The 143836-nt window shown below is 42.4% G+C and overlaps 2 protein-coding genes across 3 annotated transcripts in view; one reads left to right on the forward strand and one right to left on the reverse strand.

The window, feature by feature from the left end:
• The first annotated feature begins 19854 nt into the window (after positions 1–19854).
• SHTN1 (shootin 1) lies at positions 19855–115760 on the forward strand. 2 transcript variants are annotated; one of them, XM_032878902.1, is made up of 17 exons: positions 19855–20144; positions 34511–34563; positions 44468–44528; positions 51100–51194; positions 56615–56783; positions 58877–58974; positions 61057–61138; positions 64253–64347; positions 70259–70405; positions 73113–73266; positions 75446–75545; positions 80779–80861; positions 87395–87504; positions 90610–90663; positions 95865–95985; positions 100264–100456; positions 115358–115760. In XM_032878902.1, the coding sequence occupies exons 1-17, from the start codon at positions 20087–20089 to the stop codon at positions 115578–115580; spliced, it is 1896 nt and encodes a 631-aa protein (XP_032734793.1). In that variant the 5' UTR covers positions 19855–20086; the 3' UTR covers positions 115581–115760. The 2 variants fall into 2 exon arrangements, with proteins under 2 accessions (XP_032734793.1, XP_032734801.1); XM_032878910.1 differs by lacking the exons at positions 95865–95985; positions 100264–100456 and having other exon boundaries at positions 115358–115483.
• A 3978-nt stretch (positions 115761–119738) lies between these two features.
• The window catches only part of ENO4 (enolase 4), a 24279-nt gene continuing 181 nt past the window's right edge, over positions 119739–143836 (reverse strand). The window contains exons 1-14 of the mRNA XM_032878943.1: positions 143790–143836; positions 138494–138622; positions 137541–137731; positions 135945–136090; positions 133682–133851; positions 133456–133587; positions 131853–131906; positions 130602–130658; positions 128335–128502; positions 126046–126171; positions 124527–124722; positions 122864–122931; positions 122240–122357; positions 119739–120014 (exon numbers count right to left, since the gene is read on the reverse strand). The exon at positions 143790–143836 is cut by the window's right edge and continues 181 nt beyond it. Coding sequence (XP_032734834.1) covers positions 119860–120014; positions 122240–122357; positions 122864–122931; positions 124527–124722; positions 126046–126171; positions 128335–128502; positions 130602–130658; positions 131853–131906; positions 133456–133587; positions 133682–133851; positions 135945–136090; positions 137541–137731; positions 138494–138622; positions 143790–143836 — 1757 coding nt within the window. The 3' untranslated portion in view covers positions 119739–119859. The remainder of the gene's footprint in view (positions 120015–122239; positions 122358–122863; positions 122932–124526; positions 124723–126045; positions 126172–128334; positions 128503–130601; positions 130659–131852; positions 131907–133455; positions 133588–133681; positions 133852–135944; positions 136091–137540; positions 137732–138493; positions 138623–143789) is intronic.

A 143836-nucleotide genomic window follows, 5' to 3' on the forward strand; every position in this document is an offset into this window, starting at 1 on the left:
TACCAGACCCTTATCAGATACTAGATTTATGAAATTTTTTTCTCTATTTTGTGAGTTGTCTTTTCATTCCCTTGATAGTATTCTTTGAAGCACAAAAGATTTTAATGTTGATGAGGTTCAATTTATTTTTTTCTTCTGTTGTGTATACATTTGACATCATATTTAAGAAATCATTTCCAATGCTTTCTTCTAAGAGTTTTAGCTCTTACACTTAGGTATTTGATCCATTTTGAGTTACTTTTTGCACATAGTATGAGGTAAGGGTCCAATTTCATTCTTTGCCTGTGGATATCCAGTTTTCCCAGGAACATTTGTTGAAGAGACTTTTCTTTCCTCATTGAACGGTTTTGGCCCATTCTGAAAATCAGTTAACTATAGATGAATGATTTTATTTCTCAGCTCTTATTTCTGTTTTATTGTTTTGTATATTTATCCTTATGTCAGTACCATATTGATTACTGATTACTGTATTACTTTAATTTTATAGAAAGTTAGGAAATTGGGAAGTGTGAGTTTTCTAATTTCCTTTTTAAAAAAATTTTAATTTATTTTCAGTGTTCCAGAACTCATTGTTTATGCACCACACCCCATGCTCCATGCAATAGGTGCTCTCCATAATACCCACCATCAGGCTCACCCAACATCCCACCTTAAGACCGTTTTGGCTATTCAGGATTCTTTGCAATTTCACATGAATTTTAGGATAGTTATCTGTTTCTGCAAAAAAAAAAAAAAAAAGTTATTGAGATTTTGATAGGGGTTGCATAGAATATGTATATATATTTGGGAAACATTACCTCTAACAATATTAAATCTTCTAATCTGTGATCATGGGAATTTTCTATTTATTTAGGTCTTTACATTCTTTCAGCAATGTTTTGTCATGTTTAGTGCACAAGTCTTACGTCTTCTTGGTTAAACTTATACCTAAATATTTCATTCTTTTTGATGCTATTATAAAAGGAATTATTTTCTGTATTTCTTTTTCAATTGTTTACTGCTGGTGTATAGAAACACAACAAAACTGATTTTGTATATACAATTTTGCTGAATTTATTTATCAGCTCTAGTAGGTTTTTGTGGATCCCTAAGGGTTTTTCTATATTTGTGATCATGTCATCTGGAAGTAGATCATTTTATTTCTTCCCTTCTAATTTGGATGTCTTTTATTTATTTTTCTTGCCTAATTACTTTGGCTAGAACTTCCAGTGCAATGTTGAATGTAGGTAGGGATAGTTATCATCACTGTTGTGTTCTGAAGGGAAATCTTTCAGTGTTTTGCTATTGAGTAGGATGTTAGTTGTCTTCTTTTCCCATAAATGCTCTCTAACCTATTGAGGAAGTTTTTCTTCCATCTCTGGCATATTGAATGTTTTTATCATGAAAGAATGTTGGATTTTGTCAGATGTTTTTTCTGTGTTTATTAAGATGATTAGGTTGTTTTTTTCCCTTCAGTCTATTAATATGGTGTTTTACATTGATGGATTTTCATGTTGAACCACTCTTGCATTGGTGGGATAAATCTCCTTACATCATGAGGCATCATCCCTTTAATGTGCTGCTGAATTTGGTATGCTAGTATTTTGTTGAGAATTTTTGCTTCTATATTCATAAAGGATATTGGTCTATAGTTTTCCAGTGATGTCTTTGTAGGGCTTGGTATCAAGTTAACACTGGCCTCATGGAATGAGTCAGGAGGTGGCCATTATTCTCCTATTTCTTTTAAGAGTTTGAGAAGAATTGGTGTTAATTTATTTTTAAAAGTTTGGTAGAATATACCAGTGAAGTCATCTACTCCTTGGCATTTATTTGTTGGATGATTGATTTGATCTCCTTAATTGTTAGAGGTTTATTAAGACTTTATATTTCTTTTTAAGTTAGTTTAGGTAGTTTGTGTTCCTAAGAATTTGTCCATTTTACCCTGGTTGCCTAATTTTTGGTATACAATAGATCATTGTATAATCATTTTATTTCTGTAAGTTCAGTAATAATGTCTCCTTATTTTTTGATGTTAATCATGGGATCTTCTTCTTTTCTTAGGTGTTCTAGCTAAAGTTTGTTAATTTTGTTGTTTTTTTTTCAAAGAATTAACTTTTGGTTTTATTGTTTCTTTCCATTGTTTTTCTAATTGTTTTATTTCTGCTATAATCCTTACTATTCTGTTTGCTAGTTCTGGGGTTCCATTTGCTCTTCTTTTTTAGTTCATTAAGATGTACAGTAAGATTCTGATTTGAGATGTTTTTAATGTAGGCATAGATAGCTCTAAATTTCACTCTGAGCACTACTTTTGCTGTTTCTCATATGTTTTGTTATATTGTACTTTCATTTCTATTCATCTCAAAGTATTTCCAATTATCTTTGTGATTTCTTCTTGAACTTATTGGCTGTTTAATCCCATATTATATTTCAAATGGCTGTAGTGATATCATCTGTTTCATTCCTATTATTGGTGTATCATGTCTTCTCTCTTTTTATATTTCTCAGTCATTATTAGAAGTTTATCAATATTATTTTTTTTAATGAAGCAGCTTTTTGTTTTGTTGATATTCTCTTTTGTTTGTTTTCTGTTTTCAATTTCATTTATTTCTTCTCCTAATGTCATTATTTACTTCCTTCAGCTTGCTTTGGATTTATCTTGCTCTTCTTTTTATAGTTTCTTAAGGTAGTTATTTTGTATCCTTTTAGATTTTTTAGATTTTAGATCCTTTGTATTTTTTTAGATTTTTGATTTGAGATCTTTGTCCTAATGTAAGCATTTAGCAGTATAAACGTCCCTCTTAGTACTACTTTAGCTGTGTCCCATGTACTTTGGTAAGTTATGTTTTTATACTAAACATATTTTAAGATATATCATGAGTGTTTAGTATCCACACTAAAGGCCCCACATTTCTTTAACTGTAGACCCTCTCTTTTATCCCTAGCTCTCTTAAATCGTTGTACCTAGAACACAGTATTCTGGACCTGTCTGGCCATTGAAGAATAGAGCAGAAATGTCTGTTCATTCCTTTCCTCATTTCTTCAGTCAACATTTACTGAATTCCTATAGTAGATTTTATAATCAATAGGAATATAGAGATGATTAAGATAACATAGTCCCTCTTCTCATTACTCTCTATCAGAGAAGACAAAGAATAAAACAAATTAATTTCAAGGGTGGCCACTATCTCCTATATTGTAGAAATTTTACTGCCATTAACACAAAGCTAAGTTAAAATGCCATTAGGTCCTCTCCAACAAATTCTGTCATTTTCTATGCCATTTCCTTCCTTCCTTCTTTCCTTCCTTCCTTGACAGAGAGAGCGTGCATGCACACACACAAGCAGGGGTAGGAGCAGAAGGAGAAGGAGAAGCAGGTGGCCCACCAAGCAGAGAGCCTGACATGGGGCTCAATCCCAGGACCCTGGGATCATGACCTGAGCTGAAGGCAGATGCACAATAGACTGAGACACCTAGGTGCCCCTTCTACCCCGTTTTCATCTCCTTTTATTATCCTCTATGCTCATTTGTTTTGTTTCTTAAATTTCACATACGAATGAAATGTTATGGTATTTGTGTTTCTCCAGCTGAATTATTTTGCTTAGCATAATAGTCTAGCTCCATTTACATCATTGCAAATGGCAAGATTTCATTCTTTTTCATAGCCGAGTAATATTCCATTAGATATATAGATCTATACATAGATCTATATATCTATATCTCTCCCACATCTTCTTTATCCATTCATCAGTCACTGGACATTTGGGCTCTTTCCATAATTTGGCTATTGTTGATAATGTTGCTAAAACATCGGGGTGCATATATCCCTTTGAGTAAGTATTTTTGTACCCTTTTCTACCCTATTTTCAAAATTCACTGCTAGGATAATCTAAATAATCTAAAATCTAGGATAATCTAAAACTGGTCTGCACTCTACAGGTTATACCAGTTGCTTAAAGCTGACTTCTTTCCAGTTAATTGGGGCTGTGGTTAAATATTTTCAGTATCACGCCTGGCTGAATTGGAACTGCAGGCATCTCTATCCGTCCCTGTTCATCGGTCATTCTTTCAGAACACAATCTGACTCCATAATAGAGTAGCAACTTAAATTTGGGTGAAATGATCAACTTTTTAAAGTGTTCTCTTGCCGGTTGAGCTTTTGATCTTCACCAAAATCCTGGGCAGATATACACCTTCACTGACAGATGAAGAAATTAAGATTTAGAGAGGTTAAGTGACTTGTTCAGTTGGGAAGGTTGAAAACATATGCAGGTTTCTAGACTCCTACTTAGGCTTTTACTCTTGCCTCAATTTCACTGCCTCTTCATAGCTGACCACTAAATATGCTTTAAAGAGGGCAGAGTCCAATTGTATAATAGATCTGCCTGTCTGAAACATGATTATTAGTGTTAATGGTTGGGTATTACCTGGCATGCATGCGTTGGGTTTACAGTAAAGAATACCTACTTTTTACTAACTGTCCTTTTAGATATATTAGCGACTGTCACACCTGAATTATAACAAAGAAGCACTAGCGAAAATTCAATGTGGGCGGCAAAATTCTTTGAAGAATAACTAGTTATAATTGGGGAGTCTGAACACATTTCAGAGTTGCACGTTTAATATGCAGTATGGTTAATTGCACTGTAATTACAGTGTTTTAGAATGCCATGCTAAGTGTTTAATCCTTTTCAGGTTTGCCCTCCAATCAGTGGTCTGCCTTCATTTTCCAGATTGATGAAGTCTGCCTCAGAGAAGGGGGTAGGTAACAGGATTGTGCTGATGTGGCTAATCAACTGGGAAAGTTGTAAAATGAATCTTTCCTGTCTGGAATTTATATTTAATCATAGTTATGTGCTCCTTATGAATGAGTGTTGATTAGTTAGTTGTCAGAATATGAAAACAATAAGAGCTTTTATTTACCCAGATAAGTTATTCTAGACTCATTATTTGGGTCTGATTGAGTTGATGGAGATATTTACATTACCTTGGCACATAGATCCACTTAGTGTTTTTCATAATGTTAATTACATACTGCAAGAGTTACTGCCATGCCCTTATTTATGGTGTTTACTGTTAGAATTTGTTTATACATGTGGTGATTTTATGGCTTCCCTCTCTCTCTCTGGACTATGTCCTTTTTAAAGCTCCATCAGAGAAACCTGATCTTCAGTAGATGGTTCGTACTGATGACATCTAGTTCAAGGACGGCAGCTCAGTTCTGTTTCAGAGTTGGTTGGGGCTCTACCACTGAGCTGACTTTTAGTGGTCTTTTTAGTAGGCAAATACACTTTCACATGTTTGCATATTTTTATTTTTCGGTATTTGGAGTTTTTCTTTCTGTGCTCATCCTCTGTAAAGTGCTATTCATTCTTCAAGACCTGCCTTGAAATTCTAATCCTCAAGGAATCACACCCTAATTCTATCAAGGAGGGTCAATCGTTGCTTCTGTCTCACTCAAGACTATATCCGAACATTAATACTATCACAACTCCACCACACTGGACTGCAACTGTTGTTGGGTGTGTTTGCTTTCTTTCCTTAATGGATTGGTTTGTTTGAGAGTGAAGGCCAGATTGTATTCATCTCTCTTATCACCTAAGTCTAATAGCATCTGGTACATAGTAGGTGCCTAACAACTTCCCAGTGTTGAATGTTGTAGGTTGTACTTAAAAAAAAAATCTTTTTCATACTTAAAGACTACTTTTTAGAACAGTTTTAGGCTCACAGCAAAACTGAGAGGAAGCTGCAAAGATTTCCCATGTACCCTCTGCCCCAACACATGTATAGCTCGCCACCCCTCCCCCGCCCCCACCATTGTCAACAACTTTCACCAGAGTGGTATATTTGTTACAACTGATAAACATACACTGACACATTGTAATCACCCAAAGTCCATAGTTTATTTAATGTTTCACTCCTGGCCTTGTACATTATATGGGTTTGGTTGCACAAATGTACAGTGATATGTATCCACCATTATAGTATCATACAGTATCATACTCACTGCCCTACATTTTAAAAAAATATTTAATTAATTTATTTATTTGAGAGAGAGAGTGAGCAGGGGGAGGAGCAGAGGGAGAGGAACGAGTAGACTCTGTGCTGAGCACAAAGCCTGATGTGGGGCTCGATCCACAACCCTGAGATTATGACCCGAGCGGAAATCAAGAGTTGGACACTCACCCGACTAAGCTGCACTAGGGCACTGCTGCCCTAGATTTTTATACATATATATGTATATGTACATATCTATCTCACACACATACACATATATGACATTAATTAGATTCAGGTATACAACATAATGATTTGATATTTGTGTATGTTACAAGATGATCACCAGAAGTCTAGATAACATCTATTACTATAAATAGTTACAAAATTTTATTTTAAGATTTTTAATTTTTATGTAATTATTTAATTACTTTTATTGAAGTATAATTAACACATATTGTTATACTAGATTCATGTGTACAATATAATGATTCAACAATTTTATACATTTCTGTGCTCAGTAAGACTAGGGGTGCTTAGGTGTCTCAGTCATTAAGCATCTGCCTTTGACTCAGGACATGATTCTGGCATCCTGACTCATATCGGGCTCCCTGCTCAGTGGGGAGCCTGCTTCTCCCTTTCCAGCTCCTCTGTCTCTCTCTGTCAAATACATAAATAAATTCTTAAAAAAAAAGATAAGTGTACTCTTCATCCCCTTTATCTATTTCATCCATCCCCCAACCCAACTTCCCTTTGGCAACTATCAGCTTGTTCTCTGTATTTGAGTTCGTTTTCTGGTCTCTTTTTGTTTGATTTGTTTCTTAAATTCCACGTATGAGTGAAATCATATGGCATTTGTCTTTCTGATTGACTTATTTTACTTAGAATCATACCCTTCAGTTTCACCCATGGCGTTGCAAATGGCAAGATTTTATTCTTTTTTGTGGTTAAGTAATATTCCTCTGTGTGTGTATGTGTGTGTGTGTGTGTAAATATATGCATCACATCTTTTTTATCCATTCGTCTATGGATGGACACTTGAGATGTTTCCACGTCTTACCCATTGGAAAAGCTGCAATAGACATAGGGGTGCATACATTTTTTTGAAGAATTAGTGTTTTCATTTTCTTTGTGTAAATAGTAATGAAACTGCTAGATTATATGGTAATTTTATTTTTAATTTTTTGAGGAACCTCCATACTGTCTTCTACAGTGGCTGCACCAATTCGCATTTCCGCCAAAAGGGCACAAGGGTTCCATTTTTCTTCATAACCTCACCAATACTTGTTATTTCTTTTGTTTTTTATTTTAGCCATTCTGACATGTATAATGTATATCTCATTATGGCTTTAATTGGCATTTCCCGGATGATTAATGATGTTAAGCATCTTTTTATGTGTTGGCCATCCATGTCTTCTTGGGAAAAATGTATATTCAGGTTCTCTGCCCATTTTTTTAAAAAATAAGGTTATTTTGTCTTTTCTTTTTTTTTTTTTTTGAAGATTTTATTTATTTATTTGACACAGAGAGAGAGAGAGAGAGAGAGGGATCACAAGTAGGCAGAGAGGCAGGCAGAGAGAGGGGGGAAGCAGGCTCCCTGCTGAGCAGAGAGCCTGATGTGGGCCTTGATCCCAGGACCTGAGCCAGATCATGACCTGAGCCAGAGGCAGAGGCTTAACCCACTGAGACACCCAGGCGCCCTTCTCTGCCCATTAAAAAAATTTTATTTTTTTGGGGCGCCTGGGTGGCTCAGTGGGTTAGGCTGCTGCCTTTGGCTCAGGTCATGATCTCAGGGTCCTGGGATCGAGTCCCGCATCGGGCTCTCTGCTCGGCAGGGAGCCTGCTTCTCTCTCTCTCTCTCTCTCTGCCTGCCTCTGTGTCTACTTGTGATCTCTCTCTGTCAAATAAATAAATAAAATCTTAAAAAATTTTTTTTAAATTTAATTATTTATTTATATTTTATTTATTTATTTATATTTTATTTATTATATTTATATTTTATTTATATTATTTATTTATTTTATTTTATTATTTATTTTTTAATTTTTTTATTAACATATAATGTATTATTAGCCCCAGGGGTACAGGTCTGTGAATCACCAGGTTTACACACTTCACAGCACTCACCATAGCTCATACCTTCCCTGATGCCCATATCTCTGCCCATATTTAATGGGAATTTTTTTTGGGGGGGGTGTTGAGTTGTGTAAGTTCTTTATATATTTTGAGTATTAACCCCTTATTGGATATGTCATTTGCAAATATCCTCTTCCATTTAGTACGTTGCCTTTTTGTTTCACTGCTGGTTTTCTTCACTGTGCAAAAGCTTTTTATTTTGGTGTAGTCCCAACAATTTGACTTTGCTTTTGTTTCCCTTACCTGATGAGACATACCCAGAAAAATGTTTTCAATTATCTTGGGTATATATGTAGGAGTGAAATTCCTGGTTATATGGTAACTCTCTGTTTCACTTTTTGAGGAGCTGCCAAATTGTTTTCCAAAACGACACTGTTTCACATTCCCACTAGCAATGTATGAAGGTTCCCATTTCTCCACATTTTCCCCAACACATGTTATTGTCTGTCTTACTGAACATAGCCATCTCAGAGGGTGTGAAGTGGTATCTCATTGTGATTTTGTAGTTACCTAGTGACTAATGATTTTGTGCATCTTTTCATGTGCTTATTGGCTTTTTTTTCTTAACATTTTTGATATGATATTCCTAATTATAGACTTTATGGTATTTATTCTGCTTGATAATTTGACAGGATCTTTAACTACAATGTGATGTCTGTCAGTCATTTTGGAAAATTCTCAGTCATGATTATTTCAAACATTTTTATATTGTTTCTTCTCTTTTGGTATTTCCATTACATGTATATTACACCTTTTATAATTGTCCTGTATTTTTTGGATACAGTGTTTCTTCTTTTTTTCCCTCTCTCATACTTTCCCCTTTGCTTTTCAATTTGGGAAATTTCTACTGATGTATCTTCAAGCTCATTGATTCTTTCCCCGGTCATACCTAGTTTGTTCATGAGCCCATAAAAGGCAAATTTGATTTATGTTACAATATTTTTGATTTCTAGTATTTCCTTTTGAATTCTTTTTTTAAAAAGATTTTATTTATTTATTTGACAGACAGAGATCACAAGTAGGCAGAGAGGCAGGCAGAGAGAGAGGAGGAAGCAGGCTCCCCACTGAGCAGAGAGCCCAACGTGGGGCTCGATCCCAGGACTCTGAGATCATGACCTGAGCCGAAGGCAGAGGATTTAACCCACTGAGCCACCCAGGCGCCCCTCCTTTTGAATTCTTTATACAGTTTTCTATCTCTCTGCTACATTCCCCATCCGTTCTTGCATGTTGTCCACTCTTCATTAGATCCCTTCAGATACTAACATTGTTATTTTAAATTTCCAGTCTGAAATAGCTAACATTCTGCCATGTCTGATGCTGGTCCTGATGCTTACTCTGTTTCTTTAAGCTATGCTTTTTGTCCTTTAATATGTTTTGTAATGTTTTGTTTAAACCTAGAAAAGATCCACAGGATAAAGAGAATTGAGGCAAATAGGCCTTTACTGTGAGGTTTTATGTTTATGTGGCTAGGAATTAGCCCGTGTTTGCTCTTGGCTATAGGTGTAGGTGTCAGAGGCTAAATTTTTCTCTGGTGTTTTTGTTTTTGTCTCCTCCATGCCTTTGGCTTTCCCAAAAGAGTTCTTAATGTCTGAGATGTGAGATTCTTTCCATTATAATTCCCTGTTTTAATAGAAATCCTGTGGATGTGGTGGTAAAGGCTAAAAGGGAGTGGAGCATTCCCTAGTCCTTGATTAGATCTCTGTCTTGTAGTGAGTCTGTACCCGTGGGGTGTGTCTCATTTTTTCCCCAGAAGATGTATGATTTTTATTGTGCAATTTTGTGCAGCATGAGGATTTTAAAGAACACATATGTTATGTTGTAGCAGAATTGACTATAAATTCTTTCTCCAACAGTGACAAACCCGCCTCCTGTTATCAACAATTTATTTACTTATTTATGCAACCCGAGTATATGTATTGAAGAGTTTCAGAATTGCTAACCCATATTCCAGTGGAAGGCACCTGTGTCAACTAGGGTAGTGTTTGTGTATAGTTCATTTTATCTTCAGCCATACAGTAGCCAGTCAAAATACTGTTAGCCAAAGTACTTAGGTCAGCTCCTTTTCCCTCTATCCCCTTTAGTGAGATAATGTCAGACATTAGTAATACAGTTACACGTATTTAGCTTCTATACTTTGGATTTGATCCATTTCGAGTTCATTTTTAATGTGTTGTAAAATAAGGGTCTAACATCTTTCTTTTGCATGTGGATACCCAGTTTCCCTAGCACCATTTGTTGAAAAGACTGTCCTTTCCATCAACCGACCACATGCATGAGGATTATTAGGGGCTCTCCTTTCTATCCCATTTGTTGATGTTTGTCATTATTTCAGTTCCATACTGTTTTATTTACTATAGCTCTGTAGTAAATTTTGAAGTGGGAAGTTTCCAATTTTATTTTTATTCTTCAAGATTGTTTTAGCTATTTGGGGCTCCTTGCTATTCATACTTGTATGAATTTGAGGGTCAGCTCACTCACTGCTACAAAAAAAGGATGCTGGAATTGCACTGAGTCTGTAGATTGCTTTGGGAATTACTGATGTCTTAACAATGTTAAGTCTTCCCATTCATGAACACAGGATAGCTTTCCATTATTTAGGTCTTCTTTATTTTCTTTTAGTAGTGTTTGTAGTTTTCCGCATACAATTCTTTCACAATTGAAAGAATTCTTTCAATTCCTTAGTTAGTTATTACTAAGTATTTAATTTTTAAGAAGCTATCGTAAGTGGAATTGTTTTCTTAATTTTCTTCTCAGTTTGTTCATTGCTGGCATACAGAAACATAATTGATTCATGCACATTGATATTGTACTTTGCAACTTTGCTGAATTCATTTATTAATTTTTTCCTTGAAGCTTTCTTGTGGGTGTTTTTGTTGTTGTTGTTGTTCTATTAATATGATGTATTACATTGATTTTTTCCTTATATTGAACCACTTGGTATTGTTGTATAACCCTTGCAGTATGCTGTTGGATTAGCTTCATAGTGTTTTGGTGTGGATTTTGTAACTGTATTTATAAGTTATTGTTTTAGAATTTTCTTTTCTTGTGTATCTTTATCTGGCTTTGATATCAAGTAATGTTAGACCCATAGAATGAGTTAGGAAGTGTTCCTTCCTTTTCTATTTTTTTTTTAAAGAGTTTGAGAAAGATTGGTGCTAATTGTTCTTTAAATGTTTGATAGAATTCTGGGGTGCCCAGGTGGCTCAGTCATTAGGGGTCTGCCTTTGGCTCGGGTCATGAGAGCAGGGTCCTGGGATTGAGCCCCACATTGGGGTCCATGCTCGGCAGGAAGCCTGTTTCACCCTTTCCCACTCCCCCTGCTTGTGTTCCCTCTCTTGCTGTCTCTCTCTCTCTCTGTCAAATAAATAAATAAAATCTTAAAAAAAAAAGTTTGGTAGAATCACCAATGAAAGGATCCGGTTCTGGAATTTTCCTTGTTGTAACATTTTAAATTACTGATGCAATCTTCTTACTTGTTATGAGCCTGTTGAGTTTTCCATTTCTTCTTGAGTCAGTTTAGGTAATCTGTGTGTTTCTAGGAATTTGTCCATTTCATTTATGTTGTCTAACTTGCTGGTGTACAATTGTTCATATAATTTTCTTACACTCTTTTTTATTTTTGTATTATTGGTAGTAGTGTCTCCATTTTCATTTTTGGTTTTCGTTATTTGCATTGGGTCTTTTTTATTATTCTAACTAAAGGTTTGTCAATTTTGTTGATATTTTCAAAGAAATAACTTTTGATTTTATTGATTCTCCTATTGTTTTTCTCTTGTCTTTTATTTTGTTTGTCTCTAATCTTCATTATTTCCTTTCTTCTGCTAACTTTGGGTTTATTTTGCTCTTCTTTTTCTTTTTTCTCAAGGTGCAATGTTAGCCATTTATCACTATAAACTTTGCTCTGAACGCTGCTTTCAATGGATCTCATAAGTTTTGGTATGTTGTATTTTTGTTTTTAATCCTCTCTAGGTATTTTCTGATTTCCCTTGTGATTTCTTCTTCGAACGTTTGGTTATTAAAGAGGGTATTTAATATCTATGTGATTTTTTCTTGATTTCCTTCTATTATAGATTTCTTTTTTTTTCTTTTCCTTTTTTAAAAAAAGATTCTATTTATTTATTTGACAGACAGAGATCAAAAGTGGGCAGAGAGACAGGCAGAGAGAGAGAGGGGGAAGCAGGCTCCCTGCTGAGCAGAGAGCCTAATGCGGGGCTCGATCCCAGGACTCTGGGATCATGATCAGAGCGGAAGGCAGAGGCTTTAACCCACCAAGCCACCCAGGTGCCACTATTATTGATTTCTAATATTACTTCAGTGTGGTCAAAGAAGATAGTTTATATGATTTTTATGATTTCAGTCTTTTAAAATTTATTGAGACTAAATTTTTGGCTTAACATAATATTTATCTCGAAAATGTGCCATGTGTACTTGAGAAGAATGTGAATTGTGCTTTTGTTGGCTGGAGTTTTCTATATATGTCTGTTTTATTTATATATATACTAGTTTTTTAAAAAGATTTTATTTATTTATTTGACACAGAGAGAGAGAGAGAGAGAGAGAGAGAGAGAGAACACAAGCAGGGGGGAGTAGGAGAGGGAGAAGCAGGCTTTCTGCTGAGCAGGGAGCCTGATGTGGGGCTTGATCCCAGGCTACTGGGATCACAACTGGAGCTGAAGGCAGGAGCTTAATCACCGAACCACCCAGGTGTCCCTATGTCTGTTATATTTATTTGGTTTATAGTGTTTAAGCCCTCTCTATCCTTACTGATCTTTTTATTTTATTTTATTTTATTTATTTATTTGACAGAGAGAGAGAGATCACAAGTAGGCAGAGAAGCAGGCAGAGAGAGAGGGGGAAAGCAGGCTCGCCGCCGAGCAGAGAGCCCGATGCGGGGCTCGGTCCCAGAACCCTGAGATCAGGACCCCAGCTGAAGGCAGCGGCTCCACTCACTGAGCCACCCAGGCGCCCCTCCTTACTGATCTTCTATCTGGATTTACATTCACTATGGTAGTCTCCAACTATATTTGAACTATTTCTCCCTTTAATTCTACAAATGTTTGCTTCCTGTATTTTGGGAGTCTGTTGTTTGCTGTATATGTTTATAATTGTGATGTATTCTTGATAAATTGACCCTCTGTGAATATAAAATGTCTTTTGTCTGACAGTTCTTTTTTTTTTAATTTTTATTTATTTATTTGACAGAGAGAGAGATCACAAGCAGGCAGAGAGAGAGAGGGGGAAGCAGGCTCCCCGCTGAGCAGAGAGCCCGACTCGGGGCTCAATCCCAGGACCCCGAGATCACAACCTGAGCCGAAAGCAGCAGCTTAATCCACTGAGCCACCCAGGTGCCCCTTGTCTGACAGTTCTTGACTTAAAGTCTGTTTTGTCTGATATTACCACCCCAGCTCTCTTTGGGCTACTATTTGCATGGAATATATTTTTCTCACCATTTTACTTTCAACCCAGGTGTGTCTTGGATCTAAAGGGGGTCTCTTGTAGACAGCGTAGAGTTGGATTTTTTTGTTTGTTTGTTGGGTATTTGCATTCTGCCAATCTCTGCTTTTGGTTCAAAAGTTACACATTTACATTTAAAGTAATTACTGATAAGAGGGTCCCTGGGTGGCTCAGTGGGTTAAGCCTTTGCTTTCCGCTCAGGTCATGATCTCAGAGTCCTGGGATGGAGCCCCGCCTCAGGCTCTCTGCTCAGTGGGGAGCCTGCTTCCCCATCTCTCTCTCTGCCTGCCTCTCTGCCTAATTGTGACCTCTCTCTCTCTGTCAAATAAATAAATAAAATCTTAAAAAAAAAAACCTTATTAAGAAAAGAAAAGTAGGGGTGCCTGGGTGGCTCAGTGGGTTAAATCCTCTGCCTTCGGCTCAGGTCATGATCCCAGCGTCCTGGGATTGAGCCCCGCATAGGGCTCTCTGCTCAACAGGGAGCCTGCTTCCCCTCTCTCTCTCTGCCTGCCTCTCTGCCTACTTGTGATCTCTGTCAAATAAATAATATCTTAAAAAAAAAAGTAATTACTGATAAGAAATAAGAAATGACTAACTTCTGTCATTTTGCTACTTGTTATTTATATACCCTAGATCTTTTTTGCCTCTCATTTCCTACATTACTGCCTTATTCTGTGTTTAGGATATTTGTGTCTGTGTAGTTAACCATTTTTATTTCCTTTTGTATATATACTATTAATCTTTTGTTTGTGCTTACTATGGGGATTATGTTTCACATCCTAAATTTTATAACATTCTAATTTGAATTAATGCAATCTTAACTTCAGTAACTTTCAAAAACTCTGCTCCTACATAGCTCTGTCCCTGTTATGTTACTGTCAGAAGTTACATCTTTAGGGGCATCTGGGTGGCTCAATTGGTTAAGCATCTGCCTTTGGCTCAGGTCATGATCCCAGGGTCCTGGGTTCAAGCTCCACTCTGGGCTCCCTGCTCAGTGGAGAGCCTGCTTCTCCCTCTCCCTCTGCTGCTCTCCCTGCTTGTGCATTCATTCTCTTTCTCTCTGTCAAATAAATAAATAAATATCTTTAATAAAAAAATTACATCTTTATACAATGTGTGTGTGATGTCACAGATTTATAATTATTTTTAATGCATGTCTTTTAATAATGTAGGAAATAAAGAGTGAAGTTACAACCAAGAATACAATAATATTGACTTCTGTATTTGCTCACACAATTACCTTTACCAGAGATGTTTATTTCTTCATATTGGTATGAGTTACTGTCTAATGCCTTTTCATTTAAACCTGAAGGACTCCCTTTAGCATTCCTTGTAGGACAGGACAGGTCTAGTGGTAATAATTTCCTTTAACTTTTGTTAATTTGGTCAATTTCTTGCTCATTTTTAAAGGACAGTTTTAATTATTGACTGATAGTTTTATTACTTTTAGGGCTTTAGATATGCCATCCTACTTCCTTGGGTTTCCACAGCTTCTTTTCTCTTTTTGTTTTAGATTTTTTTATTTGAGAGAGTGCACACATGAGTGGGAGGGGCAGAGGAAGAGGGAGAGAGAATCTCAAGCAGATTCCATGCTGAGTGCAGAGCCTGAAGCAGGACTTCATCTCATGACCCTGAGATCAGAACCTAAGCCCAAACACAGAGTCCGATGCTTAACTGACTGCACCACACAGGTGTGCTGGGTTTCCACAATTTCTCATGAGAACTTTGTTGTTAATCATATTGAGGAGTCCTGTATGGAACTGGTCACTGAACTTGAACCTATAAATTCATCTTTCAGCAAATTTGATTTCTTTGTAGCCATGTTTTGTTACATGAAAACTTTTATCAGGGGCACTTGGGTAGCTTAGTTGATTAAGTATCTGCCTTTGGCTCAGGTTGTCATCTCAGTGTCCTGGGATGGTTGCTGTTTCTCCCTCTGCCCCTCTCCCCACTTGTGCTCTCTCTCAAATAAATAAAATCTTTACAAGGAATTAAAAAACCGTATTTTTAAAATATACCCTTCTTTCATCTCCCTTCACGTGTGCTCAACTGCCTGATGTTGTATTTCAGATCTATGCTGTTTAATTTGTTCCATGTGTTTTATTTTGGATTGTTACTATTGTTCTGTCTCAAGATCATTGATCTTCTGTATTATCTAATTTGTGGTAAATCCTACCTGATATGCATAGGGATTTTTAATTTTCTGATACTGTATTATCTTTTGTAGTTCCATTAGAATTTTTTTTTAAACTCCCAGTTTCCTCCCTCTTTTGTTCATGTTTCCCTTTATAGCTTTGATATATCAGACATATTTATAAGACTTACAATATTGCTTATAAGGTCCTTGTCTGCTAATTTCATCATCTCTGTCATCTATGAGACATGAGATGGTTTCTGTTCACTCCTTTCTTATTCTGGATCATATTTTTCCACTTTGCTTAGTATAATTTTTAGATGATGAATATTACAAAGTTTACATCGTCAAGTGTTGAATATTGTTGGAATCCTTTAATGATTATAACATTAAATAAGAAGTCTGTCATCACTCTTATTGTTTCTCCTGAATGTAATATGTACCTTTCTTTTGCTGCTTTTAAGACCTGAGCATTATGTTTACTTTTAACATTTTTGACTATGATAGGCCTTTGCATAGCCCTTATATCCCTGCTGCACTATTTATAAAGATACAAAAATTAGTAACACCTCAAGTATCTAAGAGTCTGAGAATGGTTAATTATTCATTGACATAATGGAATGGCATTGAATAAATAAATATGTAGATTATGTTGGTACAAGATAAAGTATATATAAGAAATAATGTTTAGTAAAACTTGGAACAAACTATTATATATAGTGAGGTTTGAAAAATGAAAAATACTTGTATAAGAAACTTTAGTAGAGGGCACCTGGGTGGCTCAGTGGATTAAAGCCTCTACCTTCGGCTCAGGTCATGATCTCAGGGTCCTGGGATCGAGCCCCGCATCAGGCTCTCTGCTCAGCAGGGAGCCTGCTTCCCCCTCTCTCTCTGTCTGCCTCTCTGCCCACTTGTGATCTCTGTCTGTCAAATAAATAAATCAAACCTTTAAAAAAAAAAAGAAACTTTAGTGGAGTTATGTAAGTTGTAAGTAAAACATTTTGAAGTTTTGAAGTAAAAAAAGTTTTGAAGTGAAACATTTCTTCTCTGAAAATCTGTTTTCATAACAATTTTGAGATGTAATTCACATATCACAAAATTCTCCCATGCAAAGTGTACACTTAAAGTATACAATTCTAATGGTTTTTAATATATTCATTAGAGTTGTACAAACATCACAATTAATTTTAGTAAAATGTCATCACTGCAACAAGAAACTCCATACCTTTTAAGCAACCACTTCCCAATTTCTCCAGTGCCACCCACTTTTCAATAATCACTGTTGAACTTTCTCTCTCTATGGTTTTTGCCTCTTCTGGACAGTCTATATAAATGGAATCATATAATATCTGGTGCTTTCTTATTGGCTTTTTTCACTTAGCATAGTGTTTTCAATGTTTATCCATGCTTTAGCAGGTATAGATACTTACTTCTTTTTATCATTAAATAATATCCTATATTATCAGCTTTATATCATAATTAATATTATAATAAATAGCTTTAAATATGAAGACTTTGAGGCTAATTCCCTAAAATGGAGTTAGTAGATCAAAGAAAATGAACTTTAATTTCCTGAAAATGAAAATGAGCATTAAAGAGAAAATCTTTTGACCAGTGCTCTCTCCCAGTCCACTCCTCACTGCTTGGGCCATTATCCTGAGTTTGGTACCTATCCTTCCAATTCATTTTTTAAAAAGTCTGTCCTGTTCCTCTCTCTATTATATATACGTATGTGTATATATATATGTGTATATATATATAAACACCCATTTAAAAAATACTTTTAATTATATGTTATATGGAGGTTAATAATTCCATTGTGACGCTTGCAATAGAAATCCCTACGTGCATTATTAAACAGAACAAAAACTAATTATATCACTTCAGTCCTTTCCATCAATATTCATATCGTATAAATAAACCATAGTGTAATGGGAGATCTGAATCCCAATAATTGGCTCTAATAGCCATCCTAATAATTCATTCCATGCCCTGAAGATAATACCATATTGTATTTCAGGAGGCTATTTTAATTTCAAGGAAGGTAAACAAGATTGATTTCAAGGGGCTTCAGATTCATCGTGGGACCAAAGCACTCAGTTTGATTATAGATTTGATAATTAATTAACTCATTCTTAAACTCTAAAAGCGATACCTAATCACTGTATAATTGGAGTCGATGATTTAATCGGCCATTAAAATAATGGAATTTTGTGAACTAACTCAAATATTTAATTGGCACTGTGCCGATATTTGGTTGAGTATAAGAAAATATTTCTGATCAGTTAGTTTTGGAGGCGGCCTTTGGGCATTACCCGCCAGTCAGGGTGACCGGTCGGGTTTAACAGGTTTCCTGGCTGCCTTACAAAAAAGCCAGGTGGCCATGGTTTGTTGCCCAAATCTCTTGATTTTTTTTTTTTCTGGGAAGAAATGATTTCTCTTTATACAAAACCCCTGGCAGCAGCACATATCATTCATATTTTGTCATAGTTGAATCTGAATTGTCTCACGTTTCCTGGCACTTCTTTGAACTCTGCGGATTAACACATAACCTCAGGTAATCTCTGGGCCAAGGCCTTTTGGTTAATCTCTTGTGGATCTTCATGATGATAGTTGATCTGCAAATCTTAAACTATTTCATGAAAAACTAGGGAAAGGATTGGATAATAAGACTCAATATACTAGTAAACTAATATCAAAATTAGTTTTGAATCTTTAAAATTCTAATTCACTCTAGTTTAAAAAATACTATGCTGCCCTTTCAGATCATTCTGCCTCTAAATCACCCATCCTAAAATATTATATCACTCTTCTAGGAGAAAGCAAAGCTATTATTTTTTTTTAAAGTTTGTTTTGACTTAGAATTTAGTAGGAGTATCAGACAGATACTAGTTACAGCATTTACCTGTATTCCAGTCCCCTCCCCTACCTTTCACAGGGAGACCCACTCTGTAAATGGAGTTGGACATTTGCAAGTGAGTATAGAGTAGAAGCCCTGTGCTGGTGTATAACCACAGTAGGGGTTTGTTAGTGAGAAAAACCAAGATGTGCAATGAGCCTAATTCATTTTGGATGCTTAATGATCAGTGCAAAAGAACTGTGCCTGTTTTAGCCTAAAATTAACATCCACAACCGCTTTTTCCTGACCTGTAATCTTAAAAAAAAACAAACAAACAAACAAACAAAAAAAACACCTACGGTATGTCAAATTCTAGATTTGGTGCTTTGTGTTTTCCTGGAGTGGGTATGGTATTATTCCTATTCTTTAGATGACGTTCAAAGGGGTCAGGAGACTTGACCAAAGACTAACCAGCACCTGGGGCTTGAGGAGAGCCACTTTGAAATCTGACAGGCCTGCCACGCCTTTTCTGGTCAGGGTCTAACCCGGACCGGGTTAACACAGCGCAGAGGGCCCGGAAGTGGGCCAAATGGTGGGCTTCTCTCTTGCCAGATCTGCTGCCAGGCAGCTGTGTGGCCTCGGACATTGGCCAGCAGTGGCAGCCTCCCCAAGGTCAAGGTCCTGACACTGCAGAACAGATGCTCTGCAAGGCCCGGCGATCCGCGTGCTGCAGGACCCCACGTTCTGCCCACCTTCCCAACCCTGCACCGCCGGGGCCCCAGGCACTGTCAACTGACTACCACACGCTCCTTGGCTCAGGAGGCGTCAATTCAGCGGGCCGGCCTGTTCAGTCCCTGCCTGCGTTCAAAGGTGCAAAACGTGGACACTGAGCTTGCCCCGACGGGCATCCGACTTCCCACACCGCCCCGAGTCCACTGGGTGAGAACCGAGTTAAAGCCTCGGTGTTCATGCCCACCACGCCCCGCTCTCCCTTGGTGGCTCGTGAGGGGCGGCCCGCGGCTGCGCTCCAAGTGCGGTCGTCAGGGACGCCGCAGCCCCGAAGCCGACTTTCCTCCCCGATCGCGCGTCGGGGTGCCCCAGGGGTGGGGCGGAGGAGGGGTGCAGGAGTGAGCAGGGCGCACGCCCGCGGGCCCCACGCCCCTGGCCGCCTCGCGCCTCCTGCGGCGCGGGCCTCCGGGGGTGGGGCGGGGGGAGGGCGAGGCGCCGCGGCCGCTGAGGGCGGGGCACGGGCTGCGGCCCCTAGGGCCGCCGCGCCTCCTCCCGCCGCCCCACCTCCTGCCCCGGGCCGCCCGCCCGGCCCTCCCCCGGCCGCCGCGCCGCCCGCAGGTGCAGCCGCGGCGGCCGCCGAGTAGGTGCGTGGGGATGATCTCACTCGCGCGCTCCGCGCCAGGAGGAGGAGGAGCGGGAGCAGACCCAACTTCCGGGTAGTGCCGCCGCACGCCACCGGCATCTTGCTGTTCCTCCCCCTCCCCCCCGCGGCACCCCTCGCGTCTCCCTCCTTTCCTTTATTCCCGGCCCCACCTGCCAAAATGAACAGCTCGGACGAGGAGAAGCAGCTGCAGCTCATCACCACTCTGAAGGAGCAAGGTAGGCGGGCGCGCGGCCGCCAGGTGCGGGCCGCCGCGGCCCGTGGGCGGGGTCGGCTCCCGGGCGCTGGGTTTGGGCTGCGGCGGGCGGGGCGTGGGGCTGTCGCGGCCGCCGGGCTCACCCCGCAGCCCTGTTCCGCGTGCGGCAGCGTCCTCCGCGCCCCGCGCGCCTCGGGGAGCCAGGGGCCGAGGGCAAAGTGCGGGGGTCAGGGGTGTGGGGCCCGGCAGTGCGGGAAGCGCTCCCCGCACGTTGCGGGCGCTGGCGATCCTGGTTGGGGGAAGGAGCCGGGATTGGGGGCGGACGAGAGCCCGGGGCACCCCCTCCCACGCGGGAGAAGCGTGGTGGGGGCCAGATGGGTCGGGAGGAGGCGGTTCGGGCTGCTCCGCTGGCCCTGCTCCCCAGCCGTCGCCCCACCCCTGCCCAGGCCTGCCGCGCCGCTCCGCAGCCTTTCCCTGCTTTCCAGGCGGCCTCGGTCTAGTTCCTCTTTCCCTCCCTGGCCACGATTCCGGGGCCCTGATGTGTTTCACCGCTTTCCATTTTTAACTGTGAGTCACTGAGCCAACACCCTCTCAGTGTTGGGCCTCCTCAGTGACGATTTGGCTCTGGCCGCAGGAGAGCCAGGCCGTGTCCTTGCATTTCCACGTCGCCAGGTAACGGGAGTTGACCTCCTCCTCCAGAGCTGTTCTGATCAATCATTTCCATCTCCTCCTGCATCTCTCCACAAAGGCAGATTAGCGATCAAATGTGAGTGCGACGCTCTCTCCGTTGAAAATGACTATTATTACCCTGGCCAAGGGTGGCCTGAGACTATGGGTTAAGACAGAGAGGAACTGCACAGATTTAGGAAGTGAAAATGGGGAGGAACCTGGGCTTTTCTGAGTCACTTGGTGACACGGCCACAGAGTGGAAGGGTCCTGCTGTGCTCTTGCTCTTTCGCTTCTGTTGACTCAACTTACCAACTCTGTGAACTTGGAAGAGGCTCTTCCCTTCCATGGGTCTTGTGGTTATCACGCCTTACCGGATTGAAGACGTGGGCTAAACCAGAGGGTTTCATTAGGTCCGGCCACGTGGTATGACCTGTTGCTGGGGGAAACATACCATTTGCAGGGCTGTGTGGACTTCTCTGGAGTTTACATTCCTGGAAACACATCAAAGCAGATTGTTTACCAGTCCTCTTATCTTGTGGAAATTATTACCTCCCTGAGATGGACAGAGCACATGTCTTTGTGGTATCTAGCATTTAGAAAGTGTTGCATAAATGTTAATAGCTTTTGCCTTCCCAGTACCTTGGCTCCCATCCTAGACTAGCCATAGGTCATAAAGTCACAAGCAGCAGTGAATCTAGTGGGAGGGCAGAATGTCCTTATCTGACATTCCTCGAGTGGTTTACTCAGGGGCTAGATTCTGTCAGCATTTTATTTCTAATAGCCCTCTTCCCCTCAATAACATAAAGATTCTTCATATTCTAGACAGTGGAAGCGTTCATCATTGATAATATTTTTCAGTGGATACCAGAGCTTTTGATGGATGGTCAGTTTTCAAATAATATCGTTAAAAACTTCACTTCTTTTCATTCTGAATATAATAATGTCAATGGTAGATTCCCGATGGCAGGTAATCCACAAGTTGTTTATATTTCATTTTGGAATTCATTCTCTCTGTCTCTATGTTGGATTTGAGAACTGAGAAGAAAGGAGGAGTCTTAAGTTTTTGGGTTCTTTCTTATTTATTGGAAAACAAAGCCAGGGTATTGGTATTTTTAGAGGATGTTATTTCCTTAATTATGGGCATATCAAAGACAATAGAACAGTTAGACTTTGAAATTTGTGTTTCGTAAAAGGTGCACTTTTTTTTTTTTTTTTTTTTTTTTTTTAGTATTGAGTCTGGTTACACAAGTGTTGGCATTTTTTTCAGCCCATCTCAAAACCAGGGCATTTATTTGTCATTGGATCATAGACTGATAACAATGGACTTATTTCGAGAGCATTTGATTGCTGTTTGACTCATGGAACTAACCCAGAAGCTAGGGATTTGAGATGGAAAGACAGGCAACTAGGTGTTTGGGCTCTTACCAATATGATAATTAATTTTGTAAGCTGATGGTGTGTATGATTTATTTTTGAAAATAGACTTTTTTTTTTTTAACTACCTGTAAACATTGTGAATAATTCCATCACTCCTGTTAAGTGAGGACAAGAACCAATATTGATGAACACTCTATTTTTTCTTTTTCAACACTGGCTAAACATACTCATTCATTCCTTTAACAAATACTTAACTACCAGACATCTATCATATATGAGCCCCATGTGGTAGGCGCTGGGGGTAGAGAGAATGAACCAGACAGTCTTTGCTTCCCCCCAAGTTTATTGTCTAGTAGGCAGTCACACAAATGTTTACAATTACCAATTGTTTTTTTAGGATAGATTCTTAGAAAGGGAATTCTTAGGTCAGAGGGCAAGCAGACATAAAGCTTTGCTGGGCATCACCAAAGTGCCCCCAAAATGGCTGTATCACTTCACATTCCTCCCAGAAGTGCCCATGTCCCCCCATACTTGTCAATGGTGACCAATAGCATTCTTTACTAATTTTGGCAGTCTGACAAGTTTCTTAATTTTTGCCAGTCTGATGAACAAAAATAGTACCTTTCGAAAAATTGTATTACCTGGTTCTCAGTGAGGTTTGAAATCTTTCTACGTGTTTATTGGCCGTGTTGGTTTCCTCATCTCATTTCTTCCTTAGTGAATTTTAAGTCAGAAATTGGAACCCATTCCCCAGGAGGGTGTTCAGAAAGAAGATTCCTATCTACTCTAAATGGCAGAGCTGACAGCAGCCTTCCCTAATGTGAAGGCTTCAGTGGTGTGGTGAATAAGGTTGCTTTTGACAAAAGTTGTGAAATGTAATGACGGAGTCTGTCATAATATGAACAATCTCTAATTTATACTTACCATTCCCTAAGCTCTGTGTCTTATAAATCACACCCACTCTTGAATTACTTCAAAACATTGTATGTTCCCGTCTCGTGAATGGTATAATTAGCTATATTATGTCTTTCTAGAAAGTTATATTATGTCCCTTTAAAAAAATTAGCCAGTACGTGATTGCTTATGTTCAAGCAGATGTTGAGGTAATGAGGTAATTCTCTTTTTGTCCTTTTTGGAGCTTTATTTTATTGGACTGATTGACATCTTTAACACACTGACAAATGGCAACTTGGGGTACTATTTCCGATGCATATTTCCTAGCTCCTAAAGTGGACATTTCCCTTACAAAACATCATACAATTTGCTCCCCCTCCAGAAGGCTGCTGGGAAATGACCGACTTAGCTCAGCGTTTGTTGAAGGTACCTGATTTTCTTTGTAATGTATTCATCGCAGACGCCCTCAATATTCACAGCCAGGCACTGTGCTAGGCATCCGTGATAGAGCGATGAATAAAGCCTTGTCCCTGCTGGTGAGGAATTCCTAGTCTAGAGATGGTGATAGGCATGCAAATTCCAGGAAGGGTGTCTAGGTGGCCTTGTTTGGGTCATGGGTTTAAGTCCTTTGGACCAGGAAGGGCAGGGCACCTTGATTGGCTGCCCCTGCAAAGACCAGTGGATTGGAGTAGTTATCCAAACAAGTATGGCAGGCCACTACCAGAAGGGGGGATGCAGGCTGGGCAGATGCAGACAACAGCTGTCCACCGAACTGGTCAGCGTGGTCATGCCATGGCATTTGGAACTTGGTGAAGAAGTTTTGAAGGCAACGATTGCCACCCAGCAGTGAGGATGCGATCACGGAAGACCAAAGCTCCAACCGCCACACTGCAAATACCGTCCTAGGGTGACAGAATGGGTTTTGAAGCAAGGTAGCCTCCTTTGATCTGTACTTTCCCCAAGACTGTAGCGATAGTGCTCAAGGTTCAGATGGAAATTTAGCCCAGTTTATTCTTAGAGCGGAATTAGTAATTACAGAGGCTCCCAGTGTTCCTCGATTGCAAGGCCAGAAAGTAGCTTGAGCGTTATTTTGGCAAAAGGGGTCAAACGCTTGCCTACCACCGTGACCATATCAGTCAGGAGCAGCCGAAGCACCGTCAGTCTCCGACACACACGAAGTCAGTCAGTAGAAAGCGGTTTGGGATTAAATTGTTGCCATGGTGTCAGGTGCCAACTTGGCTTTAACATTGTTATTTTCCCAAGTGCGGTTCGTGGCCACCGGTCTCCGAATAACTGGGGTCCATATGCACTTTCTTACCTGTTATTTATAGAAAGGAGCCTGGCAAATTTATTTTTCTCTCTCTGGGTCTGTTTTTGTAAAATCGATGCTTTGAAGTGTTTTGCTTTTACAACAGAATACCACATAGGTTGAGAAAAGTACACAAACTATGAATGAACAACTCAAGGAATTACTGAAAAAGATGTTTTTAACAACACTTACAGTAGAACATCTCCAGAAACCCCATCATAAGCTCTCTAATCATGATCACCTGCCTTTCCCCGATGATATTTTTGTCACCCAAGGTAAGTTTTCTGAAAGCTGCGTGATCGGAATCATGCAGGATGCAGTATTTGCTTCTGTCTTCTCTCCCTCGTCACGTGTGACATTGAACCGCAGGGTGCGCTGTCGTCGGAGCTCATTCGCTTGCATTGCTGAGTAGTAGTCTGCTCTGGGAATACACCAAAAAAAGTTTTTAAGTGAAGATGCTGCAGAGTAGAGGTCAGCAGACTTTTTCCATAAATGGCCAGATGGTATGTTAGGCTTTGTGGGACACCTGGTGTTTGTTGTAAACCAACACCCTGATTAAAAATGCAATTTCCTCCTAAAGTTTGTGAGCTCCTCCCCAAGAGACACAGGCCGGGCAGCCCTCCGCGAGATGGACCCTGAGCCCGGGTTGAGGAACTACATCGTGTCATCAGAATTCCCCGATTCATGTAACGCTTCCAACGGGTAGACAGATCTTTTGTGGTTTTTTAAAAATTGAATTTAAAAGTAAACATAATGCTCATAGGAAGATGAATAAGCATAGGAAGTGAAAAGTATGCTGAACTGTTCCCTCTAGTTCATTTCTTAATCTTTATTTCATGATACTTTCTCAGGGAGTCTTTTTAGACACTTTTTTCCCCCAAATTGTTCCTGCTTCCCATGAAATTTTTTTTTTAAAGATTTTATTTATTTATTTATTTGACAGAGAGAGACACAGTGAGAGAGGGAACACAAGCAGGGGGAGTGGGAGAGGGAGAAACAGGCTTCCCGCAGGGCAGGGAGCCCGATGTGGGGCTCGATCCCAGGACCCTGGGATCACAGCTTGAGCCGAAGGCAGACGCTTAACGACTGAGCCACCCAGGTGCCCCCCCTAATGAAAATTTTTAGAAAAGATTTTACTTATTTATTTGACAGAGAGCAAGCTCAACCAGGGGGAGCAGCAGAGGGAGAAGCCGGCTGCCCCATGAAGTTTTAATACCTCGGTGCCACGGTGTATCTTTTTATGTACTGTGATCCTTTGGAGGTTGCAAACTGTTGTCATACCTGCGCTTGTATTCCCCTTTGAGGTGGTGCCACCCCACTGATAACGCATGCTCTCACCCCCTTTCCGTTGCTCAGAGCTGGACTGCTGACCTTTTGTTTATTTCCTTTTGGAAATTGTGCGCTTGTATGTAGATAGGTAGTTATCACTGAATGTATATTACAGAATTTATATCAGTAGATGTAGAATTAAATCTTTAAAAATTGATTGGTTAGAAGCACCTTTAAAAATTTAGCAGTTAAATGTCTGACTTTGGCTCATGTCATAATCTCAGGTCCTGGGATCGAGCCCCACATCAGGCTCCCTGCTTAGCGGGGAGTCTGCTTGTTCCTCTGCCCTTCTTCCCCCACGTGCCCCTCCCCCCGCTCATGCTCACACACACACACACACTCTCTCTCTCTCTCTCTCTCTCTCTCAAATAAAAAATTAAATCTGTAAAAAACTGATTGGATAGTGTTCCACTCTACAGATTTGCCACATGTAGTTAATGTCCTCTGGATGGACACCTCTGTGTTTCTATGTCTTTGCTATTAAAAATAATGCTTTGGGCAATAGATGATAGTTGGAGACATCAGTATGACTTCATGTTTTGCTTAATCTGGCTGCAGATGATTACATATAGAGTTATTTATAGTGTATGTCTATGTAGTGAAAACTGTCACAGCCAGGAGGTGGGTAAGGAGACCTGACAACTAATTGTAATGTGGTACCTGAGTGGAATCCTGGAAGGAAAATGCAACATTAGGGAAAAACTAAGGAAATATGAATAAAGTGTGGACTTTAGTTATAATAATTGTCAGTATTGGTCCATTGGTTGTAATAAATGTGCCATACCAATATAAGATGTTAATAATAGGAGAAACTGGGTGGAGGGCTTATGGGAACTATCTGTATTATCTTTGCAATTTTGCTGTAAATCTTAAGTTTATGAAATTAAAGTTTATTAAATAAGAATGTTGCTTACATTCTTGTGCACATTTATCTGTAAGTGTCGCTGTGGGAAAAATTCTCAAAAGTGGATCCAAAAAGTGGGTACATTTTAAACTTTATCATTCTGTAGATTTTATTCTCTTACAAAACCAGGCTTTGCTTTAAAATGTAGAAGGAACATGGCTATTGTTGTTTGTCTACCATGCTGGTAAAAATTAAATACTAAAACATGAGTCCTGAAATATTTTGTATGGTACACAGAATAGTAATATATTAAGATCCTTTTAGTTGCTTGATTCTGTTCAAATCCTCTGTGGCACAAATCAGAGTATGTATGATTCCATTACATATATATATGGATGTGTGTGTGTGTGTATGTGTGTTTGTGTATACACATACACATGTATACACACACATGTTTGTTTTATTTTTTAAATTTTTTTTAAAAGATTTTATTTATTTATTTGACAGAGAGAGATCACAAGTAGAGAGGCAGACAGAGAGAGAGGAGGAAGCAGGCTCCCCGCTGAGGAGAGAGCCCGATGCGGGGCTCAATCCCAGGACCCTGAGATCAGGACCTGAGCCGAAGGCAGAGGCTTTAACCCACTGAGCCACCCAGGCGCCCCATATGTTTGTTTTAAATAAGACTTTTGGGGAGCAGTTTTAGGTTTATAGAAAAACTGAGCAGAAAGTACAGAGAATTTCCACATAGCCTCTTACCTTCCCTGACTCCCTGTTTTCTCTGTTATTATCATTTTGAGTTAGCGTGGTGCATTTCTTAGAACTGATGAGCCATACTGATCTTTATTATTAATTAAAGTCCATAGTTTACAGTTGGGTTCATTCTTTGTGTTATATATATCCTGTGGGTTTGGACAGTTGTATGACACATACCCACCGTGATTACCATACAGAATAATTTCACTGCTCCAAAAATTCTGCTTTGCTTGTTCATTGCTCCCTTCTGAACTCCTGGCAGCATCCCAGATCTTTTTCCTGGCCTGTCGTTTTGCTTTTTCCACCATGTCATAGAGTTGGAATCATTCAGTATGTAGCCTTTTTATATTGACTTCTTTCGTTCAGCAGTGTGCACGCATGGGTCCCCCATATCTTTTTGTGGCTTGATAACACATTTATTTCTTTGTATCACTGAATAATACTCAGTTGCAGGATGTACCACATCTTGTATATCCATTCACCTGTTGATGAACATGATGGTTTCTTCCAAGTTTTGGGGATTGTGAATGACGCTGCTATAAACATCTGTGGGGGGTAGGGCATGGGGGTGGAGAAGTCTCCAGTGGTCCTGTGGTAAGGTCTCTGTGTCTTGGTGAGCCTGTGCCCCTGGGCTCTGACTTTCACTTGGCACTTCTTAGTTTTGGTGTTTCTTCCTTAGGTGAAATGGGAAGGCTTGAGGAGCCTGGAGTTGACTATTACCTTCCGCCATGTTTGTTAGGCTCTAGGGAAGTAATTCGTGCCAAAGGCAGACCTTGCCCGGAAGAACAGAGGCTCCGGGAGTATTTCAGCGTGGCTCCTTACCCCCTTTCCCTGCCTGAAGCAGTAGGGAAATTTCCTCTGATATTTTCTCGAAGCTGTGATAGCACTTCAGGAGATAAAACTCTCAAAAGATTGGGACCCTCCTAAGACAGGCCCACTCACTAGGGTTTTTAACTCAAACTTGTTAGCACTGAGCCTTCAGCAATTTGCCAATGATGGCTTAGGTTTCCCTCTCTCGGTACTGGTCTCTGAGCAGGCCCCGCACTGCGGCTTCTGCTCCAGGAAGTTGTGATTATCTGTATCTCACTTGTCTCTCCAAGTGTTGAAATAGCCTTTTGCCCTGTGACCTCAGTTCTTTGGTGGATCTAAGAAGAGTCGTTGATTTTCTGTTTGTTCCGCTTTTCTGTTGTCGTGAGGACAGGAGCGGTGAAAGAAAAGCTCCCTGCCAGACTGGAAACCAGACTTACACATGCATTTTAAACATACTCAGTTTCCTTCCCTTCTGTGGGTTAATTTGAAGTCATTACTCTAGTTCGTTGGGAGTAGTTCTTAAGCATCATTAATTCATTAGCATTGAACTGTGTGTTCTACCAAGTAATCCGTAAATTTCAGGTTTGCCATCATTTCTTTTCAGATGCGAAATCTGTCATCTTTGTTTTTTGATCAGGTTTTCCAGCAGTGTTTCTCTCCCCCCCCCCCCCCCCCCCCTTCTCATGCTTTTTTTAACAAGGGAGGTATAAATGACTTCTCTTTCTGCTCTGGTTCTAAAAGAGGACCCACTGGCATATGTGCAGAAGGGAATAATGTCCTAATTGAACATTATCTCTTATGACTCATGTCCTCATTCCCCATTAGTAAGAGGTGTTTCAAGGCTGCATGAGTCTCAAAGATGCAGACTTAATGGATGAGAATCTACATTAGAAGATCTTATGAGGCGCTGTTTTTCTGGTTATATTTGATGGCTATTTAAAGCTTCACTTTTATTAAGTATCTTGTTGTAACACGTGATGTAAGAGACCCTTTTAATATGGGGAGGAGGGTACATGCTCTTTCACAGTTTGTTCATGTGAAGACCTCGATCCATTCTTCCTTCTTCCTTAATTTAACACACATGTACCCAGTCCTTGCTGTATGTCAGGCATTGTGCTAGATGCTGGTGTCTGTGTGCATAAACACACGGTCTTCGCCCTAGAGCATTGTTCCTGGTCCAGTGTTCGCACATTGTACACAGTAGTGCCCAGTGATTTTTTTTTTTTTTTTACATGAATGGCTTTGGAAATCAGTAGACTGGTCCTGCCTCCAGTAATTCTTACTGTGGAACTTGACGTCTCTATGTATTTGTATCTTCATTTTTAAAATGGGGATGTTCATACTTGGCTTAATTGCTCCACATCACGATTTATATGAACCAGCCATTCAGTCAACAGATGTATCAACTCTGCTTCGAATTCTACTGGGTATGAGGTCTATAGCAACGAGTTGAATAGGAGAGAAGACGAGAAAACAGACTTAGGCTCAGATGATTTGTAATGTTACCCACAGATGCTCTAGTAGAGAGACGTATGAACAGGGCGCTATGGTAGTATATTAGAAATAGAAATGTTGATTTTTGTCTTAGGTATGTGGGGAGGGTTTTTTACAGAGAATGACAGTTGAATTGCCTTGTCAAGGAGGAATTAGGGAAGATGGGGAGGGGAAGACTTTGCAGGTAAAGGGAAAAATGTTTATAAAGGTACCTGGGTGCGAAAAGTCTTGGAGGTATGATGGCTTGAGTGCTGGAGTCTAAGGCTGAATGCAGGAGTGGGGATGAGTATCCCAGGTTGTGAGGAAACATCTTGGCGGGGGGCTACAAGAATGATGTCGCCAGGTTGCCTTGTTGCTGTGCTCACCATCTGCTTTGTGAAGCGTGAACCTAGGACAGAGGGAGGCTAGAGGCTACGTGAGAGGACTTTACCATTATTAAAGATTAGAATTAGGGCAGACATACCGTAGAGGAAGGGCAGACTGGGGAGACGTTTTGCGAGATGGGAGCTGTTTGATAATTTACTGGAAGGTGGGAGAAGGAGAAAAATCAAGGGCGATCCTGAGGTGCTAGCTTAAGGACCAGGTCAGTGATGACCCCGGAAGGACGTCATGCATATGGGAAGGAGGAGGTTTGGGTGAAAGGGACCTTGATGAGTTCACTTTCTAACATGTTGAGTTTGAGGTGCTCATAGGCTCTCTAGTTTGAAGAGATCCAGAATAGTACTGCCTAACAGAACTTCCTGCTGTGATGGGAATGTTGTGTGTCCACTGTCCACCACGGGAGCCCCTAGCCACGTGGAGCTGGGGAACACTTGAAATACAGCTAGTACAACCGAAGAATGGAATTTTAAGTTTTCTTTAATTTTAATTAATGTACATGTAAGTAGCCACATGTAGCTAGCAGCTCCGTATCCGACAGTGCAGGTCTGGAAGGTGTTGGGTGGGAAGTACTGATCTGGTGCTTATTCTTGAGATAGTGTGATCTACCTGCCTGGGACTGAGAGGTGTCCAGGGACACTGGGCTCTTCATTCTAAAACTGGGAGAGTCTCAGGCAAACGGTGATTGTGACTCACCCCAGCCGGAGGTGTTCTTCCCTGTGTTCATGAACTTTAAGTGTCATGCTTCTGAAACGACTACGTCTACTCATCTGACTTCTGGGCTGACTATGTCATGATTTGCGACTTAGAGAGAAAGCTCCCTTTCTTGGCATTAGGGAGCTGGAAAATGGAAAACCAGCATGATTCTGGAAACACGTGCTCTGCCTGATATTTTCCTTGTTTTCTCCACGTCTCCCTTTTTCTTCCATTCTGTGCTCTTACGGAGTGATTCCCCTCCCTGGCCGCACATTGGAATCACCTGGGGTGTTCACTTCTCAAACAAATATGGTGCCCAAGGTCCACCTTAGACTAGTTAAATTAGAATCTTGGTGTGGGGTGGGGGGAGAGGGGGCCAGACGTCTGTCTGATTTAAAAGCTCCCCAGGTGATTCTGATGTGCAGCCTGGATTAGAAAGTACAGCTCCCAGACATGCTTCCGCTTCTTTGCCATTTTTTTTTTTTTTAAACTCCAACACACTACAAGTGATTGTGAGCCCCCTTCCCCCTCCTTTTATTTGGCAGAGTAGCAGGGTTTCAGAGATTTTCTGCTGTGCCAGCTTTCAGGTCACGTGCGACAGAAGTCAGCCTGAGACGGATTGCGTTAGATCTCTTATCGCACATGAGATCTGATGTGCTGTGCTGTATCAGTAACAGTAAGGGTGGTAGACGTATTGTACATGTAACATACCTAAGCACTCTGACACCTTACGTGTTAGCTCACTCTTAGTCACCGCAGCATGAGAAAGATACATAATTTTTCTTCTTCTTTTCCAGAGAAGGAATCGGCGATTTAGACCAAAGTCCCTTGGCTGCACTTTTTAATTACTGTGCGATGTGACCTTACTGTACATTGAGATAAACTGTACCTGTAAAGCCAGGAGAGGAAGTCTTCCCAAGCTGTGGTTATCTTTCAGATGGCAGAGCTCTGGTCCAGTTCATCTCGACTTTTGCATTGGTTACTTCAAGATTTGGAGGCTCCGTATCATCCAGTCGCTTGAGCTGTGTGATTGACTTAAAAAATTTCCAAACTTGGAGCCAGTTCTGAAACAGAGAAGGCTTTCTCTGTGACCCTTTAGCATTGACAAAAAAGAAGTAGCTGAATGCTGTAAGTCCCTTCAGTTTTTGCTAGCTTCACAGAGGACGGGGTTACTCATCCTAATGTAGAACACATCAGGCGTATTCACTGTGGTGTGTGTGCGCACGTGCATGCTTGTTATAGGACAGTGAACTTGGTTTTCTAACTACAATGAAATAAAAATACAAATAAATGTTTTTCTTTCCATTTATGCCCTATTCCTCAGGTGGTCCCTCGCCACTGGGAGCTCTTCTCATATTTTTCCCATACTTTTCCTCTCCATTCCCTTTACCTGGCTTTATTTTTTTAAGTTGCACAAAGTCACAAGAAAGCACATTGTCTGTGGTTTCCATTAAGGTGGTTTCCATTAGGTGAAGGGTTCTTAATTAATGCTCTTCATGAAGACCCTATAGTGGGAATCTGCAATGTTTCATCTGGATTCTATTGGCTATATAATGGAAGAATAGTATCGGTATTTTTAAAAAGCCTTAAAGCTGTTATCTAATGTTTTAAATAGAAAAACATTTTTGTAATGTCAATATGAGATCATGGTTTTATAAGCCTTTATTGTTCGTACGTCTGTAAAGTAGGTCATCAAGAATAGAGTGGTAAATCAGTCTTGATTTTTCAACTTCAGGTACAGATACTTTTAAATGTCAAGTAAACTGAAGTCTTTCGATAAAATATATATTTATTTTTTGAAAGAATATTAAGTATAGTAATAAGACTTGAGACCATGACCACAGATTACCCAGTGCCTAAGTGTATATTTTTAGAATCTCTTAGTTTTGTTTCTTTCTGTTAAAAAAAGGAGGGGGTCACTTTATTGTTTTTTCATAACCAAGGACAGTTTCGTTTACACCCATTGGTGGGCTTTGTGTGGTGGAGGCTGATGAGGGGCTGGTGTGCATAGGGCTTCATTCCGTGGTCAATCAGATGTTTTCTGTTGAAAATATAATTATTTTTAAAAAGGCTCTATCTTGGGCGCCTGGGAGGCTCAGGCCATTGAGCGGCTGCCTTCGGCTCAGGTCATGGTCTCAGGGTCTTGGGATCAAGCCCCGCATTGGGCTCCCTGCTCCCTGGGGAGCCTGCTTCTTCTTCTCCCTCTGCCACTCCCCTTGCTTGTGCTCTCTTACTCCCTGTCAAGTTAATAGATAAAATCTTCAAAAAGAAAATACCTTAAAAAAAATCTATCTTTCCATGTATACATTCAGCTATTTTATGGGCTGTCTCATTTCAAAGTATTCTTTTTGGGTGTGGCTTCAGTAAAATTGTTCATTAACTCTTAACTTAGATGGTCATGAAGTGCCAGTAAAACTTAGGGGTGTTGGTGGTGTAATCCCATAAATATTTGTTCATTTGGTTGGATTTTAAGGTTGTGGTCCTACAATCACCATAGCTATTCTAAATCCTTTGGATCGCGGTTATAGGACACAAAGGATATGATTCACCACGTGAATTGTTTTTGGAGTGTTCTCGGTTCCAGTGGTTAGAATCCTACACTTCTAGAATTAATGACCGGATCATCTGGGATGTTCTTGAAGCCACTGGTTTCAGATTCCTTTTTTTCTGTCTTCTGGTTATTCATGGAAATAGGAAACTCTGTTTGTCTTTTTTTTTTTTTTTTTTTTTTTAAGAAAAACAGCTTTTTGTAGATAAATCCCAATTACATTTTTTTAAAGTACAAGTATAACAGTCCCAACCCATAATGTCCTGGCTCTGTGGTGCAAGTCGAGGTGCTGGTCTGGGAGTAGTCCCTCCTCACACATTCTGCTCCATCCTTAATCCTGGGTCATGCTCTTTCTTCCCATCACATGCTGTGAACATGATATTCTCAACCGTGAGGTTATCTAAGAACGGTGCTTTGGCTGAGAAAGGAATGTGGGTGTTCAGGCTACTTTATTTGTCTGGTCATAGAAGCTTTTAAATAATAAGCTGCTGTTTTTTCACGTAGTTGGAAATATTTCCAAACCGTTCACATATTTTTCCAACTTACTGAAATGAGTCTGGCTGGTATCCGGTCATGGGTTGGTAATGGATGACCTTGAAATGCATGAAAATAGTTGTTAGCTGAACGCTCATGGCATCAGCCTTTTGCTCTGCGGACGAAGCAGATGTAGGGGGCGCCTGGGTGGCTCAGTTGGCTAAGCATCCACCTTCGACTCAGGTCATGATCCCGGAGTCTGGGGATTGAGCCCCACATCGGGCTCCCTGCTCACCAGAGAGTCTGCTTCTCCCCCTGCCCCTCACCCCTCTCATGCTCTCTCTCTCTCAAATACCTAAATAAAATCTTAAGGAAAAAAAAAGCAGATGTGTGACACTGAACTGAATGTGTAAGCCTACATTATTTTCTGGAGGCTGATTTTAAAAATAAACCACCTCTGATTACAGCACCACAGACTAACGGTGCTAGAAGGAACTTCAGGGAGCACCCGCCTGTCTGCTTTTATGGGACCAAGTGCTGAGCACCAAAGAGAAGTGATTTGTCATAGGTCACTTATGGCTCCGAGGTCTTCCCGTGACCTAGGGAGAATCCGAAATTTGGCTTGGTGGGCTCACACCTGCTGTGATCTCTTTTTCTTTCTTACTCTTAAAAGCAGAAGCACTTCTTCTGTGGCCTTTTCTCTACCCCACCACCAACCTCAGAAACAAAAGTGAGTTGGATCCCAGGTTTTCCTACAGTAAACTTTTGATAGTGTTATAACATTGCTTTCCTTTTTTTTTTCCCCCCTTTTAGCCATAGGCGAATATGAAGACCTCAGAGCAGAGAACCAGAAAACAAAGGAGAAGGTTTGTACTTTACCCTTTCTTTCCTTTCTTACATGTGTGAAAGCCTGGACGGCATGGTGCATTGTTCTGCCACCAATTTCAGTTAAATGCGAATGAGAGTTTTTTTCTTTTTTCTTTTCTCCTGCATGTGCGGTTCAAGCTAATATCAACTCCAGGCTCCAGATGGTAAAGAATAGCAGGCATGCCACAGTGGGCGCTGCTCTGGGAGATTAACTACACAGCTAAATGTGCAGCAAGGCACCAGGCCAACCAACTCAAGCCCCCAAGAATTGTACTTTTCCCCTAACAACCAGATTTGGGATTCTAGTGATGGAATTGAAGGGAAGACACGTATCTTTGGGGCTTAAGACAGAGTAGATTCTGGAGAGAACTCTATGGCATTAGTCATTGGTGTTTAGCCCATCTTCTTGCATAAACCCTTTTTTATGCTCGTGTCGTCTAAGTATACGAAAAATATACTGAAAGTTGAAAATCACCCACCACGAAGATAGTAATGCCTGGCGAATGTTTTCAGGGGCCTTGGCACAAGTTTTATTTTTAAACTGAAATCACTGAATTCAGCTAACCTTTATAAACTACTTATCCTTTTGTCTCTGTACATAATCCATCTAAGATTTGTGAATATTTGTTTATGTGTCTTTTTTCTCCCCTGCAAATTAGGGAGGGGAAGGGAGCTCTGAGTTAAAAAAAGAGGAGTGCTAAATTGAACTGAGAAGTAGAAGAGAGAGAGAGAGAGCAGAGCTGCCCATTATTGTTTTTAGGTAGAAACAAAATTTGTGTTTAGAAATTACTTTGATAGACTAAATATTTCAAAACATAATGTCCATGGTGGAAAATTTAAAAATAGGTCCTTCATAGTTATTGAAGTTGATGGTCATCATGGCTGTGAATGATGAGACCTTGTCTTTAAAATTTGAGAGTAAGATTTGGAATGAAAATGGGCAGTGAGCCGAATATTTGTAAAACCTTTGGCATATTTGAGGCTATTTATTGGGTTCTTAAGAATCATATTTAAGTTTTCCGCTCATATTACTTGGCTACGTGTATTAGCTGTAATATGGTTTGTGATACTAATGGTATGATATAGAAATGGATTTTGAGACCATTATTTTTCACTTAGTTTTCAGGCTCCTCTGCTCATTTGCAAATAAATCTTTGATGTTCTGTGACATCTGGAGTTTCTTCTCTTCTTTCCATCCGGTGATTTAGGGAATGGTAGGTAGGTGGGGGTGGTGAAGATGTCTGTGATAGAGAGTGGTTGCTGCGTGCATCTCTAACGTGGTAAGGAAGTCCCAGAAGAACAGTTTGACAAGGTTCCTAATTCTAATGCAGTAACCACCCCAAATCACAGCTGTCCTGAGGATGCCAACAGGTGGGGTGTTTGTGCTTAATCCTGGCTCCTTGAGGCCCCGTAATTTCAGAGAGGAACCATCAAGGGATGCTCAGGCCTGATTGCTTGAGCCTCTTCTCCCAGGTACGCAAGCATCTTGCAGCTGTAGGAGAAGGAGCCAAGAAGTTACCGGCTGAGTCTCTTCTGTAGGTGTCCAGGCCTAGGAGGGGGAGAGCAAGACAAGTTGGAAGGGTTAATTCAGGAGAACTCTTTGACTTAACCTAGAAGATTGGAGGGAAGGAAGCAAACCCGTGTCTTCATGTGTTGGTGAAGGAAGGATATAGAAGAAAAGGAGTAACATGAGAGGCAGAAGAGTAAATTTTTTGTTTTCTTTCTTCTCCTCTAATCCTTGCTTACATACAGACCTTGCATTGCCCTGAAAGTAGTGATAACATCCATTGCTGGTGGTGTTGATGGTTATTTAACCGAGAGCCACTTTCTGCAGGGAGGTTTTTAGGTGAACCATCTGTTACACAAGTGGAATTATAGGAAAAATGGATTTGGTAAAAGGAGGACTATAAATTACTTTTGCCTATTAACTATTTGCATGTTTCTCTACATGGCCTAATACTTTTGTAACATCTGTATGCATTACTGACCCTCTTATGTGCTAATTCTTTAAAAAATAACTATTAACAGAAATGGGAAGAAAAGAAATGAATGCGGTATGGAATGCTGCAGTTGGGTAAAACAAAATAGAGTGGTTTTAAGTTCACTCTGTTCTGTTTATCTTCTGTTAAAGGACTAACGGGCTTATTATTGCAGATTTTTCCCCCCAAAAAGAGGGCTGCATTACAAAAGATGGAAGCATATAATAAAAGCCTTTTATACAGCATAGAATGAGAAAAAGCAGCTTTAGTTCTGGAGGTGGTAAATGGAGAACACCATTTTCTCTGGCAAAGCACTTCCTTGTTCCTGGCTGAGGGAGCTTTGCCCAGGTCATACCCGCAAATACGCATGGCCATCCTTCCCTCGTAGGGGAGTTTAAAATTAGTCAAGGAGAGAAATCTAAGGTGGAAGTCCTTTTGCCATAGTTCATTTGATCTGGGGGAATTTTGCATGAGTGGAAGGGACCAGAGTAAATTCACTGCAAGTTATCTCTCCCTTCTACATTTCCACATTAAGTCTATATTTATTGCTAGATGATGAAACTGATCAACGAGAAAGAGACAAAGGGTTTGATTTCTTTGGATAAGAGCTTTTGATGCTCTGTTTGGAACCTCCTCTGGGGAGACAAGTGGTAGGACGTGAGTTTATGCTTAAGGGTCTGTATTTATAAAGAAGCTGCCATGGGGCACACACACAGTCAATTATGTTCCTCGTCTGATGCCCCAAGCAGCCCCGTGTCAGCTCCAGTGCACAGAGAACAGAACCTCAGGGCTTAACAGAGTCAAGTTACGTACACAGGTCTTCTGACCACAAATGTTCTTTTTAAAGCCAATAAACTCACGGAGCTGATTGACTTTTTCCACCAAGATCTTGGTGTTAATCTTCGTTCATTGTTGTTAGCTTATGAATTTTCCATGGCAAATTATCAGACTCAGGACTTCTCTGGATCGCTTGTCTTGACCATCTGTAGGTTTGTCCTTAAAAACTGAAAATTAAATATCAAATCCGTCTGGTGTCAGAAACGTCACACGTGTGAGTGAGTGTGCATGCAGATTCTGACGTAGGTGTGCAGGGGAAGAGTAGACTTGGAAGGTTGGGCCGGTGTGTCAATGATCTTTTCCTTTGCAGTTATCCCTGTTTAAGAAAAATCTAATGTTGATCATTTTGTGGTTTTTCTCATTGTCTTTGAGGATGGAATCAAAGTCTGTTTGAGTTTGTAAGGAAAGCTTTTTTGAAGGGAAGACTGTTGAATGCCTTCTCAGTACTGGAGTATTAAGAAAGGTACATAAAGGTCCCCCTCTTGAGTAAAACCACTCTCATGAGGGGTACAGCCTCATGGACAAATGATAAATTGTGCTGTTTAAGTGAACGTCTGCAGTTTGGGGGTGGGATGGGAAAAGGACAGAAAGATAAGGATCCTATCCTAGACCATGTGACAAATTCTTATTAGCTCTTAATGCTTGGCTCAAATGCCTCCCCCCCCCTTTTTTTAAGTCTTCTCCAACCTTTTCTCAAGCAGAATAGTTTACTTCTTTGTAATAAAACATGTGTTTATTTCCTTGTATTTATCACCTTTTATCAATCAGTTATCATCAAAATAGTAGGTAGGGTATGAGTAAGTTGTATGGCGTTGAATTGTAATGTAAAAAGTTCAGTTTGTTTTTTTTTTAATGTCAGGGTAAGGGGAGTTTATGGAAAGGGTGCTAGTTTCTATTATTTTTTGGCTAGTTTCTAAGTGACATTATCAGCAGTATGTTAAAAAGTAAGAAAGGCTAGCACATTGAAGTCAACAAGACTTCCAAAAATGTTTTTTGACGTATGGAAAAATAGAAGACTATATACTTTGGAATCAACCAAAGAAAATGTGATTGTTTGCCTGTGAAGCAGTCCCCCACATTCAGAGGTTAGTCATGCTCCTACAATTGAAGGGCATTCCCCTTATGACTCATTCAGGATCTTTGTCATAATTGTCTGGGGCTTTTTCCTATATGGGGGGCAAAGCCGCACTGAGCTTTTAATGGAATAGCTTTCACATTTCTCAGGGTGGTGGGGGTGGGTGTGGAGCATGCCTAAAAAGAAGGGAATGTGTATAATAGAAGAATATCTGCCTTTACACAGTATTTATATTTAATATTATGTCTTGAGATTGAGTTTTGAAATGAATACATGTTTAAGTGGCTGATTAGAAGTCGTCTGGATAAGCTACTGTAACAGTACATCAGGCGGGTCTGTCAGCTTGCCAGGAACAATGAATGAAAGGGAACGAGGCAGACGCTTTCCAAGACTTACGTTTCAAGAAGCAAGATATATGATACTGTTTGCATCTTGGTTCCCCTTGTCTATTGTCAGAATTTCTTTCTCTTGTGTCAGTTTCAGAGGTGAAGGTCCCAAAGTATTTTATTTAAAAAAAAAAAATCAGTAAAGAAGCCACTTTAAAGAGCAAGATATGCATCCATTATGCTAAGCGTTCATGCATAATACATCCACATACATGCAGTTTCTTTAGAACAGAGTGGCAAGTGGTCGTGCCAGAGAAAAAGTAATTACTTAGCAGTTTGAAAGTGAAAATGAGTCTCTTATTAACAGCAATCTATCCAGAAACAAAGAGCAAGGATCTCTGTTCTGATGACATGTGTTTCCATCTAACACACAATACCTAGAATTTGGAGAATGCTGCAAGACAGCTTCAGGGGGCAGCTACTGAAAATTGGAGGGAAAGAACTTTGAATTGGAAGAAAGAACACCACCAAAAGAGAAAGAGAGTGAAAGGAATTCCATCTAAGTGGGAATGATTTCTTTTATTGTGTTCTTTAAGGACAGGCACAGTTGAGGTCTAGCGGACCTTCCCTAGGTGGAACTGTGGGATTGTCCGGCATTATTAAAAATGATTTTGATGGTCCTATGAAAGCATCACCAAAGACCCTAAAATAGATAACTGTGTGCAGTTCCGATGCTGTGTGTGTTGATGTTTTTAAACGTTGTAACCAGACACAAAGGGAGTGAACTTCAGGAAAAAGCAGTAGAAATGGTGGTGGGCGGAGACCGTTTCGGGTCTGGGCTGAGAGCCTCTGTGACGTGTCCCTGTGGTACAGCACTTCCCCCTTCAAGCCCGTGTTCTTATACATTTCTTGCTTCGTGGTTGATCCTTCTTGGTAGATCATAAGCATAGTTGTGAGCACCCTGGCTGTTAGTTTCCCCTGGATCCCCCCGCCCCAGGGTTAGCACAGTGCCTGGCATATGTGGGTGGTTCAGGGCTCCGAGGAAGGAAACTGAGGCATTCAGTGATTACAGTAGACTCCCTCAGCGAAGGTCCTTGCCTTGTGCACATCATCCGCTTTGTTGATGGTGTGTGTATGCGGCACATGTGTGCACGTCATGGGCCCCAAACTGGCCTTTGCCTAGGCTGGCAACCCTCGCTGCATTCGTGCACCACGGAGATCAAAACGAACGTTCCTGTTCATGGGGGCAAGACACCATTCCGAGCACTGGGCTTTTCCTTGCCTACGCTACACACACAGCAGCATATAAAGAAGTGTTAGTACCTACAGGCTCTCTGTCTGTCTGCTGAGACTGCGAAGCAGACACTTTTGTCTGCACAGTAGTGGCTGTGTGAGGGGTAAGGAAGGGAATCCTGCCGGTCACTCTGCCGGTGCTTTGAGATGCTGGTTGAGTTCGGGAAGCCAGGTATCTGCCTGGGTGAGGCTCTGAGAACAGATAGGCCCGGGCTTCTCATGCGGAGACCAGGAGACCAGGGCCTCTGACAATTTGAAACCGGCGAGGCCAACCTCTGGTGGATCCCCCACTTCACAGAGAGCCCCCATGGAGTCTAGAAGAGACCTGTGTTATCCAGCTAGTGGAAAGCAGCCAGAGCTCAAGCTGCCGGGTTCCACCCTGGCCGCAGGCTCTCTAGAGAGTCGCTGGGCATCCTAATTCAGTGATGTGGGCCCTCACATCTGTTGCTATTGCAAAGTCTTCCTGAGCAATTCTCACACAAAAAGAGGCAGTTTCCACAAATGCTGCAGCTGCGTGGGCAGGGTAGAGGAAGGGGCCGGGTGGGTGAGGGGTTTCTGCAGGATGCAGAGACGTAGCGCTCTCCCCTAGAAGCCCAGAATCCTTGCTGACTTCCCTGTGTTGGTTGAATGGGAGGAAGGTCGCAAGATACTTTGCTGGGTTCACCTAAAATGATGAAATAAGCGGATGTCTGGATTTCTGCTTAGTAAATGGGTACGTCCTTCATATTTTGTTCAGCTGTGGTTTGGGAATAAGTCAGCTGCCTTTGCCGTATGCATAGATCCCCCCGCCCCCTTCAACACACACCCCTTTCAGCATCCATAGCAGATGGTAAATTCTGTGGCTGCCAGTTTTATCATAATGTGGTTGCAGAAAATAGAAAGCAAAGCACCATGAAGATCCCCGGGAGAATACAGCTGGGGTTGGGTGGCGGCTTCTGCATTCTCTGGTGCCGTCTGCGGGTTCCTGTACAAACGTACGGCTGGTGATGGGAACTGGTTACTGGCATGATGGAACAGGACTGCGATGTCGGGACCTGTCATTCACGAGAGCCCGTCTACCTGGGCCTTAGCAGGAGAGAGCGCGGGCATAAGGCTTTGCTTCTGGGAGGCTGGTGTGAGCCTCCCTAAAATTGCCACGTGGTGTCCGTGACCAGCGAGGGGGAGCTGCGCGGGGGGTCGTGTGTGGTGTCAGCCGGCGGGCCTTTTCACGTGTGCGGAGGTAGCGTGCCCTCCTGTTCGATGCTCTGGTCAGGCAAAGTGTCAGTGAAAACTCTGGCTTTTGATTTAAGTAAGAATTAAGTTAAGCTCTGGTTCCTTCAGGTGGAGCTTTGAGAGGTCCGGGGAAGAATCCAAGCGGTATTAAGTCAGGGGCAGCGCTCCCAAGCACCAGATCAGAGGTGAAGACAGCTTTTCCGAGGGCGTCATACACCTTCAGAAATGAAGATCCGCGAAGTTAATTTGAGAATAAAACAGCAGATATATTTCATTTGGCAGTCTTGCCCCAGGAGTGCGAGTCTAGTCAGAAATTATGTTTCTTTTTGTGCTTTAGACAAAACTGCCTTGTTGGAGGTGGGTGTGCAGACTCTAGAAAACAAGAACATTCCTGAAACCGCTGACCAGAATCTCGTAAAATTAAGGGTTCTACTCTCTGGCCGGGGAAGGATCTCCACAAACTTATTCGAGAATCCAGAACTCTAGTGTTTAGAATTTTAAACACCAGAAATCAATCAAGACAGTTTATCTGTTAAGTTGGACCTAGAAACTGTATTAGACAGCATTACTTTTTTGGCAGAGGAGAGATTCCTCGAGAAAACCTTAATGAAAGAATATGCATCCTCCTTAAGGAAATAGTCCAGCCTGACCTTCCTGTGGAGGGTCCAAGTCAGGAGCTGGTAAACAGCCTTGCTCATGTAGCATTAGGACTTGTTCCATGTTCTTTTGCGGGAATGGGTTTACCCGCATGGATGGAGATAAGCTTTTTCAAGTTTTAGTTCTTGAGACATTGAAGGGGAAGACTGAGCAGTTGACTTAATTTTTTTAAATTAAAAAAATACTCTAAACCCCAAAGAAGGGCAGAGAATAACAACAAATATGTAACTGACAGAATTAACTGTCATTCTGGGGCGGCTGCGGGACTCAGTTAAGCGTCTGACTCTTGGTTTCGGCTCAGGTCATGATTTTCGGGTCATGGGACGGTGCCTCATGTCAGGCTCCACGCCCAGCAGGGGATCTGCTTGAGAGTCTCTCTCTCCCTCTGCCCCTCCACCCACTCTCCTGTGTGCTCTCCTTCTCTCCCAAATAAATAACATCTTAGAAATAAAGAATTAACTGTTGTTTTTTTTTAACTTAAAAAATTGCTACAGATAAAAGTGACGATCTTCAGTGTCACCCAGCCCTGGGCCCTTGCCCTTTCCCTGTATTTTGAGAGATAACTCCTGTGATAAATTTTGTATGTATCCTTCTATTTTGGGTTTTTATATTTTTATGTATGCCATATATATCCTGAAATACACATTTACAGCCCAAGTCTATCAGGTGATTTTATTTGCTTAAGGTATATATTTACATGGATTCTCTGATTCCTTTACTCACGTTACGGCTTTTGAGGTGTAGGTTGACACGAGCAGCTTACGATCATCGAGTCATGGTTCTCTAGCATGTTACATGAATATACCATGATTTATGCTGAACGTATCTGTAGAATATTACTAGAGATTCCAGTAATAGAACCTCGAAATGGAATTGCAGGGTGCCTGGCTAGCTCAGTCAGAAGAACATGCGACCCTTGATCTTGGGGGTGGTGAGTTTATACCCACACTGGGTATACAGATTACTTAAAACTTTAAAAAAAAAAAAAAAACCAGTAGTGGAATTGCTGAGTCATAGGGTGTGTGCACTTTCAGTTTTGATGGTTTATTTCTAAACTAGTTACGTCTGTTGACACTTCCACCAGCTTCCACGTGTCACTGTATGTGACAGTCCTCAACTGACAGCAAACTTTTTCAGTTTTTGCCAGTCTTAGATGAGACTATGTCACTGTCTTAATTTGGGCTTTCCAAATTATCAGTGGCATCATAATTTTTTAGCTGTTGAAATTTGAAATAATAAATATCCAAAGGCATGAAATCCTAATATATTTATATGGCATAGTAGGATTAAAATATAATTTAAAGTTGTGTTTTACTGGGGCGCCTGGGTGGCTCAGCCGGTTAAGCGTCTGCCTTTTGCTCAGGTCATGATCCTGGAGTCACAGGATTGAGTCCCATGTCGGGATCCTTGCTCTTAAGGGAGTCTGCTTCTCCTTCTACCCTCTCCCTCTCTCCCTGGCTCATGCTCTCTCTTACTCTCTCAAATAAATAAATAAATTCTTTTAAAAAAAAAATTAAGTTGTGTTTTACTCACATGACTCTGTTGTTATCGTATCATAGTATTTCCAGAAAAATTCAGATTTTAATTATTGCTTTTATAGTTAAAAATCATTTCTTAAAGTTGTAGACATTTTTGATGAAAATCTTTCTAAAATGTTTTATACTTAACCTGCTTTGTGAAATTCATGGTAAGTTGAATCAGTCCTCATAATGAACATGAAGTTTTTATAAAATTCATTCAGACCTCGAGGGCCTGTTAAAATATTGGATACTTGTTTCTATACCAGATACCCTGAAAGGTCCTCATGCTTTAGTAGTTATTTTTGCCTTTTATGGTCTTCCCTCCTCCTAGTGTTTTCAGTGAGTCCTCCCACCCTTTAAAACTAAAAAGTAGTTTATGTAAATGATATATGCTTATTGTGGAATATTTTATCTTTTCTCATTTTAATTTGCCACCTTCTCTTTGGAATTCTAAGGATATGAGGATATTTTCCCCTTAACTGAGGATTTCAAGGGGTGCACGACAGCAGTTTGTCTTCAAGTAGGGGTCACTTCTGGCTGTGCACCAGTGTTCTGGATAGTTCTGGGGAGTTCGTCGCTACCCAGTTTCAGGGAATCTGACGTGTGGGTGCGTGGGGTGTTCACTGTATTACCGAAGTACCTACTTACTGAAAACACTCACTGAAAACACTGGGAGGAGGGAAGACCGTAAAAGGCAAAAAGAGGCACATATATTCTCTTAAAGAATGAGTAATTTGAATGCAAGGATATTAAATTGGTCTGTTCTTGAGGAGATAATGAGCAGTGAGATGACTCATTGTCTTGGAAGGTCCAAGGCAAGTGGCCAGATACAGATGGTGCAAGGCCATGCCGGTTGAGTAGCCTAAGTACCATGTGAGAGATAATGCTTTTTAAAGATTTTTAATTTTTTTTTTCATAAAACCGCTGCTGTTGATAGGTTTGCTCTTTCTTGCCTTCACAAACTTGTGAAACAAATTTAACATTTCTGTCTCGTCTCCTTTCAGTGTGACAAAATTAGGCAAGAACGAGATGAAGCTGTTAAAAAACTGGAGGAACTTCAGAAAAGTATGTAAGCATTTCATTGGAATTACTGTAACGCACATAACTATGTTTGGGAATTATGTGGGCAGACACGTCCCCTATGTTTAGTTGCTGCTGCACTGGGCATCCAAGAAAGCAAGGGTTGTCTTCCTATTTGCCGCCCGCCCCCCTACCAAAAATGTCCTGGCATTACTGTGATTTTCAAACAAATGGAATGAATATTATTGTTTCATGAGTATGTTATTATAAAAGACAGTTTGCACTTGTATAAAAAAAACTTTACTATGCAGAACAGTTAAAGAAGAACAAAAATTACTTGTTATCTTGATTCTTTGAGAAAAGGCAGTGTTAATATTTTATAGTCTTTCTTTCTTGGTCTTTTATCTGTGGGCAGTATTTATGTCCATAAAAAATAAAGTCACGCTTTACATTCAGTTTTACAGCCTGCTTTTTTCAGGGAGTGGTGTATTGTGGTCATCTTTGCATGTCAGTAGAGGTGTATATTTTTTTCTGTATTCTCTTACATGATAGTACCCTAATTTATTTGAACATTCTTTCAGTGATGGATTATTTCTGGGTTTTAGATATTATAAATAATGTGAAGTATTCTTATACATCTTTACAGTGGTCTGATTTGTTTCTTACATTAATTCATAGAAAAAGAATTGTAGTTCACAGAACTATCACATTTTTAAGAGTCAGATGTTTGTAATGGCCTTCTCACCAAGGAACGTTGTATTCCCACAAAAGCTGTAATAATCTTCTAAATGTTTGCTATGGTATTCTTGTATGCAATGCCGATCTGTCATTACCTCATCCACTAAGATAGAATGTATCTGATCACACTCAGAAGGATCAGAAGGAAATAGGTCATGGGAAAAGGACCAGACTTTAGCAGGAAAAGTTGCCCTTCCCCTTGGAAGCAGGGTCTTTCTCCATCTTTCTGCAGATGCTGTGTTAGGCTGTTTGATTATATCATAAAGTGTTGACTTGGTAACTATGCAACAGAACATTTTATTCTTGTCAAAGGTTAAACAGCCATGAAAATGGAACATTATAGTTCATTTCAGTACCCAGTTTATTTCAAGTGTCTGGCTTTAACAAAGTCTCGGGAATATTGTTGTTAGTACTTTTCTTTGGAGGCCAATATGCTATGACAGAAATATCTCTTACTTGTGAATATACAAACTGCGATTGTGTAGAATTTTCTTGTTCCCTAAGGCAGGATTAATTTGATACTCTTCCACTTTTGCTGACACTGGGTCACACTGAAAGAATTATACCATTTACATTGTTACCAATTCATGTTCTCAAATTAATTATTGATAGTGGATTGGAATGCTGTTGTGTAGTAAGAATTGTTCAAGGTTTTATGGTTGGACTTAACATAAAATGCTTTGGTCGGGCAGGTAGTAGGCATTTTGCCTCTTGTGTTCTGCAGAAATGGAAGGAGCTTCTCCCCAAATGAACCTACCTTTAGAATAACATATAAACTTTCCTCTCCCTCTTCCTTTCCCCCTTTCCTTGTCTCTTCCTCTAAATATCTTCGACAGTTTTAAAAATTCACATTTTTCCTTACGAGCAACTCAGAGCCTAAAAGAATCAGCTGAAAGGTTAGTACAATGATCTTTATTGTTGTATGCATTGAATTTTTGACTTTCCTAAGTCTGCTTAATTAATTTAAAGTTTGGATGGCAGGAGAACAGAATGCCGACTCTTTTCTCTGACTTAAAAGAACAGAAAGTGGGGATAATGAAAATTCTAAATACTTGTTAAAACATTCTGTCTGGGGTAAATGGTTGATGACTTCTGAACAGGGAGCAGGATTTCGGATTTGGAAGGGAGCACAGCGGTTACCAGCAGGAAAAAGCAGCTGTGCTATGAATCCATGTAGTCCTGAGCAATTTCTGCATTAGTAAAATTGGGATAAATGACCCTGCCTCCGATGCTGTTCAAGGAACAAATGAGGTAATTCACGGAGAAAGTGCTGAACACAGTGCCTGGCACTAGAGTTTAAGTGCTCAATAAACGAGCGTTGCCGCCGCCGCCATCTTGTTGGCTGTCCCGTCCAGAGCCCGAGCGCCCTTCGGCGTGAAGAGTCCATGAGCCCGCTCACGGGTTCGTTTGCAGAGCCTGGTCTTGGCGCTTGGACAGCCCTGGAGAAATATCTTTGGGTGCTAAGTTGAAACATGCCTGCCTGTCATGTTTACCTGCGAGGCCCAGATCTCAGAGTGAGGGACAAGCCCCGTTAGGCCTAAGGGCTGTGCTCACCTCGCCGGTCATGCTCTTCTTAGCCAGTTTCGTCCATATTTCCTCGCCATTTTCGGCCTCCATCAGCTCTGCCCGAGCCTTCCTCCTGTCTTCCTGCACAAAGAGCCCCGCTGCAGAGCAAAGCCATGGTCCCTAGGAAGACAGATTCACGTGAGAGAAGAAGTCACTCAAGACCTTTCAAGTCCTTCAGCCAGAACCTGAGAGCCTTTTTGGTGTGTGAGGACACACCTGTGTCCCCTGCATGCCTGCCAGCTCTCATCCGTGTTTGCACACGCGTGAAGACCTGTCAGGCACTCTCACGTCGCCGGCGACTGAACGGTATGTTCTCCACATGAGCTGCAGAGACGTCCTGCATCTAGGCATTGCTGAGAGTTGGCTGGCTGGAGAGGAGTTTCGCTCAGGGCAATCCCATGGGTGGTATCACATTTGAATACAAGGTAGAAAGACACCTAGAAAATCAGTCATCTAGAAGTTGGTTTAGCTGGGCATTGCACATTAGAACTATATTTTGGGATATATGTTACTTGACTTGTTTGGGCTTCAGCGTTCTCCAATAGGAGATTGCTGTGATGATACATACCTACCTCGTAAGACTGTCGTGAGGATTCATGACAGAGCACATAGGGTTTAGCACAGGCTGGACACAGAGTTGGCCCAACAGTGGGTGATAGCGGTTGTGTCCGAAGCAGTTCTGTTCTAGAGAGAACATTTTGTAAAGGGGTGTTCACAGACGAACATAGGCCTGATAGATTTTTCCAGTCACTCAAACACAAACACATATGTGCCTACGCAGCACATACCCAGCAGTATGTCAGGTGCAGGACGGTCAGACATGAGTAAAGCTGTGATGCCCGAAGTTAATAGAAGACAAAAACAAGTCAAAAAGAGAAAGTCCCAGTTGCCCTCCATTCTGTGATGGCAAGTATGTCCGAGTGTTTTGCGGTCGTGAAGAGGAAAAATAGACTTTGCTGATTCAACTGGACAGGTGGAAGCACTCATGGATGGCCTTTCAGGTTATGCTTCTGAGTTGTGAGAGTCATTAAAAACAACTCTGATTATGGAAAATATCAAGCTTATATAAAAGTGAGAAAATAATGCAGTGAAGCGCCATGTGTCCATCATCCAGCTTCAGCAGCTGCCAGCTCGAGGCCAGTCCGTTTCATCTCTGTCCGCACGTCCGTTCTCACCAACCTCAGGTTATTTTGAAATGAGTTCAGTCATCATATCATTTAATGATAATTTTATCGTAAATAAATATAAATATTTCGATACGTGTTTCTAAAAGGCTAGAATTCATCTTTCTTCTTTTTTAAACCTTCCTATCATCCACATTAGAGATATGTTAGGTGTAGTGGTCATTCATGGTCTGGATATTATGAGATAAGCCTGAATTTGGCACCATAGGGCCAGTCACTAAATGAACAAATTAAAGGTTTTTTTTTTTTTTTGGTTTTTTTTTTTTTAAACTTTCATCCTTTGAAAGGTGCAAATAAAATTACATATTGCAAAAACTTCTGTTTTGTGTCATGTAACCTGACTTGTAGTTTTGGAAATGAGGTCTGCTTTTTAAAGATATAAATGCCCTCTGAAACGTGTTCTTTTCTTTTAAATCTAGAAAGTGAATAGGTGGGTTTCTTTGCTCCCTACTTAGCATTGAGATGATTTTTTAAACTAGAAATCAAAGCACAACTTTTGATTTCTACTCTTCCCTCTTAGAGGAAGAGAGAAAGAATACCTATCTGACGGGGCCTGCTCTATGAGAATTGGAGAAAATTGTGGCTAGTGCTGCCTATGTAAGTTTATCAAGTTAAGTTACAGGGCAGCTTTTTACAAAATGTTCAGAAAATAAGTGTGTGTGTGTGTGTGTGTGTGTGTGCGCGCGCGCGCATGTGTGTGTGTATTTCTTTTTGCTGGGCCTAAACCTTGCTATGTGGAATGATTTTTCCTTACTCTTCCATGAGCAAGAATGTTATTGAATAAAAAGTCAAATTCCTATGAAACATGCAGAGTGTTTATGTTTTTGTTATGATGGTGGAAATACCAGATTGTGGCAGAAGAAGTCAAGTAGTTAAGGCTAAAAATTCAAAGTAATATTTGATGTTGTAAAAATTGTATAGGTTTCTTTTCTCTTTCCTTCACATTTTTGAAGAACCTACCTTGTAAACATAGTGATAAAATGCCAAGAATATTAGGATTTTAAGGAAATAATAGAGCCTATTATTTAAACTACAATATAAAAGGCAATTATATTGATGAAGAGCTACATGGGCTTTGTGTGTGTGAATAAACTTGGCCTGTGTTCAGCTTCTATTTGTTCTTCTGGCATAAACACATATTGTGTGTGATTCCAGTTTAATGGGGACCCGTTTGTATGCCAAGCAGCTGCATTTTAGGACCTATTGCGTGATTTCATAGCTCTCTGAAAATTGGTTCTATTCAGAGCAAGAGATAGAAGAGGAGAGGGGGGTGGTGTGGAAGGGGGGGCAGAGCCTCAACACACAATCATTTCTTTTCAATTGGAGCCAGAAAGGTTGATGACAACATGACCATTGTGTTATAATGATAAGACCACTAAGGCATCTGTACCTCTCATCAAGGCTTTCACACAACAGCAGATACAATTTAATTCACTGCTCTGTCAGCAGTGCTGATACCATTATGCCGTCTGTCTCCACAGTTATAATCACTGTCCTCTGAGAAATGCAGTTGAAATGATCTTGAGCAGTCAAAGAAACTCTCAATTAAGGCTGCCACTTCCAATGTGTCAGATTGTGTCTTATGCACTTGGTACAATTTTCACTTCCAATCCTGTTTATTTACAATGTCTACCAGTAATTACGCTTAACGTGTCATTTAGTGAGGGGGGCCCCTGCCAAGCCGATTGTTGGGTGCTGCTGTACCATTGAGTGGGAGTTTCTCGAAGTCAATGCCATCAGCAGCTTTTAGGCCCTGATGGGATGCAGTAGTAATGTTGATAATGCAAGTATCGTGCTCATCAAGTCATAATTAGATGCCACTCAAATGTGCCACTTGTAATAACAGTGTTGATTCATGTTTTTCTCGGTGACTGCAACTACTAATTAGTTAAGTGGTTTTTGGTTGGCCTGCATTTGCTGCAGATTATTATTACCCCTGAAAAAATGTCAAGGTTAGAGATGTTTCTGGCCATTTAGTGCTGCTTTATGAATTTGAATATTAACATAATAAGAACTTTGGACAGACTTAGGAAGTAATACATTTTTGTATTTAATTTGGAGAGAAATTTTTTTCCCTTGAGTTTAATCATAATTGCAGGTTAATTAAGCTTAAATGAAGCAAAAGTAATCTCTCTTTGTGTTATGTGAGCCCCAGTGCTTTTTGCCTAACTTCGTAGGGTTTCACATTTGGGTGTACTTCGTTTTTCTTTTTTTAGCCAAACAAATGTCAATAAGTATACACGTCCACAGTGAAGTTTAAGATTCTGAGCATTTTCTTTTAACTAAAAATGTGGGGGAAAGGAATTGGTACTTTTCTCTCAGATGATCTTCGAAGTATAATTCAGGTTCTAAATTACTTTGTACCTTTGAATCTCAATCTATATAAACCAGCTACTGAAAGAGCCTGAAAATTACTATTTTTCAAGCATTGGTAAAGTGTCCAGTAAAATTGCATTTTTCTCCCAATCTTCCTGACAGTCTGTGATGCAAGAAGGCTCCACATTCATCGTCATCGAGTACATAACTGGGGTTGCTATACTTTTCTGCCCCAGAGTTTATTAAATCACAGTAACTACTTTGTCTCTCATAGAGAAGGCTGTTGCATGCTGACCTGAGCTAAACTGCCACCTTGTTATTCTGGTGAAGGAGATCAAGTTAAGATTTAATTTTAAAAATTTCTTGCTAGCTGATTTTCCTTCTTAGATCCAGGGGTTCTGTCTCACTAAGAAAAGGAAATCGTGTTTGCCACTTTTCATTGAGGAGAGATTCTTTCATCTAAGTTAGTGGACGTGTCTAAGACTCTGTGTACAGCTACATAGAAAAAAGACACTTAAAGGCAGCCTAACTAGCTTTCTTAAAAATGTGTGCATTGGAAATGAAGGCTCTTCATTGCGTTCTATTTTTCCCCCTCCATGTCCAAATATTAGCTAAGATTTAATCAGGGAAGCAGCTTCGAGACTGTTTTTGTTTGTTTGTTTGTTTGTTTTTTGTTTTTCTCTCCTCCATGCCCGCTGAAGGCCTGGCGAGCTAAAGAAGTGAAGTATTCTGAGTCATAGGACACAACGTGTGGGCTTCTGGAATCGCTGACTAATCTCTGAATGCTGAGACTTTTTTCCCCTCATTCCTAGTTTCTCACATGGTTATAGAGGAAGTCAATTTTATGCAGAACCATCTTGAAATAGAGAAGACTTGTCGAGAGAGTGCTGAGGCTCTGGCGACAAAGGTGAGACTCTTCAAATAAGGGAATTCTACCTGTGCCTTTTAATTTCAACTTCTTTTCTGAAGAGTGACCTCCTATCTGCTTTTGCTTTTCTAGTCCATTGCCTCCACTCTGATGAGGAGGAGAAGTTCCGTAAAGTGCTGTAAATTATCAAAGCCCTGGAATAGGGTTATGTAAATATCTTAATGCCTAGGTTCTTTCCATTGTAAAAGGGGCATTTGCATGTGTGTATTTCAGCATTGGTGCTTTCTGCCTCTAAAAAATGGCCCAGAGTCCATCTTTCAACTGGACTTTCTTAATGTCTGAGCATTGGGTGAAAACATTCACCAAGTTTAAAATGAACCTGGTGTGGCATAAAGGGAGCAATGAGTGTTTCACGTTTGATTTAGATAAAAAAGTCAGCCTCCAGCCTTACATTTCAGGTGATTATTTGTGAAAGCAGAGTGAGGGCATGCTAAAGGTGACCTCCAGTGCTCCACTGATTGCTTCTCACTGATGAATTTACCAAGAGTGTAATTTTCTATATTCTATCTCATCAGAAGTACATTATTATTAAAGAATGTTTTTTATCTCTGTCTTACGTATTTTGGGTCGGGTAAAATGCATCTGAACCACTTCATCAGAAAATGGATTACAGCAATTTTTAACCAAAAATCATTAGTAATGCCGGTTGTGGGCCTTTCTCTTTTCCCCATCACCTCCCTCCAAAGTATGTCTTTGGATGTCACTGAAAGTCTGCAAATCAATCAGCCAATCTGTCTGTGTATCTCTCTGTTTAATTTGTGTGCATTAGCAGTGTGCTTGCTAGAGGTATTTGCTTAATTGTTTGTGTAATGACACTACATTAGAATTCATAAGATAATGCAGTCAGAACCCAAGAATATAAACATGTACATGCAACTTCTCTTCTGTTATTCCTTTGAAGAATACACAGCACTATGGGCCATTGCTTTAAAAACAGTGATCATGTGGGTGCTTTCATATCATTTCTTCTGCTCTACCCTTCATTAAGTGTTCACTGGTCTGCAAAACTGGGTGAATCCTCTTTTTCGTATCCTTTATTCCTTCTTTGGGAACAGATAGAAAAAAATGTCTTGGGAGCATACTAGCTGCTCTGAACCTTGCAGTGGCTAAAGATAGTCCTTGGATTTTTCTCTTGCTATCCATAAGTATCCCTGTTGCCAGTAGTACATTGCAAAATGAGAATACGGACTACCTCGCAGGACTGGCAGAATTAATGGAAAGCAACAGTTTGGGGGTTTTATTCCCAGTGATGTCATTTTGGGCTGTGACTTTGGGCAAGTTACTAGTTCTGGTCTCTGGACTGCTGTGTCTCATCTCAAATGACAGGATGAACTAGAGTTAGGACGGCAGGGAGAATGGGACAGACTTCCCTTTTTCCATGATGCACTCCACTCACAGGTCCGTACAGACCCTTTTAAAAAAATGATTTGAGCCCCTCCCCTTTTTAACAGGTGACTTTGAGCAAGAGAATGAACCTCTCTGGGGTTTTACAGTTGCCTTGTCCTAAGTGTCAGGGTGGACCAGCATTGATTTCTTAAGAATATCCTAGACCCACTGATGCTGGGAATGTGGCCCAGGCCAGGTTTGTGCTGAGAAAGCTGCCAGGGGACTGTTGTCTTCATCCGTCCCTGTTTATGAACCACTGTATTACTAATCTCAAAGGTCAGTTTTATAATTTAGTCTTGACAATAGGATCCTTCACTTACACGTTTTGTCCTCTATTCATGAAGTCTTTCGAAGTGGCCATATGGTTTCTTTTTGAGGCTACAATGTGGCCTTGTGGGACTTGGAATAAAAACAGGTCAGAAAGCCTATAGATGTGCTCATTGGATCTGGAAGATACTACAGCTTTGAATGCAAAGTCTGGAAGCTTCATTATATGCATGATCAATAAGTAGCACATACTGGGGTGCCTGGGTGGCTCAGTGGGTTAAGCCTCTGCCTTCGGCTCAGGTCATGATCTCAGGGTCCTGGGATCGAGCCCCGCATTGGGCTCTCTGCTCACTAGGGAGCCTGTTTCCCTCTCTCTCTCTTTGCCTGCTTCTCTGCCTACTTGTGTTCTCTGTCTGTGAAATAAAATCTTAAAAAAAAAAAAAAAAAGTAGCACATCCTGATTTAGGTATCCCAATTGTCATTTTTGAAAGTAGACTCCATTTTTAAAGCAGCAAAGTTTCTGTAAATTTCTTCTTATTTTTCTAAATCTTTGCTCTCAAATTAATGGCAAATGGGATGTTCTTAAGATGCAGTTTGCATAATTTTCTTAAAAGCAAGGGTGGATGCTTTGGTAAAATGTGTAGGTTAAACTGATAAATGTAGACCAATTATTTAAACCATATGGTCCAAATCTGCTTAACTTGCTTATTACTTTGTATCTTTAAATATTCATTAAGCTTCACCCAATATAAAAACTATTTAAATTTGAACATAGAAGATTCTGCTACTGTAGGTTTATAAAAGATTTATTTTTGCTTTGTGACTTAGAATCATTCCAAAAGACAGTATGCATTAACATATAACTTGATGAATAATAACTTCAGTGAAATTGCATTGCCAAAATTTGTGAATTCAGAGTTTTCAAAAATATCCAGTTAGTATGGTCATGAGATCTTTACGTACGTAAATCTTATGTTTCTTCCTTCAGAATGTGAGAATGATGTTTCAGAGAAATTTCCTTGTGGCTTTTTTTTTTTTTTAAGAGTAGGCTCCACACCCATCATGGGGCTTAAACTCATGACCCTGAGATCAAGAGTCACATGCTGTACCGAATGAGCCAGCCAGGTGCCCGGTGTGTGGCTTTTTTCTTGAGTTAATAACTTTGTTGAAGAGAGTAGTTGTATTATAACCACATAGTGCTGGCTGGGAGATTCTGATTCCTGGCTTGATAGAAAGAGGCATTAAACTCTTTTGAGGGTAGAACGATTAATGAACAACTTATTAAGTATTATTGTGACAGTGGCCCAGGACCGAGCCTGCTAAACACCAGATAACAAAAATTAGTGGTTTTGTGCTTTCATGAGGATCCTGGAAGAAGAGAAAATTGCACAGATGTATATGTTGGTTGAAAAAAACTAGCTGATAAAGTATTCCCAAAGAAAAATCAGACACACACCCCGAATACCTTTTGTTCCTATCAGGAGCAGACACTGGCTTTTTCCTGCATGTCCACCACTGTACAAAGCGCTTCCTGTGTAATGTCTCACTCAGTGCGCACGTTATGGGGCAGAGGCTATTTTTACCCTTAGTTCGTGGAGGAGGAGACCACCACTGTGAAAGGTGAAGTTATTCTAGAGTCAGAGACGTTGGATTGTAGAGCAGGATTCTTGCCTCTGGTTTTATAGAAACAGATATAGAAGTGTTGCCTTTCTCTGTGTCAAAGATTCTTCGTAGTGATGCGTAACAGAATCACCTGGGGACCCAGAGAGGGTGCTCTGCTGGGTTCCTCCGCCAGAGATTTGGGTCTGGTGAGAGAGCCTGTGCACTGGGATTTTGTAAAAGCTCTCTGGAGATTCTAATGTGGCGTGTTGGAAACCATTAGTTTAAGTATTATTAGGAGGCAGAATTACAAATGAAGTCTTGACTGTTTTCACTTTTGCCTTCAATTTTGATTTTTTCCCCACCATTCAGAAAAGATGGCACCATCTGAGTATCAGGCAGGATCCTTGAGCCTTTCATGCCTGCTGAAGCGCCTGTGGTGCCAGGAACCCACAACAGGCTTTACAAGAATGTTTTATCCTAGGGGAGAGAGGCTTGGAGATCATGGGCTCCTGTCTTATCCCTGATCCTCTAATGGACTGTCGGGAGCTAGAAGCTGGAGCTATGGGCTGGGCACAGGGAAGAAAGGGGCTGTGTGGGATTCCCTGAGTAGAGCTCACGAGGCTTCCCAGGGGGAAACTTTGGAAGGGTTCAGAGGTCTGGGAAACCTCTTGTGCCCGCATCAGGCTACTTGGGATATAGTTAGATTCAGTGTTCTTGGGGTGAGAATCAGACCTCCCTGTTTGAAATGGTCTGGACTTTTTCCTGAGGGAAGCCTAAAGGGTGTTAATTATGAAGACCCTTTATGAATGACGGACCAAATGAAGGACCCAAGCTGGGCCAGTACCAGCATGTCTTACTCTGATGTAAAGTTGTAGTAGAGAAGGTAGTTATTAGCTTTCCAATGAGTTGGGTTTCTGTTTCTATTTATTTCCAGTGTCAGTTGTTTAATTCAGAACTTGTCTTGGTCGCCATTAGCCCTGAGTGAAAGAAGAGAGGTTGCATTTCTGTATGTGCATGTGTTCATAGGAGACCTTTTATTTTTTAGTCTTAAGAAGAGAAAACACAAGGAAACCATACTTTGCTTCTATGGGCTTTGGACCACGTTGAGTCTTTGTGCTTTGCACTAACTCCGGTACGCATATAAACATGGGAACCGAAGAAGACGATGGTAGTTGAGTGACTGAAACTAAAGAACAATTCATTTCTGCAAAGGGAATAACAAATACATTAATTAATTAAGATCTCTTTTCTTTGCTATGAACTAGAACTCTTTTTATAGAGAGAACAGAAACATACCTTGTACTTCCTTCCACTGTCAAAAGAAAAAAAAGTAGAAATTTGTTAGTGAGGGATATTGGGGAATCCCATGGAATCCATGAGCTAGGAGCATTTTGAGAATGGACCAGAGTCCTGTGGGAAACCCATCTCCATTATTTTTCTCTGTGTGTCTCTACACACCAGCTCCGTTTTTGGCTTTGCAGTGGACTACCTTCCTCTGTTCCTCAGTTCAGTAGTGAATCATGATTGCCTACAGCATCTGTACCTCTGGACACACGGAAGGAAACTCATCTCTGTCCTAGCCTCCAAATTTCTAGAGGAGGGATTCGACTGACCACGCTTAGGCTCATGTGCCTGATCCCCAGACTGATTAGCTGCAGTCAAAGGGATGGGGGGTTCTCTAGGGGAGCACAGTTGTTCCTGTAGGAATGCTGTGGAACAATGAAGAGGAGTAGCAGGTGTTCAGAGAAGAGGGAGGGCTGGGCTAACAAACATTTGAAGGGTGGGCACAACAGCAAAGAAAACATTTTTTTGAAGTGCCTTAATTAGGACTATTAAGGATGGAATAAGTTGAAATTTGATTAAATCTATACTGGTGTCTTATCTTAATAATTCTCACGTTATCAGTTAGAACTAGCATTTCCCCATGCTGCTGGCTGTAATCCAGGCATCAGGTCTTACTTTAGTAAGTTTAATACTAAAAAGTGTAAATAAAACCTTACTTCATGAATCTTCTAATTGTTAGTTCATGCTGTGGGTGTTGATGAATATGTAAGACAGAAATACACTCAATCTGTCTATTGTTTAAAAATGCAAGACACTCATTTGACTGCTGTTAAAATGACTGTTTTTATATTTTGCCTTAGCTAAATAAGGAAAATAAAACATTGAAAAGAATCAGCATGTTGTACATGGCCAAGCTGGGACCAGATGTAATCACCGAGGAGATCAACATCGATGACGAAGATGTCAGCACCGACCCAGAAGGCACCGCGGAGACCTGTGTCTCTGTGCAGTGTCAGAAGCAGATCAAAGGTGGGATGCTTGGCTTCATCACTGGGCACATTTTGGATAATGTTTCTCAGCCCTGGGTGCCCATTGGAATCACCTGAGAACCTTAGAACTTGGGTCCTGCTTCAAAAAGTTTCAGATTTAAATGTCCCAGAGAGCAGCCTGGTTGAGAATCATGATACGATGTGATGTTGGTGCATTATGAATTAGTTTCTCATTTGCGATTAGACACTTTTGAAAGTGTTGTCTTGATGGAAACAGCCAGTTTGTGAAATTCTTAAAAATATGGACTACACGTTGAGATAATTTTGTTAAGTGAAAGAAAGAATGGATAAAAATATATGTAGCCCATGCCTCCCATTTTTCTGGTTCTTTTTGGGAATCTTTGGGGAGGATTCCTCCCCAGATGGCTTAAGTCTCTGCCCTCAAAGGACTTCTCATCTGATTCAGGCACTGAGCTGTAAGCAATCTGCGGTGTTCAACTTAGACACAGTTAGACCACTCACTGTGTCGGTCAGCGGCACGTAGAATATCACATGGAACCTCTATTAAATATACTTTAATTTTATTCTTGATTGTATATACACCTGATTATATGTACACACTGTTTATGTTACAGATGGAGAAGAGCAGTCGGGGGCTCAATGACTTTTAGGGTATTTTAGCATCAGGCGCATGCCAAAAGCAACACTTACTAGCATGTTGGGTTGGATAAAACTGCAGTTGGAAGGAGGGGAAAGGAGGTATAAAGAAAGCCATTGTTACCTGACAGTCCACCCCCCTGACCTAAGACAAAATAATATTTGTATGGGTGGGGAGGGAGTAGTTTACAGGATTTTCTTCTGTTCATGATTCTCCCCTCGTCTTAGGTCTGAGACAGTATAGTCTCTCGTTCCTCCTTCAAGATTAGCCAGCCAGTGGAGAAAGAGGTTTTGAAATAAGATCTGAGAACTATTCCAGGCTGGCCTCCTGTAAAATCTTGGTTCAATTTATAAATAACTCCAGAGAAGGTTTTTAATTAAAAGCAGTTAAAACCTGAGTAGCAAACCTAGAGGCCTTGGATATCCATTTAAGGACTGACTCTGTGCTAATCTGTGTATATATATTTTTAAAAGATTTATTTATTTGAGAGAGAGAGATGGAGAGAGAGGAGAGGCAGAGGGAGAGGGAGAGAGAGAATCCTCAAGCAGACTCCCAGCTGAGTGTGGAGCCTGACTTGGTGGGATCCTGACTTGGTGGGATCCCAGGACCCTGACATCATGAGCTGATCTCAGGCCGAAGTCAAGAGTCGGCGCTCCACCAACTGAACCACCCGGTCACCCCTCTTGTGTACTTTTTTACTGTTTGAGTGGTGGGAGTAACTTTCATCTATTACCAGAAGCTTTTGCACTTCATGGTTGCTAATAGTTTCATTTTGGTAATACAGTTTTCATTAAATTCCAATAAGAAGAACTAGGAAATAAATTAAGAAACAAAGCACCAACAACTCTGGATAGAAAATTACTAGAATTAACCCTTTTGCAAATAGGTTATATTTTGAGTCCATTCAAATAACGTTTGAGGGCTATAAATTGGCAACGGGTCAGGATTTTTTTCTGCAAATCAAAACCTGCAAATTATCAACTGCCCCATTGTTTGTAATATTTTATTGTGACAAGAGCCCATGGCCATTTTAAAATAAAAAGGAAATTAGCAATATGCCTTAATTTGTTTTGCTGAAATCTTAAAACATTTATTTCTAAAATGCCAGATAGTTTCCTAAAATATGGGCTGATAGCGTGCAAAGAAAACATGATCTGGTACATTTAATAACACAGTGAGATTGCATGGTATAAAATTATTAATAACTGTGGCTGCATATAGGGGCAAAGAAGTGAGATTTCCATCATTCTCTGCTTTATTTTCATTTTAATTGTTAAATAACCTTGATTGTAAGCTACATATGGACTGGCATTTTCAGTTCTTTTGACAAGATTAATTTCTTCTTTTAAGATAAGTTTAGAAGTTACTACACCTAAAACTAATGTTGTACTATAAGTTCACTAATTGAATTTAAATTAAAAAGTAAGTTTGCTTATATTGTTTTCCTCCCCTTGTTTTTTTCTTTAAAAATGCAGAACTTCGAGATCAAATTGTATCTGCTCAGGAGGAGAAGAAGATACTAGCAATTGAATTGGAAAATCTGAAGAGCAAACTTGCAGAAGTAATTGAAGAAGTATGTATCTTAGGCCTGAAAAGCAAGACTTTGGGTGTTTTTAGGGTGTTTGGCTAAGTTAAAAACTTGCTGTTGGAAGTTGATTTCAGGCATGAGAACCATGTACCAATTCTGACCTTCTCTTCTCCCCTCCATTTCAAATATACGGAAAGGTGTAGAAAATAAGATCATGAACATTCGTATACTCACTACCCAGCTCAGTAAATCAGCAAAATAGCAATGAAGTGTCCCCATTGTGCCCGTATTTCACTGTGGGAGGCAGATTTGTAAGAACGCTCTCTGCAATTTAAGTCATCTGCTTTATTGCTGCTGGGGAAGAAGTATTTGGCTTCTCCATCAGATGGTTTGGCTCAGTTGGGAAGGGCTGTCTTCTTGTGTACCAGCAACATAAGTGTATAGATGTAGAATGGGTTCAAAGTGGGTGCTTCAGAAATCTTTTTATTTTTCCTTTTGAATGGTCTTTAAGAACAGGAGCACATAATTGCCTTTCTGTGCATGGTGCTTCAAGGAACTGCCTTTGCAGTCATGATTTAACTGGTGTCCGTGGTTCCCAGATTCTATAGCCCCAGCTTCTAGACCCATCCCTCAGGTGGCTTATGGGTAATACTGAGGCCTTGAGGCTTCCATCCCTTCAGTGGGCAACCTTACCCAGCGACCTCAGTTTGCATACCTATCTCACAGTTTTCCTAAGGGCCAGAATGCGAGAAAGGTTGGGAGGTGGTGTCCACCAACTTCAGCCTTGCATTTACTTCGTGTTGCAGAACATGCTGAGGCACGGGAAGGACGATGCTGTTTTGGAAGTGGCATTTAGAAGTGGGGAGTGTACGCCAGTTACTAATTGAGACCAAAACCAAAAACGGAGCTTACGCTAAAAGCATCCAGTTCGCAGACTCTCTGGCGTGCCGATGGGTTCAGAGTCCTTTTCCAGGACCATTATCTTAGTTTCTTTCTTGACTGAAACCATAGGAGAGAGACAGACATGTTTTGATGCACTCTCTTCCTCAATTATGATTATTTACTGATGATCCTGTCCCCCTCCCACTTAGAGGTGTTACTGGAAATCCTTTCAGAAGTTCCTTTTATTACGATTATTTCAAACATGTGAAGAGTATAAAAAACAAAATAAGGAACACCCATATGTCTACTATCTAGCTTAATATGTAGTCTTAACAACCCCAGTGTCTCTCTGACTGTATTCCCCTCACTCCATGCCCTATTTCCCTACACAACCATTATTCTGAATTTGGCTTTTATCATTCCAGTGCGTGTATGTATATATATATATTTTTTTTCTTTTGCTACAATACATAGGATTTTGAGTGTTTTCTAGATGATGTGAATGTACCTGCTTTTTATTTTTTTATTTTTTTAACTTTTATTTTAAGGAGTCTCCGTACCCAGTGTGGGGGTTGAACTCACAATCCTGAGATCAGGAGTCAAATGCTCCACTGACTGAGCCAGCCAGGCACTCCTGTACCTGCTTTTTAAAATTCAGTGTAGTGCATTTGAGACTTACCCACTTTGATACACCTAACTTCACATTCTTTTTTTAAAATGGTCCCTTCATAGTCTCTTCCCATTGATTGATGTCAAAATTATCTCAGAAATGTAAGTCTTTTGGGAAGATTTTTGTGTGTGTTTTATTTAAGCCAGAAGTCATCAAAGTTTAAAGTATTTTTTATTTTAAAAATACATGCATTGTTTTCCTTAAGTTAAATATCATCAGAATTTGAAGTGAATATCAAAGTTGAGTATTGGATCTCTGACTACATGATTTGTCTACTTTCTGGGTGCTTTCTACTTGGATTTTTGCCTTAAAAATATCAATCATTTACATGGGTAGGGACCAGTGCCATTTGGAATTTGTAAGAAAGTTCTCTACCAAAGGTATATCCTATCTTAAACAGCTACCTCTGAGGCCTTAAGAACAACTTTACTAAAAGTCCAACACGGTAAAGCCATTACTGCCTGAAATTGTAACTTCATGTTGAATGTTGAACAGCAGTCTGTGTGTCACACATCACCTTATGTCATGTTTTACAATGTCGGGTGTTTTCTTCCCTCACAATTTCACATTTTTAGGTAAATAAAGTTAAACAAGAAAAAGATGCTTTAAACTCAGAAGTTCTTGAACAGAGAAGAGTCTTAGAAAAATGCAATAGAGGTAGGTGTTTGAGTCTTTTTTTGCAGATACCTATGTAATTTATTTGGTTTGCATACATTTTGTGTTGTTTTGTACCTGTGCCTGAAGAGTCTTGGAGCAAAAATAACCTGTCTTGGTTTTCCTGGTTTCTAGCCACGAGTCTCTCTCTTTCCAGTTATTTGATCACCCACCTTAGGGTCTTGGGACTTCTAAAAGTCCCTTCACTTGAGGAGCGTACGACCCGCCTCAAACCAAAACACTGTTCTATCTACATGGATCCTGGGACCATGGCTATATTGGCACTCCCCTCAGTAGTTATATATTTGGTAGGTGATTTTTAATCCGAAAGAGAGAGGATATCTACACAGATACATGTGACATGATATGAAAACATTTTAAATTACGAGAATATACAAAATGGGGCAAAGCAAAAGTACAATTAAATACCGCTCTACAAGGTTGCATGCTTGCCGTGAGGTCTCGTGCAGTCCTGCCTGTGTGCAGTCAAGTCTGGCTTGGAGCCAGAGTGATGAGAGATTTATGACCGTCCATATGAATCATATTAAAATGATCCTCTTGATCAGGAGATGCAGGCCTGGTATTGTGGTGAGAAGGAGCTTTCTCCAAAGGCTACCTCTAGAGTAAACGGAATCCTTGCTGTAAAACACAGCAGCAAGTCCCATGGGGGCTGTGTTTTTGCGTCCTCTGGTTCAGGACAAGGGAGTGATGCCTGAGTGCAGGAAACCTTTGAACTTTCCCTGTTGTCATTGGTGGTAGTTCTCCACCTTTGGGGGACGAATTGAGATTTTTGAATAAATAAAGGACCTTGTAATTCAGTGTGGGAGACGCGGTAGATTCTGACATTTCTCAGCTCTTTCCCACATTTAAGAAGATAGAAATGGTTTTGATGTACTGTGCTAGACACAGAGGGTTCTACAAAGGTCGATCACATGGATCTTGCCTTCAGAGAGCCCTCTCCGTAGGAAGAGAGAGAGATGGTATAAATAAATGCATGGTGAGGACCAGCCTAATTTCTTACAGAAGCCAAGTCAGAACGGCCAGGACATGTGAAAACTCACTTTTCGTTATGGTGTTCTGGACTTAGAAAAGAGCCTCAGTTACGTTGCCCCAGGCCTTCAAATAGTCATAGTTGTCTTTGTTTCCTTCGTGAAATTTTCTTTTTTAAATAGGTTTGAAAGTCATTTGGCTCTCAGGGACCTATAATTCACATCACAAACCACCACTTACATTGCTTCACTGGAGTAAGGCTGTTCGTCTTTCCTCCGAGAAGTCAGGAGATTTACAGAGTTTGAAATTCTATGTCATTACACAGCAAACCGGTCCTTAGTCAGTTAGGGCTGAAGTGTCCTGGCGGAACATTGTGTGAAAGCGGCCATTAAGAGCGCCTTTTTAAAGATTTTATTGCTATGACTCAGCTCAGGATTGAAAGTGCCTGTGTCCAGGCAGATGGAAAGACCAGTGTGAGATCTGCCTATGTTGTGCCTAATTCCTAATGGCGTCATCACTCCCTCGGTCCTGCCTATGTCATTATTTAACAAAACAGGCCACAGAATGTCAAAAAGTAGCAAAGATTTCATGTTTCTCCTATTTGATAGACCTTCCCTTTGAGATTCCTGTCCTACAGTGATTTTTTAATTCAGAGCTCTGACTCTGGGCCTCAGTGGATCTAAGGCCATTTCTCTGTAAACATGCTTAAACATGTAAATAAGCTTAAAAAATATATATATATTTTTTTTCTTTTTATTCAGGTAATACATTTTTTTGGTGGAAAACATAGATTCAAATAGAAAAGGAAAAAAAAATTTCAATCTTACAGTCCAAAGATAAGCACTTATTAACGTCATGTATATTCTTCCAACCTTAGGACAATGATATCTATAAATAAATCATTTGTTAAATGTGTTTATAACATTTATGGAAGCTGAAAAAATATCAGCAAAAGAAATACGTCTTTACCCATTGATACTTTACAAGCCCCTGAATATCGATCTCCACTTGCATCCCCTCACGTAGATTTTTATCATTGCTTTTGTTTATAGTTCTACCAGGTGTGTACAGATCTCTAAGCGGCATGTTGTTTAATTTTGCATGTTTTTGAGTTTTCTATTCATGCTATCACCTTGCACATGTCCCTGAGCATTTTTTGGTTTGTGAGGTCTCTATTTGCCCTGGTAGGTTAACTTTCCCCACTGGATAGTATGTCATTCACTGTCTGTCACAGAATTCATGGTCTTTTCTGTGGCTATTTGAGTTTTTTCCAGTTTTCTGCTATTCCAAGTCCTGCAGTTATGAAAATTCTTACATGCATCTTTCCGGTGCACGTGCCCTCACATAACATGCCAAATGCCAGAGTTCACCTTCAACGTCGGCACATGATTCCAGGTTACTTTTAGGTAGATTTTCACTCCTGTGAGCAGTGTGTCCTTTCCCATCGTCCTGTGTCCTCTCCAAACTTGGTGTAACTCTGCTTCTTGATTTTTGCCAGTTCCCTCTCTGCTGAGTCTAAAAAAGTGCCTGTGTTTTTACTTTCCGTTTCTCTGATTACCAACGAAGATGAGCATCTTCGCACACGTTCACCGGCCTTTCACACGCTTCCGCTTCTGTGAAATGCCTCACCGGTGTGTTTTGTATGCAGCTTGTAAGAAACAGAAATGAAGTCATTTAAAAAGTATATGTCATGACTATCTTTTGTTTCCACAAACATGCTCCTGCAGTGTCATTTCCATGGCAGAATCCTGTTTGCCGTACATACCGTGCGTTCCTGGGTCTGCCGTGGGACACCATCTGGGTCATTTCTCTGTTTGAGCAGCGACGCCGAGAGTGCTCTTGGGGCTGTGCTGCTGGATGTGTTCATGATTTGTTCTCTTGAGGGAACTGGTACGTTCCTAAAAGCGGAATTCTCGAGTCAGAGGGTCTGAATGGTTTTAGATTTTTGATTCACGTTGCTGAGCTGCTCTCAAAAACGTTTGATCTGTTCATACTTGAGTCAGCAGTGGCTGAGGGGGCCTGTGTGCTGGTACGCAGAATCTTTGCAACACTGCTTTTCATCCATGTTCCTGACCGTCTGTGTGGTCACTGGTCTTTGTGCGTTTCTTTTCCTTGTCTGTTCCTAAGTGTCCATGCTGGCGGTAGAAGAATATGAGGAAATGCAGGTAAACCTGGAGCTGGAGAAGGACCTTCGAAAGAAGGCAGAGTCATTTGCACAAGAGGTAAGCATCCACAGAGACCTAGTTTTAGATTTGTGTTTCTTAAAGAACTTTGCAGGTGACGTGTCAAAATGTGTGTGTTTTTTTTTAAAGATTTTATATATTTATTTGACAGAGAGAGCGAGAGAGCACAAGTAGGCAGAGCAGTAGAGAGAGGGAGAAGCAGGTTCCCCACTGAGCAAGGAGCCCGATGCGGGGCTCGATCCCAGGACCCTGGTAATGACCTGAGCCAAAGGCAGATGCTTAACTGACTGAGCCACCCAGGAGCCCCAAAATATGTTTTGAAGTTGAAAAAGAACTTAACATTTAGAATTAAGGGAGGCCAACTATGGGATAATGTCAAGTTCACTAAAACAGGTGTTAGAAATCTGGGTTCATATTTTGGCCGTATCAGTCAGTCGCTCATTGTATGACCTGAGAGCAGCCCTTTTAGTTCCTTGGGGCTTCACTTTCACCATCTGTAAAATGGGTGATGCTATCAGCCCAACCAAGTAGATTTTGAAATCTGGTAGCACAGTTCTGCAAAAGGATTTCGTACTATAGAATGCTGTTATAGGGGAAAGAAATTACATTTAGGGATACCTGCCTCTTGTGATGCAAAGTCCAGCTTGAATATAGGATTTCTGTCTGTTTCAACAGCTTTAGGAATCTAGGCTAATCTCCAAATACCATCTCAAATAACAGCATCGTGGTGTTAGTATTTTTCTTCACCTGTTAGACAGTGATCTCATTACGTGAGCTGATCTTTCTGCTTGCTGTGGAACATTGCCGTGGTGTGCGTCCATCATTGTAGGCTTTCACCAGAGTCCTGGTTCTCCTCTCCTATCAGAGATAAGCTTTGAGCTTCTCATGTTCCGGCTTCCCTCTGTTGACTTGTTGTCACTGGATATTCCGTGGCCCGGGGCTGGTTTACAGGGAGATGGTGAGGCACCGGTTGGCAGAACTGTAAGGGCTCGTGACGGGGCACTGGTCTGCCCAAGATTTCCATCATGTCTCAGTATTTTGAATCTGTGTGCACACCGCAGGTTGCGAGGGAAAGTAGCTACAGAAATGTAAAACATCTATAGGTAGAAGTATCCAAGGTGCTAGAGGAAGATGAAGCGTGGGGCTGTGGGAATGACATTTGAAAATCAGATTATGGTTTTGTGCAGGAGTCTTTCTGCACCTAAGTGTAGCTGTGCTAGCAATGAACTCTGGGAAAGGTTTAGTCCATGATGCGATTTGAAATATTCTCATTCATTTTATTCAGAGAGCTTAATGAAAGGTGAGTAAAAATTGTTCTCTTATTACTTGGAAGAAAGAAAAGAAATTGAGGCGTGTCAGAGCCCTCCTTGGGAAAGCTGCAGCGATAGAAACAGTGGAGGGGAAGAGATACGGGGGCTCATGGGAAGATGCCTCCGAGGTCAAACTGAAAAGGTGGGCTTGTTTTGACCCAAATGCCAGGGTCTGTCTTTGATAGACATTTTCAGTTTTCCATCTATTGTTCGTGGAATGATGTTAGAATACAAAGCAGCTCGAGGAAGACTTGAAGGCCACACAGTAGCAGAGAAGATAGACACAAGAAGCAGGATTCTGCCAAGAATCTGAAGACGAGTGATTTACTCTGCCCTTCACCGGCCCTGTGATCAGTGACCGTGACCTTGACACTGGCTGAGAAGCCAGAGGCGGGAGAAGGGAAGGCCAGGGTGGCCACTTGCACTCTTCCTATGGGGAGCCTCAGAGTTTGCAGCCGTGCTGGATGGTTTTACAGTATCTAGATTCCATCTGCACAATTGTGAGAAGAAAACTGTTGTTGGGGGCGCCTGGGTGGCTCAGTGGGTTAAAGCCTTCGGCTCAGGTCATGATCCCAGGGTCCTGGGATCGAGTCCCGCATCGGGCTCTCTGCTCAGCAGGGAGCCTGCTTCCCTTCCTCTCTCTCTGCCTGCCACTTTGCCTACTTGTGATCTCTCTCTGTCAAATAAATAGATAAAAATTAAAAAAAGAAAAGAAAACTGTTGTTGTTCTTTAAGATTTTTTTTTTTTCCTTTTTTTTTTTTTTTTCAGGATTTTATTTATTTATTTGACAGACAGAGATCACAAGTAGGCAGACAGGCCGGCAGAGCGGAGGGGGGGAAGCAGGCTCCCCACCAAGCAGAGAGCCCGATGTGGGGCTCGATCCCAGGACCCCGAGATCATGACCTGAGCCAAAAGCAAAGGCTTTAACCCACTGAGCCACCCAGGCTCCCCTAAGATTTTTTTTTTCAAGTAATCTCTACACTTAGTGTGGAGTTTGAACCTACAACCCCCAAGATTGAGAGCTGCGTGTTCTACAGACTGAGCTAGCCAGGCCCCCCAGAAGCTGTTCTGTAGAATAACATTAGGCTAGAACCCATACACCTTCCCCTTTGCACGGTTTATAGACCCGTACCTGCTGCTGCTGCTAGTTTTTTTTAAGATTTATTTATTGATTTGAGAGAGCATGCGTGTGAGCGGGGAGAGGGGCCCAGGAAAGTCCTACAGTCTCCTCACGGGTGAGCTTCGTGACCTGAGTGGACACCATGAGGACTCAGGTGCTTAACCGTTGGAGCCACCCAGGTGCCCCGACTCTCAGCGTTTCAGCGGAAAACTGTTGCTAAAATGTGGAGGTCTTGGTTTAACAGGAGAAGAGCCGGTCTTGTACATTTGGGTTTTTTTTGTGTTCAGCAGGCGTCTTCATAAGCCAGACACTGTGCTGACAGTGGGAATATAAGGGTGAGGAATTCAAGTGCGATCCCTGCCCCTTTGGAGCTTATAGTCTAGAGCCCTAGAATTCAATAAAGTAATTTACTTTGTATTTTTAATTACAAAAGGAATACATATTCCTTGTAAAAGGTATATACCTTTTTACAAAAACTATTTGTAAAAAATATGAACAGTTCTCAGATGTGGAAAGGAAAACATGGAAAGTTTCTCCCACACTCCTACTTCCACTTGTTCATTTGAAAAACAAAAGCTGCAGGGCGCCTGGGTGGCTCAGTGGGCTAAGCCTCTGCCTTTAGCTTGGGTCATGATCTCAGGGTCTTAGGATCGAGCCCCGCATCAGGCTCTCTGCTCAGCAGGGAGCATGCTTCCCCCTCTCTCTGCCTGCCTGCCTCTCTGCCTACTTGTGATCTCTCTCTCTGTCAAATAAATAAAATCTTAAAAAAAAAAAAAAGCTGTGCGCGTGTGTGTGTGCACACATGCACTTGTGCGCGTGCGCCCAGACACACACACACACACACGAATATTACTCGGCCATGAAGAAGAATGAGATCTTTCCTTTTGTGACAGCATGGGTAGACCTACAGGGTATTAGGTAAAGTGAAATAAGTGAGACAAAGACAAATGCCATATGACTTTGCCTCTTTGTGGAATCTAAAAAACAAAGCTAAACCAAACAAATAAAAAAGCAACAACAGACCCATCATTACAGAAAACAAGTTGGTGATTGCCAGAGAGAATGGGAGAGTGAGGGGATGGGAAAAATGGGTGAAAAAAAAAAGACGACAGCATGAAATCCAAAGTAAAAACTGTACCCCTCCCCCCCTTCAATAAGGAGGAAACGGCCAGTTGCCTTCCTACGTTTTTGTACTTCTTCAGTGTTACTTCAGGTTTCAATGACAAATTTTCCTTTACTTTTTGAATCTGTTTTTTCTTGTTGGTCATTGTAGTTTTCTTTGCTCAAAGTGGATACCTCATTCAATGTGTGGTCTGGACATACTGTGAGACTTTCGTGAGTTCTGTTTTCTTCCCGGACAATGCACATGACATTTTAATATTCTTTTGGAAAGAATGAATCCTATAAAAGTGACATAATGTTTTCTTCTTCTTTTTTTTTTTTTTCATTCTTTGAGAAGATTTATGACAGTCCTTGGAAATTCTGACACCCCTGATGTCATTTGTGTGACAAGAGACCACCTCCCTAACCCTAGCTGTCAGGTTCTTATCATAGTACAAAGCCAAATCCAGGGGCGCCTGGGTGGCTCACTGAGGTTAAAACCTCTGCCTTTGGCTCAGGTCATGATCCCAGGTCCTGGGATCGAGCCCTGTATCGGGTTGTGTGCTCAGCAGGGAGCCTGCTTCCCCCTCTCTCTCTGCCTGCCTCTCTGCCTATTGGTGATCTCTGTCTGTCAAATAAATAAATAAAATCTTTAAAAAAAAAAAAAAGCCAAATCCATCAGTGTTTGGTCACTAATTTTTTTTAGGCCCATCTTTAGAAGGGGTCATGTTAGTGTCTTAAGGTTTAGAAAACATAGTCTAATGAGTAAGTTTTCCAAGTTAACCACGGTTATCTAGATGTTCTTTTCATCTTACACTATTACTATTTAGGAATTGTTAAAGGGTTTTGCAAAAGAAATTAACATCAGTAACATCCCCAAGACGTAATCTTTAACAATTTTCTTTCTAAAATAACCAAGTTGAGATAATCATGTAAAGTTGAACAAGTTTTCCTGAGTGCTCTGTGGAGAAGGAGAACTGTTGCTTTTTCCCAAGAGCGAACTGAAGCTGGGAGAGGCAGTGCAGTGAGGGACACAGCTGCGCCCCGACTGACAGTCTGTCCTGATCTGCACACCTAGGGCCTTCTCCCCGCCTCCGAGCAGTGGGGAAATGCCTCACTGGCTGGGAAGCCGGAGGACTCACGGAGTCCAACTGCTGTTCAGGGCTGCCTTGTTGGCTCTGTGAGGCATTTGCTAAGACATTGGCAAAGGACCCCAAGCAAGTTAACCTTGAGAGGGGAAAAAGTTATTTAGAAAATGACTACTGTGATAATAATAACAACTCGAAACAGTTGTTTCAGTGATGCCATTGGTCTCAGATGTCAGAGACTAGATGAGACATGGATGGCTCCCTCGACGCCGATGCTCGCAGTCTCACGGTCCTGGAGCTCAGCACCCGTGCACGCACACACACACTCACTCCCTCGTCCCTCCTCAGCACCTTTCATTCTTACACGGAAGTGAGTGGTCAGGTGGAAGAAGAATGTACATTTTCCTTTAAAATGCAATTAAGAATCGGATGAAACTCTGAAGCTCTACTATAAAATGGGCTTAATGTCAGAGTTTATAAAACATTCCACTTGTAGAATCACCCACTGGCTGGCTAGTGTAAGGTATTAAGGAAAAGAAGTAACAGGTTAATAGAAAAGAATGTTGTGTTGGAAAGTGTGAACTTACAAAGACTGAATAATATGTGTAAGTTGCACAGTAAATGCCCAGTCAGTATTGATGTGTCTTTTCCCAGCTCTTGGTGTAAAACAAAACGCTAGGTTTAGTAAACACCAGAGGAAGAAGCTGAGCCAGATGGTTAAGAGCTCGGGCTTCTAAATCAGACAGATCTTGGTTTAAATCCTGGTTTTGCCGCTCTCATGTGTTCTTGGGGAAGTGGCTTAGCCGCTTTGGACCTCGCTTACCTTCTTAGTAAAAATGGGATAATAATAGTATCTACCTGACAGTGTTGTTCTAGGGATTAGGTGATACACGTGAAATCAACGCTGTATCTATCACAGGATGTTAGTCGGTTTTAGCTGTTCAAAGCAGAAGTATTCATAGGATTGATGTAAGGGTTAAATCAATACGTAGAAACTGTCTAGCAGAGTACCCACTAGAAGTACGTGATCAGTAGCAGCCAGTAATGTTAGCATTCGTGCATTTCAAGGCAATAACAGAGCATTTAAAACTGAGGCATAGGACGCAGCTGTTGCACGTGTACGTCGCTGGGGCAGGCGTGAATGGAGATCCTTGAGGACTGCATGAGAGTTGCAGATGAGGTCGTAGCAGTCGCTACCGTACTCCTGCACAGCTCAGAAATAGCCGTAGCTTCTCAGTGAAAACTCCGGGTACTTTCCTGCTGCTCCCCTCGCAGTGGAGGGCGCGCGTGAGCTTGACTGGTCGTGCGTTTCTGTCCCGAACCCTGGCAGATGTTCATTGAGCAGAACAAGATGAAGAGACAGAGCCGTCTTCTGCTGCAGAGCTCCGCTCCTGACCGGCAGCTTCTGAAGGCTTTGGAGGAAAACGCAAAACTCGTCCAGCAGCTTGAAGAAGAGAGAATTCAGCATCAGAAAAAGGTAACGGATTTTCCGCCGGCGTCTTAAAACACACCCACAAACACGAGGGTCGCTCCGGTCGCTTTTGGCTCCCTGCTCGGCCTCAGTTAAGTCTTTTCCGCCCTTTGACTTTTTAGTGGAGAGTAACTGCTGAAGGAACCGTAACGTAGCGCCCACGTAAAATCTAGAGCGCACCGGCGCGGACGCACAGCGGTCTTGAACCTGTCCAAAGGCCTGAAAAAGCGAAGGAAGGAGACCGCAAGAGAGCTTGCGTAGCGCTCGTCATGCACGGTCGGGGCTCCTGGGAGCGGATTGTGTTTTCCGAGGCCGCCTACCCCGGCAGAGTACGTTAGTCTCCGAGAACTTACTGGAAGGCGCAAGTTGGATGCAAAGAGGGACGAAACGTCCACATTAGTAGTCATTGTTTGCTTAGAGGAAATTTCTCATTTTGTAAACTTGCACAAATATATGTGTTTAAAGACTTCCTAAGTGGTTACTTCTGTTTGTTTGTTTGAGTGGAGCTGTTCCAGCTGACACAGCCCACCTTTGTGCCAGGCAGAAAAGATAGTCATCGTGGTGGGTGGGAGGGAGGAGGCGGGAGGGGAGGGGAGGCAAAGAGCTGGAACAAAGGCTTTGAAGGTAAAGAAACCACTTAAGAGAAATCACATCAGTATTTATACTCCTTGCAGTGTACCTCATTTGTGAAGAAAGGGCTGTTAGCTGCTGTTTATTATCACCTGTCAAAGTCTCTTGAAGCAATAATACTGACATTTAGTCCTTGGAAGTTTCTGAAGTTTTTATGAAGTTGGTCCTGAGGCAGAGCTGATTTTCCCCCTCAGTAAGAAATGCTGGTGTGTGCGCAGAACCTCCAGAGGAGTGGATGGTGACAGCGGTGGCCCCTGGAGAGAGGACTAGGCAGTAGACTAGGGGGAGAGAACTAACTTCTTCCTTCCTTCCTCTTTCTTTTCCTTCCTTCCTTCCTTCCTTCCTTTTCTTCCCCTCCGTACCCCTCCCTCCCCTCCCTCCCCCTCCCTTTTCCCTTCCTTCATCCTCCCTTCCCTTCTCTTTTCTTTTTCTTTTCTTTTTTCTATTTTTCTTTCTCTCCTTATGCAAGAATTACCATTTAAAATAAAGAGAAAATAAAGGAATATTTTAAAAATTTAGCTCGTGCTAGAATTTTTCGGTTCTGAAAAGTCTTAGTTGTAGTTAAACCTGTTTAGTAAACAGCACGGGCCTAGGACCTACTGAATTGAACTGAAGTGTGGGACTTAGTCGTTGGATCTGTTCCATGTTGGGGTAGGAGGAGAGAGTAGCTGCTGCTGGAGATTAGCTAAAAGTCATGAATGGCTGCGATCAGTATTTCTAAGACTATTCTGCCATACTCTGCAGTTGCTCTGTGTAATCTTTCATGTGTGTGGTCCTAAATAGTTCTTACCTGTCTGGTAAGTTCCCCTGCGGATTCTCTGGCTGTCTTTTAAACACTGTGTTGTTTCCTTGGTGATAAAAGCAACATACGCTTCTTCTTATAAGCAAATATTTAAAATACAGTCCAAGTTAAAGAAGAAATTACCCAAGAATTCCATATTTTGGTACCTATCCAAACCTTACACAAATGGATAATTTTATGAATGTAGTTGAAATGGGATCATATCATACATCCTGTTCTACAGCCTGATTTGTTTTTAGTTGATAGCATATTGTTCCCTGTCAGCGTGTGGTGAGCTTTGTGATTTTATTTTATCTTAATTTTTAAAATAGATTTATCTAGAGAGAGAAAACACAGGTGGTGGGGGGGACAGAGGAAGAGAGAATCTCAAGCAGACTCCGTGCTGAGCATGAAGCCCTACACGGGGCTCAGTCTCCCAACCCTGAGATCTCGAACTGAGCTGAAAGCACGAGTCAAATTCTCAACCAACTATACCACCCAGGCATCCCAACTATGTGATTTTAAGTGGTTGTATGGTATTTCAGTTCATGAAGACAGGATGACTTCTTAAATCCATAATTTGGTGGATATTTAAGTTATTTTCAGTTATTTGCTGTTATGGACATTTAAGTTATTTTCAGTTATTTGCTGTTACTATTTCCTTTTTTTTTTAAGAGAAAAAGCATGTGAGTGGTATGGGGGAGGGACAGAGGAAGAGAGAGAGAGAGAGAGAGAATATTAAGCAGGCTTCATGCAGGGCTCTATCTCATGACCTTGAGATCATGACCTGAGCTGAAATCAAGAGTCATTGGATGTTTAACCAACTGAGCCACCCAGGTGCTCCCTTGCTATTTCTTTAAATCAAATTCTAAAAGTAGTATGGCTAAATCAAGCAGCCTTTTCATCTTTCTTTCCTTTTTTTTTTTTAAGGTTTTTGATACTTGTTACCAAATTCCTCCCCCCCAAGTGTTCTTTTCCAAGTTACCTGAATTTTCTCTTGAAAATGGGTACAAAGGTAATGTTCTTAGATATTATTGGGTACAAAGGTAATTCTTAGATATTATTTTACCTTTTTGACCCATATTTCAGTACCAAGTTATCTGGGACATTATGTCTCCAGTAAATTTATATTGGCTTAAATAACTGGTATTTTAAGTATCATCTATACTCCAAAATTTGCATGGTTTTTAAGATGAATGGTATCTCTTTGCTCTGAAATGCAAAGTAATGGGAAACTGATTTTCCCCCCTTTATTTTTCCTTGAGAAAGGAAAAGCTGCGAAAGTCTGTTTGTGAATTACAGGTGAAAGACTTAGAAGAGCAGCTCGAAAACACAGCCCTCCACAGAGAGATTCGCAGCCTCAAACAGCAGTTGGGGCTTCTGGAAGAAGACAAAAGAGAATTGGAGTTAAAATACCAGAGTTCGGAAGAGAAAGCCAGAGATTTAAAGCACTCCGGTAAAAGCGTCCGTGGGCTTCTGTGTCTGAATAGTTTGAGACTTCCCCGTGCCCAGCACAAAACCTGGCCCGTAGCTAGTCCAGAACACTCGCTGAATGCTGCACAGAAACACCAATATCCGTTTAGTTGAACGGCCACCGGACTCCAGGGAGTCGCAAGCCCTTGGACTTCTTGGTGGACTCAGAGCATGTGCGAGCTTTCCGTACAGAATGAGGAGATAAAGATACTGCTGATCTGGGAAGACCAACATTTCAGCATTTCTCAGGGCTTCAGATAGGATGGTTAGGAGTATTCGTTGAGGACTTATCTTGTTCATTTTAGGGAGTGGGTTCCCCCCCCCGCCTTTTCTTTTTTAGAAAGGGAGAGAGCATACTAGCGACTGGGGTTGGAAGGGAGGGGGAGAGGGAGAAAGAGAATCCCAGGCAGGCTCCACACCCAGTGCAGAGCCCGATGTGGGGCTCAGTCCCATGACTCTAAGATCATGACCTGAGCCAAAATCAAGTCTGATGCTTACCCTACTGAGCCACTCAGGCCACCCTTAGGGTACATTTTTAGAAAGAATTAAACTTTTAAGCTTCATACAACCCTTATCTGTGGTCTAAATTATACCTATGAACTAATACTTTCAGTGTCACACCTAACAATAAAATGGGCAACAATATGTATATTAAGTGGAAAAACTTTTAAAACACCAGGGGATATTTAAATCAAAGGATTTATTCATTCAGTTCCGGAAGGCTTGACAGCAAAGTGTGAATTGAATTACTACACAGGGATAAGTAATAAGTTTCTGTTGGAAGGGAGGTGATTTAAGGAGGCAGGTTGTTCCCTTTTATAACAGCTTCAGTATTCACTTGAGATATTTTTGGTTAATTTTATACTAGAATTTTGAAATCTGTATAGAAGAACTAAGTAGGTTTTTTTTTCCCCTTTAAAAAACATCCAGTGCTTTCTAATCCACAATGAAAATGAACTGCAATTTACTTTTAAAAAAATTGATCTAAAATTAAGAAGTATTCTCTTCTTTTTAGTGACTATCCAGGCAGCCTGTGGCCAAAGCCTTATTATTATTTTTTTTTTCCAATGGAGGAGACAGTTACTAGAGAAAACCTGAGATTCAGTTTTGAGTATGTTTTATTTAGGATCTGCTGTGTGTGTAGCCAGCCATAGCCTAGGGTACTATAAGAAATCTAGAAGAAAAGAAACCGTGCCTTTTGTCCTTGAGGAGCTCAAACTCTCTTTGAAGAGACAGACACATGCACATGAATAACGAGAGGACTCTTGGCTTTCAGAGAGCGTAGCCCACACTGCTTATTTCAGTGTTGAGAGTAGAGATAAACAGGCAGATCATTGGGGGCTCAGTCATTCATGGAGAGAGGAATGGCTGGGGACAGAGGGGCCCATTCCTGAGTGCACACAGTATTCGGTACCTAGAGCCTGTTGGGGCCCCTCGGAGAGGTATTCACATCTGCAGAATACATAGAAATCGAGCTCCTGGAACTCCAAACCTGCGTCTTGAACGGCACCCGGCATGGAACCTTTCACATCGCTGGTGCCAGTATACCTGCTTCATTTGGGACGTGAGTGAACTGGGTGGATAAATTCTGTTTCCAGAATGCTCCTTCAGAAGAGCGAGATGTTTCTGAAGCTACAGACATTTGAGAGTCTGAATCTGGTTAAAACTAAGAACTCCAGGATTTGCAATTTTTGAAGGAAATTAGGTGGAGGAGGAACGTATGTCATTAAAATTCATTGCTCTAAATGTCATCTTTAAAATTAATTCCTGGTCTATACCCTTTAAAAGTCAAGTATTCACAATTTCTCAGTGTTCTGAGTAGTACGTGCCATTGTTCACAAATATTTCTTCAACCAACTCAATCCCTACTTCCACCCATCCAGCCGTTGTCCCGAATTATTTTTCTTTTCCATAGCTGTGCATGCAGCACAGGACAGTAACCTTTCCTGTGACCCGTGTCAAACCTCTTCTTGCATTAGTGGTCGCAGCCTGGATGACGAAAAGGTTAAGACTTTTTGCAGTTTCATACTGAGATTTCTAACTTTGCCTTAATACCAAGAACTTGACTTTGAGAGAGGTTACTTTTTTTTTTTCGTTTATGTGTGTAAAAGGTGCTAAGTGGCTTGTTTCAGCTCCTTTCTGAATGCTTGTTCTCCATGCAGTTGATGAACTCCAGAAACGTGTGAACCAGTCTGAGAACGCGGTGCCTCCGCCTCCCCCACCTCCACCACCGCTCCCCCCTCCTCCCCCCAACCCTATCCGGTAAGTAAGTACGGGCGATGGGGTGCGGTCCTGGGGTGGGGGGGTGGGGTGGGCTGGGGGGCAGGGGTAGGGGGACTGCTCTGCGGGTCTTGTCATTCCTCCTCACAGGACCTGAAGCGTATGCTAGTGGGTAGTGGGATCCCTTCCTTAAATGCAGAACCAAAAACTGCCTTAGATTGCATCACTGGAGGGACGGGCGGTCAAAACTCTGAAACATACCAGCTGGTATTCCTCTCAGAAAATTTTCTTTTTTTAAAAAAAATTTTTTTATTTTTACTTTTTTAAGATTTTATTTGTTTATTTGAGAGAGAAAGATCACGAGAGAGCACAAGCAAGGAGGAGGGAGAGAAGCAGGTTCCCTGTTGAGCAGGGCATCCCCTGTAGGGCTCTATCCCAGGACCTGAGATCATGACCTGAGCCAAAGGCAGCCGCTCAGCTGACTGAGGCGCCACCCAGGCGCCCCTCTCAGAAAATTTCCTAAAGGCGGATGAATCACTCCCTTCTTGTAATCTATAAAGAAAGGACCCTAAGACACCCCGGGCAGAAACACTCCTGGGGCCCCCGACTTGCTCTGCTCCATGGAGATGTTTATATTGCACGTGGATGTTCCAAATCCAGGAGCTGGATATGGAGTTTGGAAGTTTGATACTGGGGCGCCTGGGTGGGTTAAGTGGGTTAAGCCTCTGCCTTCCGGTTGGGTCATGATCTCAGGGTCCTGGGATAGAGCCCCGCATGGGGCGGTGGTGGGGGGTGGTGTCTCTGCTCAGCAGGGAGCCTGCTTCCTCCTCTCTCTCTGCCTGCCTCTCTGCTTACTTGTGATCTCTGTCAAATAAATAAATAAAATCTTTAAAAAAAGAAGTTTGATACTTCAGTGTTAAGATTTCAGCCCCTGATGTTAGGATTTCCTTCAACTGGAAGATCAAGGAATTTTGAGCTCTCCCAGAATGTTGTTTTTTGTTTTTTGTTTTTTTTAAATCTTTTTCTTGCCTTAATTTGAATTTGAAAAGCTCTGGTTTGTTCATTTACCTTAAAAATAAAAGTACTAAAGGAAACAAAAACTTATCAGGACTAATTATTACACACTAGTAATTAAACTCAGAGTGCTAATTATGTTTTGTCCCTAACCTCATATTTAAACCTTTATTAATGCCAAGAGAAGAACCTTCCATAAGAAGAAGAAGAAATTACGTTTACATTCTTGTGACAGGGAATCACATATGCAGACAGGAATTCACTTTTTCTGAAGCCTGAGGTGACTGGGTGGTATTGAGTGCCTGAAGTAAGCACGGTCCACCCCAGGAAACCTAGGGGCATGTTTTGCCTCCCTTGTGGTTCTCCTTCCTCCCTCCAGAGTTAACATAAGACACAACCTGCTTGCCTTGGTGACGGCTTCCCTCTTCATATCATGATGTTAGCTGCTTCTGTATAATTTGTTTTTGAACAAAGGGAATTTAAAATTTTGCTAGGTTTTTTCTACCTTTCATTAACTCATGTGATTTGTTTAATCCTTTCACACAGAGGCTGTTTTTTCCTACTTTGCACCTTTGCAAAGTCTGTCCGTGTTAATACAATGTGTAGTATGTTCCTCCCACACAATGATGAAAATGGGACTTTGCCTTTTAAAAAGATTCTCATTAGGTTTTCTTACTGAGGGTATGACATAATCTGCTTTGAGCCATTTAAGTAGTCAAGGCAAAATAATTTTTACATGTGATTGATCCAAGAGTCCATTGAAAAAATTTCGGGTATTTTAAATTCTTTCTGTCCTGGGTAGCTAAAATCTGTTGGAGATATTCTGAATTTGACATTTAAAAATAGGAAATTCATCACTTTGATCTTCTAAGGTGTAGAATTTTGAGCTGATAAGAAAGATCATTTCTGGGGCGCCTGGGTGGCTCTGTGGGTTAAGCCTCTGCCTTCGGCTTGGGTCATGATCTCAGGGTCCTGGGATCGAGCTCTGCATTGGGCTCTCTGCTCAGCGGGGAGCCTGCTTCCCCCTCTCTCTCTGCCTACTTGTGATTTCCCTCTCTCTGTCAAATAAAAAAATAAAAGAAAAGAAAAAGAAAGGTCACTTCTGTCTATGAGGAGGGAGAACTATAAAAAAAACGCGATTATAGTGTTGCTTTTGTCTTTAATTTTTAGTCTCACAAATCTGGAAGCCCTTGGTATTAAAATTAAAGTATAACCTAAACAGACTATTTTCCCAAAGAGCACTTTACAGTTTTACTGAGAAATAAATACAGGGTTCAGATTATGTATGTCTAAAGCATGAACTCTTTCATAAGGGCCCTTCGAAGAAAGTTTTCATTGAATAACATGAGTGATTTTTATTTTAAGGTGAATTTAAGTAGTATAAGATGTAATTTCTCAGAGTTTTCTTTGTTGGTTTTCTTTTTTTTGGCAAGGAGTACTTTCTTGTCAAAGAACTATATTTGCACGTATATGGAGTTTCAGTGGACTTTGAATCCACTAATCAAGGTTTTCTAACTTTGGTCCTGAGCCACATTTGTTTTATACCCTGACAGAGTCCTTGGATAGAATGAAAGCAGAGATTGGGGGAGAGGGCAGTCTAGGGCCTTGAGGAAGAAGGCAGCCCGTGGTCGTGTTGTACCAGCAGTAGTGAACACGGAGAGGTCCTGGGCAGGTGTGGGTCAAGGGGGAGGGGGAGTGTATTGGTTAATTAGTCAGCATTCTCCAGAGAAACGGAACAGCAAGGGTGTGTGTCTGTACATGTATACATACATGTGTATACATCATGTCCGTTCACATACAAGGTTTATTCGAAGGGATTAGTTCGTATGATTATGGGCCGTGGCAAATTACAGGGGGAGTCGAAAAGCTGGAGCCCACGGAGAGCCTGTGGTGTGGTCTCAGTTAGGTCAGCAGGCTCCAGACCAGGAAGAGGCGGTGTTTCAGGTCTGGAAGCAGGGAAAAGCAGATGTCCTCATTTCAGGGTAGTCAGGCAGAGGAATTCTGTTTTATTTGGGGAAGGGTCATCCTTTTGTTTTATTCAGGCCTTCCACTGATTGTGTGAGGCCCACCCACATGAGAAAGTAGTCTGTATTCCTCAGGCTACCAAAGGTTAATCTTTTTCCTAGCGGGGGGAGAGCCCTCTCCAAGCCCCACTGAACGTTAGCTTGTAGACACTGAAGAGTTCTGCCTTCAGTGACTGAATGGGGAACATGGGCAGAGTTTGCATGATTTCATTTCTTCCAACTTCTGGAATAAAATGTGCTTGTTGGTAAGTTCTAGAAACCTCCCAGGGTAGAGCATAGTGCTTGCTTTCTCCTGTGCTTTGTGAGAGATTGTTCAGTGTGTTCGGGAATTTTAAGAAAAGGCAGTTAGAGAGGGGATTAATCATTGATCTCAAGGCAGAAGTAAGAAATTTTAAAAAATCTAAAAATTACGGTGATTAAGAAACACTGAGTTGTTCCGTCCTCTGCCAGGTATTGCTGTGTGTGTCCAGGTGCCGCTTTTCTGGAGGCAGCATTATGCCTTCCCAGCGTGGCTTCCTCAGGACTGTACTTTGTCAAATCCACTTTACCACACTGAGAATATTTATAGTGAACACTTATAATAGAGTTCCAGAATTCTTGGTTCATTTGGGTTTTTTGTACACACACTTCTGTACAGTTTAAAAGTAATACAAAGTGAACATCAGGTGTTCACCCTCCGAATCAAGAAGCAGAAAAATACTGGTAGCAAGAAAAAATTTTTCTTCCGTATATATCTCTAAACTCCTATAAATATGCATATGGTTTTTTTTCTAACTATATAGTTGGAATTTTTCTGTATTCATTTGGGTCTTGTTCTTTTTACTCCATGTTACTTTGTAAGATTCTCGCGTGTTCTGTTGTGTGGCTCAAGTTCATCCCACGAATATGAATATATATGAATTCCCACGAATATGGATGAACTTGAGCTACACAACAGAACACGCGAGAATCTTACATAATTGGGATACATAATATGGATACATAATGCATTTTATAAATGGATTTTGTGTGTTTATCCATTATGGCCCTTATACCTTTGAGTTATTACCAGTTCAGGGAAGTGCTGGAAATTCTACATGAAGATTCTGGTAAATGAATCCTGGTGCACAAGGGCTTGGTTTCTGTAAGACGGTCAGAGGTGGAATCCCTGGCTCCTAGGATCAGTGTGTCTTCTGCTCCGCTGGATAATGCCCAGCGCGTTTTCCAGAGTTTCCCACCATCGGTCCATCCGCCATCTTCAGTCTGAAGTCATCCACTGTCTTCCTCTTACTCCACAGACCTACCGGCACATGATAATACCAGACTAGAAATTTCTTGCCTGTTTGATAACTGTGTAGTAGTATATCAGTGTGGGTTTCATTTGTGTTTTCCTAGTAGCTAGTGAAGTCAAGGGTTTTTTTTTTTTTTTGGTATGGGTTTTGGAGATTTGGGTATCTCTTTTATGGTGTTTCAAAGCTTTTGTCCATTTTCCTGTTGCATTATATGCTTTTTCTTATTGATCTGTAGAATTTCCTTTTTTTTTGTTTTTTTTTGTTTTTTTTGGAAAAAATTTTGAAGTTTTTTTCTAGTTAAATAATCTCTACACCCATCATAGGACTCAAACTCATGACTTTGACATGAAGAGTCACGTGGTCCTCTGACTGAGTCAGCCAGGAGCCCTTTCTTTTTATTCTTTATGGTGTCTTTTAACACATGGAGGTCATTTAATGTTAAATTTATCATGATTTGCCTTTTATACAGATTTTATAAATATAGACCAGAGAGACTATGGTCTAAATGTATTTTGTCCCTTAGGTATCTGCTCTGTGTCACTCAGATTCAGATGTCTTTATGCCCATGTTTCACAGATAAATATTTACTGAAAATATCCACTAATTCTTTGATTCTTCCCTCTCCCTCAAACGTATTACATAGATAGCTCTTTCTGAATTGTAGGTATGCATATTGACTTTTTTTTCTGTTTTATTTTGCACAGTATTGGTCATGATAGCGGCTCCCTTCTTAGAGTAATGAGTTCGGTTCCACGCAGAAAGGGATGAGAAATCTCTCTCTTCCTTAAAGTGCTGAAAATTTAATAATTTATTAAAAATGGAAAGTAGACTCCTAAGTTCTAGCTATCCATTTATGCACCTAGAAAAGAATTGGATTTTTACTGATTATTTTGAAGCAGTACATGTTATTCCTTGAATTTTCCAGCACCCAGTAATCTCCTTTCTTTCTCTTTCTTTCTCCCAAAGATCCCTCATGTCCATGATCCGGAAGCGATCCCATCCCAGCGGCAGTGGTGCTAAGAAGGAAAAGGCAGCTCAACCAGAAACAAGTAATTCTCATCCACTTTGGTTTTACTCTCAGTGGTTTCAGCACAGGTTTTCAACAACACACAGTTTTTGAGTTCTTTGACTGTGAACGGATTGGGGAGAAATGTGAACCTAGCAGCTGATAAGAAACAAGAAAAGCGTCCCTGCCTTTGAGCTGCTCCTGGTCTCGAGCAGGTCACCTATAAGGTGCAGTCTGCTGGGGTGTGTCTGCTTTCCAGGATGAGGCTACAGGAGGAGGTATAAGGGAACGAGAGGGAGTGATTGTAGGTGAGGGCTTGGGGAAAGACTTTTTAGAGTTCATAGCAAGTGAACTGAGATCAAGCCCCTGCTGTGTACGGACCTTGTGCTGTGTGCTGGAGACAGAAGACATAGAGTGACACTGAGTGGGGGAGCAGTAAGCAAGGACGATTTCCTGGGGGAAACTCTTCTAGGAGAGTATGGAGGTGGGGATGCCGGTTATCAGGAAGCAGTGCTTAAGCTGAGTAGGTTAGATTTAGGAAGTCAGGATGGGGGCATTTAGAATAAAAGTAGTTCCCAAAGGGGGGGAACCAAATCAAAGTGGGGATGGAGCTTGGCGTATTAGGAAACTGAACAAAGGTTGGTATTTACTAGAACATGGGGTACAATAGAAGGAAGTCTGAGCCAGACTTAGGATGTGGTCAAGATTTTTGAATTATATGGTAAGGCCAGGAGAAGTTTAAGTAGGGGTGTGGCATGGTGAGATTGGTCTTTTTAAAGAAATCACGCTGTTTGCAGCGAGAGGACAGAGAGCAGACTGCGGAGGCATGAGAGGGGATGAGCCGAGGTTGTCATTCAGAGGCACGTGGCTCAGACGAGGGTGGTAGCAGCGGAGACAGAAAGAAGTGGGTAAGTCTAGGAACAGCTCTGGGAGGGGCAGTTCACAGGAGTGGGACTGGCTGGAGAGGGGAGAAGTTGAGGATGACGTGATGACGTGATGATGGGAGTGGAGGGAGGAGGGCTTTCCCCTTGAGCAGAGCATTGGCTGCCAGGAGCTGCGCTGGCTCCCGGAGCTTCAGGCTGACCAGTAGAACCCACATTAAACTCAGCACCTGCTAGTTACAAAGCATGGCAGATTTGCCTGGGTCCAGCCCAGTCTCGTGCAGACTTCTTGGCCCCCTTTTCCTGCCCCAGGTTCATTGATCCGGTCCAGCCACTTTCCTACCATTGGCAGGCTGACGTCCTCAGATTGTTGTCCCGTGTCCTGTGACATTGCTGTCTTGTGTCATGTGACATTGCTGTGTTCTCACTGCATCAGAAGAGTTCAAACCCTGTAGGCTGCTTAGCCTCATTTCTGTACGTTGGCTCTACCTTATGGCTGGACCGTGACCTCGAAGCCCCCCTCTGCACTTGCTCTGGGTTTCCTCGTTCCAGAATTGCTCTGCTGCCTTCCTCTGGTCAGTGCTTTCTGGGGCAGGAGGCTCTAATTACACGTCTCCTGTGTAGGCTCCAGGCTCTGCCGTCAATGTTAGCTCCTTAGTATGGGCCCATTGCTCTGTGTGACTGTAGCATTTTACTTCAGGCTTTATGATGTCCCACCCCACAGCCCCTGCTGTGGTGTTTGGGGGTTATTTCCACATCTGTACCCCTGCACTGATTGCAAACTCTTTGAGGCCTTACTCCTGCCTGCTGGTCTCCCACAGCTTGTATGGACCTTCAGTGAATTCAAGTTTAGACCTACGCCTAGCCTTGCTACCCAGAACCCCGCAGCACCACTACAGAGGAAAGCTAGTTGATTTCATCTATGTATGTCGACTTTTGGTGCCTGCCTCCTACAAAGCTTTGGAACCTAGTTCTCTCCTAGCACTCCTGAAAGGGACATTCTGCTTGCCACAGGCATCACAGGATTCAGAAGTCTTGTCTTTGGTGATTGCAGGGTAGCCCTGCTGTGTTACTGACTGTAAGCCTTCCTGACACTCTGATTAAACTTAAAATTTTGTTTCAATCGTGTTTGGGGGGCAATTGGTAAGACTTAGAGGGTCAGGAGGGCAGTCAGCATAAAATGCTTTCCCCTTCTAAATAAATGACATTATTGGCTTGTCATCCTCGACAGCACCCTTAAGTTTAAAAAAAAAAAAGTATTCTAAGCTTACTAACCCCAGTGTTAGAAACCGTATAGTTTTTCTTATGAAAGTGATGTTTCATTTACAATTCCTGACGTGGGGCAGTGTTCTGTCCCTCATTCCTGAGCTATTGGGTTGTCACCTGGGATAATTTAAGTTGAGTGACTGGTACAGAAGTCACTCATGGGATTTTTTTTTTTTTAAAGATTTTATTTATTTATTTGATAGACAGAGACCAGAAGTAGGCAGAGAGGCAGGCAGAGAGAGAGAGAGGAAGGGGAGCAGGCTTGCTGCTGAGCAGAGAGCCCGATGCGGGGCTCGATCCCAGGACCCTGGGATCATGACCTGAGCCGAAGGCAGAGGCTTAACCCACTGAGCCACCCAGGCGCCCCTCACTCATGGGATTTTAAACTGAAGCCACTCTAAACTATACCGCCTGAAATGGTACGGACCACAGACACCTGTGGTTGCAGCCTCTCTCTGTCTGGCAGGGTCGTTACTTACAGTGTCTCATTAACACTTCGCACTAGACAAAGTTGTTGAATGAATAAATCAACAATGATCAAATGCATGATGAAGGAAGGCAGAGAGCATCAAACTTTGGGGTCGTCTCTGATGCTTTAGAGCTTACATTTCTAAGCAGGGATCGGTCTTGCTGTCACAGTGTTCTCTTTTGTTAGCATCTTACGATGGCTTTCACTGGCCAGTTGGTATTCTTCTCAGAGCTGATGAATGAAAAAACTTTTATTGCTAGGGTATGGCTCTTAACTTTTTATTTTCCTTTTAAGATTTTACTTATTTATTTCACAGAGAGACAGCGAGAGAGGGGAAACAAGCAAGGGGAGTGGGAGAGGGAGAAGCAAGCTTCTTGCTAAGCAGGGAGGATGTGGGGCTTGATCCCAGGACCCTGGGATCATGACTTGACCCAAAGGCAGAGGCTTAACAACTGAGCCACCCAGGTGCCCCTAGGGTATGGGCCTTAAAAAGCCTAATTGTAAGGGAAGGTCTGTGGGTTATTTTAGAAGTAGCTTTAAGGTCTAAATGTAAGAAATAATTAATAAACTTTGAATTAATAACTGTAATTTCGATAAGCGTGCATTTATTGGACAAGTTCCGAGATTTTAAAGGTATGCTTTCTGTTTATCGAATATTTAGGCCGTTAATATTGACATTTTCTTACCTCAGTTTGCTCACCTGCTGAGTGGGTATAAACATAATTCCTTTTTCATAGGGTGCTTGTGAGAATTAATGAGTCTCCTAACATGTAAAGTGTTTAGAGAAGTACCCAGCACATTGAAAATACTCAAAATGTTAGCTTAAAAAAATAACAACAAAAAAAGACGGGGTTCCAACCGCCCTTTGAGGGGCAGAAGTCCTCGTTCGGCAGACTCTTGGGGTCATTGCGGCTAAGGAAATATCCTTAACTTTATGACCTTACGTCAAATTCAGACTTACTCAACCATGATGTGTTCTTTAGAAATTTTGTACATCAAGGTGGCATAAGATTCTTTTTAGATGCCTTTTTAAAAATGTTAATAAGAGAGGACAGTAATCCCATGGAATTTAGAAATTCATTTTCATTTCCCTTAAGTAATAACAAAAGGTTTTATTGAGCAACAAGGTGATGGTTTTGTCTGTGGGTCTTTTCTTTGAGGAATGAACTTATTTTTCAAGTAGGTCTTAAAATTTAAGCCTCAATTAATTACATGTAGCTTTCTGATCTAAGACTGACCTTGAAGCACTAACTCAAAGAACATTTGGTTTGATTTTCCTGTGGCAGTTCAGTGACATTAGACCTGTTGTCTTCATTTGTCCCTTTTCTTTAATCCCCAGTATCCTGCATATTTCCATTGTCCTTCTGATTACATGCTTTTGTGAGACAATTACCAGCTGTGTGATCGCAGAAAGAATTACAAAACATACCATGAGCTCTCTGTACGTGATTCTTGCAGATTTATTAGAATTGCTTAATAGTTTAGAAGTTCATATAGATTGCTTTTTGCTAGTTCAAAAGCAGGGTTGGTGAGAGAGAAAGCTTGTGTAGCTAACCTAGTGTTGCCCTGGTATTGTGCCTGCGCAGGGAATCTGATAAGAGTGATTTTTCCTTAAGACCAATTAAGCCTTTACATTTGAAAAAGACTAAGAAATTAAAGCCTGGTTTATAATCTGTACACAATACAGATAGTGGCACTTCTCTGAATTATCACTATGATTCTGGCAAGCAAAAATAAGAAACTACTTTAAATTCCTGTTATGTTAGATGCTGCAGCAAATTTGAATGGTGTCGACCATAATTCTCCATCTGTCTGCCTTAATTAGTTTTTGTATGGTGCATTTAATTGGGTTCCAGTCCTTCCTTACAGAGCGCTAATCTGTTTGTCGGCTGTGTTCCTGTTGCCATGCAGCTCTTCTCAAGTCTCACGCAAAATGGCAGGCTTTCTGAAAAATCACATGTCTTTTTTTAGGATTTAAAAAACAATTTTTTTTTCCTCAGGAATAAACTGCGTACCCTTACCAGGTACTTGCATGGCAGATCTGGGCTTTATGTCCCCTGCTTGGAATAGGGTCAGCACACACACCCTGTTGTTCAGAATAGGTATTCGGATACTGAATGAGTGAGTGAGTGAGTGAACGAACGAATGAATGAATTTCTCTCTATAGTAATTTTCTCATCTGTCCCCTTGTTGATGCTTGGGAGCCATCTGCAGAAGCTGCCCGAGAAAATGCTGCTTAAGGGCACAGAGTCGATCAGCCCACAGTTTTTGCTGTCTTTCATTTACTGGTGGGTGAGTTCTGACTTCGGTGCCATGTTTCCCACGTTGCCCAGCAAAAGATGCTTTCTTGCCATCTGGATCTGAAAAACGCTGTTTGGGTTTGGGTATGGAGAACTTTTCATTCCCCTCATATCAGTGGCCCGCGAAGATGACAGGGCCCTAACTGAAGTTAGGACCCTGTCGGAAGACTTGGGTTGTAGGATGCGTGTGGTGGTGGTGGTCCCATCAGTGTGGTGCTGCCTAGGTGAGGATGGTGGAACCTTCTGGATTCTTCTAGTTGCTCCCCTGGGTATAATGAAATAGCAGTAGCTACTCAGTCAGTGTTAGCGTGAAGTCCACATGGCAGAAAAAGAAGCCACAGTGTAGCCCTTATTAGTGCAAAGCCCGACACTCCCATCCATTGCCTTGGGGATGTTGTTGTGATGGCTTCCATTTAGAAGCTGTCCTTTTGGGAGTTAGCTGTTTCTGCTCAAATAGCAAAAATATTAACAACCACATAAAGCCAAAAGTTTAACAAGTCAGTCAGCGGGTAGGGTACTTGCTGAGTGCCTACTGTACGCCCCGCATTGTAGAATGTGCTACACAGCCTCAGAGGAAGGTCTTCGTAACGTACTTAAATATATTGGTTGCAGTGAATGAGACAGATGTAAATACGAGATCTAGAATGGCAATGATGGTGATACATGTTCCAGAAATGACTGCTTTTGGCCAAGCTATTGTGCAACAGACAGATTTCATTATTCTGATCAATAGCTTTAAGCCCACCTCAGCTACATTCATCTAATTGATGTATATTTTAACAGCTTTATTGTTTTTGCAGCAAAATAATGCAAAGTTTAAACAATAGATGAATTTTTAAAATCAAATTTAATTACTTAATTGCAATCATTTCTAGGTGTATGTTTTCTTTCAACATTGACAATTTTAAAAGACTTGAAAAAGGTTTGCTTAAATGTTTCCTTCCATTGTGATTCCTAAACAAAAGATGGCAATTTAAAAATAGATTTCACCTATCTGCTGTTCATCTTCTGACTGTGGGTTTCTTCCAACAAGTTAACGGATCTCTTTTATCTTTTATTTCCAAATGGCTTTTTAATAGTTATTCCTTCTTTGGGCTGATTTCTTTGACAGAGGATGTTTTAAGTTATAAAAACATCTCTGAGGCAAAAATCAAATGATTATTTGTGGTTAGATAGAAAGCTGCAGAAGTTCAGGTCTGTCATTATGCTGACATGGAACCGAATCCACTTGAATTTTAACAGAGATGAACGAGTATGGATTTCTAGGCTACAAATTAGGCCTTAAATTTTGCAACTCTAATTTTTATTTATTTTTATTTTTATTTTTATTTTTATTTTAAGTGGAGCCTAACATGGAGCTTGAACTCGGGACCCTGAGATCAAAACCTGAGCTGCGATCAAGAGTAGGACACTTAACTGACTGAGCCACCCAGGGGCCCCTGTAACTCTAATTTGTTTTAAAAAACAGGTCTTTTATTGAGAGATTCTTTTAATTAAAAAAAAAAAAAAGTGTGGCTACCTGGTAGCTGTTAACCTCAGTAAATTGTTTTGCGTTGTCTTGTGACTGAGAAGCAGTTGTGCATAATTACAAAGTGCATCGGAATAGAAAGTATCTGTTTTCTTGTAACATAAGATGATTTCTGTGTGTGTTCTTTGACAGCTGAAGAAGTCACGGATCTGAAGAGGCAAGCAGTTGAGGAGATGATGGATAGAATTAAAAAGGGAGTTCATCTTAGACCTGTGAATCAGACAGCTAGACCGAAGGCAAAGGTATGGAATGACTTAATGTTCCCCTTCCCGTGATGCTTCCTTTTTTCAAGAATAGAAGTTTGAAATTGGATGAAAGCGACATCAGGGTGACTGAAATCTTAGGATAAGGCTAATGTGTCATAAAAGGCTCTCCTCTCATACAAGCGTGTCTCAGGATTCCTGTTTGAGCCACAGTTAACCTAAATCCCTATAGAAAGTCAGATTGTTGGAGATGCTGTCCTCTGCTTGATGCGAACCTCTACACCCAACAAATGATGATCATGCACTTTCTTTTCTTTAATTCCTTTTGTGCAATTCAACAAGTATCGATTGAGTATCTCCTGTGTGCCTGGTACTGTTTCAGAACCTGGGGATAAAGCAGGACACAAAAGAGACAAAAATCCTAGCCCTTCCGGAGGCTTCTGTTTCCGTGTGATGGGGAGAGGGGCCAGGTAGACAGGGGGCATAGCACGATAGCGTCAGGACGGACTAAAGACAGCTTTGGAAAAATAGTGAGGTTTGTATGATTCCATTATTTTACAAACCTGGTCCAGGCCACTGTAAGGAGAACGTTTTGTGTATCTGTATCCTCAGCTGCCTTCTGAACTAGACCACGGGGAGCACTGAGATCTGGTGCCTGGAGCCAGCTCAGTACCTCTCCCTTCTCTCATGGGTGCGTCCCATTGAAATAGACCAACAGTAGGATTTTGATATTTTGTGTCTTGAAAAATAATTTGTTTATTTGTTTTCTCCTTGTAATAAAGCATCAACTGATGGTTTATTACCATCTGTTCTACTTTCTTCTTCTAAACCAAACTTAAAGGTTCATTCTTACTCTCATGGATGCTCCTCTTCCGCTGCTTCAGTGACCCCAAGGATCATGACTGTTGAGTACAAATTCTGCTGGACTTTAAAAAGTTGTCACTTGATCACCGGCCAGCGAGGTGGCCGGGCAGGGCAGGAGCTGTCGTGGTGGGAGGGCTGTCTATGGAAAGAGGGAAGAGGGAAAGAATACCCAGCTGTAAGCAGTGGGTTGACAAGAGTGTGAAATGGAAGCTTTCGCAGCCGCTGGAGTGCTGGTCTGCTAGTGCTCTGAGCAGTTTCCCAGGCGAGGGATGGAGCGTCCGCAGTCTGGCCGGTAGGCTGGGCGCCAGGGTTGGGCGCCTGAAGCTCGCTGCTGCGGGAGCTGGGGCTGGACGCTACCCGCTTCCCGCTCGCCAGGCTCCTCTCTCCCCGGACTGGGCGGAGCGCTGGCCCTCTCCCGCTCACGGGGTTGTCGTCGGGCTCCAGTGGATGATGGTGTAAGATTTTCACATCACAACGGTTTCAGAACAAATCAGCCAAACCAAACAGACTAGAGAAAAACGCAATGTCATGAAGAAGCCAAAATTAGTTTAGAGAGAAAAGTGTTGAAAGCTTGTTGAATCCTAAGCGATCAGTGTTCTGTATGTACTTTGCTTTTCAGAGGATCGCTTTGTCCTCCCTCTTCTTGCCCTGAGTCTTCCAACAGTTAATCGTTATATAATGTCAGTGCAGAGCTGGGGAGCAGCCGAACAAGGAGAGTGGACGCCTGGGTGTTCCGCGGGTAATCGTCCAGCCACGTAGCTGTAGTGCTGAATGACGCAGTCAGTCACCTTTGAGCAAGCGGCCACTGCATGCGCTAGACTCCCCACCAAGGTCACGGGCCGAGCGCTCGCCGGCCGGGCTACAGGAGGTGCTGCAGTCTGAGGCGGTGGAGTGGCATGGGCACTGAGTGGCCTGGAGCCAGGGCGCTTGCCCAGACATCAGTCACCGCTTGTCCCCCGAGCAGCGCACCTGCAGAAGTCAGGCCTCCCTGGAGAACACTCGTTTAACTGCATACTTTCTAAATTCTTTGATGTCGTCGTTGATACTGTTGCGGTTACGATTAGTGTCTTGGAGCTTTGGGCTGGCACCTGTGACTGGCGCTCTTGGCACGCGTGTTTCCCAGAAAGCGTAGCCTGTGAAAGTGGAATGTTTTCATCCAATTTGTACATAAGCAGCAAACCTCTCTCCCTCTCCCTGTCCCTATCCCTCTCCTGCCCCCTCTCGCCCTCTTTCACTGTCCATTTAAAAAAAAAAATTGGAACGGGATCTTCCCCTTATATTAGCTCTTGGAAGGAAAGGGTGATAGGTCATTATTAATCCCTTCCCATCTCTCCCTGACCGAGAAATGACCTTTACCTCTTTCCCCAGAATGAGAGGCCAGGGAGTTCCCTGCATGTCCTCTCTTCTCTGTCCTTGTGAAAGGAGGTGGTACGGGAGAGATCAGAGGTCTTCTTTTGAGGACCTCCTGCTAGATTTTCCCTCCACGAAGGGAGTCGAGGGAACCACAGAGACTTTTAGGTATCGTGGGGTAGGCGAATGTTCCCCAGAATTTCATTTCAAGTTATTTTGTTCATGGCGTAGCCAGAAGCCAGATTCCAACCGGGCTTGTCATCAAGACTCCAATACAGCCCTTCTCAAGGTGCACCTTTCCTCCTAAGTAAGACGGAGGGATTGGACTGTGCGCCCTCCATGGCCTCTCTTATTGCTTCGGTGGCCAGTGATGCTAACATTCTCCTGTGAAGCCAGGTTCTTTGCTGATCCCTGCTCCTGACTCAGTGCTGTTATGAAATTCCTGCAACCAGACGTGCCATCCCCTGTCAGCCGGCATCCGCCTGGAGCTAGCGGAGCCGAGAGAGGTTTCTGCCCTGTCGCTTGCCGCCTGCCCTGCGCTGCTGCCTTCCCTCCCGCTCCTCGCTCACGGGTGCCCGTTCGGCAATGCCAATGGAGAGCCGCTTATTGTAAAAAGTGAATAATTTGAAATAGAATCCTTGAGATCTGGTGTTTCCCAGACCTTTTCTCTGTATGATGATAACAAGAAGTAACAAAATGGCATTCAGAAGATGTGGGCTTGAGTCCTCTTGCTTCGACTGCCTCTCCTAATTTTCTGTTTCACTGCCCCTTGTGAGCACTAACCCGTCTAATCTTTTTTCCTAACCGTAAGACATAGACCTAATTAAAAAAAAATAGTCAATAGAAGTTGCCAATACTTTGCCATGTAAAAATCTCTGTTTAGTATTTTTAAACCAAATCATTAATTGTCCTTTCTTTTTAAAATTGTAGCCAGACTCTTCAAAAGGCTCCGAGAGTGCCGTGAACGAGCTCAAAGGCATACTGGTAAGAATGGATCTGGGTTTTATTCTTTAGTTTATGGGAAACTGAGAAGAGAATATTTTTAAAATCTATTTATACAAATAATTGGTTTTGATATGTTTTATTTTTGTTCACAATAATCCTCAGTTCTTATGACAGTTCTCTTGATCGTGCTGTGGACTGCTCCATTGGATATGTTAATCTGTGTCATGCATCCATACCCTGCTGTTTCTATTCTAGAAGAATGGTTACGCTTTCACCAGAATCATTATTTCCTGTTCTTGCCCTCCAGTCCTTGCCTTCAGCCTCAAGACAAAGTGACCAGATCGGAGGATCAGGGCGTGCTTGGTCATAATGGAAACACAGTAGAGTCTTTTACATGGACGGTGCTTGATTTGGGGGCGCGGAAGTGGAACTGTTGGTGCCAAAATGTCGACCTGAGCTCCTACCCAAATACGTTAGTGTCAGGGATCAGGGTCACTGTCTGCTCTTCCTCACAGTTTAAAAAATTACGTGATGATAAGTTGGAGAATAAGATAAAGGTCTCTATCTTTATGTCCTGATTTCATTTTCTTTTTTCTTTTTTTTTCCAAGATTTATTTATTTATTAGAGAGAGAGAGAGCACGTGCACACGCATGAGCGTGCACAAGTATGCGGGGAGGGGTGGGGAGGAGCCGAGGGAGAAAGAGAATGTCAGGCAGGCTCCCTGCGGAGCCCAGAGTGCAAGGTGGGGCTCCATCTCACGACCCTGAGATCCCCACCGGAGCCAAAACTAAGTCAGATGCTCAACCGACTGCGTCATCCAGGCACCCCATTACTCATTTCATTCTCTAAAGGCAACTCCTATCCATTGGGGAACAGGCCTAATGCCCTTCTCCAGCTGTTTTTTTTTCTTTTCAAACTATGAGCTTTTGCCCACAATATACTGCCCTGTCCAACAGTTGCCGCCTCACTTAGTGACACCTCACTGAGAAAATGTCTCAGGCACTAAGAGCTCTGTTCTCAGATCCTGTTACAGTCCCAACACCACTTGTTACGCACAGTCAATGACCTTGGGGCGGAGGTCGAGAACTAATACTCCCATGTTTGCTGTTATGGTGCTGATTATGCATTGCATGTAGACATGCGCATAATTGTGGCAAACAAAATTATTTTCATCAAGCATGAAACAGCAGACTGAACTCAGAATGGCTTAATTAGTTTGCTTTAGGTTTAGATGAGTGGAAGTAGTCCTAGAGAGTGCTATAGCCTGGCTGGCAGTGGTGGTCCACCTACGGAATAAAGGATGACAACCATTGGAAAAGTATGTGGTTATTATCTAATGGATTCTTTGAAGAGAAAACCTGGTTATCCAGTGAGAACTCTCTATGCTGGGCTCTTTCGTTGTCTGTACATCAGGGTGCTAATTCCTCTTCATGAAGCTCCCCCCAGAGTAGGATTCTGATCATGAGCGAAAAGGTGCGCTGAGGTTGACTATTTAAAAATGAGGTTTACTTGAACAATCAGACATCCGTCTAAGATACAGAGGACATTTGATTAGCCAAGATAGCCCACTCCCTGATAATGCTGTATGGTAACAAGTTTACTGAATGATAGTGCTTAAACATCACGTTCACTATCCAGTAAATGTTCAGTATAATTTTGTGCCACTTCAAGGAGAGAAATTTGCAGAACAGAGTTTTGGGAGATAATTTACACATTTAAAAAAAATTGTCAAAACCTCTGTTTTCTGCAAAGTGCCCCCATCCTTTTCCCTTTGGATTTGTCATTAGATTTCTGTAGGTCATCTGGCATTAAGGTATCCCTAATAGCCATTATTCTGGCAGTGTTTCTACTTTGCATTTAGTGTTTTTTAAAAAGTGGAAGTCATGGTGCTCTACCCTACTCTTCTTTGCCAAATGGCAGTTCTCTAGGACTCCCGTAGAAGTCCCTTTGAGGGATGACGGATCATCTGTGGCCCCCAGTCACTTGGGGCCAAGAAACCATACAACTTCTTGTAAAAGGGAGAGAAAGGAAGCCCCTATTTGGTGAGGCTCTGTTGGTGCTTTTTGCTGGCATGCAGGCTGTTGGGGTTATCAGTTAGGACCCAGCAAAGCACACGAGTGTGGAAAGCCTGCCAAGGGTACACTGTGGTGGAGAGTTGGCCCCTGTGCTGAGAGAGGCCAAGAAACCTAAGAAATTCCATGTTCAGTTTGACTGTAGAACAGAAACCAGGAAAACCAGCAGACTGGTGGTTTTGCTGAAATCAAATGTGACCTGAGTTGCAGCGACATCGCCATTTGGAGACTGGGCCTTTTGCTGGAAGTTAGCACACAAGTAGATGCACATCTCTGGTTTGGGATTTAGAAAATCTCCCTCTCTTTGGATGTAGACCCTTCCCAAGTCAGTTGCTGTAGTCTCAGTGTCAACCAAACTTACTTATCCAAGCCTGTGTCCACGGAATTTTTAGAAGCTGTATGTCTTATAGATTAAAGAAACCTATAGTTAATTTCTCATAGTCACACAAGGGTTTTTTTTGGAGGTTTTGGAAACCCCTTGAATCACCCCAGTCATGTAAAAGTCACTTTAAGTAGAAAGAGTGATTTCTGAAGAATAAATCCATACAAATTATCTAAAAGTCTCTTTAAAGTTCAGTTGCCTCTAAGTCAAATAAAAACAACTCCTAAGAAATTATCTTTTAGGTTTTTCCTGAACATCTTCAGTTTTTCAGAGGGAATCATCTAATAGTTGGTTTTGCCTCCTGACCATTAGTCAGTGTTAAGAACGTTTAACCGATATGGGGACTGAGCCCTATTATTGACTTACTGTGGGGCCTGGTCCAGACCCCAAGGCTCTCTGAGTTGAATTCTCTTCTCTGTAAAGTGAAGGAATTCTGTGTACCGCATGCCTTCTAAGCGAATTTCTGATTTTCAGACTTTATGACTCATACATAAACAGAAAATTTAGATAGTCTTGGTACTTTATCAGCTGAGCTCCTTGAACATTTCAGCTGAGAGTCACGTAGAATCTTTCTTTTCTCCACAAGCGCCTGCATATTTAAAGTTGACTCATATATTAGTCACCACAGTCAGTGGATGGGGAAAAAAAGGCTCAAGATTCAAAGATTAGAACTTGGAAAATGAACCCTCTCAGTATCAGGTGTGATGAGAAGACGACCCAGCACCATCAGAATTTGGGGAAGTTAATGCTGTTATTCAAATGAAAAGTCGGGATTATGGTGAGAGAGAATTTTTTCCTTAAAAGATATCCTTGCAAGGTATATGTGTAGGCTTGTGTACACAGACACAGATCTCTTTCTTGAATTAACTCCAGCCCGGGAAAATCAAAGAATGTTCTTGACATTCAAACAGTGTAATAGTTCCATGAGTTATTTCAATAGTAATGGCCTTACATTTTTCAAATTACCTATTTACAAATGATACCACTGGTAAGTTTTTAAAAATTGTAAATGCCTGATTTGAGAATAGTTACTCTAGTACTTTTTTTTCAACTTTGTCTCATTTGGCTTTAGTTACATTTTCTTTTCCTGCCAAGTCTTGGTCCTATTTTATTGTTTAAGTCCTTGATGAGTAGGTTACAGATCTGCATTAACTATCAAATAAATAAACCACATTATCCAATTTTTTAAGTTCTAAAATTAGCTGTTATTTTGCATATGTTACATGTAATGTGATTTTCCTTTGAATATATTTTATGAATTTTTGAATAAATGAAAAGCAGAAAGAGGTAACTTGGGGGGTGGAGTACTATATGCTTGATTATAGTCTGACCCTTACCTACATATTTTACACCTTAGTCTTAGCTGGGTAGCTGATAGAAAAAGAATAAAATCTCCTAATCTTGTTAGTTGGGAGCGTGGGGCACCCCACAGGCTGTTTCTCAAAGACTTTACCCAGTTAGGGAAGAAACCTTCCTAAACAGAACATGATAACCTGTATCGTGTGAGATTTTTAACTACCTAAATATTACAGGCTACTTTTTTTGTTGTTTTATAGGCTCAAGAAGAAACATGAGTTACCATTTTTAGCGGGTAGAATTCTTCGAGTGCTTCAGGAAGTTGGCAGGGGGCAGGAGCAGGATTAAGGCAAACCCACAGAGAGCTGAGGTGACAAAGGCTGGCCTGGTTGTTAGCCTTGGGGGACAGAAGCTGCCTCTGACTCTGACATGAAGTCTGGCAAGTTATGCCAGATTGGAGGTTCTGAGTTGCTGAGATCCAAAGATTGTGGATCTCCTGGCTTCCCCCTGCCCAAGCACGTGGCCCAGTGAAGGAAGGCCATTTCAAAGAAATAGTGGGCATTTCTTCTGAAAGAAAATGAACCCCTAATAATGGTGCAGTGCCGAATCCTTCCATACAAGATGTGAAGTGTGTCACCCAGCACTCCGTACAGACGTGGCTGGCCCTGGGAGATAGAAAGCCATAGTTCTCCCTCCATAACAGACTGAGCCAAGGCAGGGAACCACCACCTGGGTCTTTCTCTGTTGTCTTGAAAGTCAGTACCAAGTTCAGCAGGCACTTGGCTGTGTGCCATCTCTTGTTTTCCTTCGGTATCTTCTGGGCCCTGGATGATACAGTCACCGCATTCTCTGTTAGGGATATGGAGTGACTATGCCCTCCTTTCCTTGGTTCCCTGTGTCCTGGTAACCCTTCCCGTTCGCAGTGGAATCAAGGTGCCCTCAGGGCAGCCCTTCTCTGGCATGGCGGCAGGAGAGCAGCCCGCACCTCGGGTGAGCCAGGACACCATTGCGGCCAGGCGTGGGGTTAGGGTCGTTCTGAAGACTAAGACACACTTGTCAGTGCCGTGAGGATTGGGGTTCAGTAGCTCATGGCTGCTGTGTCAAGAAAACCTTCGAAGGTGAGTTCTCTTCTCTTCTCCCCACGATCGATCAACCCACATCCGCATCTTCACCATCGACGTACAGGTACTTCCCGCCACTGAGTCTCAGTTAGCTCATCGAGAGGGGTTCTTGTGCTGTCCTTCTGGTGTGAGAGCTGACATCTTACTCCCTTGGTAGCATCTTCTTAAAGGATCCAGCATCATGTGTTGCCGAAGATACACACATTAAAAATTAATATATGTATATAGAGAGATACACAGCACATTCATTCTGTTTCCTAATTCCATTCAAATTCTGGTAATGTTTTGATGGTTTGATTTTTATATTTTGTATATTGTATTAAGACATTAACCTTTTTGTTTTTGTTTTTGTTTTGTTTTCACTTTAGGGGACACTTAACAAATCCACTAGTTCAAGAAGCTTAAAATCCCTTGACACTGAAAACAGTGAAACTGAGTTAGAAAGGATTTTGCGTCGCAGAAAGGTGACGGCAGAAGCAGATAGCAGTAGTAAGCTGGTTTGAATTCTCCACCGTTCTTCTCTTCCTCTCTGAAACATCTGCCTCTAAGTCCCTTTTTAACATGAAATGATCTTTTATAATTACTAATTTTTTTAATGTGATTGAGAAGTATTGGATTGGCAGTGGTGCTTATGGATAGATACCTCATAAGTACTTAGGTATTTTTGTTTATTGGTATGTTTGTTTATCTGTTTATTTGCAGGTAATCAAGGTTTTAGAGATTGGGCCTGCTTAGGGCAAGATCCCCCCCACATACAGACACTCAGGATGGGCTCCGACAGTCGTGTAGCAGTGAGAACGGGCTCTGGATCCAGACCACCTGAGTCTGAACCCTTTATGAGCGGCTTGCCCTTAAATTGCTCAACCTCTGTGCCTCAGTTTTTTTCTCTGAGATGAGGCTGTTAAAGTGCTGCTGCCTCATTGGATTATTCTAAGGGTCCTAAGTCAGCGAATGGAAAGCGCTGGGTGTGTACGGCACCAAGTCAGTGCGGAGGGGTCGGCAGTCAGAGTAGGGGTCACGCATCGGTTACAGGGGCGAAGGATCATCTTCATCCTTCATACGCAGTCTGTTCACTGTCCACCTGTGAACCAGGCGAGTGAGAAATGTCCGCTCTGTCCCCGGCCAGGAACGACCACTTGAGCAAGTCTGGAGCTGAGTCTGCATTTGTGTCCTGATAGGCATGTATGAAACCTCACAACTAACTTTGCATGTGTTCCGGTTTTTTGTTACTGTTGTTGTTTTTTCCCATCAGCTTGGTCACAGGAATTAGCAGAAACCCTTATGAGCTCTTCCCCTGGTGGCCTCAGGCTGACTTTGAAAACCTCCTCCAAAGTAAAGGAACTTCCCCAGCTAATGGGCTGAGTCTTTTACATTCGGTTTAGTCAACTCCAGTTGGTCCCTTTTATTTATTTATTTTTTTTTAGATTTTATTTATTTATTTGACAGATCACAAGTAGGCAGGGAGGCAGGCAGAGAGAGAGAGAGAGAGAGGAGGAAGCTCGCTGTCCGCTGAGCAGAGAGCCTGATGCGGGGCTCGATCCCAGGACCCTGGGATCATGACCTGAGCCGAAGGCAGAGGCTTAACCCACTGAGCCACCCAGGCACCCCCAGTTGGTCCATTTTAACAGGTCAAATTTGTACTGAGTCATGTTTAACAAGTTTAAGTTTCTAGAATAGGAGGGATTTGGGTTTTTGTTAATCAAGCTCTAGTTTCCATGTAGGGATTTTACTCCCAACAATTTAGTAAATTGGTTTTTAGTATTGGAAGCGGCAGCCAAACCTTTATTATAAAAAGTTGAACCTTTTGTTTTCTTCTTCAAAAAAAAAAAAAATCAGCCATTCAGGTTTTAGTTTGGTCTAGATATTCTGCTGTTAATATCCCAGAAGAATTCCTTCCCCCAAAAAATAACCACCTGTCAGGAAAATTTAAGCAGTGCTGTAAGAGATTTTTTTTTTCTTAGAATTGCTTTATAAGCATTTATCGGCTTCCACAATAAATTATTGTTCCTGTTGTGATAATCACTTCTTCGAACATTTCCTCCTTGAAGTATTCATATAGCCATCATTATTGTTTAGGGCTTGGTGGATCCCATTTTTGTTCTCTGTCATTTACATTTTGTATTTTGTTCCCATGGAAGCATTCTTACTTCCCTCGTGAACTCGAACTCGGTTAGATGTACAGCACTATTTCAGAGTTGGTTTTCAATGGAAGAAACAAGGAAACATTTTCATTTTACTCAGTATGGGAATTTGAATATTGCAAAGAATGGAGGAAGAAAGGAATACATTGTACAGGCATGGTTGAGAATCTTTCATTTTATTTATTATATCCCACTAATGTATACATATTCAGTGTATCATTTGAGGGATGTTACAATAAGGTATATTGTCAACAGAATCATTAGCATTTGGATAGAGAAACAAGAACTCTGGTGGAGTGGAGAGGAACCATACTGGGGAGAATAACTTGCAACTGAGTAGAAATTTTCTTTTGAGCTCCCTAGTGGCCAAAGCAAAAAAAAAAAAAAAAGGTGGAGGTGTGAGAGAAGGAAACAAACTTAGTCTATCATCTAGAAAAAGAAATCATACCTTTTTTTTTTTTTTTTAAGGTGGTACCAGTGTTTTCCTTGCATTGAATTAGAAGGGGTGTTTACCAGATAAATCTTTTTATAAGGGTCACAGAATGACAAAGTAAAAATCCAGGGACAGTTCAGGGAGTGGGGGAAGGGAATAAGAAGCTAAAGTTAGCACAGTTGAATGCTGCATGGTGGGAGCAAATTACAGAGATGAATTTGACAGGTTTATGGCTTCAGGTACACCTGAATCTCTTGAGATTTTTTCCTTTTGCACACAAAGGCTTTATGGGGAAGCTAATGTGAGGTCACAGTGGAGAAAGGAAGCATGGTAAGAGAGGCAGTGGCAGCCTAAGGTTTGTAGACCTCAGGTCCCAGGATAGTTAGTATCTCCCTTCTAGGCCGGTGAAGCACATTTCTCTTTAGGGTTTCTCTTATCAGACCTAACTGATGCTTTTGCTTGTGGCCTACTAAGATGACATTTCGAAGAGCAGCAAGTACCTCTTGGAAAACATTGGACAGCTTAAACAGGATGCAATAATAATAATAATCCTAAACATTATTTATTTTTCTTTCTTTTCATATGTAAGAAAAACCAGATCTTGGGTCAGCTCACGTACTTTCTGTCCTTTGTAGCTGGCCTCATTTACAGAAGCAGCAGCAGCAGGCGCTGGTGTTTCAGAAGCAGATCTGCTTTAGGACAGGTTGCTTAGAGCTGTCTAGCATTACAGTCAGCAACTACCCACAGGCAGAATGGAGTGGCTCAGAAGCAAATCGTAAATTCAACTTCGTATTTTTTCCAGATCTTTCTGGTCTTCCAGCTCTCCTCTCTTTACGCCTACATCCCCTTGCACCAAGAGGCTTATCCTAGGTGGGAGGGAAAGATCTTTGGAATCAGGATAGTCAGTGATGTCACACGCTCCTCTGGCCAGCTGGTAGAGGTAAAATAAAGGAGGAAGGCAGCTCTGATGTTTTGGGAGCTAAGGCTGCCCGCTGGAGCTGGAGCAGGTGTGTGTCTCCTCCAGCGAGTGAGGCCAGAGGAGGCGGGACAGCAGAGCGCAGAGCAGTCTCCCAGCCCCTCTTTCAGGAGGTTTTGCACAGCAGAGCTTTGGGCTGAGAGCTGATAGGTTACACTGTTGGGATCTGCAGACACAAGCACATGCAGATGTGACAAAAACATGCCAGAGCTTAACATTGATGACCAGGGTTCAGCTAGCATTTGGGATTGTGCCCACTGGTACTTCCCATTTTAGGAGATGATCTGACATTTCTGAAGGAATCGTAGATTCCCAAGTTTTGTCCTGTTTTCAGTGGCGCCTTTCAAGATTGTCCTTCAGCTTAATTTTTAGACATTCTAATTTCGTCTGTACATTTACAACTTATTGCATAAATCTCTGTGTTTTGTGAAGATTTCGTCTGAGGTTTCAAGGAAGACATGTTGGAATCTTGCTTTGGAAAAAAGCTGGCTGGGACAGTGTCTTTATGACCAAAGAGAGAAAACAAGTAACGAGAGAACTGTTTCAGGGCCCGGGAGTTTTGGGTTGGTACACCAATAATTTCAGTAACGAGCCCTATTACAGCCATTTTAGTCTCCCCAAAGGGCAGAAAGGTCCAAAAGGTAAACAGCCAAACTCTTTGCCACTTAATTTTTAGAATCCTGTGTCTGTATTTTAACAGGAAATAAATCCACTTACTTCTCATTCACATTAAAATGAAAATGTTCATAAAAGCTGTTTAATGCTTAAGAAGCCTTCATGAGCCTTTTTGAAAAGAACCTTTTGACATTGTTCTATTTGCTGTTTAAAACGCAGAGTTGAGTTTTGGGAAGAATTAACTCTTGAGAGGCCAAATGGTTCAAGTAGGGCTGTCAGAAAGCCATACTCTGAGAAAAAGAGTTTTCACAATTCTGGTATTAATAAGGACTCCGGTCAGTGAGGGAACCATGGCCTGGGGTTTTGTGCTTTCTTAAAGGTCTGTATATAATTTCTCAGCATGGTTCTGGTGCACTGAAAAGCAGTAGTACCACCCAAACAGAGCATATTTTAACAGGAACATTTTTCAGCATGCTTTTGAAATTTTAACAAAACTTGGCCTTCTCACTTCCTGAGGGATTTTCGGCTAATCTGTTTTTCAGTACCATATTAATAAGCATTGCACAGAATTATTAAACTTGAGGTATGTGTTTGGTTTTAAGGTCCAACCGGGATATTAGCCACCTCAGAGTCCAAATCCATGCCAGTGTTGGGTTCTGTATCCAGTGTAACAAAAACAGCCTTGAACAAGAAAACTCTGGAGGCAGAATTCAACAGCCCGTCCCCCCCAACACCTGAGCCAGGTGAAGGGTCGTGTAAATTGGAAGGATGCACGAGTCCCAAGGTTACGTTTCAGTAAGTAATGATGCTCTTTACTAAGTAAGTGTGTAGCAGAATCTGTGATGCCTGAACTGTGTGTTGCTTTGCTTTGTTCCTCTTTAGTGAGATTTCAGTCGGGTTAGCCAATAAGCACTCTTGCTCCTTTGTTTGATGAGCCAACTTGTGATTCTAGGCTCCTAGCTTAGAGGTCTTATTCTGATCCAAAGTCGACATGGGTAAAGAGAATGCCTTCCCCTAAACTGTTTGGTAATCAGGTTCTTCTTCCACACACAGAATTCACCTGGATGACAATTACTCCGCATCACAAGACACTTAATCATCCTTTCGGGCTTAAATGCTTGGGTCATCCCTCTTAATGATTTATGAGCAGTCCAGGAAGATACTAGATCTTCCGGAAGATGCTAGATCTTCAGACTTTGAAGGGGACATTTTTAGAACCTTGTTTTCTAGCCCTCAGTGAAAGATGTGCCTTAATATACTGCTCTCTCTAGAGACTGAAGAGATACTACGAAGGAGTTCTCACCGCAGACTTGCTTTGGGAAAGTGGCACTTGGTCCAAGAGTTAATCTTGCTGTTGAATGCGTTCAGAGCGATCTGGTGAAGGGTCAATTTGTTTTATAACAGAGGCAAGCTCTCTCTGAATTAGTCTAGGTTTGCTGAAGTTCTCTTGCCAGGATGTCAGCCGGTTTGCCGCTTGAAGAAAAGAAAGAGGTGAGACAAATCAGATCGGCTGAATATTGTAATCATGGTTAATTAAAACCTCTGATTTCCTGTTCTCTCAGGAGAGAAAGAACCCTTTTTTTTTTTTTTTTTTTTTTGGTAGCTCTACCTGTCTTAGTTTAAAAGGTAAAGCCTGGACAAACGAAGTTGCAATTCAATTTAGATCTATTTTTGTCAACTGGAATTTTCTTCCGCTCTTACATTTCTCTCCCTGGCCCTATTAACTTTTCCCCCCCCCTCTTTTGGAATGAATGGCCTTCTTTGCTGATTTACAGTTTTATCTAATTTCTTTGTGTTTAATTAAAAGCACACTTTCTCCTGCAGTCATGCATTTCCTTTCTTTTGACTGGAGTCATTTGAACAATTCTAACAGAAAGATGATCTATATTCATTCTTCATCTTTCCTATTAAATTTGTTTAACACCTAATTTGACATCAACAGTCTGACTACATCTGAACCAATATCCAGACACAAAAGCAATTTGGCTGAGACAGGTTAGTTGCTGAGAACTGCTTCAGTGTGTGCGTATAGATTTTTTTTTCCTTTACCATTTTATACAGATAATCTTAATCAGAAAATACTGCAACTCCTTCCTCCTTTTGTCTGTCTTTTATTCTCCAAAAGTAAGTGGAAATTACATTTCCAAGAAAGGAAATGAAATAATTGCAGGCCCAAGGTCTGCAAAATGTGTGTTGAATTGACAGTGAAAAGGATCCGTGTGTTGACAGACACAGTTGTTAGATGCCATAAAGGCCTAAGTGAAGCTCAATTTATTTCTCATCTTGCTTGTTCAATGACTGCTTAAGAGGCACATTTCAATTTAATTTAGCTACTTAAAGCACTAATACAAATACTCGGGGCTGCTGTATTAACTTTTAAACTTCATAACCCATTGCTTGATGATTCAGTTCCTGACATTCTTTAGCTGAAATAACTAACGCCGTGTATTTTCATATTGACAGTCATTTAGCAAAGAAGGGTGCCTTTCTGAAAAATCTGTTTCTTAAGCATAATTAGACGATCCAAATAAATCCCAGTATTTCGTGTAGGTACCTGGTAATTACTCATGTCCCAGACGGGCACACACACTTCATTCATTTATGATCAAACCTAGTTTTTTGTTTTGTTTTGTTTTGTTTTTTAAATGAGTAAAAGAAGTTTAACTTAATGTAGTTACATGAAAGCTTTGAAAGCAAAATCTCACATGGTACATCAGGATTCCTTGAAAACCAGCCTGCCAGGACCGAGAAGGGTTATCTTGAAGACTGTTTCTGGCAGGTTCTAAGAAGTCCTCCGGTTAACACCAGCCTGAAGGTAGAGGCTTATCTCTACCTTGTCTTATCTCAGAGACCTGGATGGTCAAAGCACTTGGAAATCACATCAGCGATCCAAATACGGAATGTTACTGTTGCTTTTTAAAACCCTCTCTACTCTAATAATCAGTATCTTTGTTCTGATCAGTGGCTGCTCCACCCTAGTGTTTGAGCCTGGTGGCCACCCCACCCTGCCCCACCCCCAGTCCCTCCCACCCTGACCTGCCCTCCCGGTATCACTCCACCCTAATCCTTTCTTTTTGCTGTCCCTACTGGCTCCTCTGACTTGCTCTGTCCTTCCCCACTGACCTTCTTCTTTATCTCATCTCGGTCCTTTTTTTGTTCAAATGTCACCTTTCCAGTAAGGCCTACCCAGACCACTCCGTTTTAAAATTTCAATTCCTCTTCCTCTAAGCTCTGATTCCCCTCACGCTCCTCCACTCTTCCTCTGCCAGAATGTAAGCTCCATGAAGATAAGAGTTTTTTGTTTGTTTGTTTGTTTGTTGTCTGCCCGCTGGAGTATCTCCAACACCTGGGAAAATCCTGGAAATTCTGTAAATACTTGTTGAATAAATGAACAATGAGTACATTTTTAGTATTACTAAAACAACAGAATGTCAGTTGATTAGAATACCCAATTAACCAGCATTTCCTCTGTTATTCAACAGTCCCACATATGCATAGACTAAATATTGGAGATTTTTGAGTGTTCTGTGGTTGGCTTCTTTGGTTTTATAACATTTTTTTGTTTTGTTTTAATGCTCTGCCGCCATTTCCAGCTGGCTCAGTTTTGTATAACTTCTGCATCTCTGTACCTACATGAGATAAAGTTATCAGAGACAGTAGCATGCACAGTTTTTAAAGGAAAGATTCAGCTATGCTTGCTTGTATGGCCTCAGGTAGACAAGAAAGGTTGGAAACCTACTAAGGGTTTTAAAAGAGTAGAAACAAAGGTGTTTTCTGCATAAGATCTTCACTTAATCAGAAAATTATAACACCAAGCTATTCCTAGAAAGTTTTTTTTTAAATAAATTCCTAAAATCAATATATATATATATGTTCCAAATAATTGAGTTAACTCCAGTCTGGTGGAGCCAGAAATATATGGATTTATTTCTTAGGGACTCATGACATGGCAAGAGATATCTTTAACACTTAATTGTAAGGATTAATTAAAATTAACATTCTTGTCATCAGTTTAAGCAAAGCAAGGGTTTTATTATTTTTTTTTTTAAGAAAAAGGAAAAGATAATCCAAGACTTGGAGAAGCCTAATTATTTCCATTTTAATAATAGCTTTAGAAATATTTGTGTCCTGTTAATTATTTCTAATAAGTATATATTATCTAGTAATAATATCTTAAATCTAATAGCGAACTTGAATTTCGTTATTTCTGATTAGTTATAATTCAGACAGGAATGATGATAATAATCTCCCCTCATGCTGTGAGGGGTGAAGAGTTGGCCAAGTAAAATAAAGAATACACATATAGGTACATAGCCAACAACCAACAAACCTGATTTTTGCTTTCATGCTCTTTCCTATTGATTGAGAGTAAAAATCTGGCCTTGTTAAAATATGTAAGACTCATTAATCCACGTTAATCCATGCTTGGGATGGTCAATGTAAAATAAGAGAAAATTCCAAATTATAGACTTATTTAAAAGAGAGTTATTTTATTACTTTCAGACAGCTGTAATACCTGGAAACAGGGTGAGTGTTGCACAGGGTCAGAAAGATGAGGATGATTCGTATTTTCCCTTGTAAAAGCATATAGACCAGGGAGTGAGGGAGCAGGGAAACAGCCTGAGCCTTTCCATCTGTGCACAGGGTGCCCAGAGGCATCCGGTTGTTGCCGGAACCGGAGCTCTCCCCACGCCACCAGATAAATGGGCGTCCTGATCTTGGGTTTGCCATTTGTGGCCATTATGACCTAAGGCAAGTTATAGAGCCCAGGATTCATGTTTTCTCGTGTGTAAAATGAAGGTGATAACACCTGCCTTGTAGAGTCATTATGGGAGTTGGAGAACTTACGAGAACTATTTCAGTAAATTCCTTTCCCGTCTTACATTGAAATCGTAATGCAAGGCCATGGCTGCCTCATCCAGGACCAGAGCTGAGTTCAGAGCTTTGACATCGGACACCTGTTTCCCTGACCAGGCCCGATTTCCTTGGGAAGGTCATGCAACCTCACTGTTCTGTTTTCTTTTTGTTGCATTTTTTTCTTATCTAAAATTGGGGCAAGTGGATGAGGCAGTCTCCAGAGTCCCCCGAGAGCTCTACAGCCTCGGTCATTTCTCACAAATGTGGTTGCTTGGGAAAGAAGTTCACAGTTAAGATAAGCAACAAGAGGCAAGCCCGTATTTTCTGCCTGCATTGTGTCTCTCAGTACAAACTGACAGTAAAACACACACAAACCCAGGAATGAAAAATAATTTTTAAACTATGTTACCAGAATTTACAAATCCAAATCAAAATGATTGTCGTTGTTCAGAAAAGTGCTCGCGATGTCAGGAGACTCACTCCAGCCCTGTTGCTGTCATTCCAAATGCTCGCAGACCTGCCTGGGTTAGAGATAACCTGATCACATGGGAGAAAAATTGGGCAGCTGGTCCTACAGGAGAGTTAGTGCCAGCATCCATCCATCCATCCATCCATCCGTCTCTTTATCTGTCTAGGTTTTATTTATGTGCAAGAGAGAGCATGCACAAGCAGGGGGAGGGGCAGGACAGGAGGGAGAAGGAGAAGCAGACCCCATGCTGAGCAGTGGGCCCCACACAGTTCTCAGTTCCAGGACCCTGAGATTGGGACCTGAGCTAAAGTCAGACGTTTAACTGACGAGCTGCCCAGGTGCCCTGTGTGTCAGCATTTATTTTGGTAAAAAGTGATATGGCCTAGTTTAATCTCCATTGTAGGTTCGGGGCTTCCAAATCACTTTGGCTTTGGAAAGTGAATTCAGTTTTTAGAAATAGCCATCAGTTGCCACGATTGCAGCTATAGACTTTTTAATGTGACACAATATACACAGATACTTTGTTCTAAGTCTGTGTGAAGTCCCTGATACATGTTAGCTCTGTTATCAACAGAATGCAGGGACCTGATGTCCTCTACTGTTACAGGCGAAGGGGACTAGGAAAACAGTTTGGGGGAAACGCCTATGACATTCCATTGTATATGTGTTTTCTCTTTTTTTTAGTTAATATTTTTTTCTTTACAACATATATGTAAGTATATATTCATATTATAACAATATCTATCCAAGGGGAGAAGTACTTTAATTGCTCCCAGCGGGAGATACATGTTGATTATAGATGAGACAATGAGTAATGGCACCAGTTTCCATCTTGGAAGTTCTGGACCTCGGAATTCACTTCCATGATGTTTTGCTATTGTTACTCTATTTCACTAACATTCATTAAGTCCTATACATTCATGTATAATTTTAATTCTTCTAAATGTACTGATTGGACATAGCTCCATTTTACAGATGTGAAAACTGAGGCTTGACGAGGCAAACACTTGGCCCAAAATTCTGTTCCTCATCGAGGGTCAGATCAGATCTGACTGTACCTCCAGAGCTCATGCTTCTGAACTGTATTGGGTTGTGCATATTAAGAGCTTGAGGGATGGAGGGGAAAGTGAATGATTGCCTTCTACTAGAAGCAGTGATGCTGCAGTTAATCCCTCCCCGTCCCCAGTGATGCTCAAGTCCTGCTCCTCTGACCCTGTGCCCTCATGGGTAGGTCAGCCCTCTGCCCCTCCCGCTCCTGAGCCTGACCTCACCGGTCACAGAGTCTCTTGCCAAGGGAAGAAAGTGTTAGCCAGTAAAACAATTCTGAAAAGAGGAGCCAATCTGAAATAGCACAAAGACTTAAATAGTAGGCGAAATAAATCATTTTAAGGTGTTTTTTTGTGTCAAATGTCCAGCAAAAGAGGCAAGCTTCACAAATTTTGCAAAGTACCATATCACAAAACCAGCCCAAGTGACTTTAGAGTCTGTGGTGTAAGTTTCATTTACACATTTTTTTAATTTTTTTGACATTTTCAAACATTTTGAAGAATAATTTATTCCCCTCGGGAATCAAAATTTGAAATATCTAACTCATCATTGCATTCAGAAGGTGTGTTTTATTTAATCATAATATAACATGGCAATGTAAAGTAAAGGTGAGTCACTGCTGTGATAGTTACAAAAAGATACATTCTGTAGCCCCAAATACATTTTGTTGTATCAGCTGTGTGCTGTACCCTTTTGAGACACCTCCGTCTTTGGTCTGCTCCCGGTTAGCTCCTTTGAGTTTGTGCATAAGTGTCCATTGGTTGTCATGTTTTAGGACATCTCTGTTATAAAGAGAGGCAGACCATGTGGGCCTTCATTATGGAGAAGGAGCTGAGCAGATCTTCAAAGAGTCTTGCCTCCCTGTCGGGCAGGGCCCATGGTGACGTCGTGTGCTCTTGTCCTCTGGCTTCTCTGTCTCTGAAGCGTGTCATGAACCGGTGGTCCTCCCCATCCGTACTAAGCTCTATTCAACCATGCTCACTTTTCCTGTGAACGCTTCCAGGAGGGTCAGTGTCTTGACAGTCACCGCTAAACAAGGCAGTCAGCCTCCCAGATGATTGTTCATTTCATCTAGTTACTCCTACAACACGTAGCTTCCAAGGGGAGAACCCATTTGAAAGTGGACTCAGGTTCCATCATTACTGGTGTGCTTCTCAGTGATTCCATAGCTGGGTCTTCATCTCTTGGTCCTTATTCGCAGAGATACTGTTAAAGCCGCATTTGCCAGAGACCCACCCAGAGAACAATTCTCTCACTCATCATGCTTCTTTTCAATCCCAGATCTCCCCCCCAAAACACTAAGCTTTATCAAACTCTTGTACTTTTTTAGCCACGAGACAGGCAGCTAGCTTGACTTTTTTTGTTCAGGAGGTCAAAACAGGCCATACCATGCCCTACAAGAATTTAAAAAACAAAAGCCCAGGTATCAATGACTGGAATTCAATTTCAGTAGAAAAATGTCCATTTCCAATGAAACCATTTTTATTGTAATTTGCATTTAATTTCTAGACCTGTGGTATCTCTAAATACATGCGTCTTTTGTCCCCGCGCAGATTTATTTTTGTAAGAATTCATCTTGCTTGAGCCATTAACTGAATTGCAAAGGGTAGTTGATAAAAGACTAACATTAGATGTCTCTAGGTTACTGTGATCAGTCAAACATTTCTATGAAAGAAAAATACCCAATTGCCTTTCAGGTTTTGAATTAAAAGTAAGATTGATTTTATCATCGTTTGACCTCTAACTGGTCTCTTTAGTTTTAGGTCATTATTTCTAGTGTAAAACTGATTTAGAAAAATGAAATTGAAAGTGCTGCTTTTTTGGGTTGGAGCTGGAGGAGCTGTGCTTTTGCAATAGGTTACCAAATAGAACTCGAAATTCTTAACTTACTTTTAGGGAAGCTTGGCATAAAATGCTTCTCTCAAACATTGACCTCAGCTGGAAATGAATTTGGCTGGCCATACACCTACTCCTTGAGAGAGGTCGGGGTCAACATTTTGTTCACATGGAAAATGGAGTTCTTTTAGTCCCCATGGTGGAAGGGGCGGGTTTTCTTCCTGTTCTTTCATCCGACACCATTGCCTCATCTCCCTCTCTCCTCCTTTCTCTTCCTTTGTGTGTGTGTGTGTGTCTGCGCGCGCGCGTACGTGCATCTGTGTGTATGTGCATGGCGTGGAGGGGAGAATGCAGGGCCCCTTCCCTATCCTTAGTAAACATTTGCTTCTGAGAAGAGACTACTAGCCGGCAGAACGAACCGCATGGAAGTTACTGCTTAATCTGATGCTCTTATACAATTAAAGGATTTGCTGTGCCCTCCGCTGTAATCTTAGTGCTGTCGAATTGTGTACTCACACCGCAGGAAACAGCTCTGCTCAGCAAAGCCCCGCTACAAAGGTTCTCCTTGTGTGCCTGTACATGGATAATTAAGTCTTAACAACAAAATTAGCAGAACAACTGGATGTTCTGGAAGTTGAGATCCCCTCACTTCGTCTTTTTTTTTTTTTTCTCCCCGCCCCCCCACGCCTCGCCCCGGGAGTTCTCCTGTGGACTGGCGGAGAGGTCCGCCCGTCTGTATTGTCTAACAAGTGTTCTGAGTCGCTGTACGAACACCTTCTTCCAGGTTAATTGTTGAGGCTGTCTGCCATACAGTGTGAACATTCTGTTGAGTAAATCGCAAAATGACTGTGAAAAATGCTACCAAGTCATGGTCGATTCTCTCAAAGAATTAATTGCCTCCTAACATTTGCCTCTGGTTGTAAACACCTGTGATTTTAAGAGACTTAGCATAAAATGTATCATTTCTGCAGAGAGAACCAAATTGCCTTTCGTACTTTGCAGTTTTTTTCTTTTAAGCATCTTTCAGTGTTTGTGTTTCCTTTTTGTTGTATATGGTGATGCCGAGGGGAGATTTTTAATCTCTTCAAACAGAAGTCGCAGATTAAAACTTAAATGCAATTTCAGATCTCAGAATAAACTGACTTCACTTCTGGAACCTGATAAACACATCTCATTTGAAATATACTTTGTCCTGTATATGAAAGTGGCACACTGAATTCTCTGTGACCTCCCATCTTAAAATACATAACAAAGTAAATGTAAGGTGAAGTGTTTGAAAATTTTTAAATACTGTTCTGAAAGACTTAAATAAAAATGCAACACTGTATGCATGATAGCCCTTTGGAGGAGCCAGTGGTATATATGGTAAATTTTGTAGAAGACTACGTCTCTTAAAATACTTTGAAATAACGTTCACTTTTTAATAGCTGGGATCTGGATGGGTTTTTCGTGGTGACTTAAAGTGGGGGAAAATTACAGAAAGCTTAAAAAGTAGCCCCCAAAAGTATCACACGTTTCCAGATCTTTGCCTGAGCTGAAATCAATCTTAGTTCCTGCTTTATCGGTGTTGGTTTTGCTGGTGAGAATGGCCCTGGGTTCCTGAGCCTCCCTAGGGCCAGGGTATTTCCGGATCTGTGAATGTCCACGTCTCGCTTATGTTAGGATCAAGGGAATTGGGACGAGTCTTTGGGGTACCTACCGTATCTGGGCCAGAACCCGTGCACCGAGATCCCTGTGCTCCAGTAACTCCACTAAAGAAAATACAGCTCCGTGTGGACACACATGTCTTTGCTCAGCCATTGTTACTTCTTTTAAGAAGGAATTCTTGTTAGTCTTCAGGGCAAAGCAGCATCTGATAGCTGATGTCAGGTTTTCAAACCACGGTGCTATTCTGTTGTTAAACAGTGGTTGTTTTTTTTTTTTTTTTCATACTTTAAAATTATATCTATTTTTTTCATCAGATAGAGAAGCTGACCCGAATTTAAAAACTATTCTTTGACCTAAAATGGAGTTTTAAAAAGTACACAAAGCCAAAAGAGTTCAGCTTTGTTCTACCTTCATTATATTTGAAAGTATTAAAATTGGAAATCATACAGACAGTCGCACCTTCTATTTGCAACTCTTCTGGGAGATTTTGGACAAGTGTATTAAAATCTCCTGGAAAAGAGGGTGCCTAAGGGAAACAATAAACATTACGTCTGCTACAGAGCCGCCCCTGTGCCCTGCCCTACAGACTGTATAAAGGGCTTCGAAAATAAAGTAAGACTTCGTATTTTTACACCAGGGAAAATATAAAAACTGACTTCCTCTTTGGAGTTTTCCCAGGAAACTACTTTATAAAGACGAATTTAAATCTCCGTTTTCTGTCCTTGGAGGTGGTAAATATGATTGCGGCTTTATTCATTTTTATTGTAAATGAAACAGAGTTCAGACCGTCCGGCTGTGCGTCATTTGCTGGATGGCTGCCACCGACTAATGCAGACGTCCCACTGGGAGACCAGAGAAGAACTATACTTTGATTCACCAGATTGTGTTAAATAGTCCAGCTGTTGCGATTTGAAAGATAGTTACCTCAGAAGTGAAGTAGAAATGAACTTGGCATTTATGCCTCAAACCATTTTTATACTGTTTGGCAATCAGCTTTTCAGAGGTAGCATTTTATAAAATAACTCTCGCAGCTTAAAAGTTTCATTCACTGTAATGTTCAAAATGTCCCACCTTTATATTATCAGTAAAATTAAGCTTGAGTGATATGCAGAATTTGCATGAAATAAGCATTTCCCCCTTCATTTCATGAGCTTTGATTGTATTCAATTGAGCTCAGAACCACGTCTATTAGGGCTCTTTTGGGCATTAGTTAATTTGAATTGCAGCCGAAATGTTAGCTAGAATGTTGTTGAATATAATTGGAATGTGGAAAGTTGATTTTGAAAGGAGTTTCATTGAATGCAAACAATGATGTGCTTTTTTTTTTTTTTTTTTAAAATTAGAATGCTGCTCTTTCGTCTCTTGTAATACAGTCTGAGAAATCACGGAGTCCCTTTCTGGAAGCTCAGCTTTGGCAGTGCTGTCTACTGTAGTTCGAGTGCTCCTGGTACCCCTCTGCTCTGTAGTCCGGTCCTTCTTCCAACCAGCAAGTGGCCCCACGTGCCCAGCCCCGCACTCTGGGTCCCTTGCAGCTGCTTTCTAAGAGGGCACCCGTCCGGCTTCCTGGAGCGGCACAGATTGCTGTGTTGCCTCTTAGCTCTTAATTCGCTTTTTTTGGTTTTTCTTTTTGTCTTGAAACAGCTCTTGAGCAAACCTTCTAAAATGATCCATGAAAATATTTTGAATGGATCCTAAACGACTACCAGTATGTTGTGGTAAGAAAGAAACCCCAGGAAATCCAGATTCCAGGATTTTAGTCTCGGGTCTGCTCTTAACAAGGTGTGTGCCCTCGAGCAGATCGATGAACTCACTCTTCTTTGGTGTCTTCATCTGACAAATGGAAAGGTTAGACTAGTTCCTGTCTGTCATGCCTTTCAACCCGAATGGCACGTGAGTTTAGTCTTACTTTATGGAACACCCATAAAATTTAAGTTTTACTTGGAGATTTTGTAGCGTACAGGAGAAGATCTGCCATACTTTTCATGATTGCTAAATATTATTAATTCCTCATTTGTGGTCACTGCCCTTATTAGGTGAAGAATTAAAGCAGAAAAATGGAACTGAATGATAGTCTACTATAATTCCTATTGGATTGTGGCATTTGAGCCCCTGGGAGTTTATGTTAGAGGAGAAGCTTTAACCTGCTAGAAATCTGCCACCATGACGACACAGAGCAAGAGCCTGGGTTCTTGGCACTGTCACTGATGGTACTCTCTGGCTCTTCCTGTGAGATGGGGATAGAGAGAGATGGGGGCTGCAGAGGAAGGTCTCTCTTTCCAGAAGGGTCCTGGGCAGCTCCCTGTGGGGACCAGGACCAGGCCTAATGTCTCAAATCCAGAGGAGTTACAAGATAACAGAGGGGAAAACAGCAAGGCATAGCTGAAAGGGACAGATTCTGAAAGATACATCTGAAAACGGATTCAGAAAGACATAAACCAGTAAGCATGCCAAAATTAACCTGTGACATCATTATCCTGTTTCTGGAAGAAGCCATCTGGGGTAAGCCTCGTGGAAAATGCAGGAAAACAGAGATGGCTCCTAACTCTTGACCTAACGGGTTCTCCCCTCCAGCCTCGTTTTGCTCTTCGGTTAAAGGACCACTTGGACTCGATTGCTGCAGTGCCTTTTAGCCTTAACCCATTGGGATTCCAAGTCCATGGTCATTTTCCTGGATAAATCGGTTACTCTGACTCTCAGTGCAGAGATTCAGAGAAATTGCCCACAGCGCCAAGTTCAGCAATAATCAGATCAACAAAGGAAAAGAGTTCTCAAATTGTAGGCTGTGGGTGACTTAATAATAGATTAATCTGCAGTTGAGAAACTTACTTCAGGAAAGAAGAACAATTCTCCAGACGGAGACAATTCGGGCCAATTTCATCCTGACCACACAGGGTGTCTGAGTTTTCAGTTCAGTTGACATCCAGTTATCTTTTTGTGCCTGTGCCCTGAGAGCATCTCCTGGAAGTTTTCACTTCCAGCCTAGGCAGAAAGCTTTTTTCAGATGTGTTCATCCCCCCTTCACTTGCAGACACACATGGGCTTGAAAACATTCGCAGTGGTTCTGTAGGAGGAAGAAGGTCAGTGTGGGTCGATGGAAGTTGCTCACCTGGAATGAGGTGAAGCTTCCTTGCCATGCTCAGAGCGGACTGGCTGGCTTGCTTAGTGGTGGGCTCCGCGACAAGATGGCGGAGTGAGACTGGTGGCCGACCTATGGACGGTTGTGTCTTTGCCTGGAACAACCTGGCTAGGCTGGCGCTTCATTTTCTAAAATTCCCTTGCCCCTTTGTCTCCAGGTTAGGGTTGACCACAAGAGAACTCTGCAGGAGATTGAGAAGGCAGGAGTGGCCTAGTAGTCATCTGTTTTGTTTTCTTCTGATGGCCCAGAAAGTCCACGTAGGGCAGGTGCTACTGTGGTTCATGTGAGGTATCACCTAGTTGGCCCACAGTTTTCCCAGTTCCCCTACCACCACCTCCAGCGTTTGCAAAGTTTAGACTAGGAGTGTGTGCGGTTCCCTGTGTCAGGCTCCAGGGTGTCCTGCAGGTGGTCTGCATCACGCGGTTGGAGACTGGGCAGGACGGATGCAGCTCTGGTTTGTCTTCCATCTCTTGCCACTTTTCTCCCAGCCTCCAGTTCCTTGCTGGAACTATGGACTTCAGGCCCAGCCTCCAACACAGAGGCCACAGACTCCCCTAGGCGGACTGGCTTTTTCCCTTGCCTGACGACTAATCCGGATTGTAGAGCCCACGTCTCTCTCATAGTGGTTCTGCTCCTCTGCCTGTGTCCACTAGGCTTCCAGGTGTCACCTGGGTCCAAGAAGGTCAAACCAGGTACCACGGGCGAAACGGGGGGGGGGGGAAATTCCCAAAGCATGGCAACAGATGACCTAAGAAGTGGGTCTTTGGCCAAGGTCGACGGGAGTGTCCTGGTGTTTTCTAGTGACAAGGGTGTTGCCAAATCTGCCCTACCTCTCACGCTCCTGGCCGTCCCAGTGCTTTTACCACTGCCACAGGAGACCCTGTGCGTGTGTGACCTGGTCGTCATCAAATGACAGTATAACTGGGCAGCCAGGGGGCGTGGCTTCGAAGCTTTTGGACAGGTTCTGTAGTGCTGGTCAGAAAGCGGGAAGACAGAGGGGATGCAACATGGGGTTTAGGGGGGTAGGAGAAGAATAAATGAAGCAAGATGTGATCGGGAGGGAGACACACCATAAGTGACTCTTAATCTCACAAAACAAACTGAGGGTTGCTGGGGGGAGGGGGTTTGGGAGTGGGGGTGGGGTTATTATGGACATTGGGGAGGGTATGTGCTATGGTGAGTGCTGTGAAGTGTGTAAACCTGTGATTCACAGACCTGTACCCCTGGGGAAAAAAATATATGTTTATAAAAAATAAAAAAAAAAAGCGGGAAGACCCCAGTTGTGGGGTTTGAGTTTGTAGTACCTGGGGCTGGACCCTGGGGCTGCTTTTTCTCAGTTGTGCATCTGTTCTGCTGTTTTTGTCATAGAAGAGAGACCTCCAGACCTATTCGTACCAAAGCCGGGGTTTCCGAGCCTCTCACGCTTCATTAGTATCCGCCCATTTACGCCACAAGTGGATCCGTGCTAGGTGCTGGGGTAGAAGTGTGAACGAGGCTAACAGACCCTGTTTCGTGGACGCTTCCGCTTTATTTGAAGAGACAGATGTTAGCTAATTACCCGGTGTTGCATAATTACTGTGGGGAGACCGGCAAGGGGGAAGGAGCAGGTGATAAAGGAGTGGCCCCGGGTCGGGCCTGCTCCCAGGGTCGGGGAACAGGAGCATCAACTCCTGCAAGGGGCAGGGCGAGCAGTGGGCTCCTCAGTACAAGTCCTGACGTCCAGAGGGGGGACGGGGGTGTGCTGGTTCGTGCTTAACGTCCTAGCATTTGCCAAGAAGACCAGATAGATCTGAAGAGCCCCTGCCCTGCCTACTCCGCACCCATCAAGCTTCAGGACCAAGTCGGGTACCCCAGTACCTTCAGAGGGTGGCTTCTGACCAGGACTCCTGAGAGGAGTAGGTGCCAGTGGCCGGGTTTCCTGACCCGTGGCAAGAGAACACACGGACAGCTCTGTCGCAGAGACTGTCACCCACGTAGCTTGAGAAGAGGAAGCTTCTTGCATCAGAATAGAAGGGAAGAGAGGGAGCCTCTCTGGAGAAGGAAACAGCTTCTGAAATTCTTTAAAACACTTCTCAAGGAGCACGATTCTCCTTTTTAGAAAGAGTTGATGGTCACTTAGCGTTTTAGCTCAGTGCCTGGATTCTTCCATCGGCCTCACTCCTCCCTGCGCCTCCCCTGGCCTGACCAGATTTCTTCTTGTCCGTCCTGGCAGGAGCATCTCTGAGCTCTCCCTCCGCGGTGGGGGTGGCTCACTTTGCTCAGAGCTAGTTTGCCACCAGGTGTCCCCAGGGACGCGCAGGGGGTGGCCGTGGGGACTGAGGCTAAGTGAAGACCTGGCTAAGTGAAGGTGGGACAGGAGTCAGGGTGGCAGCGGGGCGGCCCGCGCGGCACCCAGGAGCTTTGCACTTCTTGAGCAGAGTGTGTAATTAACAGGTAGGTGCGTTTGGCTTTTTAATACTTCCATAGCTAATTGCTCTGACTTTTTCCGCCTTCTTTCTTCTGGCCTCGCGCTCCTAATGTCATCTAATAGCTCCTTTTTTTCTTTTAATGGCTGGCACCTCAAAGACCACTTTGTGCATGTTAATTAGACTTAGAGCATTTGGGGTTTTTTTTGTTGTTGTTGTTGGTCTGAATCCAGGAATATGAAAGCCAAATACTTTCTCTGTCTGCTTTTTATTGTTTTGTGTAACTGTTCTTCCTCCAGGCCTCTCAGTAACACCGGACACAGGAGCGAGAGCTTTGGCCATGAGCAGCGAGCGGGACCCGTTGTAGTTTTAGATCCTGTTTCCACACACGAACCCCAAACCAAAGACCAGGTCACTGAAAAAGATTCCACTGCACGCAAGGATGGCGAAGAGGAAATAAAACCGGAACACAAAGAAGACGGCATTGAGAAAACGAGAGACGCAGACAGCTCCCACTGCTGATCCGTACCCCGGAGGGCTGATGGGTGCACAGACCCTTCCCGGAGGGGTACGCGATCAGTTCTGGTGTGTTGGCAAGCGCCGTAGACACTCTGTTCTTGTCACTGTACTCAGAATGCAGGCTCTTTTCTGGTGTCACTTTTGTAAGTAATTTACCTATTAACATAAGTAAGCTCAGCAAAATACACATCCTCTGTAGGTTTTGTTTTTCTTCCTAGGGATAAGATATTTTTTTCGAATTACTGTATTAAGTGTGACTTCTTTTAGAAGGTCACCGAAAATTCGGGTGTCTGTCATTTTAGGTAACGTGCATACCACTCATCAAACGTGCTGCTGCAAGTCTGCAGCACTGTGGATGAGTGGATCAGTAGAACTGACCAACTTTAAGGAGATTGAAACCCCCTCTCCCCAAAGCAGCTTCTGTTTTCTGTCTGATCTTTGGAGAGAGAAACTGGAGCAGCGTGAACATTGTGAGGCACCATGGCGTACAGATCACTCTCTAGGATATACCGAGATAAGCTTCAAATTCAGGAGCTGCAGACATCAAACCAGCCCTGCCAGAGACCAGGCTAATGACATGCATTGTCTGCTCTGGGACGGGGCATGTGCACCGGTGACTGTGTCCAAAGTCTTCCCAGGATCCCGGTGGGAATGCGCTGGTGGCCCAAATGCAGAATGGAGGGGAAAGTCCCAGCCTTGGATTTCATCAAGTACTATCTCAGTAAACCGTGCGCCCTGTGCTCGGAGCTCCTCGTGTTTTCTCCCATACTGAGCAGCACCAGCACCGTGGTTTATCGCGACTTGTCGCGATTTCTTCTGCACAGTGACGAGAAGTGATAAGCACAGTTTTCTTGCTTCACTGCTGCTCTACATACACAGGTTTGTTGTGTGCGTATGTGTGTTTTCTTAAAGAAATTAAGTGGTAGTTAGTCTCTAAAAATACGTTTCAGTCTACCACAGTGAATAAATAGAAATGTAATCAGGGATTTTTAAAAAAGAAAAAAAAAAACTTATACAGCTTTTTCCACGTTGATTGTTTCCAAATTGGTGTTTATTTAAAATAAGTGGTAATGTACTTGAATGCATTTTTTATGACAATGATTCAGTAATGGTAATTTTACTATTAAAGAAAGTGGAAGGTTTAGTTTTGTTAGCGTGGCTCAGCATGTAGCTGTCAGGTGTTTCTCACCTAAGGGCAAAAGAAAATGATAGTAATAATGTCAGTGGTTGTGTTTCGTTTTTGCACGTGTGCTAAGCGTAGGCTCGAAGAGGCGGGTAGGCAGGGAAATCAATGTACTTCCTAAATTTGGAGATAATTACCCTTCTGTAGCTTTGTTATGCTTGCCTGTTTCCATGTTCTTCCAGTGATGATTTTACAGTTACTTATCGGTTTACTCACGGGGAATTAAAATGTAATGTTTTCCAACTGTAATTTTCCTAATGGAATAATAGTGCTCTAGGATATACTGACTATAGACTGCATTAGCTCTGAGACAAGTTCTGTTATGCTGTGATTGGAACTCTCCTCGCCACACTTATTAAAAAGCACTGACAGTTTCCCACTCAAGGTCAACTGTGGTTATTGACAGTTTTGGTTGAGTTCCCCAAACCGGTCACTTTTCAGTAAGAAAATTGCCCAAGATTCGATGACTTTAGTCATTGTTTGTAATCGACACCGTGGTTTATTCTGAGGACTTTTACCCCGTGTTTTCTTCATGCTCTCCTTCCTGGGTCTGACAGCAGTCTGCTGGCAACGGGTTTTACATACACCTAGGAGTAGAGGGACACACAGACCCATCATCCCATATTTCATCACACTCGTCAGCAGGATGATACCCTTAGGAAGACACTGTCCTTTTCAGCGTAAGAAGGTAACTGCTTGGGGAGACGTGTTGCGGGGCCCGGCACCAATCAGTACCTGGTCTTTGAAAGTCTTCTTGTCTTTTCCAAGTTGCTTTCTTACTTCGTGGTGGTCACAAAGCACTGAAAATTAGCTTGGTGGAAAGGTATTTGATGTAGGCTTTTCCTCCCCTTGTTCTGCCTACAGTATTCCTTTTCACATCAGTGTTGAGGTTTGGCTCGCTGGGGTGCCATTGTCAGCAAACAGCCCGAGACAGGACAACCCAGGAAGACCAGCGCGCAGGTCTTCAGGGGACGTTCTTAGCTATTTCCTCAAAAACATTTTATAAATGAGTGAAAAAGATGGGTGTCATGGCTCCGGCCATTCACCGGCAACCCTTTCCTCACCTTCTTTGTTAACGGCATGTTGGAAATGGAATCCTACAGGGACAGGTGATTGTCATCCTTCCAGACCATCTTTAGGTTGTAGGTTAGGTAAATGCTGGTCCGTATTACAGAATCCGGGATGATTTCTCCGTGTGTGTTGAAGGGCTTTCATCATAGAACAACGTCAGCTTCTGTGGCAGTACGTTGTGGAGAGGGGACAGCTATCCGTCATCACCACTGACCTCGGAAGGATCATCAGGCAGCCTTTATGTAACAGTTTCTTCCCGGCACTAACATTCCCCAGTCCCATCGTCACTGATTTATATGGGGTTTGCCTAGTCTCTTTTACTTTTTTTTGCAGTAATTTCCATATATAGTCCATGTTTTATACTGATGACATATCACCATATATGTATGGAGAGAGATGTAAGTAGAAATTGTGTTCCTCACTTTGAGAGATGAGAATGTTCCCTCTCCATTGGTGACCCTAGTCCTTGAGTGAGGAAGAGGTAGATGGGCTGTGCCCTGCATTGAAATGGAAGTCCTGACCTGGTCGAGGTAATAAATGACCTCTTGGGTTAATTTAATTTTGTTATTAACTTAGTTTATAAATTTTTGTGCTGGTTCCATTCATTTCATTATAATAATTCGTGTTATGGTTCCAGGGCAGACTCTCTGATAATCTCCCCTATTCCGTGTGTGTGTGGATATGCGCAAAGGCTATGCAAACACCCAGTCATGTTCCACCTGCCTTTTAAATGAATTTTCCAGGGACGCCCAGGTGGCTCAGTGGGTTAAGCATCCGGCTGTTGATTTTGGTGTCAGGTCATGATATCAGGGTCGTGAGATCAAGTCCCGTGTCTGGCTCCGTGTTGTGTGCGGAGCCTGCTTGAGATCCTCACTCTCCCTCTGCTTTTGCCCCTTCCCCCCTCTCAAAAAAACAAAACAAAAAAACATAAATAAAATCAATTTCCTTACAGTTTCTCTTGCCTCACTGTGTTGCTAAGCATCAGGACAGGCAGTAGTAGCAGCCACAGACACGGTTCTCCCAGCTTAGATACCAGCCAGCCCTCCCGCCCCGCTCAGAGAGAACGTGCCACTGAGCCCATTTTAAATCACTGCTTTGAGCATAAGGCCCTGGTGTTACCATGAGGCCATTAAATTTCCCTATGGGGACTCTTTAAGAGGGAAAGTTCTCAGAAATCTCAACTTAGCCAACTCTCCCACAGGTCAGTATGTCATAATTTTTATCATTTTGGAGGAAAGCAAATGGTAAGTTTAAACAGACAACTAAATTATATAAGGCAGTAGGATATTATTATATCTATAAGGTATGTGTTTGAATAAATTTATTTCCAGTACTTTTCTGCCATAACCCCAATACTGCCTTAGTAGGGAGGCACTTAGTCAGCCTGTGTGATATGTCGTTTGTCTCCTGTGAGATGCTGTTGCGGAAGTAACTGAGCATTATTACCTTCAGAATATGTATTCATTTACTGATGGGTTTATTCATTTAGACTGCTGCTTTTTCCAAAAAGGATCTTAGGACACCCACAAGCATATAAGTAATAGAATAAAGATGAAAATTTAGAAAGAGGAGGGAATCAGGGAAAAGGGGATGAAGGGCAAGGAAGTAAGAAGCAGCTGTTTGGCTGTTAGAAAGACTGAAGTTCTCACATTTCTTCCTGCATGAGGAAGGCGGTAAAAATGCCCCGGTGCCTCTGGGCACGGCTACGTCACTGCCCCACGTGTGTGCTCGGCAGCAGAGGCACTGGACTCTTTTACTAGGTCTTGGCCCCCCAAGTGGACGGGAGAGCTGGTACACAAAATCCCCATGGAAATTCAAGGTCTGGAAGACACAGCTTACAGGCATAATTTTGTGCAGAAATACTACGTACCAATGTTACCAAACAGTGAAATCACAAGAATAAAAAGAGCACGCTGGTTAGGGATGTTTTAGAGCAAAGCCCACGTGAAGACACAGATGGGCTCTGCGGGTCTCATGCTAGCAGTGTGGCCGAAAGGCGGGGTGTCCACAGCCCCATCCAGGAGACACTCATGCTTTGGCCGACGCCTCCATCACTTCTGTGGGGAAGATGGGCTCCGGGAGCTCGGCTGGCTCGCCAGCCACGGTAGCCACAGCCTCGGGTGCCTTGGTCCCCTTTTCAGCTTCATCATTCAAGGGAAAAAATATGTGTTCTTCATTGAAACCTATTTAACAACAACAATAAAGTTTAGTGTTGAATCCAGTGGTGCCAAGTTTGATGTTCTTGGTTCTGTGACGTAAAGGAGACCATTTCCAGAACTGCCCAGAGGTGTCCCCTCACCATTAGAAAAGGTCCCAGGACCATTCAGAACTGGGCCTGACTTTGCTCAGATGTTAACTGTGCAATACACTTGTCTTGCTCAGTCTGCATGGTGCCCTTCTGGAACATTCAGTATGAAGTGGACTTTGGGCAGAGGCTTAGCAGAAGAGGACCAGAGGGAGCAGAGGAACTAGAAGAGAGGCCAGTCCACTATGTGAGTACAGACCATCGCCAACTAAGCATTCCCAAGCAGACGACTGCAGACTTTGTTCCAGTCAGGTCCATGTGGACAGTGACGTGACGTGCTCAGTTAACAGCCGAACTTTTACAGGATGTCCTACTCCTTCTCTCAGAGGGGAGATCTGTCTCTCCAGTTCTTGGTCTCCTTCCCATTTATCGACCACTGTCAATGGGGTGTACTGACCACAGGCCAATGACAGGGAAATTTTCATCGCAGGCACTCATCAGAGATCCCAGCGATACGGTTCTGGACCCCACAATAAAGCGAGTCACGTGAATTTTTTGGTTTCCCAATGCATATAAAATTTCCATTCACACTGTGCTGTAGTCTGTGAGGTTTGCAAGAAGTAGCATTATGCCTAAAAACAAAAAACACCCAATGGACCTACCTTAATTAAAAATACTTTATTGCTAAAAAATGCTCATCATCATCTGAGCTCTCAGCGAATTAATCACTGATCACAGATCATAACAAAGATAGTTTGCTGACCCCACAGAGACGTGGAGTGAGCAAATGCTGTTGGAAAAATGGTGCCCAGGGAGTTGCTTGACACAGGGTTGCCACAAACCTTCATTCTGTACAAATGCAGTATCTGAGAAGTGTAGTAAAGCGGAGTACAATAAAATGAGGCATGCCTGTGATCTGATAATCTAGGCCAGAACGCCCAGGGCTTGGCCCTGGCCCCGGGAGAGGGGCTGGGCCTCAGGTCACTATCCTTTCTGATACCTGGAAGCAGCTGTTTTCTCTTGTGGGGAAGTCTGGCTAGAAATGTGATGGGTCATTTAGGAACTTAAGGCTTTCACAAGTCAGGATGACATAAAAAAACCAACCTGGTAATATGTAGGACAATATGATTTTACCTATTGGAAAAAACAAGGCCTGTGTAGCACACTGAACAACACTAACTTTGATTGCCCTTACCTAACTCAGAAAGAGTCAATCATATTTTTATTTTCTATGAAGCTTAGGAAGCGTTTTGAGGTTGTAACATATGTTAAACATGACATATTCCTAATGACAATCTCTCTTGGCTTCTTTATTTTTTCAATGCATATCCTGAGGCATAGGACTAATTCCTTGCTGTCATATGCAAGAACTGATTTGCTCTAAAGGCCAGACCCTGATAAATTTATCACATATGAGATCTTATGGATAGCATCCAAGAAAATTTCGTATTTTGTCAATACTACTTAAATAAACACATACTTTTCCCCCAGCATAGTGATTCATTTGTTCTATCCTAAAATGCAAAATATTTTTAGAATTGCAAAGACAATAACTTGGTCTCTAAATATCTCTATGTGCCACGCACCTGCTTTTGGCCATCACAGGAACATGAAGAGTAAAAATTCATCTTTGGGGTGTTTCTCTCCAATTAGCCCAGTACACAAGGTGCCTTCTATGCATGCAAATTTGCAGAGGTTTGACTTCCTAAATGATTGGTTCGTTTCTCTCAAGACCACAGCCTTCCCCACGGATGACATTAAACTTAACATGCGGTCTACTTGTCTTAAATAAAACCAGTTGTTTTCAAGAATCATCAGGAAAACACCTGCCTTTAACTTTTCAGGGGCTGTGCAGAGACCTTAGCTATAATGTGGACCATAATAAAAGGTGGGCTTGGAGATCCCAGTCAATTAATTCTATTGAAAAGCACCACACAGCTTATTCATCAAGAGGAAGGGCGAGGGTTTGAAACATCCAGGTAAATAGATAATCTATTAAGAAGACAATGCACATCGTGGCAAATGCCACCCTAGTTTTGTCAGCACTTAGTAACTGTCTTTGGATTCCCCTGCCCTCCCGCCGAGGGCCTCCAATTCCCCTTCTCCAATCTTTGTTCTCTTATTCATGGCTAAGTGAAAACAAAGCAAGAAAGCAGCACATACCCAGTGTTCCACTCTGGAGCAGTTCTTCCTCTATAGTGAAGAGGCGGTTGTACTTAGTCACCCGCTCGCCGCGAGAAAGACCTCCCAACTTGATAAACCGGACACCGAGTCCAATGGCCTTAAGGGAGGAGAGGGAGGTGGACAAAATTGATTTTAAGCGAGAAGTCACATTTTGCTAAAAATGAACAGGGAGAAAGGGAACTGACACTGCTGGTTTTGATTTTTCTCTTCTAACTTTGTATTTGATCCTTATGTAGACAAGGAGGTCTGTGAACAAACAGACGGGAAAGGTAAACAGCGTGACTACGCATTCGATGCTTTACTAGGCATGGGAGCATGCTGATTTCGTCTAAGGACAGTTTCGCTTCCTTTCAGGCAGTTAGACTGCAAGTGCACGTCCCAGCCACTCAAGTGTCTCATCATTTTCCCAGGACTTCAATTTTTCTTCTTTTTAAAAAGTTCAAAGATTAGCTCTTTGCAAAAGCTAGCTGTCTGGGAGGAAGCAAGTCTTTCATAAAAGGTTACATGACTTTCTCCGCCAAAGACTGCATTTCTCTGAAATACCAATTCATGATAAAAGCAGTGTTTTGGCAATTCTGCAATTGACCAGCTTTCAGTACTTACCAGATCGACCAGGCTGTCATCAGACGACTCCCCTTCCGCGCTTCCGAAGACCGTGATGTGCTGCTTACCTGTGAGCAGAGGAATTCTTTTCAGGTTTAGATGGCACAGGAACAGTGAGCATAACGGCATATACACACACACACATACATGTACACAGACACACATATGTATGCACACGTGCGTGTACATGTATGTATAAATACACGTGTGTGTATGTATGTGCACACACACATGTATGAGCCTCTGGAAACAAAATTGAAAAAATTGCCAAGATTTACAACTTTCCTGTGAAGAGTCAATGATTTGATCACCAGAGAATTCTGACTTAAACATTTGTATTTTTTAATTACCCTGGTTTTATCTGTTTATCTCTTTCCAGTAACTCAGATGCTAAATACTACACGAATGCCAACTTTAATTAAAGATATCATAAATTGTAAGATCGATCTTTAGGACCACTAAAGGGGACCACAACTGAAAGACACATTTCCATTTTGTCCGTGTTCAGTGTAGAAAAGTGTGCATCTTTGAGACAAAATAGTAAGTGCAAGGGTATCATTTTGGGAGCTGACAGGCCTCATTGGATTTCACAATTCATCGTGTAGAATTTTATTCAAAGGGATCTGTCTTTCTGAACGTAAACTTATTTGAAGAACAGTGTGGAAGGTACTTAATCCAAATTTGAGGATCTCAGAACCCCTTGAAGTTTGACAAGTCTACAAAGAACACGGGCCAAGGCTCCTACTCTGGAGACAGTGTTTGGTGTTTTGGAGGCTGAGCCATGGCAGTGATCTGAAGTGGATGACAGCGTGCCTGCTGAGTGGGCCGGCCCTGGAGGAAAGGCCAGGGCTGCGACTTCCCGTCTACTACCTAGAAGGCAGCCCTGCCTGGGCCCTAGTGTGGGCCATCACCAGGACAAGGGACCACAGGCATTCCATGCCATTTTCTGGCACGAGCCTAGGCCGCTGGCTGCCAGTATGGCTCTGAGCCCTGCTTCAGGTCTTAGACAAGCCTTCTGCCTAACTCTGGGGACTCACCCATGTTTCAGGCACTGAACAAGACTCCTGTGAGCTCATGGGACTTCATAGTCTCATGGGCAGATACTGGACATTAAATAACCGTACATGTAATTGTGGCCAATACTACAAGGAGAAAGTATCAGAAGCTACGAGGGCGGTTGAGAGCAACCGGGTAGCGGTGGGGGAAGCCAGGAAAGTCATACATATCTGAAAACGTTTCCCTTGAGGAAAGACCTGAAGGATAAGGAGTAGTGAGCCAATGGTACAGGGCAAGCATGTTCACAGACCTCACGGGGGTAAAGAGTTTGAAACTTGTGAAGAATTTTTAAAACATCAGCGTGGGCGAGTGGGATCACTGTCCTGTGGTGTGAAGCGGAGAGGGTACTGTCCTCAGTCACACCTAAAATGGGGGGCAGGGGGTGGGACTCCTGGACTGGGACTGTTGTGGGACCACCAGGAAGTGGATTAGTACACCAGCTGCAAATTGTCTCCCAGCACCAGAGCTCTCATGGACAGTTGGAAATTTGTTTTTCTGCCAAGATTTACACCATGCTTTCTATTAACTGACAAACTGTACCTTTTTGGCTCCTTGTGTAACCAAGCCAAGTTCCTTATGAGTCTTGTAGACCTATACTTCTACTCACTGTCAAGAAGACTGGTTATTTCCACCAAGTCAGAGATCGTAGTTTGGTTGGTATGTTTGATGATCAGCCCACTGGATTTGGGGGTACTGATGTCCCCACCCTCTAGAAGTTTAGAAATGCTTTTGGATGCAGCTCCTGCGATGATGTAACACCTGGAACCAAGAGCATTACAGATGCTGTCCCACTGTTCAGAGTCCTGGGTAAATATTTAAGAATCGAACGTTAAAATGTATCAAGCATGATCACAAAGCAACAGGAACCCTAGAGCGCCTCATCAGAGTTAAACACCTTTCTGAGACCCACAAAATGGTTTTCTGTTGTTTCTGCGGCTGAGTGGTACCTGAACCATGGCCACACAAATTAACCAGTTTCGTGGAACAGAATCTTCAAGTGATTAAATTTGAGCTTGAAGGTCTTTTGGATAAAATGTTTAACACACATTAAATGCTCCACGTTGATTCTGAAGTTCTTCCAAGCCAAGCTATTCCTACCCACTGTATTATCCGTAACGCTACTAACAACTGGCTGGCCAGAAGATGCCACTGTTATTTCTGGTGAACAGAAAACAGAAGGAAATGAGCCTGCGAAGGCTCTAGGCTCTCCCTTCTCAACACCTTTGTTTTTGTTGGTAAGACCATCACATGAAATGAAATGCTGTTTTAACTGCCAAGTCTCCCAAGACTTGGGAGATCTACCAAGTCTCTCAGACCACTGTACCAGATTCTGACCTATCCCATTAGAACAGACCATCTTAGCACAATAAAACCAGACGAGGCCAGAGCCCCGGATCAAGGTTTGAAGATGCCGCCAGCAGGTTAAGGAGCTGGGTGGTGGCTTGGCGAGCCCTGGGCTGTGGCACAGGCAGTGACAGGAGTGATGGCCAAGGGAGGTGCAGGGACCCTGAGCGTGATGCAGCTCTCTTCTCATGCCCCACACTTAAATCCATGCCTGATCTCCCAGAGACTGTCTGTTCAGTCGATCTAATGGTTCTCTCCAATTCATACCATCAAGAATTTAGGTTTTGGAGATCCAGAGCGTTAGGGAGAGTGATGGCCCCCTCTGGCAGAGGAACAACCCTCGCCGGATGTCAAAGCTCGGATAGATAGGAAAACCTTGCTCTCTGAAACCTTTTTAAAATACACCTTTGCAACTTTCCTGCGTGTGTGGGAAGTGGAAGGAGGATGCCACACGGGCTGCGCAGAGGGCCCAGTTCCGGGAGCACTTAGCGCGGCCAGGATACCGGCCCGCTGCAGCAGGAGCTCATGCAACGGCCAGCCCTGGGTTGCTCATGCAAACATGGGTACCCCCAAGTGCCCGGGAAAGCTCGCTTGTTCTGCACACAGGCGCCCTCCCAGGCCCTCCACTTCGGGTCTGTGTTTGTTCAGTGCGCAACTCCTCTCACCTAGGTGGAGGCAGAGCCCCTCCACCCCAACCCAAACTGCACTATTTCCAGCCACTGAGCCAAAAGAATGAGATTTTGCTCTCTGTTGTTATACAGTTCAAGGTGGATCCCTGTTACCTCCTTCCTGAAAGGATCGATTAAGGCGATAATTGCAGGGAACCTGTTGATCAGATCCACGTATAGGTCCACCATCTCCGCTGCGTTTTTGTATGTTCCCAGCATCACTTCATACTTTCCTCTACTCTGGAGGGTGGAAGGACAATCACAAAATAAAGATGAATGAGGAATTAATTCCTCAAAGGGGAAAGGCGGGATTCCCATTTGCGTTTATTCATTGCCTATAAAAGATTGTAAACGTCCTTTTTGGGCCATAGTCCCATGAGACATCTGTGTACTTTAGTTTAAATATCTGTTACATACTAGCCTGGGGAAATCTCGTCACCATTCCTCTTCATGCTCCATGGTGCTCCTTCCAGGGACTTCAGACAAAGCCTTCTACACAAAAGACCAGGTACATGGTAGGAGGGGAATAATTTCTTACTTAGGTTCGGGACGTGGTGCCAGCTACCTGGCTGCTTGGGTCCATGGGCGATGACATGAATTTATAAAACAGGACAGCAGTGCATAGCTTCCCACTCACCAGAACCCAGCATCTTTCCATTCACAGTAAACAAACAGCTGGTCTCCTGTACTGTGAATATCCTAAAATTTGAAAGCAGGGCAAGGTTTTGGAGATAGGAACAGCCACTGTGAAATGTCCCATGACCCATGTGACGGCATCTCCTTCTCAGGTAGCATGCATGCCCTACCAGTAACCATATGGTTCTGAAAGAGTTCTAGTTCAACTCCATTCATCTGAAGTCTGGGAAGCCCCAGGTCATCAAGAATAGAAGTAAACGGGGCTAACGGATCTGGTGTCATGTCTCTGCAAATCCTGGCACTGATTCCCAAGTCTGTGTTCAGGGATGGCCCCTGGGTTATTTGGGTACCAAGAAGGAGGCAGGAGGCAACAGAATGACTGGTTTGCTGACACCTTCCTGCTATGACTGCCAGCGGGACAGATTCCATTGGAACTAGGCAGGTTCCAAAGAAATCCATACTTGAAAGGATTTTGTACTTTTCTCAGATTAAAAAGGCAGCCGGAACTTTTAGTTTCTTTACTGCAAAACCTTGAAAATCCTATCTTGTCAGTAAAGAAATGCTAATGATGTTGAATTAACATTGTAAGAACTATCTGATATCAACCTAATTCATTTCACTGAATATAAGCAAAAAATACCCATTCTAGCTAGCACTAGCAGTCAGTATACTCATAGTTCTCGGTATACATTGCTGATGAAAACATGCAATTATTTTTTGTAATAGTATGTCTAGGAACCAATCATTATGTGGAGAATAGGAAATTACATTAAACAAGGCTTCCTGCGCTTCGTATCTTTAGAAAACTTAAAAGGACTTAGAAGTCAGCTGAAACTTAGAGTTCTTGTATGCTGTTCAAGTTTTCCTTTGAAGTTAAAAGAATCACAGATTAAAGCGGAATTCTCTTCAGCCATATCCCCTGAATGGGACATTAATTACCAAGTCACCACAAATGTACGTCAACACGCTGGGCACTGCATACATCAGACTCCGCATTTGTGTTTTTGAAGAAGGGAACTTGTATGTAGCAGACAGACACCTTTTACCAGTTTCCCTAACATGCCAGCTTCCCAAGTCCAAAGGTTAACTGCTGCTCTGTTACACTGAGGAAGTAAAATGAAAGCTTTTTAAAAATGAGCCTGTTTTCCTCTCTTTTTAAAATAATTGTCCCCACGGGGTGCAGTCTCCGGGAGAAGTTTCATCGCTAAAGCTCTCTCCCCCTAACCCAGGCTGTGGATAACACTGTGGATGGGCTTAGTCAGATAAAAATACAGTCTCCACAAATATCAACAACTTGGAAATATTTTTATATTTAAAAAGGGAGTCACAGCAGAAACTCAGAACCACTTACCTGGCCAGATGGGCTTACCAATGATAGCTACAACAGAACCGTTTTCTATGCCTGACAAATTCAGTATCTACCAACCAAGCGAGTGAACTCAGCAGAACATACCAGTTTGTAATTTTTCAATAGCTCTCATGGTCCATTGCAATGTGAGCATCCCATTTTAGCAATTTTTGTTACAGAATTTCCATATGTAGCTATTTTGACATTTCCTGTATAATTTCTAAAATTATATGGTTATGTTATTCTCTGGTCATTAGCTAAGTCGGCTTTCTCGACTCCATTTATATTGGGAAAACACACACAGTATTAATAAAAGCAATAGGATCTGTTTGGAAAATATTCAGGTATGTGCTGCTTTTGAGTCCTAATTTAAAAATAAGGGGACCCAACAAGTTACGTGTTCCAGAGCAGAAACTTACATAATCCATCAGCTCCTGGGCAGCACAGTTGATGGCGAGGTGCAGGTTTGTCCCCAGGTCCAGCCCCAGGTTCGCACAGATGCCTTGAATTAGGACCAGCGGTTGCTCTATGGTGTCGTAATTAATGGTCAAACAGCCAAGAGGCGACATCTTGCCCGTGATGGGCTGCTAAAAGACCGAAGGCAAATGACGCTTACCAACACAGAGCAGTAAGGTTCTTGGAGCTTCCCGGTTGTAAACTAGGCACCACTGACAACCGGACACACACAGCTCTCTCAACATGTGGTCTGCTGAGTCTGTGTCAGCCTTATGTCTGGGCATCTCTCTCATCTCTGCACGACCTTTAGGCATATGCTTGCCCAAAGCGTCTGGAGTAATTTTCCTCCCCTCATGGTTTCAGGCTTGACCTGGGAACACACTTTTCTGTCCTAGGTGTGCCTGTATAACGTCCTGATCAACCCTGCCGTGGGACACGGGCTGACCTGAGCCTCGACCCCACGGTAAGTCAATCTCCAGGCTGTGCTTCTGAGTATCTGTCCGGTCCTTACCTCTGTCCTCCTCCACCCACTTGCAAACCTGCTCTTTCCTGTATTCCATGTTCCTTTTGAAGAATATAAGTGTGAACATGGAACCCTCCTTCAGGAAAGGTCTTACGTGAGAAAGGATAGAAAATTTCTGCTAAAATAAGGCAGCACTGAGGATGGATTTCAGTGGAAGGCGGTTTGGGACCGAAAGCAGCCCCGGGAAAGGCAGCCATGTGTTTCTGATGCAAGGTCAGCCCTGCTGTGCCCTCCTTCTAAGTTGCCACTATGAATTATCCCACATTTGAAGCAGAATAACGGTGATTCGGAAGGGTGTGTGTGTGTGTGTGTGTGTGTACACGCCAAACTCAAGGGCAAACATGACCTGAGGCAGAAATATCCCATTTCCCTACTGATCGCATGAGTTAATTATAAGCGCCATCTGACATTCTTAACAGCAGGGACAGGAATCCTTTATTCAGCAATGGAACAGGTGGGGAAATTGCTGTGAATCAGTCGAGTTTTGTTCGATTCTTCTCAACTGTAAGCATCACTTCTTGAGAGCTTATTAAATGCCCGCTACTGTTCCAAACGCTTTACATAAACACATTTACTCCTTACATCAACCCCCTGAAGCACATACAATTACTGTCCCATTTCACAGAGAGGTAAGTAACTTGCGACAGATTTTAATCCAGGAAGTTTAGCTCCAGAGTTCAGGCCTCTTAACTGGTACGGCTGGCTCTCTAGAATCTACCATTTAACCTGTTTCTAACAGGAAAAAAAGAAGTAGGAAAGCTGACCATGGGAAGGGCTGATGCTGGCCCGAGTTTCTCAGAACACCCAGGACAACCTGCTGGAACGAGGCGGAGCACGCTGACGCTGGGTCATTTGGTCCCCAGGCCCCGGCTCCCTCCCGGGGTCTAGCGTGAGAGTGTTGTGCTCATCCCTACAGATCTACCGACCAGGTACTTCACTTCCTCAGGTATTTCCTCACACACTCCTCTTCTCTCTCCTAGTGCGGAGGAGGAATTTAACTTTTCGCCTTTACTAGTCCCATCACCGCCTGCATCGTCTCCAGAATTCTGACTGGTTATTCCGACTCTATTGTTAAAGTCCAGGCATCTGAGAGTGTGTCTTCCGGAGCACCCACAGCCACCGAAGCCATGGCCGGATCAGGTGGTGATGGCTTCTGGAGGCTCTTGAGGCCACCCCGGCCAGCGTGGACAAGAACTGTTTGTCAGGCTACCGACAAAATCGGAGGTCTGGTAATGGTTTGTCTGAAATGGGGCTTTGGGTGCCTTTTCAGGACCCGAAGAAAGAAAGGGCTATCATTTTGTGCCTTCTGTTTGTTTCTCTCTTACTCGGTAGGGATAAGATTACAATCGAAAACATTCTATCTGCCGTTCGGCTGGTCCGCCAGATTCACCCTCCCCAACACGTCACCTATCGAGTTTCAACTCTATTATATTGGATTCATAAATGCTTCCGCACACCCCCTAGGGCGTCCGTTAGAGAGCCAGCCGCTGGCCTGGCAGCGTGTGGCCGGAGAGGCGGGGCCCAGTGACATTCCAGCTCGGAGGCTGTGGGGCTCAGCACTCCTGGAGGTAGAGGACCGCTGTGTCGTTTCTGTGTGTGTGTAAGCCCTGGGCCTGCAGCACTGTTGACCGGGGCTGGAACATGGGCAGGGGTTATAGAGATGAACTGTGTCATCCTGAAGTCTGGTTAAGAAATACGTAAACTTACTTGACCTCTTTTGCTTCCATTATGCCCTTTTTTGGTCTCTGTTTTTGGAGGCGGCGGCTGTGAGATAGAAGAGAGAAAGAAATCACTTGCCATGTTCAGACTCTGTGGCAGTGAGCAGAGCTTCAGGACCTGGGGCCTAACCAGGCACACTGTGAATCTCACAACACACACACACACATACACACACACACACACCCCATACCAGCCCCTCCTGATGAAAAACTCCAGACTGTTCCTCAAACTCAGGTATGTGGTCCCTTTCTCATCCTTCTTTGCTGCCTCCATTCCTATAAATGCATTTCTATTCATATAAATGAAGTATTATTCACTCCTACGACATCCCCTCCTTGCCCTTAGGGAGCAACGCCACTGTGGGATTTGCCTTTAGATTGTTTTGAATATTGTTCTAAATATTGTTAAGGTACAAACACTTCCTCTGCAGGGTGGATTTGACTCTTGGAAACAGCCAAAGGTCATTAAATCTGATGAATCTGGTTCATATCATTTGAGATGAAAAGCAAAGATACTTTCCAAGGACATTTGGTCGTTTTCAATACCCACAATGTGGGGTGTTGACCGAGCTCTGGAGTAAGGATTCAGCCCTTAAGGGGTGCATTTTAATACCGAGCATTTCCTGGTTCTGTAAACTAGGGCATGCTTGTCAAGAATCAATCAGGGCTCACACCAGAGTACATGCAAATACAGTTTTCCTGCTTCTTTGCACCACGGAGTCAGCTGAACTTTCTATCCCCGGTAAAAACACCACATTCGGGAAACAAACTGATGTGCGAGGCAGAAGACATATAGTGGAGAACAAGACAAACATGGGCACAACCAGGAACTCGTACCTATGGCTCCCTGTCATCGTCCTGCCTCTGTGGCCTCCCCTTTGAGGGCTGTCTGGCCAAAAGCTCGCATTTGCTCAACACTGGGACCTCGGAGTAGACCTCCGAGTCTGTGCCTTAACTATTATACTAAACTGCCTCGCACATCCTAGGGGCCAAATCCTTTCCTTGCAATTCCTAAGGGATGATTGTAGCACAGAGCCAGCTGACTAGATTGTCAAGTGCCTTTAGAAACAGGATCCAGGGCCAATGAGGGAATGTATACGCTTGGCTCCTATGAAAAACCAAATGAATACATTTACATATCCATAACAACAATACTGAATTAATTTCATAATAAAGTAAAATGTGTATACTGGGAGGTATCAGTATCAGCAATTAGATACCATAGATTCTCTTTACCTACCATTTCAATTGTTTTGTTGATATGTTTCTGAATTTCCAGAAGCATCTCCACACCCTGTAAGTATAATAACCGGGATCTTCCACAACTGTAGTCTAGAAACTTCAAATACAAAAACTTACAACACACACTGGCTATTTCTAACTGAATATTTGCAGGGTCCCCGATAAGGTATCCTGGTTAGTGGATTAGATGTGGTCTACAAAATCAGAAGATTAAATGTTAACCTTCAGCCCTCAATTTTTATTTGGTTGGATATGAACGAGAGCTCTTCTCAGTCTGCTTTCTTCGCTGTTCAGAACTGACGGGTGTCGTTGGCTGGATCAAGTCAGACTCATTCTCTTTCATAGTCTCCTGACCAACTCTTTTTGCAAATACACGTCATAGGTCACCAAGGGATTCTCCATGACAGTGTGTGAATTGGTATAAAGCCACTGTCACTTAAAAAATAGGAAAGTATATCCTGATGATTGTGGGATCTGCATACGAAGACAAATAAAGGATGGCATGCCAACTACGCTGGTCCTCCAATAGCCCAACAGATTTGAACTGCAGGAAAGACCCTGGGGCTAGGATCTGAATGTGATCAGACAGACGGTGAGCCAGCTATGAATTCCTAGTGTTCCATCATGAGGTAACGGTTATTCTCTTTAAAAAAGAATTTTTTATCATGAAGAAATTATCTTGAGATTGAAAAAAATAATGATTCTCACTAGCTTAAGTAAAAAATGTCACTCAATGTATTACCCAAGGGGATGGAACTTCCTGTACTTTTTCCTGAAAACATCCACTATAATACCTAAATGTAAGTTCTTTCTAATGCCCTAACTGGTAGAATATTTCATGCAGATTTAAAGAGGCACAAGGGCTCATTCAGGCCAGTAAAGAACAATATAGAAACTAGCACACCACTAAGAATAAAGATGCAACTTAGGAGTCCTTCATTCTAGAAGCACGCACTGAACCTCTCTTGCATGCCAGGTGGTCCGGCCAGCCCTGGAGCTCTTCCTAAACAGAACTGACTGCTGGCAAAGAGCCAGCTTCCTCCTGCTGCTGCTGCAGTGACTCAGTCATTAAAAAAAGATGCCCTGACTCCCCCAGGTAACAACCTCCCAGCCCATCAAGGCTGCCAAGTTACTCACCCAGGGCTCCTTGGTGAGTCACAGGCATAAGTCAGTGCTGAAGGGAACCAGAGACTGAAGGTGGCTTAAATGGGCCCCTTGTATTTGAGGTCTTGCTTTCTTTCCACTTCTGATTGCCTAAATTATTTTTCTTTTCATTTTATATTTAATTCTCCCTCCCTTGGTGTCATAAGCCTTGGGGAACTACGCGAAAGACTTGTCGATGGCAGAGCCCTTTTTTTAAAACAGTGTGAGGGGAGCCTGGGTGGCTCAAGTCAGTTGGGCATCTGACTCTTGATTTCGGCTTGGGTCATGATCTCAGGGTTCTGGGGTCGAGCGCCACATTGGGCTCTGTGCTGAGCCAGGAGTCTGCTTGAGATTCTCTCTCTCCCTCTCCCCCTCCTTCTGCTCATGCCCTCTCTCTAAATAAATAAAATCCTAACAAAAAAAGAAAGGAAAAAGTAGTGTGAGATCGTCAAAGGTACTTGTTTAGCTGTTAATCCAGGATGGGGTATACACATCACTTCTTTCATTAAATTCAGCTTCCCAGGTGATGACTTCCCGCAGCTGACCAGAGACACCATTGGCAAAGGTAAGGTGAGCTTTGTGGGCTGTTCCTGGAAGAGGGGAAACCAAGGAGAAACAAGAAATGTGGTTCACTGGTGTTGAGATACTCACGGGTCCTCGTGATGGAAGACAACGGATACTGACCGGACTGTGCTTCAGTAATGCAATATTTAAGTAGAGGGGGTTATTGTCCAGGATGGCCCTGGTTTTGGCCACAGCAAGTGACACAGCCCCTATGGCCATGCTACCATTCAGTACAGGTTCAACGGGTTCTGGAGGCACAATAGGTTTCTCTGTAAAAGTATCGTTCCTCCCTGGAGGGAAAAACAGGGATAAAAGATTCCTTTCAAGGACGTTTGACTATGATAAAACTCTTATTTTTTAATGCTTTGCTTACAGATGTGAAGAAAGGGGGGGACTGAGGTTGGGGAGAACATGGTCTCCACCTCAAGCCCCCAAGAAGTTTCTGTGTGACTTCACTTATGATTCCCCAACGTCCAAATCATCCGTAGCCATGGATTTTGCCACTCTAAGAAATTTTCAGACATTCGATATGAACTCCTTTGACGATGGTATAGGGCAGGTACTGTCAATCCCACATTCACTTAGAAGTAAAGTAGGGCTTAGAGAGGCCAAAAGACTTGCCCAATATCCAAAAGGAAGTGAAGGAAGAAGATCTGGAGTGTCTCTGAATCCCAATCCTTTGTTTTCTACACCCACCAGAGCTCCTGCGTATCTAGCTTCCTGCTGCACACATCTCTTCATGTGTGTGTATCTCACTAGTAACCTTGCTGGCTAATCCCAAACAGGGGTCCCATTGTAATAGAAATGGCTTCCAGAGCCAGCCGTGCACCCTCCGCCTCACCCGCCTTTCACTCTCATTTGCTCCCAGCCGCCGCCCAGCCTGCCCAGGTGCCACACCATCCTTTGTGAATGGTCAGTGCCGGTCCCCAGCTGCTGGCCTGGGTCAGGTGGGTAAGACAAGCGGAATAAGGCACATGACCCTATAACACACAGTAAAGGTTTAGCGAACTACTGTCCCCTCCTACTTCTTCCCTTCTCTGGTGCTCCAAGTTCTGTCAGTCAACAGCAACCGCCCCATGAACATGCACCGCAGATCTCTACCGGTAATTTAGCAGTGGCCGCCCCCTGTGCACGGAGATTGGTCTTACATGATTCTTTTGCCTTGGGAGACTCTCTTCCCTCTCTGGGCCTCAGCATCTGAGTCCAGGAGATAAGAAACCATGTCTCCATGGTCTCTTTGGTCCCTTCCTGGTACTGGTGCTTTCTTATCCCAGGGAACCCACATTTATTGGGTGTTTACTTTGTGCTTTGGCATCATGTTAGGCCCTGGTGGGGCTAAATTGAATGAGACATGATTCATGCCTTCAAGGAGCATGTTGGAAGGACGTAAAACTCTATTTACAACACGAGCAGCAGTTCCGGAATACTAGAGGGGCTGAAGTTCACCGTATGTTGGAAAGCATGGAACAAAGGGTCATGATAACTTGGACTATTTGCTTTAAAATAGCAAAGGCGGGGCACTTGCGTGCCTCAGTGGGTTAAAGCCTCTGCCTTCGGTTCAGGTCATGATCTCAGGGTCCTGGGATTGAGCCCTGCATCGGGCTCTCTGCTCAGCGGGGAGCCTGCTTCCCTTCCTCTCTCTCTGCCTGCCTCTCTGCCTACTTGTGATCTCTGCCTGTCAGATAAATAAATAAATAAATCTTTAAAAAAACTAAAATAGCAAAGGCTCCCAATGAAAACTTAAAAAAAAAAAAAGATTTTATTTATTTGCAAGAGAGAAAGTGAGTGAGACATTGCATGAGCATGAGCTGGGGGTAGGGGCAGAGGGAGAGGCTGTCTCCCCGCCAAAGAGACGGGGCTCGATCCCACGACCCTGAGATCATGACCTGAGCCGAAGGCAAATGCTTAACCTACTGACCCACCCAGGCGCCCCACAAGAACTTTTATTAATATGTTATTAATAGGATTGAGAAAATATTGGTTATTCATATCAAAAGATATCACTAATCCTTAAAACATCGAGTGGCTTTTAATGAGCTAATGGATATTTGGGGGGCAGTTAAAGGTCCCCCGTGCCACTTTCCTTTTCCCTGTCCTCCCCAGCATTGCCACTATGTAGTGTACTCTGCATGGTAAGTGCTCACCTCTGGGTAAGAAATATTTTTTTCTTTTCAAACAAAAGGGAGAGTGGGATGGGGTAAACCCTTGCCTGCCCAATATGGCAGCGTCGAGCAAGGAAGTGGCATTGAGCATGGATGGTACCTGGGGCGGGGGGCCACCCTAGGTCTGCAGCAAAATGACTCTAACTGAAAAGGCAGCCTGAGCTTCAGCCTTACTTCCTCACACTCTAGTTATCTAAGGTTCTGCAAGATGAGACACTGACCTTGCTTTTGTCCCCTTTTTTTGGCTGGGGGTGGAGGAGGCGGCGGTGGTGGTACAGGTGAAGGGATGGACACTCTTGCGTCTTCCAGGCTCTTTTCCAGTTCTCTCCTCTCTTTGTCTTCTTGTGCTTTATTTCCAAAGAATGTCCTTGATGGCAAGAAAATATGGCTTTACAGTGAATATCGCTCATAATTTTGGTTTGCTGACCTCCATTCAACATGTGTCAACAATTAACCCTGCTTTTTTTTAGCTACTTAAAAACAAATCAGCTTCACTTTCCAGGGTCCCAAAATAATGATGCTGTTAAAACACTGTGTTCAAGGGGCGCCTGGGTGGCTCAGTAGGTTAAAGCCTCTGCCTTCGGCTCAGGTCATGATCCTGGGGTCCTGGGATCGAGCCCCACATTGGGCTCTCTGCTCAGCAGGGAGCCTGCTTCCCACCCCACCCCCGCCTGCCTCTCTGCCTACTTGTGATCTCTGTCTGTCAAATAAATAAATAAATCTTACAAAAAAAAAAACAAAAAAACCCTGTGTTCAAGAGCTAAAATTAATTTTGGCCTGGAAATAAAGTCTTAAAGATTTTAGGTGCTTGTTTTTTTTTTAATTATTTGAGCCTATTTGTTTATATATTTAAAGTAAAATTTGAATATGCTATTTGATTAGGGGCTACTGGATTTTTCTCTTTGAATAAATGACCATGAAAAGAAAAATGAGTCAAGAGTAGATAGTGAAATGTATAGTACAGTGGACAGGAATTCATTTTCTTTTTTTTCTTTTTTTTTGGTGGGGAAGAAACCTTAAAATGAATAGTTTAAAAACAAAAACAAAAACAAACCAAAAAATCTTGAGAAGTCCCAAAAGGTACACACAAAAATGAACTCAAAATGGACGAGAAGACCTAAATGTGAGACAGGAATCCATGAAAATCCTCGAGGAGAACCCAGGCAGCAACCTCTGTGACCTCAGCTGCTACAGCTTTGTGGATGTTCTGTTTAATTAAGCAAGTGGTGGAGCTTCGAGAGAGACAGAATCCAGCTGACCTCTGTTTGGCCAAGAGGCTCGTGGCATTGGACTTGCGTGAAAGGAACAGTAATGCTCACTGTTCCTTGGCTGGGCATTGAACTGCACTGACAGGGCCCTAGCAACCACTGCCTTGGTTTTCACGTGTTAAAGTCAACTTGTGGGCAGAGCACGGAGGACCTGTTTGTGGTTGGAGGACTGACCGCAAGCGTCACCCACTGGGACTCAGTGGAAGCGTATGAAGCCCTCAAAGGTGGCACAGGAGGTAGGGGGCCAGAAAGGACACCATCTGGATTCTTACCAGTGCTCTTGCTGAGAAACTTTCTACTGAAACTTCGACTGAATACACATGGAAAAGAGGCTGAGAGGCCTCATGTCCTCACACAGGAAAAAAAAAAAAACCAGGTTTTTAGAAAAGAGCATTTCACCGCTTTCAAATAGGCTTCTTACTCAACCTGCTGACCATAACTTCTAGATACGACAGACCTGTTTTACTGGCGCGTGAAATTAAAAAGAAAAAAAAAAAAAGAGAGATACTCTTTGTACTGGACACTTTGGTTTGCAAGCGGAAGATCTACCTGAGCACCTGGTCCACCTCAGCCTGGTCGGAGGGCGTCAGGCCCCGAAGCTCCTCGGTGATGGTTTCGTTGACCCACTGCACTGCGGTGCGGACCGCCTCGGACCTTGCCTCTTGCTCCGCGTCCGCCAGCTCCGGCAGAACATTCTCGTGGACTTCAAAATGCGTTGAGATCACCACCGAACATATGCTCTGGAAATAACATCAACGTGTTCTACATCTTCCCCTCCCTCTTCCAGAAAGGAAGAAATTGAATGTATCCGGCTTTTAATGTGCATATTTTATCACCAGTTTCAAAGGGAAAATGAGAATATGTAATTTTCCTTGAGATATTTTTATAACTGTTGAAACTGTATGGAACCCAACTTCAGGGAACATTTAAAATTATTACCTTGTTAAAATACACTTAAAAAAATCTTACATTGAACTTCATTTTTATCACTGCCTCTCCAATAAATAGCTAAAAGGATACAGACTTAATCATAATTATTTGCCTCCCAGAGACGGTAGCAAATTTACGTCTAACAAATATGTAGCAATTCAAGTGAATTATTATAATTATGAAAATGAAATTTTTCTTTATGTTGATCAGCCCACATATCTATAAATCTATCTAAATTTATATATAAACATATGAATCTATAAACATACCTATACATTTACAGAACTCACCACATTAATGATGTCAGATTTTTTAAAAACTATTTTTGCCCCATTTCTCCGTCTTGGATCATCTATGGGCTAGCACGCCATGTCTGTACCCATATTGCACTTAAGCATAATAAAGCCATAATGCTTCCTTGTATGGTTCATGCTTTATGTACATGAGTACCTACAAGTTGTATGTATGTATTTCACAAACATGGAATTTCAAAACATTAATTTTCTACAATTTAGACAATAAATGCAAAGGAACCAAGACACAATACAGAACACATTTAAGCTGCGTCCTACCTTGGGGAAATTTTGAATGGTGCAGAATATTTCCACTTGTAGGGTTGGAAGCCCCAGTCCATCCAATACCTTCTTCCCCACTACTCTGCATATGGTGGGAGGCTTTGCAAGTTTAGAAAAGCAGTTTGCCTTCAACACACACACACACAAAAACAAAAATTACAATACCATGACTAATTTATATTTAAAAGATCATTCACATTTACTCTAATTTCTTTTAAACCTCTCCTCTCAGTGTCCTCATGCGGGGGTGAGGGTGAGGTTTGAACTATCAACTCTGTGGGAACTGCCCTGCCCTCACGTGCTAAGATTTGGATTAACCTGATGCGGGGTCTCCAGGATATGGAATGATTTGTTCTCTTTTGAACTCTCAGCAGAGACTCACATATATTTATTTCTTTTAATGACTGTAAAATGTGAATTTATTTACAAGCAAAATGAAACATTTGAACGAAGTTTTTAAAAAGGAAAGCAAGTCTTTTATTCTTATAAAAGGACTGATTTAAAAATCAGTTTTAAATGACATCATCCCACAATTTTAGAAATCAAATAAATGTCCCCATTTTACAGAATAGTTCTAAGAAAATATAGAGCTATAAAACACTTAAACCATAGTTATGTGTTTTATTTTTAAAGAATAGATCATGGTATTGGCCACTGTTTTAAGGGCATTACCCACATTATTTATGTCATATAACAACCCCATAGGGATCAGTATTTTTAAAATCTCCACCGTACAAATGAGGAAAGCGAGTATAGAGAGATGAAATATTTTGCCTAAGATTGCACAACAGCTGGCTGAGCTGGGGTTCGCCTTTAGGCAGTCTGAGTCCAGAATCCATGTCAACTGCTCTCAATCAATGGGCGAAAGGGAGAAGGACATGAAGTCTACCTCCAAATTCATAGCAGTTTAGTTAGAAAAATGAGGAATGTGGTTATGCTCCCTGTTTTTACAAATTAGGAGTATGAGGCCCACACTAACTTGGGCTGTTCCTGAATCAGATAATCTTCCATCTGCCACGTTGCCTTCCAATTGGTCCTGGAGACGGTGCCTCAGAGTGAAATTTGTAGTACAAGTGAATTTAAGGGAGGAGAAAAACAAACAAAAATAACTCAAGATTGGAGTCTCAGCCATATTAATTTACTTTGAAACAAGGACCTCTGATTTAATTAGATGATTCAAGCTACCCAATGAAGGAGATTAGTTGTTTGAAAATTAGGACTTAGCTTTCCAAAGAGACGCCTATTTGGAAGCAAAGTGTCCATCAAACATGACACACCTGAGAATGTTTTCCCATACATTTCTTAGAGATCCCATGTCACTTTTTAGCAGGTCCTAACCCATCCTGCTGTCCAAGATCCGGAAGTCAGCTGGTCTCTAGAATGCTGTGAGGCAAACTCTGGAAACTTCTGGGGGCCAGTTTTTATTCCTCCCCATGAGGCATCTGCTATTTTAATGGTGAAGGCTTCTGCAGAGGCTCCACTTCACTCACCAGCGGTTCACGCACAGAATGTGTTCAAACAAGGTTCCGACAACCTTGGTGAAAGCCATTTCATTGATGTGGGAAAGCAGAAGCCATTTGGAAGTGCTCTAAGAGAGAGGGAGAAGAGCACGAAGCTGAAGCAGAAAGCCCACTCAAAAAGCCCAAGTAAAAAGATTCAAGAGGGCGTTTCTACACGTTGGAGGAGCAGGAGGGGGGGAGAGGAGGAGGAAGGGAAGGTGAGGGGACACCCTCCTGGACCTCATCAATGGATTGTACTGGGCTCTTTATCTGCATTCACTGCCGAACAGGCCTCTGATCTTTGCATTCAAAATCCAATGACCTCAGCCTACATAGCAAGTCATCTCCTACCCACAGGTGGTGCCCCAGCACAAAAAAGCAAAAGTTAATTTTCAAGCCATCCATTTATGTATATATACGTGTGTGTGTATATGTGTGTGTGTATAATATGTATTATATATATGTGTGTATATATATATGTATTATGTATATATTACATATATATATATATATATATATATATATATATATGGTTTATTTATTTTAGACAGTGTGTATGGGCAGGGGGAGGGGTAGAGGGAGAGGGGAAGCAGACTCCCCGCTGAGTGCAGAGCCCCCAGACTGGAGTCTATCCCAGCACTTTGAAATCACGACCCTAGCTGAAATCAAGAGTCAGAATCTCAAGCACTGAGCCACCCAGGCACCCCAAGCCATCCATGTATTTTAAGGATGATGGTTCATATGTTACAGAGTAAGTGTCTCAATGAATTTAGATAGAATCAGGAGAGGAAAAAATATCATCTAGCTTATGTGTTGTGTATTATAGTGAATTTGAAATAACTAGCAACAAGTCTCCACAATGTACAATATTATGTTAGGAAGAGAAAGGAACTAACATTTTTTAAGTGTTTAGTATATGCCTTGAAGGAGTGTCTTGTTTATCACTGTATCACACACTGCAGTGCCTGGCATATTTAGGATTCCATAAATTAAATCTTGTATAAACTGATGTGTCAGGCACATCCCTGGGAACTTTGTATACATTATGTCGTAAAATTCTCAAAACAACCCTGTAAGGTAAATCATATCATTTCCATTCCACAGAGGAGCAAACTGAGTTCCAGAAAAATTGTATAAGGTAAAGTAACCAAGGCCTTAATTACTCACTGCTTAGTAACAGACGACTCCAGAACTTAGTGGCTGAAGCCATTTATTCACTCATGATTCTATAATCTGGTCTGGGCTCAACGTGGTAATTCTTTTGGCTGATCTTGCCTGGCGTCTCCCATTCAGGCTCCATGACCTGGAGACTTGACTGGGCCCAGAGTATCCAGGATGACTTAACTCATGTGTCTTGGCGTCTCAGCCAGGATGGTTAGAACATCCTAGAGGCTGGCTGGGCATGTCTTTCTTACAGGATTTCCTGGAGCTGTTGCATCTGCCAGAGCCTCTCTACCTTGATCTCTCTCTCTCTCTCTCCAGTTGGGTAATTGACTTCCAGGCAACATGATGACTGGTTTCCAGGAGGGAGTACTCCAATACTACGAACCTCAATACAGCAGCACTTTACCATGCTTTTGTCTGCATTGTGCTTGGTGTGGGGCAAGTCATATGGCCAAGTCCCAAGGTGTAGGAGAGATTTACATAAGAGCAGTCACAATGGTGGTATGGTTCATTGGGGAGCATCAATATCATAGTCCACTACAGCTACTAAGTGGAAGGGCTAAGAATCAAATCAGATCTGCCTGACTCTGGATCTCAAACTCTTTATCAAACTATAAGGGACTAGACTGTATTACTATTGCCCCCAAGGATCTTCCTCATTATCTCAGTTCCTCAAATATGTACAGAAGCAGTGAAGAAATGGCACTTGAGCTGAACACTGGAGAATATGTAGCATTTCACTGGGCAGACAAAGGGGAGGAGTCAAGGGCAGATACTTTGGGTAGAGGGAGTATGATAAGGCAAGGGGAGGAAGTGAGGAACTTCAGGCTTTAGGGAACAGTAAGGAGCCACAGGAGGTTTCTGAGCAAAAGAAAGATGATCAGATTTAGGGTTAGGAAGGCTGCTCTGGTAACATGATTTAGTTGGACTTGATAGAGGGAGAAACTAAATGAAAATACAGATGGCTAAAACTCAGGCAGTGACATTGTCTTTTTGCCAGTCCAATTCCTCAACATTATTCAAAGTCCAAGCCAAAACTTTCTCAGATGCTACAGCCTACAGGTTCTTCCCTATCCTTGAATTCCTTTGACAGGCATACAGTGATCTGTCCCTCAGTCTAGCACAATCATGTATCACCTTATCTATTACTCCAGTTCTTTTACATAACAGTGGTTTTTGTCCCTAACCAAGGTATAAACTCCCAGAGAAGTGTACAAACCAAAGTCCTGGCTGCCTAGCAGACTGGGAAGAACATTACATTGAGGAACCCGAGTCCAAGTGTCTAGTCTTAACTTTTTGCACTAGGTAGCTGGGAGGCAAGGTCTTGGTGTCTTTGTGAAATGAAGAAGTTAGACTAGTTAACTTTCAAGAATTCCTCAAGTAAGAGACAGTGGAAAGAGAATGGAATCCAGAGTCACATTCATTCATTTGTGCCACAAATAAGTGCTTGAGTGTCCACTATGTACCACGCAATCCCTTGGTACTGGGAACACAGACCTGGTTCAATTTGTCACTGTTATTCACTGTGTCCCTTGGGAAAATCACCTAAATTCACCGCGCCAGTTTCCGTATTTGTAAAACTGAAATTAATTTTTACCTCCCACTGGTCCTAAAGATTTAAGTGAAGTAACATAAATCACAGAGCACTGGGAGCTCAGCACGTCCCTCCCCACCCCACCCCAACATACAACTTCACTTCTAGGCCACGACCAAGAGAAATAAACATTCATGCCCCCCCCCCCATATCAACTGTCGCAACCAGGTGTGGTTTTGAACCTTGTAAACACACTGTGCGTCTTTACTGCATGTACGTACTCGGCTGTCCCAACCACACTGCCTTCCAGGAGGAAGGTATTGTTGGCTAGGACTTAATCGATCTGGAAATGAGAACATGCTTGTTTGTTTCGACTGCTCATTGCTTAAGGCTAAGGTATGTGCCTGATCTTGTGCTGAGCACAGGGGCTAGGCAGGTGGTAGGAAAAGTCCCCTGCTCTCCATGAAGCTCGCAAGCCTAGGAAGGGTCTCATTACGTTTAGGAAATGATTTAGGAACACGCGAGGACAGTTAGTTCAGGCGAAACGGGCAAGACTGATGTGAATTTGGAGTTTGGGTGGCAGCTGGTCGGGTGGGGGTGGGCATCCAGGGTGAGAAAGGTGCGCACTGCAAGGAGAGCATAGGTTGGAAGGAGACTTGGGAGCAGTGAGAACGGGCTGGGCATGAGGCCCTAGGGCAGGCTGAGGCACTCATCCGTGTTCAAACGGAGGCCGCTGGAGGTTGCTAAGCTGAGCTACGCGGTATTAAGGTCTGTGTTTAAAAAGCACTGCACCCGAGCGGACCCGCTCAGAGGCAGCGAGGAAGCTGTCGCTTCAGCCCCGAATGCGCCGAGACCCTGCTTTCCTCTAACCGCTGCCTGTCCACCACTTTCTTTCTCTCTTTCTCTCGAGATTTCTCCCGCCCACGTTTCCGTACCGCTTCTTCCCTAGGCGTCGGCTCCCTGCAAGACCGCGGATCCCGAGCCCGCGGCGGCGGCGCGCGTGCGCGAGTCAACGGCGCAGGCGCGTGGCGTTGCCGCAGCGTGGGGCGGGGGGAGAGGGGCTGGAGGGAAGAGGGTGTTTGTCCCAGGTCCCTACCAGGTGCCCGTAGACGTCGGCAGGCTGGAGGTAGAAGGTGGAGTTGA

The sequence above is a fragment of the Lontra canadensis genome, unplaced genomic scaffold, assembly GCF_010015895.1.
Source record: "Lontra canadensis isolate GAN:19392208 unplaced genomic scaffold, GSC_riverotter_1.0 scaffold3, whole genome shotgun sequence".
Lineage (NCBI taxonomy): Eukaryota > Metazoa > Chordata > Mammalia > Carnivora > Mustelidae > Lontra > Lontra canadensis.

What these genes read in the sequence shown, in the direction of transcription:
- SHTN1 (XM_032878902.1), top strand. Translation starts at nt 20,087, where the DNA reads ATGAACAGCTCGGACGAGGAGAAGCAGCTGCAGCTCATCACCACTCTG. An exon ending in ACCAGAAAACAAAGGAGAAG is followed by an intron (nt 34,564 to 44,467) that starts GTTTGTACTTTA and finishes GTCTCCTTTCAG; the next exon opens with TGTGACAAAATTAGGCAAGA. An exon ending in GAATTCAGCATCAGAAAAAG is followed by an intron (nt 70,406 to 73,112) that starts GTAACGGATTTT and finishes TGTGAATTACAG; the next exon opens with GTGAAAGACTTAGAAGAGCA.